This window comes from Pelmatolapia mariae, linkage group LG2 (assembly GCF_036321145.2).
Source record: "Pelmatolapia mariae isolate MD_Pm_ZW linkage group LG2, Pm_UMD_F_2, whole genome shotgun sequence".
Taxonomy (NCBI): Eukaryota; Metazoa; Chordata; class Actinopteri; order Cichliformes; family Cichlidae; genus Pelmatolapia; species Pelmatolapia mariae.
In genome coordinates, this window is record NC_086228.1 from 24,875,833 (window position 1) to 25,017,010 (window position 141,178).

General features: G+C 39.3%; 12 protein-coding genes across 15 annotated transcripts; 2 read left to right on the top strand and 10 right to left on the bottom strand.

Annotated features, from left to right (window-relative positions):
* Window positions 1-9,045: 9,045 nt before the first annotated feature.
* zdhhc24 (zinc finger DHHC-type containing 24) lies at window positions 9,046-12,873 on the bottom strand. The gene is made up of 3 exons (XM_063486518.1): window positions 12,301-12,873; window positions 11,293-11,570; window positions 9,046-10,760 (listed from the first exon to the last, which is right to left on the bottom strand). The coding sequence occupies exons 1-3, from the start codon at window positions 12,603-12,605 to the stop codon at window positions 10,468-10,470; spliced, it is 876 nt and encodes a 291-aa protein (XP_063342588.1). The 5' UTR covers window positions 12,606-12,873; the 3' UTR covers window positions 9,046-10,467.
* Window positions 12,874-13,847: 974 nt separating this feature from the next.
* Window positions 13,848-18,703, top strand: LOC134643859 (17S U2 SnRNP complex component HTATSF1). Of its 2 annotated transcripts, XM_063496478.1 has the most exons (11): window positions 13,848-13,948; window positions 14,257-14,316; window positions 14,389-14,539; window positions 14,641-14,724; window positions 15,889-15,949; window positions 16,121-16,591; window positions 16,688-16,814; window positions 17,363-18,175; window positions 18,248-18,388; window positions 18,462-18,496; window positions 18,573-18,703. In XM_063496478.1, the coding sequence occupies exons 1-11, from the start codon at window positions 13,851-13,853 to the stop codon at window positions 18,668-18,670; spliced, it is 2,139 nt and encodes a 712-aa protein (XP_063352548.1). In that variant the 5' UTR covers window positions 13,848-13,850; the 3' UTR covers window positions 18,671-18,703. The 2 variants fall into 2 exon arrangements, with proteins under 2 accessions (XP_063352548.1, XP_063352556.1); XM_063496486.1 differs by lacking the exon at window positions 14,257-14,316 and having other exon boundaries at window positions 13,849-13,948.
* Window positions 18,704-18,788: 85 nt separating this feature from the next.
* pola2 (polymerase (DNA directed), alpha 2) lies at window positions 18,789-25,250 on the bottom strand. Its single transcript, XM_063496498.1, has 18 exons — window positions 24,910-25,250; window positions 24,309-24,433; window positions 24,113-24,201; window positions 23,929-23,986; window positions 23,589-23,698; window positions 23,205-23,404; window positions 23,005-23,093; window positions 22,610-22,762; window positions 22,196-22,258; window positions 22,070-22,121; window positions 21,860-21,978; window positions 21,658-21,696; window positions 20,906-20,979; window positions 20,355-20,463; window positions 20,079-20,185; window positions 19,815-19,871; window positions 19,606-19,732; window positions 18,789-19,407 (listed from the first exon to the last, which is right to left on the bottom strand). The coding sequence occupies exons 1-18, from the start codon at window positions 24,992-24,994 to the stop codon at window positions 19,255-19,257; spliced, it is 1,809 nt and encodes a 602-aa protein (XP_063352568.1). The 5' UTR covers window positions 24,995-25,250; the 3' UTR covers window positions 18,789-19,254.
* A 355-nt stretch (window positions 25,251-25,605) lies between these two features.
* zgc:195212 (DUF4554 domain-containing protein) lies at window positions 25,606-33,557 on the bottom strand. Its single transcript, XM_063483204.1, has 14 exons — window positions 33,537-33,557; window positions 33,234-33,357; window positions 31,754-31,807; window positions 31,553-31,656; window positions 31,360-31,443; window positions 31,221-31,276; window positions 30,781-30,852; window positions 30,498-30,693; window positions 30,211-30,334; window positions 28,139-28,297; window positions 27,917-28,038; window positions 27,517-27,627; window positions 27,327-27,425; window positions 25,606-25,704 (listed from the first exon to the last, which is right to left on the bottom strand). The coding sequence occupies exons 1-14, from the start codon at window positions 33,555-33,557 to the stop codon at window positions 25,606-25,608; spliced, it is 1,425 nt and encodes a 474-aa protein (XP_063339274.1).
* A 1,778-nt stretch (window positions 33,558-35,335) lies between these two features.
* On the bottom strand, window positions 35,336-41,781 carry LOC134636522 (thiosulfate:glutathione sulfurtransferase-like). Its single transcript, XM_063486542.1, has 4 exons — window positions 41,761-41,781; window positions 35,948-36,068; window positions 35,693-35,855; window positions 35,336-35,473 (listed from the first exon to the last, which is right to left on the bottom strand). Exons 1-4 carry the CDS (start codon window positions 41,779-41,781, stop codon window positions 35,419-35,421), a joined length of 360 nt encoding a protein of 119 aa, XP_063342612.1. The 3' UTR covers window positions 35,336-35,418.
* On the bottom strand, window positions 37,810-41,071 carry LOC134636515 (leucine-rich repeat neuronal protein 4-like). The gene is made up of 2 exons (XM_063486530.1): window positions 40,974-41,071; window positions 37,810-38,878 (listed from the first exon to the last, which is right to left on the bottom strand). The coding sequence occupies exon 2, from the start codon at window positions 38,874-38,876 to the stop codon at window positions 38,067-38,069; it is 810 nt and encodes a 269-aa protein (XP_063342600.1). The 5' UTR covers window positions 38,877-38,878; window positions 40,974-41,071; the 3' UTR covers window positions 37,810-38,066.
* An 8,621-nt stretch (window positions 41,782-50,402) lies between the features above and the next one.
* tstd1 (thiosulfate sulfurtransferase like domain containing 1) lies at window positions 50,403-52,677 on the bottom strand. The gene is made up of 4 exons (XM_063486554.1): window positions 52,579-52,677; window positions 51,474-51,602; window positions 51,161-51,323; window positions 50,403-50,973 (listed from the first exon to the last, which is right to left on the bottom strand). Exons 1-4 carry the CDS (start codon window positions 52,589-52,591, stop codon window positions 50,919-50,921), a joined length of 360 nt encoding a protein of 119 aa, XP_063342624.1. The 5' UTR covers window positions 52,592-52,677; the 3' UTR covers window positions 50,403-50,918.
* Window positions 52,678-53,020: 343 nt separating this feature from the next.
* Window positions 53,021-54,701, bottom strand: LOC134636539 (leucine-rich repeat neuronal protein 4-like). Its single transcript, XM_063486566.1, has 2 exons — window positions 54,604-54,701; window positions 53,021-54,069 (listed from the first exon to the last, which is right to left on the bottom strand). The coding sequence occupies exon 2, from the start codon at window positions 54,065-54,067 to the stop codon at window positions 53,258-53,260; it is 810 nt and encodes a 269-aa protein (XP_063342636.1). The 5' UTR covers window positions 54,068-54,069; window positions 54,604-54,701; the 3' UTR covers window positions 53,021-53,257.
* Window positions 54,702-59,313: 4,612 nt separating this feature from the next.
* Window positions 59,314-84,252, top strand: slc16a2 (solute carrier family 16 member 2). The gene is made up of 7 exons (XM_063496512.1): window positions 59,314-60,443; window positions 74,168-74,312; window positions 74,714-75,206; window positions 76,578-76,721; window positions 79,195-79,423; window positions 81,945-82,210; window positions 82,329-84,252. Exons 1-6 carry the CDS (start codon window positions 60,011-60,013, stop codon window positions 82,193-82,195), a joined length of 1,695 nt encoding a protein of 564 aa, XP_063352582.1. The 5' UTR covers window positions 59,314-60,010; the 3' UTR covers window positions 82,196-82,210; window positions 82,329-84,252.
* A 10,207-nt stretch (window positions 84,253-94,459) lies between these two features.
* On the bottom strand, window positions 94,460-108,590 carry f8 (coagulation factor VIII, procoagulant component). 2 transcript variants are annotated; one of them, XM_063496534.1, is made up of 27 exons: window positions 108,301-108,590; window positions 107,870-107,967; window positions 107,531-107,653; window positions 106,076-106,288; window positions 105,616-105,798; window positions 105,318-105,421; window positions 104,898-105,018; window positions 104,534-104,804; window positions 104,280-104,445; window positions 104,080-104,167; window positions 103,497-103,714; window positions 103,245-103,389; window positions 102,912-103,121; window positions 101,757-102,571; window positions 101,528-101,670; window positions 101,063-101,228; window positions 100,660-100,899; window positions 100,314-100,542; window positions 100,043-100,225; window positions 99,695-99,811; window positions 99,452-99,523; window positions 99,124-99,209; window positions 98,798-98,953; window positions 97,570-97,714; window positions 97,322-97,470; window positions 95,263-95,445; window positions 94,460-94,947 (listed from the first exon to the last, which is right to left on the bottom strand). In XM_063496534.1, exons 1-27 carry the CDS (start codon window positions 108,471-108,473, stop codon window positions 94,792-94,794), a joined length of 4,953 nt encoding a protein of 1,650 aa, XP_063352604.1. In that variant the 5' UTR covers window positions 108,474-108,590; the 3' UTR covers window positions 94,460-94,791. The 2 variants fall into 2 exon arrangements, with proteins under 2 accessions (XP_063352604.1, XP_063352596.1); XM_063496526.1 differs by having other exon boundaries at window positions 107,870-107,970.
* A 2,585-nt stretch (window positions 108,591-111,175) lies between these two features.
* Window positions 111,176-126,749, bottom strand: zgc:152774 (uncharacterized protein LOC553526 homolog). Its single transcript, XM_063486578.1, has 17 exons — window positions 126,674-126,749; window positions 126,467-126,539; window positions 125,300-125,432; window positions 124,854-125,074; window positions 124,413-124,560; window positions 123,435-123,588; window positions 122,748-122,876; window positions 122,034-122,153; window positions 121,836-121,939; window positions 121,482-121,610; window positions 119,479-119,595; window positions 116,327-116,404; window positions 114,661-114,697; window positions 114,230-114,558; window positions 113,510-114,023; window positions 112,492-112,655; window positions 111,176-112,121 (listed from the first exon to the last, which is right to left on the bottom strand). Exons 1-17 carry the CDS (start codon window positions 126,710-126,712, stop codon window positions 111,965-111,967), a joined length of 2,646 nt encoding a protein of 881 aa, XP_063342648.1. The 5' UTR covers window positions 126,713-126,749; the 3' UTR covers window positions 111,176-111,964.
* Window positions 126,750-130,785: 4,036 nt separating this feature from the next.
* Window positions 130,786-140,421, bottom strand: pmt (phosphoethanolamine methyltransferase). Of its 2 annotated transcripts, none has more exons than XM_063486599.1 (12): window positions 140,335-140,421; window positions 138,576-138,747; window positions 138,047-138,202; window positions 137,171-137,307; window positions 136,789-136,940; window positions 136,466-136,654; window positions 133,583-133,672; window positions 133,388-133,477; window positions 133,172-133,294; window positions 132,917-133,048; window positions 132,380-132,496; window positions 130,786-132,252 (listed from the first exon to the last, which is right to left on the bottom strand). In XM_063486599.1, the coding sequence occupies exons 2-12, from the start codon at window positions 138,734-138,736 to the stop codon at window positions 132,142-132,144; spliced, it is 1,458 nt and encodes a 485-aa protein (XP_063342669.1). In that variant the 5' UTR covers window positions 138,737-138,747; window positions 140,335-140,421; the 3' UTR covers window positions 130,786-132,141. The 2 variants fall into 2 exon arrangements, with proteins under 2 accessions (XP_063342669.1, XP_063342661.1); XM_063486591.1 differs by lacking the exon at window positions 140,335-140,421 and adding an exon at window positions 139,914-140,022.
* Window positions 140,422-141,178: the final 757 nt, after the last annotated feature.

A 141,178-nucleotide genomic window follows, 5' to 3' on the forward strand; every position in this document is an offset into this window, starting at 1 on the left:
TGGCGGCAGCTACTTAGTTTTAATATTACTCTTATTACTCTTTCTGGGTCGCAAAATAAACTTTTACACATTTTCAGGCGAGAATGTAGCTGTGTAAACTTCAAATATCTGAGCCGAGGAGAACAGCGAACTCCCGGCACATCGTCTTCAAACCCCCGCGGTCTTTCGCTACTCAGATTAAACATGATATATAAGTCACTTTGATAACTTAAAACTGTTATTGTTTGACTTTTTTCAGTGTTTTATTTGTTCATGAGTAAATTGCTTTGGCTGAGATTAAAGTTATTAGATTAGATTCAATTTAACTTTGTTAATCCCTCGGGAGGGGTCCTCCGGGGTTTTCACACAGGTGAATAAATGTCAAACAGAAAACTGATTAAACAGAAGTGTGAGATGGTCAAGAATTTACGGCAGCGTCACGTTTATATTTTAGATAGCAAGGAGCAGGCGGCAGAATTTCACTCCACCGAGCGAGCTCGTGACGTAATTCTGAAGGCTAGACTGTCCAATTTCACAGTCGCTCACTTCCGGCCTACCCGGCTTTCGGAGGACCCGGCCCACTTAGATCACGAAGGTCGAGTCCTGAGGAGGATGCAGCCTCTGAATTTGGACACCCCCGCTGTTTCAGGCCAGCCAATAATAACGGTGACATTTAACTAATTTTATCCAATAAATAAACACTGTAAAATTCAAGTTTTTTGCATATATATGTACATGTATACCCCCCCCCCCCCCCCCCCCCCCCCCCCCAACAGCCCTTTTGAATGTCTCCCTAATTCTGAGGTTTCAAGGTTGGCAAGTGGGGACTCTTTGTGAGCATGGCCTATGGACTGATTCCAAATGCAGTATCACATTTCAGGAATCTCTGACTCTCACACTGAAGATGAAGCAGTAAGCACTAAAAGACAATCCCTCCACCAAATAGACTTTAAGATGAGTTTTTCTTCAAAGATTCATGTCCAGTTTCTTTTATTTCTAACTAAAAACATTTTTAATCAAACAGTAATTGTGACCCACAACTACTAACTGCGTGCTCGGCTTGCAGGCACACAGCATGTTTAAGATCTCCCCGCTGACTTTCAGTGATGTTTAAGTCATAAAACTGTGAGAGCTCCTCCAAAAGCGTCAGCTTACAACTCCAATCAATCACATAATACATCACATAATAATCTCTGTAATATTCTGGATATTTATTATTGAGCTATTTGTATGTATTAGAGCTGTTTCTTATATTAAGCAATTTAGTTCAGTCTGTTACTGTTCTTATTGTCTTGAAGCAACTGTAACCACATAACGTCCTTTAATAAAGTATTCTGATTGTGATGAAAGCTGATGTCTGCTTTGCATCAATACCCAACAGTTCACACAGTCTTCTTATTGACTTGCTTTTTCTTTCTTCCAAATATATACTTGATGATACTGGCTAGACTTTTTATCTCTCTGCATCTCTGACTTATCCAGATGTTTTCGTGAAGTGACTGCAAGTAAGGATTCCTTTGGAGGACTCTTCCATGCAGGCTGTGTTTGCACATCTGAACTGCACAGTGAAATAGTGCACCAACTCTCCTCTGTCAGTTAAAATTTCCAGCAGCTCTTTTGAATTCATGACGTTGATTTGTTTTCCTTTCTTGCACAGCAGGGGTGCAGTTTTAGCTCAAAGTTTTCTAAGCCTTGCAGATATTGTCTTGACTTTCAGAGTCCCTTTTAACTGTCGTTTCTCAGTGACTTGTCAGACAACTGAAAGTTGGAGGTACTTTGATCTTTTTAAAAGCCTTCCCTTTGATGCCCTGACAGTCTTTTCAACTATGGCACTTTTTGACCTGTCAACAAGTCAATTAAGGCCCAAAGAGTACCCAGACTTTTACATGCAACTGTGTATTTGCAGATCCCAACAGCTCCAATGCAAGCTCACACATCAACACTCAAAGGAAATGTCTCTCTTGTCAATAGTCTGCCAATTACTGACACAGTTTGAAATCCATGTGATAAAGAGTTGCATCACATGAATAAATTGCATAAATTATACTTTTTTTGATGAGATATCAGTGGATAAAAACATTATTACCTTTATATTGTTGAAGCACTCTTCCACAGTTTCATTTAATTGATTCAACTGCAAGTCTATCTATAAAGAAATGGTAAAATAATAAACAACAGAGAACTGTGACAATCTTTACTGTTAATGTTTGTGAGAAAATCTGAAACTGGTCAGTCACTGCTTTGTATTGACATCAGTGCTGATCTTACACTTGCCTGATGAATAGCCTCATTCTTGTGCTCCAGTTTTGACTGGTCCTCTTCCCTTTGAAACTAAAAAAACACACAAAAAACAGAAGAAGATAAGATTATCAAAATACTATATACTCTTTTCATTCAGGTTTGTCACGTGAAACCAGTGTGGACGTTCTTTACATCTGCATTATTTTTTAAAGTCTTCCGGTTGTATAGAAGACTGTGGAAAAACAGCACTCAGCTTCCTTGATCTATGATATGACACCCTCCTTGGATCTTTATGAGCTCATTAATTTTAGGTCATTCTGAATAAAACATTCATTTTGTAGATTATGGACATTATTAGAGCCAAAAAAGAGGATAATACACAGTATTCTTATTTTTAAATAACTTGTCAATCACATAGGAATGGGCTGTCCTTGTTTTTGCAGTCAGATACACTCCTTGTTTGCCACATTCAGTTTCAAAACTATAATAAGGCAATGAAAAACACTCAGTTGGAGGCTTCATAACTTTACTAATGTGTGACATCGAGGTGGCTATAACCATGGTGGATTTGATAACGTTACCTTCAAGTCCTGAATTTCAAACTTGAGGTTGCTCAGTGTGAGCTTGTCCTGGTCTATCGCTTGCTGGAGGCTTTTGAGCTGAAAAAAATCAATTATATTTAGATTTAGACACTGCTTTCCAAGTTTCTGCAAAACTTAAGATGTCAAAATTGAAACCCAAAAGCAAAATTCATCCAAGATAAATAAGCATGTATCACTGCACATTGAAGCTAGTGCTATAAAATATGAGTGTTTAAAGTTGTTACTGAATGTGAAAAGTAATGCATATCTACCTCTGCAGTTAGTTTCTCATATTTTTCCTTCATCACGGTGGATTCCTTCTCCTACACAAAAACATGAAGGTTCATCTGAAGTGAACTCGCTGAGAGAAACCAGCAATCAGTGCAACATTACATCTACATTTTATGAAGCTTAAATATCACTGGTGGAAATACTGATTTCAGGATCAGAATCAGAAAGGGTTTTATTGCCAAATGTTGAGCAGGTTTACAACATTAGGAAATTGCTGCGGTACTTAGTGCAAACATACTGTCATATAACTCTTAAATAAACATAAAAAAAAAAAAATAATAATAATAATAATTTGATCCACAGCTGGATTTGTAAGTTTGCTCACTGGCAAAGAAATCATAAGTCTCCAATTTTTATGGTTGTTTCTTTTAAATGGAGAGAGACAGACAATCAACTATTCAGAAAAAACACATTACATAAAAGTAGTAAATTGATTTCTGTGCCATTGAATGAAATAATAAAACATGACTTAGCACTTGGTGGAGAAACTGTTGAAGATGTTTCTTGTAGTTACCAGGTTTGCACACATGTCAGGAGGGATTTTGGCCCACTGCTCTTTACATGAACTTTCTAAATCCTTTAGGTTTCTTGGCTGCTGCTTGGGAAATCAAAGCTTCAGCTTCTTCCACAGATTTTCTATGGGACTGATAGGCTACTCCTTAACATGCTTCTTCTTTAGTCATACTGTTGTTTTGGGTCGTTGGTTGAAGACCCATCCATGGAAGGGGGTTCTCTTCCATGACTTTAGGGACTTCTCGTATTGTTAGCAGAAAAAGCATAACGATTCCACCTCTGTACCTGACTGTGGGGATAGCGCTCATTGGGTCATCATCTCTCTTCTTCCAAACGCGGCATGTCAAGTTCATGCCAAAGAGCTGGATTTTGCTTTCACCTAATCACATCACTTTCTCCCAAACCTTCTCTGAATCATTTAGCTGTTCAACAGCAAACTTAAGATGGGCCTGTACATGTGCTTGCTTGAGCAGGGGAACCTTGCGGGTGCTGCAAGATCTCAATTTATTACAGTGTTGTGCCAATATACCAGTTTTAGGCGGAGGACCAACAGTTGTCACCTTCTCACAACACTTCTTGCTGATGGATGTGTAGTCTCTACAATCTTGTCCATCTTGTCCTTTTAAACCTCTTTGGTCTTGCCAATGGTAGTAGAGAGGTCAGAATCAAAGAAATTGATTCTGAGGATAGGACTGCTTTACACATATAACAAGTCAAGATCAGGTGTATCTGTTATTGATTGACTGTAATCTGTGTACCACATTGGCTCACATCTCTCCATTAAAATGAAACTACCATAAAAACTGTTTATTTCACTGTAAGTGAGCAAACTTACAAATTCAGCTGGGGATTAGATAATTCCTCTACTATATTTCAAACACTTCTTACGAACCAATTCACGGATCTTTTCTTCATTCCGTCTATGTGCCTCGAAGTCATCTGCCAGAGCTATGCAAGGCTCCGCTTCAGTCTGTTGCAAGTCTTGGAAAACTTTCTCCATGCTGGAGACACACAGCGACAGTTTTAAGCTTCTGACCACATTGCTAAAAAAAAGAATCTAATAAATAAAATCACCATATAAAAAAACCCAATGTACAATTATCCAGTAATAACAACTGACTTATAATAGGTTTAAATTAAAAAACAACAAAAAGTATCTTTGATTTATTAAAACAAAATCCAACAGGTGGGAGAGATCTAACAGCGAGATGCAAAGTATTTCACAGGCAACAATAAAACAGCAAGATTAATCTGAAATTAGTAAAATATTAAAAACTCAACCTGATAAAGTACTGGATTGTTTCATTAAATTCCAAGCAAGAATTAGGCTACGTTCACACTGCAGGTCTTAATGTTCAATTCCGATTTTTTGATCAAATCTGATTTTTTTTGTCTGGTTATTTACACTACAAATAAAATGTGACAGCAAACGCGCTCTAGTGTGAACCCTCAAAGTGGGTCCACACTAGAGTGCGCAAAAGAAGACGTCACATACAACACGCTCTGTTTAGACCCAGACCAAACAGTATTGTTTGACTGATGGCCGTTAATATAAAGACTTGTTTCGGACTTTATGTTTTCCAATTTTGCTTTAAGTTATAAAGTTATTTTGTTATTTACATATGGCCTAATAATGATCCTTATTGCTGTTTTAGAGAGGAGCGGTGCTTCAAAGGATAGTTGGAGATTTCTGTCAGAATCTGCAGATTATACAGTACAAATAAAATGTTCATGTTTCTCCAACGCTGTCTTCCCAACAGTTTCACTAACATCTACACTGGATGGCCAGGAAGCGTTCACGATGTCTTCTCGGGTGCTTCTCTGGCGCTGATAATTGGCGTCTGTCTTGTGTCAGTGACATAAAAGACGGATTTAATGCGACATGACCATTCAAACAGCAGTCGCTTTCTAAAACATCAAATATGTATCGGATTCAGTACCACATACGAAAGTGACCTAGATCAGATTTGAATATATCGGATTTGTGCTGTTCACACTGTCATACCATGATCGGATATGGGTCGCATAGGGTCAGAAAAGTCGGATTTGATGCGCTTTTGCCTGCAGTGTGAACGTAGCCTTAGAAACACTGCTGTTGTCCTCAGGGCCAAAGATAACAATCTTTCTCTTTCAGACTTTTCCCAAACAAACATAAATCACAATGTTTTAATGGAAGCCAAAATATGGAAACATGTGACACTTGCAACTGAATGCCACCAAATGGCAGGGAGACGAAATGGAAGTGACCCTTCCACAATCAACTAGTGACAGTAATCTGTCTCAACTTACGTTTCAACTTGTTTTCTGAGGGACTTATTCTCCGAGCCCAGCGTTGCCATGTCATCATCTGCAGCATCGAGCAATTTCCTCATGTCAGCATTTTGATCTCTCAGCAGACTCTGACTGTATTCCAGCTCTGCTATTTTCTCAAGCATCTCCTTTGGTGACCTGCACATGCACATCACAGAAAAAGGTCATATGCTGCACAGTAAGTCCACCCAGTTGTGTGTGTGTTCATTAAGCATCACTCACATGTTTTCCTCTATGACATCCATTGAGTTGGCGTATTCCTTACCCTGCTGTGATCAACGTATCTTTTTGTCAAAATTCATATAAAACAATGACAAAGCCACAATACATATTTTTGAAGTCAATGGTGTTGAAAGTAATTTAGATTTCAAGTACACTTTATTTACTCAAGCATAAATACATTTTTGGCAAGAAATAATAAGCAAATGCACAGGTTTCTTTTAGGTAAAGTAACAAAAATATATGTGGACAAGTTGTGCTTATGTGTGGTTTCCTCCCAAAAGACAATTTTGTGAAATGAAAAACCATGATCTACTTAATTTATCTAGGCCACTACAGTCATGTGAAAAAGAAAGTTTTCAGTCTTGTAAAAAACTAAATCCACCTTAAGCAGTAATAAATACAAGTAATTGTTTCAAATGTGACTATCAGTCTTTTACAATATTGTGCAGGGATTTTGGCCCCCTCATCTTCATGGTATTGCTTCAGTTCATTGAGGTTTGCTGGGATTCACTTATCTGCAGTTCTTTAAATGTTCTGTTAAAGCATTTTAATTTGGGATGAGGTCTGGACCTTTGTAGCACCTTGATTACTTTCTTTTTTAGCCATTGTTTTGTAGATTTGCTGCTGTGGATTATTGTCCTATTGCATGACCTGATTTCAAACAGGTTTTAGCTGTTGGACAGATGGCTTCACATAAGACTAAAATACTGGTATTTAGAGTAGTTCATTGTCCACTGCAAAACAAATTTACCACCCCTCCACCACCGTGCTTGACAGTGAACATCAGATGTTCGTGCCGACATGCTGTGCTTGGTTTTTGCCCAACACAGCATGTCACTGTGCATTATGTCTAAGCATCTTCACTTTGGTCTTGTCTTTTTCAAAGAAGTATCATTGTTTGTTCAGATGTAATAAAGCTAAGCCATGCTGACACTTTTACAGAAGAGGCTTTCTCTTGGTAACGACTCCAAAGAAGCCCTACCTGTTCATTATTTTTATAACTATACTGTCATGAACTTTAACATTTAATATGCTAATCGAGGCTTGCAGAGTTTGAAATGTAGCTCTTGGGTTTTTGCAGTTTCACTAAGCACTGCACAATCTGAACTTGAATATGCTGGGATGTCCACTCCTGGGATGATAGAGGCATTGTGTTAACACACACCTGAATGCTTCAGCCCAGTAAAATGCCTAAACTCCTGCTTTTATAGAGGTGCTGGCACTTGCTTAAGGTCAATTAATCATTTACATTTGGAGCACCTGGCTGCTACTTGCCCTATTACTCCCTATGGCTACAGTAAGGGTTTGTTAGTTAACTAACTAGTTAACTTAGTTTTTGCATCAAGTCCTTTTTTTAACATGACTGAACCAGCAATGCTTCACATAAGGCATACTTGTTTTGGCCTTGCAGGCAAGACCAGGACATCACACATTTAAGTAGAATTACATTTTGCTGTTAATGTAAATATAGATGGAGGTATGATTAAGGCCTCATTAGCTTGAAAATGAATAAAAACAGGCTCAGGCTTAGCTACCGGTTAACTTAAATGCTAATAATTCAAGCTAATAAGTTATGAGAACTTAACTGTGGTTTACAAAATGGTTAAGTTGTTTTTTAAATACAGACACACATGCACGCATTATTGTAACTTTACATAAATGTTTAAACATACTAAAATGGAAGGGGGGGAAAAGCTAATGCAAGGTAAAAACGTGCAAGCTAATGGCCAGCTTTACAATTTTTTCAGTTAGCGTTAGTTAAATTAAATTCAACTTTGCGGAATAAAGACAATTTCTAACAGAGCTTATAAAAGTGTTTCACTGCTGTTGTAGCTGTATAAAACTAACAAGCTAAAAACCTTACCAGCACATGAAAACTTTGCTACTTGGATACCTGGTCACAGTAGCTTAACTACCAAGTATCTAGCTTCCATATGAAGCTGGTTACCATGGCAGCAATTAGCTGGGCAGGCTGGGAGTTCCTCACAATGAAGGCACTTTTATCAAATCGCTTATATCCATCTAGTTTATAACAAATTCATATAGCAGTATAACTGTAAGCCTCACTGATACTGCTTATAAGGCATCAGAAAAGTTGCTGCCATGTGGAAAAAATGTAAACTGTGCTGGTAGATATTGCTGCTCGCTTCAGTTGCAATTATTAGTTCAATATTAGACAAATATGACAATTTGTTTGTGTTGTGTTCAAGAAACCTGTCTTGGATGTTTTGAGCTTTGTGGTTAACCATTCATTAGAAGATGGGTACACTTCTGTCACACAGGGATGGACATGGCCAGAGGCAGGCTGTGGGTGTTTAAATGCTTAGTTCATCCCAAAGTGGTAATAGAATATCCCGTCACAGAACAAATTGAGTCTCAGCGTGCCATACCAGTATTATTCCCATCTTATATTGTTTTATTTTGGTGAGCCTCAGTTTCCTGTCGCCTGCTGCTGTAGCCCATCTTCTTCAAGGTTCAATGTGTTTTGAGTTCAGAGATGCTCTTCTGCATACCTTGGTTGTAACAAGTAATTATTTGAATTACTGTTGCCTTCCTTTCAGTTTATGCATTTCTCTGAACTTGAGATATGTTCAGTTATTTTCAGATGGCTGTGCAGGAAACTCCAAGGGGATCAGCAGTTTCTGAAACTCAGACCAATCCATCTGGCACCAACAACAAAGCTATGTTCAGTTACTTAAATCACCTTTCTTCCCCTTTTCCATCTCGACATACATAAGTACACTGCCATACTGTTGCTGCCATGTGATTGGCTAAGATTTTATCTTTTGGTGATTTTTATAATTGTTCCCTATTTGAACAGGATCTATTTGGAATGTGGAATAAGAATTATTTTTATTAGTCAAACATGACAACAATTGCAGTTTAAAATGATGCAAATGAGAAAAAGTTAAAACTTTTGAAACCCAAAATTTAATTATTTCAGCACAACAACTTTAACAAAAATAGAATAATATTAAAATTAAACATTTCTCAGTGGTATATCCCTTCAAGCAAACACGTTTAAAAGGCAAAACCCAATAATCAACCAAACAAAATGATATCTTTTGGCAAAAAACTAACAACAGTTGTAAAGAATAATATAAAATTTAGTGACCAGTAGAAACAAACAAAAAAGGCTTGTAATCTTTCAGTACACTTAGGCCAGAAGAATTAAAATAAGAAAAACAAAAGCTGCCAAGGAGTAAAATACATGGAGGTAAAGGAAATTCATTTGGCATCAATTAAAACTGACTTGTTCGCATTCTTCCATATTATTCTGAACTGAAGCACTTGACAGGATGAAGTACACTCTAGACAGGAAAACAGTTACGGGGATACCTCCTGAAAAAAGAAAGACTCTATAGTCATCAATTATAACAGTTTGAATGTGTTTGTATGCAAAAACTGGTTAATTATAGGCAAAAACAGGATGCTCTAAAGATTTTTATATAGTATCTAACGTATTGGGTACAGAATGAGGACACAGACGCTGCTTAATGAAATATCAAGCATGGAGGCAAAACTGTTTACACATCATAAGCATGTAAATTTTAAATACTGCATTCACTAAATGTAAACTGTCATATTTTGCACTTTTTCCCACACCATTTCAGTTTTTATTTTTATTTATTTCAAATTAATGTTGTGCTGAAGACATTAAGACCGCTCCTTTGTGTCTCCCACTGTTCCACCTGCCACAGCAGAATCCAATTAAAAAGGTCAGTTTAATAAACTCAGAAGCATCCTCGGAGCAACAGCAAAATAGAGGCAAATGATTGTGTATTTTACAGTCCAATGGAGTAATCAGGAACTGCGTAAGCCACACTTTTGTAACGTTCGGATTTAGGCAGCCTCAGTGTAGGGAAAACCCAAGAAAGCAGCTATTATCAACACTCCCACGAGGCGTCACTGTCAGAGATTGTGAGTGCTTCTCAACAAGGATTAAAACTGAACGTTGTTCAGTCAAAATACATTCTTATTTCAGTGCTATTTTTAAACATATATTGTCAGTGCTCGCTTGCAAAATGAACACATTGAGTTTCTGTGTTCATTTTCTGAGGCCAGCCTTGCTGAGTGTACGGATTACCATTTAAGATCAATGTACCACCAAAAGAAGACCCTTAATTTCTTTGTCTCAGCACAGAATCTACAGAGTAGACACTGGCAGTGAGTTACACCCACCAACACATTACACAGCCACAGACAATTCGACTTTCTTCCCACTCCAAGCTACCTCTTCTTGAACTAAGATGAGTTCCCCTGCTGCTCCTGATAACATTAACCACCACCACTAAAGTAAAGACACTCGGTCTGCTCCGACCTGCAGCTGTTACCGCGAGGGCTCCAGTGATCCTGTGACCTGGAAGTTTATGCCGTCTCCTGGCAGTGGCGAGGGGATGAGAGGGCAGAGCCAGCAGATGTACCAACGCAGGCCCAGCGTGTGATGCAGGTTGCCAAAGAGTCCCAGGCTGTAGGGTCGGCGGGAGGAATACCACTCCCTGGTGGTCTGACCACGAAACAGCAGGAAGAGATGGAAGAAGAAGAAGGACGACACCAGCAGGAAACCCACCACGCATGTGTCTGCGATGAATGCGAAGGCAAAGGCACGCGCTGAGACCTGGCCTGGGGTGACGAGGAACAGCAGCACACATTAAATCACAGCAAGTGATAACAAATCCAGGCAAACTGAGGTCTGTGATTCATCTCATCACCAATCAACCAGAGGCACGAAGACAGTATCAGTTTTACTTAACCCGTAGAGTTTCTAAATACAAACTAAAATATGTATTTCTGAATAATTTTAACTATTTTTTCATAGATCTTAATAGTCAGAGATGTAAAAATAATGGAGATGAACTAACTGCATATTTGGATCTGATATTGACATTTAGCTGATTTTAATACTTTTAGTTTTTTTTTTGTGGTTACTAAGATATGTGATCAGTAATGATACCAGTCAACAGTGGGAATATCAGCCAATACCAGGCGAAATCAGACAGCAATAACGATAATTTTTCTTTAAGCAGGGATAACAGTATCCTCTTTCCTTCAGTTTTAATACATTATGTTCAGTTAGCAACATCTATAAGTTCAAACAGAGTGCCAAACAGTTAGTATCACAGTAATAATGTGCATGAGACACTCCAGATGGTACCTGAAACAAGCATGATCCAGGGTATGAGCAGCAGCAGGATGCTGTGTACTGTCACACCCTCCTTCAAGATGACAATGAAGACCTCTGCGTTCATCAGGGTGGCGTACAGGAGACCCGACCACATGAAAAACAAGCAGCTCAGGAAGTAGCGGTAATTGCGGAAGCCCACACACTGGCCAAAAAAGACGCAGTGGTGATCCCGCCGCAGCACGCACACCTTGCAGTCGTAGCAGTGGGAACAGCGGGGAGGGGTGTGCGTCTCACATGTGTAACAGTACCTTTGAATAAAAGACAGACTTTTTAATGTATGGTTTTTAGTAAATCTATTTTTATTGTGAGCATCAAAAATAAAGATTGTGTTGAGCCACACGTTAATCATTCAAATGAAAACCTGCTTCGGAATAAAGTGTGAAGCAAACTTTAGATTTGGCAAAAAGCAAAAATCTCACTTCTTTGCTGCCGTTAAATTAATTATTTATGGTTGTGGTCTCGCATTTTTCAGATTTTAGAAAACCTACAATCTGTTTCTGTTGTCAGCAGAGGTCATATTTCTTGTTAACATGTAGCACGTTATGCAATGCTAAACTTTTATCGCATTGCACAGTTGTAAACAAAGATTTACTGCACATTTAATCTGATCACTTCACTCAAACATAAACATCTCAGTCACAAATAATCTGTTAGGATTCAGTGTTTTTCCTAGCTTGTCTTTCTGTAAAGCCTAAAACAATATGCCAAGGAACTCTTGCCTCTGCCTTGCTTATACCTTATGTTGGGCAGGATAGGGAAGCATACAGGAAGTAGTTTTTCTGATTCGATGCTTTATGAAGGTTAAAAATACAAATTAGTTGCCCAGAACATTATTTAAATCAAGATGATTTTTTTCAAATCATGATGACAACAACAAACCCGAAGCGCACAAAGCAGGTAGCTGTAGATAGGTAGCAATATTAAACATACAATGTGCTGTACATCAAATGTTCATTTCTACAGCTGTTTAATCCTCACCTCCACCCTTGGCCGAGGACTTCTCCTCCCAGGAACACTCCCTTGATGCTGGGACTGGTTTTCATGAAGAGCAGGGCGTTCCAGCAGATGTTCCCCAACATGAAATACTGGGCCAGCAGGTGGATTAATTTCCACCGAGAGGACCACTGAGTCTTCTTCTGGTCTGGCTCCAGCGGAGCCTCCACCGACACCAGGTAACTCACCTCTCCGGTTATGGAGAAAACCAGGAACGTGTTAAGGACCACAGGGAGGTGGTGACACATCTTCTCCACCCTGCAAAACACCTTAGTAGCTATACTCGTCATGTTTTATTTGAAATTGCACCTAAAAGTGAATACGGATAGCGGAAGGAATGCTTTGGCCGACGCACAGCGGTAAACGTTGGCTAGCTTAACTAGCCTAAAACAATCTCAATTAGCCTCTCGCGTGAGATGAAGTCAAACATATGAAATGAAAAAAATGCCTTACGTGTCTTCCGGAAAGTTACAGTAGCATAAGAAAATAAATGGTACCGTTTTAATCTTTAAAAACCTCACTGACAAGCAGTATCCCTGATTGTGGACGGAATCTCGTCTGCTAGTAGGTGTTACATGAAAATATATCCGCAATGCAACAAAATACTTTGGTTCCACCTCTAACTTGCCATGGGTAAAACATAACTAAATTACTCTCCTTTAGCCCTTTATTTGTATATAACTGTGTTTATCGTTTTTTTCTACGTCCCAAAATGTATTTCTGTGTGCCAGCAGGCACCATTTTGGCGTAAATTTGCTTCAACCACAACCCTTTTTTGAAGAAAGAGAGAAAACAAAGCAGCTTCTCCTCTTGTTCATCTGTTCAGTTTTGTAGCAGGTGTACTTTTTGCGACAGAACTGCAAAAATATTTATATTACTTCTGATTTGAAGGTGAATTAAAATTTCTCCAAGTCAGAGAAGCTCACCTTCGGCCCTGTATCACATGAATTTTTCATTATAGAAATGATAGACTAATTTCTAATCCTGTACATCCTGGTCGCTCCTAATGAAAATCTGAGCATCTTCAACTGTCTCACTCTCACTGTCATCTTGTACATCGTACCCTTCACTCTTGCTGCTATCCTTCTGTCCCAGATCACCCCTGACACTCATCTCTGCCCACCCCACTTTGCCTGTACAGTCTTCTTCACCTCTTATGCAGTTTCCGTTGGTTTCGATGGTTGACCCCAGGTATTTAAACTTATGAGCCTTCACACCTCTACCTCTTGCAGCTTCAGTATTACACATAGATGATTATAGACGGCATTCCACTGATGCCTGCTACATCCCCTCAAAATACCAGATATTAGGTATAAAAAATTGTTTTGATTATGTTATACTAAGGGCTCACACATTTGCATAAATACAAGTTCCAATAACTTGGTTACCCACTTACCAATAAAGTTGACCTCGCTGCTGTTTAACCTCATTAGCATGTCGATATGTTGATTGGACAGCATGTCTTTGGTCCCTCCCCTGTTGAAACACAGCCTTTAATCCCTGGTAATCTCCTCATCTACTGAGAGCCCACAGTCATGGCTGCACCAAAGGAAAATTTGCCGTCTCTTGGGCGTCTGAACTGCTCAGAAAAAAACACTTTCACCAAAGAAAGACAATTCTGTGGAAATAAGAGGTTAGACCACCTAAATGGTACCATATTTGCAGAGAAGGGTGGATGATTTTGTCTTTAAACTCTTTTAAACTCTTAAAAGGTGACATCATTTAAGTGTGTATGCAGTTTTTATATGAAAAGTAATGTTCACAGTCAAGACTAGTTTTATTGGCAAGTCTAAGAAGCAGATGCTGCCATGTCATCTGGAAAAATGGGCTGTATGTAGATGGAAAGTGTGTGTGTGTGTGTGTGTGTGTGTGTGTGTGTGTGTGTGTGTGTGTGTGGCTTAGGTTATCATCCTGCTGCTTCATGACCTCTTTCTCTTACAGTGTTAACAAGCCAGTGTTGTTGCAAGATGACCCTTCAGCTCTTCACAGTCAGGATCATCTGTAAGTTAGCGAGATGCTTTCTCAGTAAGTGTTTTTTAAACTCCAAGTTTTTATGTGTGTGTCCTATTCAAGAGTGATGCACCTGCAGCAACGCTGGCAGGAGCTGAAGGAAAGAGAGTACACAGCCCAGCAACAAAACAGGCAGCTGCTGCAGCAGTTTGAGAAGGCCCAGGACACACTGAAAGAGATGTTGGCCCGCAATGCTGCCATGAAAATGATTCGGGTGTGTAGACGTGCAGAAAACAGACTCATTAAACACACTAGAAGAAATCTATTCTTTCCTCGTGAAGCTCTTAAAATAAACTATTGCTTTGACCCCTGCAGATGGAGTATGAGAGATACCTGGAAGAGAACTCCCCCCGCTGGCAGCAGCAACTTAAGGAGAAGAGACAGGCAGCTCAGAAGAAGGTACAAGTAATGCACAGCATGGCGAGCTGATTATTCACAAAGTTAAAGTGTCTGGTCAAAATGTAGAGCTGGTTCTGTATTTGCTGCTTTACTTGCAGTTGTGTTTACAGACACTCTCGTTGGCATGAATGTAATTCTGGGCTTCTAATTATTATTTTTTTCCAGGGTAGAATGATTGTACAGCATACATGTTTAATAATGACTCTAAAGAATTGGGTGCACAAGTTTGAATTTATTTTAGATCTTTTCTAATCCACACAGGGTCAAAATTATACATATACACGTTTGAATTTTAATGGTGCTGAAGCTTCTACAATGTCTTTTAACACAATTGACCACATCTGGTAGCTTCTCTTTGCCTGCATGAAAAAGGACTCACTAGACTCAATGAACAATGGGAAAGTCCAAAGAACTTTGGGAAGATCTATAAGGGAGATCTGTAGATTTACTTTTTGGGAATGTCTATTGGAACCATTTCTAAATACGTGTAGATTCCAGGATAATCAGTTTAATTAGTTATATTTAACTCAATTTATTCAGATTTATTCACTTTGCTGGGATATTCAGGAACAATCCAGGAACCACAAAGGCTCAAGCCTTCCTTGAACTGGAAAACTGCTGGTACACCAGCTTCACTTCCACAGTGAAGCTAATTTTAAGCTTCTGGAATGGCCTTCCCAAAGCTGGACCTCAACCCTATTGAAAATTCATGGATGCTTGAAAGTTGAGTCAATGCCAGGAACCAACCAATTGAAATGAACTCTACCAATTCAGCAAAGAGGAGTGGTCAAATATCCAACCATAATTATGCCAGAAGCTTGTTGATTGCTGGTTCATCTAACCATGTGTTAGTGGGGGCGTGCAAATTTGTGCACCCAATTCTTTAAATATGTATGCTTTACAATCATTCCACCCAACAGTTCAAAGAAATCATGAAACAATCAAAATGACAGTGACGTTCATGCCCATCATGAGTGTATGTATATTTCTGATCACAGCTGTATGTGATAGAACTTTCAATGTTTCCACTTCCTCTCACCTCAAAATGACAAATGCAAGGAGATTAAGAATATCCATGTTCCAAAATCCAAAGTCATTTTTCTTTATTTACAGCTGATGCCATGTCTTCCTGACAGTGTATTAAAGAAACTGTTTCTTCAACAGAAAATGGACGACTATTTGAAGTCATGTTTAAAGAACACGGACGTGATGAAATCTTCTGCCGGTAAGTCTTTATGCTGTGGCTCACTTTAGGAAATGACTAGATCACAATTGTTGTTTAGTGGTAATAATGTGGTCTCATGTGTTATCTTGAAGATTGAGGTGTTCAAATATTTTATTTAAAGTCCTGTGTTAGTGTGACAAACACCAGTCTAACATGTATCCTTGTTTTCAGGTCCACCCACGGAGCCACAAAAAACTGCTACACCTCAAGGTTACTCTGACTACAACCAAGATGACTCCTCCCATCTTCCCCACACGCAGTCCTCCTGGTTGAGCCGCAGTCAATCCCAGATAGCCAGATTTCCTACCAGAGTTCCACCCATCATTCCTCACCCATATCCGCTTTACTATCCTGCCTCCGCACCCGGACAGTACCATCATCCCTGGCACAGGCAGGATCTACAAGGCAGGGCTTCCCTACAGCCTGACTACCCCTGGTACCAGCCTGCTGGTGCAACTGGAACTCCATCATACTCCGAGGCCCTGTGGGGCCAGCTTTATATGGCGGAGCCTTTACGTGACTCAAGGGTTTCACAGACTGTAGGAGAGGACGATAAAATGAGCAGAGTGCTGAGCTCACAGAGGGAGAGGAGTGTCAGGAGCAGCAGTAGTCGTTCGTCCCTCGAGTTAGATGTTAAACCAGGTGAATACATAAAAATAAATACTTTTCTTACACGAGTCTTTGTGCGCATTGAGCATGTGTGTGGACTTGTTTTGTGTTCGTACATTCTGTATCCAGTCCGTCTGTCCAGCAGTCACAGTGAGAGCAGTGAGAGTGGCAAGGATTCCAGCAAAAAGGTGGGGAAGGAGAAGGGAGGAAGAAAACAACGTGTCTCTTCAGACAGAGAGAGATGCAGCCCTCAGGAGTAAGCAGCATTCTTGTAGATGTGACTTTGAATTCATTGGATCCCACTGATGCATCATCTCCCCTTAGTTTCTTCCCTTCATGCTGCACCAGTCTGCTAAATGTGTTCTGAATATCCTTCATCAGTGCCCCCCTCAATTTAGAGGCGCATTCCTGTCTCCTTTTTTTTTTCTTTAAAGTAGTTGATTTATGTGTGTCCTAATCTTTCTGGTGCAATTACTTGCCTTTGATCACAGCACAGACAGAAGCTGCAGGAAAAGAGAGCACAGAAATGACAGTAAAGGTCAAACTGGCTGGACATGAAGCTGGGGATTTGATGGCGTGTGGCAGTCATACTAACAACTTAACACTAACCCACATTTTATAGAAAACATCACGTTCTTGTTACCTCTTAATTTTATATAAATAAATGTAAGTTTTTAAAAAATGTGTATTAGTTAAATGGCACATGCTGGAGAGGAGGTCACAAAAGATCAGAAACAAGTGTTTCTTAATACTTACTACTGTTTTAGACTGGCAAATTCATTCATCCATTCTTCCATCTTTTAGGTTATCTGGGAATTCGAGCGCCATTCACATTCCCTCAGTTAAAGTGGCCCAAAGTTCAGAAAGCAATGCCTCCTCAGAGAAAAGCCTGAGGAGCAGTAGGAGAAGGACAAAGAGAAGTGGGGATCTTTCTGTTCAATCACCAGGATCTCAGAAGGAGGCAGAGGAAAGGACTGCGAGTAAGGGAGGTGACTCCGAGAGTCAGGACACTGGTGAGGAGTCAGGAAGTTTGAATGAGGCATACGAGGGTGAAAAAGCAGGAAATCAAAATCATGAAGAGAAAACAAACAGATGCAAAGAGTCAGGATCCCAGCGGGAGAAGGAATCAGAAAGTGACAGTGCAAAGAATAAAAACAATGATGCCAGTGAAGTAGAAGAACAGGACAGTAGCAGCGCTGAGCAAAGCACCACAGGAGAAAAAGTTGAAGATAAGACAGAGGAAGACCTGGAAGCTAAAGAAGACGGTGAAGAAAAAGAGAAGAGTCAAACAGATAAAGAACAAGATGACAGTGATATCAAACAAGGTGATGGTGCTTCTGCCAAGGACGCAACAGAGGAGGAAGCAGAGACATCTACAGATGATGAAATGGAGGAGCAGGGAGGTGAAGAACAGTCAATCAGGCTGAAGGATGAAGGCAGTGAGAACAGAAAACAGGGTGCTGCCTCCTCTCAGGACAAAGAGGATGAAAGTGAAGGCAGTGAAGAAGAGGATGAGGACTTGAATCAACAGGAGGATGACGAAAGCGAAGAGGAACACGGGAGTGAGGAAGATCAGATAGATTCAGACGACTGCATCGTCACACCACAAGAAAAGAGGTAAGATGGTGAAGGATTGAAATATTCCTCACAGACATCATCACAAAAAATCTAATGTAATCCTGTTTTTAGACCTACACAGATTATAACCGAGGAGGCAGCTCAGGAACAGGAAGAGGGTAAAACAGGATCTGATAATGATGACCCAAACAAAGTCGGTGATGAAGATGATATTGAGAACCTTCTTGCGCCTCAAGAAGAAACACAGCAAAAGTAAGTACTCTTTCAACTGACTGACTTAAATTACAATGTGAAATGTGCCTCTTACTTTTCCTTTACCTTGTAGAGAAAATTATCTGAGGGGTGAAGAGAAGCCCAAAGGTACAGTATAACCAGTCTTTACAGTAACATTAGAAAGGCTGCAGGACTTCTGATTTATGCTCAATTTATTTTCCAGCGAGTTTTCACAACATGGGAATTTTTCAAGTTGAGCACAACAAGTCGAAGACGGAGGAGCCAAATGACTCTGATGAGTTTGATCATTTTTATGACTAAATGTACTGCTGTGCAAGTTAAAAGAGACAAAACCACATTTAAAATAAAGTAATGCAGAGTATTATAATTAGAGTTTTATAATAATGCATTAAAAACAGAAACAACAGGCTATTTAATAACTGTTTTATTTTTTCTTGTTTTAATTAAAGGCATTTTTTAATGTTACAATCTTAAACTGGAATACAGACATTACTCAGACTTCCCTGCAAACACAAAATTATTTTCATTTTGAGCTACAAAAGCAACAGGATTTTTCAGCGTGTTACTTTGTCCTCCTGTTAGAGGCACAGGAACATAAAAAATCTGGACAACAATAAAACTTAAGTGGAAGAGACACAATGTTACAAAAGCTGTACAAAGGGCAACAATAATTTGTTGAAAAAGAAATTATTGCTGCTGTATTTGACTGATAATCCATCAGTTATGAGCACAGTACACTTCAACATGTTCAAGGTATAAAAATAAACCAATATACAAAATAATTTTTTTTTAATGGTTTTCCATCAGCATGCCTGTAGCACAGCTGGTCCTGGCTAAACCAGCTCATTTCTGGTGACAATTAGAAGTGAAAGTCTGCACTCTTGTTAGATTTTCACCACCTGAGCAGTCAAACACGGGCTCACCCTCTTCCCGTCTTCTGACTGAGGGCTGCGCTGGATGAGCAGCCGCCCGTACGTCCCGCCCACCTGGCCTTTGGTCAGCCGCCCAGGGTTGACACACACACAGCCGACCACGTCCTGAAGATGGGAGGAAATTTTAAATGACATAACACTCGTAAAAACTCATCAAAAAAAAAAAAAATATTCACATGTTTAAAAAAACAAACAAAAACATGTTTTACTTTATATTATCAATGCAATAACTGATGATCCTGCAATCAATTACCTCAATAAATGTGTATATATAGGATGTCAAGGGGAAGACGAGTTGTTTACCTTTACAAAGTAGCGCATTTCAGAGGGAACAACAAGGATGTCGGGGGTGAGCGGCATTTGGCCGAAACTCTGGAACTTCTCATAATCCATATTTACCTCGTCCGCAGGCGGATACAGTGGGTAGTAACTGGACATGAGAACATGGACACGATCACTAATAATACATGACCTCAAATAAATAAATTGATCTGAACTCCTTCAGGATTTACCTCCGCTGTGTGAGCATGTGCTTCAGTATACGTGAGAATTTGTCTGAGCCGGTTCCACTGCAATGTAACACATCAATTTCAACTATGTACACTGATGACCTTCACTGGAAAATATGATCATGTGAATAATTTAAGAAAACGCTCAGCCCTGTTCTTTATAAATCTGCATAAAAATGTAGGTCATTAACTCACTTTGGCGTTTCTGATCTTGACTGCCACCTTGATGTCAGAATTTGGTACAAATTAGAAAACAGCCTCACTCACCAGCTGATTTCCTCTGCACCCATGTGGATGAGGATGTCAGTTGACGTCAAGCCAATAGTCACACCGTCAATCAGCAGGGTGCAGGGGTCAGGGACCAGGGTGACACGCTGCAAAGCATGAAGACAAACATTATATAACCTGACACTTACGCATGACATCTCCGGGACTGAAAACCATATTAAAGACAAACAATGCTGCACTATTAAAATAAGGTTTGCCACGAGTGCTCAGAAATCTGCTGCATGTGTTCATCAGCATGCAACAACAGTGTCTAACCTGGGTCTGTTCTTTGCTGGGGTGGGGCAGGCTGAATGGAGGCTGTGGGTAGATGAAATGGTGGTGGATGTCTCTCTGAGAAGGCACAAACACCAGCTGACAGCCAACACTGGATTAAAGAAAACGAGAAAACACGAGGCTTCATTGTGGTAAAGAAAACCTGATTTGAACAGGTGGAAAGCACAGTTTAAAAAAACAACCAAATAAACAAACAAACCTCGAATCGTTACAGTGTGACTGACCTCTGTCTTAACTTGCTTGTATCATGTGATGACATAGTTTATGCACACATAAATGTAATTAAACGCAGAAACAAGAAAGACAAATTTCATGTGCAATTGCAATTGCATGCAGGTTACGTCGCAGGGTTTCAGAGGGGGTTGCAGCTATAATGTCCTTAAGGCACAGATTTAAAACAAAAGCGAAAAAAACTCCTGCTACTTTTGGAAAATTGCAGAAAAGGTCACACATGGATCCTGAATTCAACATCACAAAGGAAGTCACATGCATGCAAGCTGTCTGACTCTGAGCTTTGATTAAACAACACATACCTTCTGGTCCCATCCACAATGCTTTCAATGCATCTGGTGAAAATGTTCTCAAAAGTCTCAGTCACCTGTGCTTTCTATTTAAGAAACACATGGAGATGACAAAGAAAGAAAAAACAAACAAACATATGTTGATTAAAATGAATTCACACTGCAAATTTGGATATAGAAGCTCAAATTAGATCCTTCTATGCAAAATATGTATGAGCAGACGGTATTCTATGATGAAAAAACAAAAAACACTTTCTGTGATTGCTATACTGCACCTGTCGGTTTCATTGATCTGTTATTGTGGTCAATCCAGTGATGTGCTTTTTATTTCCAGACCCAATAACACTGAAACTAATCGTCTTATTTGTGGGTTAAGTGTTATATCTTGAAGGATAACACAGAAGTTTTATTCAGCAAGCGATACCTATTAGTTTTTGTCTACACACACATCCCCTTTAAAGCATTTTGACTTGATTTTTTTTAACCTTTACATTTTATTTTGACTGATCGTTAAATAAAGTCCTGTTCAGGAGCTTAGAATTGTTCCTTATTAATGGTCGTCCTTTTAAAAACGGTTCACTTATCTATTGGACCACAAGGAAACTTGACCCATTGTTATCATTGTGATCTTTTGACTCAGGCTCTCAGTTTTTTGTGTGTGTGTGATGCCCAACAAAATTTACGTGCAAAAATGCACACGAAAGGTTCCCCCTTGTGTTGTGCACACTCAAAAACAAGAAAAACACGGTCTCTGTCACACTGACCTCAATCTGTTCATGTTTGGAATCCACAAATGGGCCCAGCTGTGGAAGAGAAACAAGAAATAGGAAAACCAGACAAAACACAGAGGCATGGGAGGACTGTCTCCCTCATAAATACACTCCTGACAGTGTATATGTGAGCTTTAGTGGAAATTCTGTCATGGATAGTGTCTGTTTTATGATGGAACAACAAGGGAGACTGTACCAGCAGGCAGACATCAGGACGATCCCTGACAATAACATTGATTAAGTCCAGCAGGGGGTCAAAGGTCAGACTGTCAGAGGGAGTGTACGGCCCACAGGCTACCAGTACATTCAGTGGCTCTGCAACAAATGAAGAGTGTGGAGTGTAAGAAGATGGCTTTAAGTTTAAGCTAAATCTGAAAAATCGATCAAAATAAAAGACAGATCTTACCTTCATCTGTCTCCATTTTCATGTTAGAACTGTAGAACGGCAGAGGAACAGCCTAAAAGCACAACACCATTACAAAATGTTTCACAAACAGGCAAAAAGTGTAAAAGCCACCAACTTATAACTGACCTCATAGAATTTGGAAGCCACCAGTTTTCTTCCTGTAGTGTTCATACCCTCCATCACCACCACCTAAAAAAACACAACAGGAGCATTTAGATAAATGTTTTCTTACATGTGGGTTTGTTGGAAAGAGCTACAAAAACATAAAGCTACATGCTTCTGCTGATAAAAGGTTTCCTATAATTCTGAAAGTTTATTTTTATGAGGGGAAAAACTGTCAGAGCTCTCGGTCAGACACCGGGTCAGTCTCAAGCCCATGTCCTTGGCATGCTCTGTTACTCTTGGTGGCCATATAACCTGCTGCACATAAGCTCAGTGCACAGGCAAAGGAGAAACCACCGACTGGTCATTAGGAAGGACCTCATCAGCGTACCCATTTCTAGATTCATCTGTCAAAGTAAGATATTTCATTCAGCTCACCTGACCAGGAAAAAGGGAATACTCTTTAAGCTCTGATAGGTCAACAGGTACTTGCTGACCACCTTGTTCTGGTCCAGCCTCTAGCAGAACTGACTGTGCATTCAGTTTGCCATTACTGTCACAGCAAATCTGTCCTAGCACAGTTATACTGTCCTGGAGGGAAGAAGAGGGAAGAAGCCAAGAAAGAAGTTAACTTTTAATCAAACAAATACATTTAACAGACTTAAGCAGGTTTGATTTTACTCTTCAATATATATGATTTTAAGAGGAAAAACAATTCAGTGATTTAACATAACATTTTATAGCAACCTACTATTATTTAATAATTTATTGTTTAAGCAGTGGGGATGAATCTTTAACTTAAAAGTTTTCCAGAGGTGTCATCTCTTCTGTACCTGGGCAGGCAGAGAGACGGGGGAGAACTCCTCAATGCTGAAGTGAGTCCTGAGTCCTTCTCCTAGCTCCTCAATCTTCTCTGTCAACACTGGGAAAGACCCAGAAAAAAAAATATTATCCAAATGTTCTGGGGTATATTTATTTAGTGATTTTACACCCAAACATACAGGAAATCTTTAATGTGTGTGCAGCTATGTACCGTTTCGAACATCTCGCAGCCTCTGGAACATGTATTTGTAGCTGCTGTTAAGGGAATCTTCCGGTCCTTCCAATATCTCAACTTGGACGCCTGCACCTGGATCTTTCCTGCCCGCCCAACGGGTGCCCTGCACAGCCCCAAACGTGGCCACCACCTCTCCCTTTCCTCCCCGCTGGCTGTACTTCTGTGAGGGTGTCGCACTTCCAAAGAGATAAGGGGAGAAGGTCACGTAAAGTGACAGTGATGCAAATACAAAAGTTTATCTTTAAAAAAGTTACTAGTGAAAAAAATAAAGCTTTCTTTTTTAACTTTAACACAACCGGAGAGCATAATTTTCATGTTTTCAAAAAAAAAAAAATCAGAGCAGCATGGGGTGGAGAGTACTTGGGAGAGAAGCTGGCTGGAGACAGCAGTATGCTCGGGCTGGCCATCAGAGCTGCAGTTCTCTTTGAACGAGGATGCTCTGGTGTCGTCAGAGGTCGTTTCTGAGAGCCCTGTACCGACAGGAACAAACACAGTTAAGATCTTGTCTGTCTACATAGACTCAAACTCACGCTGCGGGAGACCCACGAGTTACATCTAGCTTATCTTAGCTTTTAAAGGCAGATCAACAAAAAAAACCAAAACATAAATGGATACATTTTTTTTTAAGTTATGAAAATGTATTTATTTTGTTCAGATTAGATAACACTCTGTTGCTGACAAGCAAGAAGTGTTTGGTTACCTTAGCAGGAGTAGAGTAAGAATCTAAGAGATCCTCCTCCTCTTCCTCAGCTTTTATTCTGATTCATTTTGTCAAAGTCTATGACTCAACAGCAACATTAACAGACACAAATCAAAGAAAACACATGACTCCAGACATTGCAGATGGACGGGTCTTTATGCTCAAGCATCAGTGTGAAGGATACAAATCATCAATCGTGCTAATGTCTCTCATTCTACTGGATGCATCTTCCTTTCGGGAGGTTTTTCTGGATTTGCCCCTCTTGTTCAAAACCTGCAAGATGACAAACATGCTGCATTTATAAGGAGCAGAGAATGACTAAATTGTTGCATATTTAATAAGTAATTTGTAAAGCATTTTAAAATCTGTGGTCCTGTTACCTCATGTTCAAACTGCTCCAGAGTGTCCATGGTGAGCTTCACGCCTTGTTTTGTGGCGCTATAGGCGACCCACTCATGCAGTATCTCTTCCGCCTGCAGTCTGTTACAAATACACTGCTCCACCACTGAAATGGAGGAGATATGAGGGAAAACAACCTAGGATTTAATCTGAATGTCTGAGAAAATACTAGATGCAAGTACAATGTGAATTAATTTTGTGGGACACAACTTGCAGTGAATAATTACTGTTCTTGATCTTTATATTGATCTTAGTAATTATAAAAGACGTATCAATGAAATAAAAAAAAAACAAAACAGATTTCTAATTTACTTGACTTGTGAATGTAAGTTATCAAGAAGAAAAATGCTATTTTAGTCAAAAGCTTTAACTAACAAAAGTGCATGCACATGGGTATATAAATATTATGATTGATGACAACAGCTTAAACTACATGTCACAACACTACATTACTGCTATCCTGCGTATGGCAGAGTCCTCGATGATTACAGTGATAATACACTTAGCTTCTTTGCTAACACACTCTCCTGTGTAAAGCTTCAATCCATATGAGAAAAACGGTCATCTTAGTTAACAACTTACTTTTGTCGAGGACGGAATCATCTTGATAGGGTATGTCGAATATTTCCAGCTCAGTCTTTAAGCTCTCTGTAGTTACTAGCGACATGGTTTTATGATACACAGTTACTACGTTGTGGAAAACGTCAAAAGCTCCAATGTTGTGATGATAGCTGCTAACGTTAGCGTTACTCTTACTTCGCGACAATGCCGCCGACCCTAGTTTTGTTTTAACTACACGGCTTCTAAATACTACCTACAGGCGGTTAGCTGTTAGACAGCACAAACTAAATAATAATGGTCGACCTGATGCCTGTTTCATTTTACCGCGAAAAAGCGCTGTTCGTGTTGGCGGCCGGAATGTACGTCACATTCGTAACAGTAATAAACGGAAGTTGGCGGTACCACAAAAATAAAAGCCTGTCCTGGTAACTTAGTTGTTTTCAAACTTTTTCAGTGTCCCACTTCAGAAGCAGAAAAACGCAAACGCCCCGCAGTTTAATCATCCAATAACAATTAAAAACAAAGGACGCAAGAATTCTATCTGAATAATGGTCAGACAAATGGCAACAAACTATCTATTTATACTTATTTAATCATCTGGTTGTCTGCTCCATGGTTGTCTGGGAATCACTGGATAACATATGTGTGTTTAACTATTGGATAGCACTGGTCTGGGTACCACCATTCTCAGATCTTTTTACAGGTGTGCAGTGTGTGTTAATGATACTGCTCTGCTGCTGGCAGGAAGTCTCTGGAGTGGGTAGTTGTGTCCTTGCAGAAGGTCAGCAGCAGCAGCCCGTCATTGATTGAAGATATCTACATCAGCAGATGCAGGAACAGGGCTACCAGTATCAAAAAGGACTCTTTAAACCCATGGACCTTTTACCCCCTCACCTCACAAAGTGCATCATCAGTGCCAAAACAACAAGGCTGGGAAACGGCTTCTTCCCAGAACCTGTCACACTCATAATCACTGCTACACACTAACATTTTTTTGTCCACGCACACATACCCACACATTAGGAACTTGTTACGATACGCAATAACAGGTTACACAAAACAGACTCATTCTTGCAATAACTCCTATTGTCTGTTTTTACATCTATCAAGACTCGTTTGCACTCTAGAAACAACTGCAGTCTAAACAACTGCATACATCAGATAAGAATGCGCAAAATTGCATCCTTACTAATTTATATCCTTACCTTAATTATATGATCATTAATGTCTTTTGTTTTTCTAAATTTAGATAATATTTCAAATTGTATTACTTCAGTTGTTTTTACATGACTCTTCTTCTGCATAAAATGATCCCTATGAGTGCCACGATATAAGATAATGATAATATAGTGACCAAATTCTATAAAGAACACAACAGTAAAATGCAAAACTATTAGAAATAAGACAGGAAATTAATTCAGTAGATAATTGTTAATCTTGCATTTAGCACACAAAGTGGTAAAATAAACATTTGAACTCAAGTTAATTATTTTAATGCTGTTGTTTATTTCTAATAGGATGGATGCATGTTAGAGCTCTGAAACTTTAAATTTTACAAATTTTAAATACTCAAACTTATTGAAGCATAGCCAAAAGATGTGAAAATCACTTTTGTTTGCCACCAGATCAAAGTGAAATTGATTGTATTGATTGCACAGTTCTTGGTGATGAATGCCAATGTTTCAAGGAAGAGTATCTGAATTGGGGCTATTTCAGGGTTCAATCTTGTCAGTTTAGGGAGATGTCTCAACAACAGATACTCATCAAAGATCCCATGGGCATTCTTCTGGCTATCTGTGACGAATACAAAGGTATCACTGCCTCTGATTTTAGTGCTTTTTTTCCAGGTTACCATGGTGATGTAGGTAAAAAGAGAGTCTCTTTTATCACACTGAAAACTCTGACTTTAAACTTGTAATAGCCCGCTAAACCTTCCTATTACACCCCTGTGTTTCACTCAAATAATGTATATTTGGTACTCCAGCACTATGTGATGTCACCTCACATCCTAAATAGATATATGGTACAGACGTTTTTCTATGGGTATAACCATTGATAAGAAAAAAACTGAGATCAATTTGGAATATTATTACAAAAATAAACTGGTGCAACCAAGCTATAACAACAACTGTACTTTTAAAATTATGGGTTAAACAGATGTTGCTTTTGGCAGCACAACTGGTGCACTTTAAATTTTTTAAACACATTCAAACCCTCTTCTGCTGCCTCTGCAGCCTTTAACCATAACAGAACTCTTAAGATAAACACAGAGATTCTCATATTTCTGCTGTGGTGGGCTCATCGTTTTCAGGATGTACTTCCATCTGTTAAAACAATGACATTGCATCAGATTGTGGTTCAGTGTAAGAGGTACAGTGGTAATGAGGAGCTGCTATAGGAACTGGGTGGTGCTGGCGGAAAGCAAGCGTCTCACTCACCTTAGTAGAAAAGCACTTTGCCTTGGGAACGAATTTCCATGATGTCACTCTCCACAGTGATTCACGGAGGGAGGCTGCCAATTCATGTGTGTCATGTACCTGACAAACACAAACCTAACAAGTTGTCAACGCCTCTGAATACAGTATTCAGGTTCTGCATCACACCATGAGACAAGCAGTTTTTCCACACCTTCATGCGGCTCAGACAGGCATTTCTGAAGTCCATGCTACTGCTGCTACTCACAATACTCATGGACGAACTGAGAATCACCTCAGCAGCTGCGTGCAGCTTCTCTTGTTGCTTAAGGATACACACAAACATACACAATTCCTTTTTTTCTGGTGTCAATAAGTGTTAGAAATTAATGTAAAACAACCATCACAATCTACCCGAGTATAGGGTAATGCTTAATTGCATAACCAATTCAATCCATAGTTAGTGAAAAGAGAGAAAAGCTGTCAATGATCAAAACTGTTGCTGATTCATTTTCTGATAATGGACTGTAATAGTTATCATTACAGGACTAAAAACTCTTAAGAAGTAGGACACTTAGTGTGTTTGTGCATGTGCGTGTATGTCTTTGTCATGCCTTTTTTCTGTGATTTTGTGATTTCAGTGTGTTCTTCAGCTCAGTCTGCACGGCTGCTACGAGGGCCTGCCTGTTGTTGTTCAGAATGTCCTCCAGGTGGAGCTCTATCAACATCTCGGTGGCTGAATGATCAACAATTTGCATGTTTGGATTGGAAAACTGAAAGACAGGCTGTCTACAGTGTAGGGTTTTGTGACTGTACATGCCGCTGCGGTTCCTCACCCATAAGATCAGTGAGCTGGGAGGTGAAGGGGTCACTATGCTGTAAGAAGAAGAAAAGCAGGAGACTCTGCTGCACTGTGGGAAGACTTGATTCCTGCTCTGGATCATCCCAGCTGTCTTTCTCTACTGTGTACACAGTACCGCCGCTATACACAAGATCTGCAGGGGATGTTGAAACATTTATGCCAAAGTAAAGAAAGTAATAAGATGGATACAGTGGGAGTTACTTGAGATAAGAATTTTAAGAAGAAAACAGAGTGTTCGCATGAAGCCACACATGGGTTACAACCAGCATGACATATATCTAACATGCTGGCAATTAAAGACACACCTCTGGGTTGGGCAGATAATTGTAAGGGCATTTATTTATTGCAGCCTTTTATGTCAGCATTAAAAAATAACGTGTCAAACGGTCTCTTTTCATGCCAAATCAAACTTCTTAAATAAGATAAATGTTGATGGAAGATGGAAATGGTCAGAGACAGTGTGAAGCAGAATGGATTACGGGGTGTTTTCAGGTTTCATTGTGTAAATGTGAATGGATAGACTACTGCTGATTAATACAGACTGTCGGTTTTGTTTGTAGTTATGATTTATTGTATACACAGGGGGAGACACTTATTGTGAAAGAGCAGTTTCTGATAAAAGGGCCGCATTTTGACTGTTATCGCCACATAATCACACTGCTCCATTCTGCCTTGTGTGCAAAACAGTGACTGTTAAGTCTTTTTAAAATGTAGCTTCCAGACTGATGTGTTTCTTTTTGATAGCTCTCTTTAGGGTAAGGCTTTTAATACCTGCTGCTACTGCTTAAAATAAAATCTAAATGACTAAATGGTTAATAAAGACTTAAATTAGGCTCATTTTACTGGACTGCTGTCTGGACACAAGAAGACAGTTTGGTCTTTTTTAGAGAAGAGCATCCTGCTTGTTAGGTACTCATTGACAGGAGAAACCATATAATATTTATAAGACTATTACTCTGCAATTCAAATGATCTTATCTGTTCAAATATGCCATATGGAACTAATTTGCAAAATACATTTTGGGAAACTATAATGCTGCTGCCTGTATGTCCATCAGTTTGGTCCAAATTTAAACCCAAAAAACTTGATGGATTGCTCTAAAAGCTTTTTGTAACTCTGATGGGACAGACTTTTCATTGCATGGCACTGGCGGTCTTGTGGATGTGTCTTGTCAACTGCTGAACATTTTGCAACAAAACAGGTCCTGATAGATTTGCAGCAACTCTGGTTGTCCTGTCTTTTTATCTGGCACTGCCATCAAGTCAAACATTCAGTCTGCACATTGCACACAGTTCACATTCCACATGCTTTTTGCACTGTCACTGTGACAATATCAATGAAACAAAAATGAAACACTGCTCATCCCAAAAGCTATTAGCATGAAAAATTATGTAAATCCTTCTGAAAAAGACAAAACAAACTTTTAAGTATATTACTTTAAGAAAAGCACAGTAATTCATGGGTAAGACAGACAGTTAGGTCAAACCCTTTATCCACAACTGGAATCGCTGCTGTGAGAATATTTTGCAGCGTGACTGGAGCACTAAATCTTGTATTGGAAATAAATGTCAAGTGCAAATTAGTTGCAGATGAACCCCATTCTCATGAGGCAGGTTTTTAGAGTGCAGGGACAACCACTGTGTTGCGACAGAAAGTAAATTCTGTAGTCCATTTTCTTTTAGTGCTTAATGCTTTTGTTTATGTTATATGTTCTGTGTCCATTGTTCTGTTTAGTTTTGCCTCTCCCATTCAAATGTTGGGCTTATGAGATCCATAAAAGTCTTAATTAGCAGCCTCAGGCTTGGGCTCATTCTCTCATAAACCCATGCAGGTGGTTGAAATTAGTTTTCTTCAACAAAGGTAACAAATCCAAGTTCTAATTGTTTCAATGTCTTAATGTCCTGTAAGGACAGGATTAACTGTTCCGGACTTTGGACCTACGTCAGGTTCGTTTTACACTCTTTTTATTGGGAAATCAAACCTCTCAGCAAAAAGAAGTAAAATACATCCTGAACATCAGAACATGCTGTTCCCAGCAGTGATTACCTTTGAAAGAAGAGCAGTAAAGTCTATCTAGTCCCAGCTCTTGACAGTCCAGAACAGCAGGAAGTTTTTGAAAGAAGCCAGAGGGGCCAATGACAGGAATGTTACTGGGGTTGTATACCAACACATGGAAACATGTCAAGGAAGACTAATCCAAATCAGATGCCCAAATACCCCTGAAATGAGTCAGGCCCTAGTCTGAATTTCCCCTTGTATTCAATTCCTTTGCCTACCATGACAGGAAATGAGACTGTGTGGTACAGATGTATGATAAAACATGAAAAGGATATTTGTATGTGAGTAAGTTCTGTTGCCACATTGGGGTATGGCAGCAGACAGGGGGTCAGGTGTGTAACCACCTGAACACTCAGATCCCCAAAGAGGCCCTGCTCCATGGTTTGTGGTGGGATGCTGAGTGGCAACCTGCCTCCTATAGCAGGGTGTCCTCTCACACACCAGCACCCTTTCTTCACACACCACGGAGGCCTTTAAATTCAAGGGGAGAACAGAAAATCAGACAGATCAATAGGAGGCACTTATTCTGGTCAAACCTTTAAAAGCGGCATTACTGACGGTGCAGAGCAGGTGACGTCCAGGGTCAGTAACAGTTGGTCCACCAGTGCAACTCTTCTCTTGACCTTGACACTGCAAGAATGCAAGATGACTATGTCAGCAGTTCATAAAACAGAGACGGATATTTCCATTCCTTTTTAATTCATAATCCAGACTCCACTCAAGAGGGTTTAGCACAGTCAGCCTTTTGTCTTGTTTTTATGTTTTTACTCCAAGACAAACCACTCGAGGCAATTACAATGATCTACGGCAATACTCTTTTGCTTGAACTTTTTTATATTGCAGTTACTTTTTAAACATACTCAAAAATAATTAGCTAAATTCTGTTTATGAAGTGAGATCCTTAATGAACCCAAAACAAAGTCATTAATTGTGAGATGTTCTAACAAGAGGGAGGCTTTCAAAAACAGAAGCTATGATATACATCGATGCACTCGTACCTAAATTCCCGCAGTGAGGTCTCCTGGTTGATTTTGAGCTTGAGGTGGATTTGTATCTATGAAAAATAAGAAAGATGTAAACTTTTTTTGCTTGAAGCTTAACATGTGACTCGAGATGGGGAAATAGATCTGTTCATACCCCGGCATTAGCCAAAGTGAATGTGCGCAGGAATGCCTCTAGATGGGCTTGCCACTCTGAAGTGCAATGTCTTGTGTCTTTTACCTGTACATTGCAAGATATTTAAAAAAAATGTGACTCACACTACTTGTGTTATGACTGAAAAACAAGAAAAAAAAAGGCATTTCAGAATTCATCTGGGTTGTTTTTCTACCTGAAAAGATAGAAGCAATCTGAGGGAACCATACAGATCTGTGAAGGCACTCAGCTCCTCAGGGTCAGGCTCATTACATGGCCACACACAGGGAAACATGCTCTCTTTCAAACGGGCAAGGGCTGATGTAGCAAGAAAAGAGACGATGTAGTGCACAGAGGTTCCAGTTATGTGTATATGTCTATATTTGTGTGTACATACCAGGTTGGAGGGCTTCCATTTGAATCCCTGCACACCAGGGGCCAGCCGCTGCAACTGTGCAATTAACTGGATCAATACAACAAAATATTAGCCTTTGTTCCAAGAGCTGCTGGGACAACTATTTTCCTGTTAGTTATCTTTATACTGCAGTAAATTTAGATGGAGGCACTAACAGTAATTGTTCAGTAATAAATTATTGGTAACCAATTAATCATCTATTGATAAAATGTTCTTCACCATATCCTGAAGATTAAGTTAATTTATGTAGAGACTTAATATTTATTATATAATTTATAGCTTTAATTGATACAATAAAAATCCATTGAAGTTTTATTTTAAGTTAGTTTCCACTTATCTACTGTTTTAATTCTTTGTAGCATAGACTCCACGATGCGGTGGAATCATTTTTCATAGCTTCTGGTCCTTAATGACGTGACAGTGTCACATAATTGCTGCAGAATCGGCACATCCACAGTGCAAATTTGCTGTTCCGCCACATCCCAAAGATGCTTTAGTGCACTGAGACCTGGTGACTGTTGATGTCATTTGAGTGCAGTGCCATGTTCAAGAAACCAGTCTGAGATAAACTGAGCTTTGTGACATGGAATGTTATCTAGGTGGCAGCCTTATAATCAGATGAATGGGTACAATGTGGTCACAAAAACATGGTCAGTGATACACTCAGGCAGGCTGTGGTGTTTAAATGATGGTCAATAGGCAATAAGGATCCCAAAGCGTGCCAAGAAAATATCCCCCTACAAAAAATGAACCACCGGCAGCCTGAACTGATGATACAAGACCGGATGGATTCATGCTTTCATGTTGTTTACACTAAACTGTGACCATAACATCCAAGTATTGCAGGATAAACTGTGACTCATCAGATCAGGCATCTTTTCCAATCTTCTATTTCTAATTTTGGTAAGCCTGTGTGATTTGCAGCCTCAGTTTCTTGTTCTTAGCTGGCACCCTGTGTGGTCTACTGTGGCTGTAGCCCATCTGCTTCAAGGTTGGGCAAGACAACTGCCACTCACCTCATATTTTCCTCTTTTTGGACCATTTTCAGTAAACCATAGAGATGACTGTGTGGGAAAATACCAGCAGTTCAGCAGAAATACTCAGACCCACCCCTTGGGCATCAACAACCATACCAACGCATTCTTTATCCTGAGGCTCAGCTTGAACTTCAGCATAGTCATCCTGACCATGTTTACTTACCTAAATAAATTCAACTGCTACCATTTGATTGCCGATCAGACATTTGCATCAATAAGAAGTTGAATTAAGTGTCCCTGATAAAATGACCTGTAGATATTAAAATACTGCATTTTTCTAATATATAGTGTGTATCAAAATAACCCCTTTTATCCAAGGACATTGTCATTTTAATATTTGATCAAACCCCACCTTAATCCTCATTTGTCTCCCTGTTATGCTTCTTTTATTTGGTGCTATAGGAGTCTCAGCTGCTTTGACTCACCAGTGCAGTTCAGCTTTTGTGTAGAAACTTCGGTGTCAGTCCACAAAAGCAGCAAAAGCCCTCCTCCTGTCCTTAAGCCCAGCTTTTGCCTTTGCTTTCCCATTAGCATGATCAAACGCAGCACCTGGAGAGGCCATTTGAAAAAACAAACTCCTAGCTTAGCATGCTAATGCTACTAGCTAGTTAGCGTTAGCTAGTAATTTGCTAATTTGCTAGTAATTTTCATCTTTATTAATCTCTAAACCTTTTTATCCATTTTCTTTTCTACCATGAATCAGGAATAGCTATAACTTAAACAATTACCTGTTGCATTTCTTTCAGCATTTTCAGTTGTTGTCTTTGTGCTAAATCAACAACCTAACCTAATTTAACCTAAACTTTTGTTCCGTAATTAGGCTGTTGACTCATACCAATCCAGGAAAGCATCTGTATGTAATTTGAAAATTATTTATTATTTATTAGTTGTTTAAAATATTTGACATCATCATCATCTTCATAATAATAATAATAATAATAATAATGATGATAATAATAATAATAATAATAATAATAATAACAATAATAATAATAATGAAAATTTTTACCCAGTTTTGAACATGGTTTTTATTGGTATGTACTGTATTGCTAACTGTTTTTTTTTTAACTTACTATCTAGTTTTAATGAATTTAATTTAATTTAGTTTAATTTAATTAATTTATATGTAAATGGCCTGTATTTATATAGCGCTTTACTAGTCCCTAAGGACCCCAAAGCGCTTAAATGTAAGCATATAATAGGCAGTAGTTTAAAAAGTATGTTTTTGAACATTTCAATTTGATCTTAAAAATGTCTATATATTTAGGCATATTAGATCATAAGAAAGTAATTTATTTATTTTTATTTTTCATAAAAAACTGTTCATATACAGTGACAAGTACTTGCCTCCTTTGTAATTTCTCTGTTTTTTCCCCTACATTTGTTACACTTAACTGTTTCAGATCATCAATCAAATACTAGTAATAAAAAAGATAACCTGAGTAATACACCACACTGTTTAAATGATTATTTCATATATGATAAAAGTTATCCAAATCCATCTGGCCCTGTGTGAAAAAAGATAAGTGCAGTGTAAATCTGTTCAGTGGTTGTTCTGTCCTTGGCAGCAAGAACAACAATTACGTAACTGAAATGAGTCTTTCACATCACCAGGGAGGAGTTTTTGGCTACTCTTCTTTGCAGAATTATTTTACCCCGGTCAAATTGAAGGGTTTTTTTTTAATTTTTTTTATGCAATCCTGCGTTTGTTAGTTTTAGGTCAGACGTAATGGGACTCAAACCCTTCAAAAAGTTAAACTTTTGTCTTATCAGTCAACAGATTATTTTCCCCAAAGTTTTGCAGTTCTTTAGATATTGTTCTGGGTTCTTTTGCGACCTCCTCCATGAGTCATTGATGCACTCTTCAAGTCATTTTGGTAGGCTGGGTTCACGAGTGTGGTTCACTAGAGTCTTAAAGCCTTAGACTGACTGATCGATGTGAGTGACCTTGTTTATCATCTGTGGCTGTGGCTAACCACAGTTAATTCATGATTTAACAAGGAGCTGACAATGACTTCTTTACACGGGGCCTTCTTGGTTTGGATATTGTTTCCCATAATAATTGAAATCTTTTAAAAGCTGTATTTTGTATTTAGTTCTAATTTTAGTGTTATCTTTGCCTGATATTGTTTTTGCAGATCTGAAACATTTAAGTGTGACAAAGAGGCATAAAACTAAGAAATCAGAAAGGCGGCAAAAACCTTTCAAGGTGCTCTTCTCTGATAATGTTAGCAAAAGCACTTAATTTTATGATGATAAATAATTATTAATGATGCAATAAAAGTCACTCTACCGCTGGTACTTTGTACTGTACAGCTGTAATTTTGTGGTGTTTATCAGGCTCATTGCGTGTACCTCTGTTTGCAAAGACATCATTAAGCATGTATTTATCATATCTTTTGGGATCTTGCAATATTTTTCATCCTTAAAGAATAACAAACACAACACAATTCTTTCCAAGTAAATGTAATAATTTAATTTCTTTTTAATTATTCATAAATATAAAATTCAATATTGCACAGTGTGAAAAAAATCACCAGAAGATTAAAACATCTAAATTTCACAGTTGCTGATTGGATGAAGACATATGAAACTCTCCTTTAGCGTGAATCACTTTCCTTCTTTCTTAGACCACTCGCTGTATCCACCAGTATAATTGCATGCGCTGAAATAGAGAACAGAGATGAAAGATGTCAGAATATAAAAGCTGTTATTATTACATCACAAACATGCAGTAGAAAGCTGCACATTTTTAATGTTTTAATTCTCTACAGTCTTAAGTACTTGTTGCCTTTGTGTTAATGAAGAAGACTTGGAGTTTTTTTTAATGGGCCTTGTGCATGTATGTGTGTGTATTGTGTATTATAAGCAATAACTTATTTACGTCACATATCCCAGCTGTTGGACCTTGCCGATGGCCAGTCCTGATCGCCTGCCCGTCTGGCAGGAAAACACCAGCTCTGGTGCATCCAGCTGTGGCTTCTTTATGCCATACTTGGCCTTGAATTCATCTGGATTCATTGCAAAAGCAGTCTCCACTGTATCAACTGAAGGAATCAAAGGAGAGACAAAGGTAGAAAACATGAATATGCAAATGAAAACTTAGAGAAAACGTACAGAACTTGAAAAACAATCTCACGTGGGATATTGGTGCATCCTGGAATATGTCCTTTTGCCACCTCCTCTTCACTGCGAACATCAATCAGAATGAGATTCGGGCTCTTTCCCACAAGGGCCTTCAGTTCCTCATAGGAAATATCCTTGGTACCTTGAACATGGCAGAAAACACGAGAAACGATATGATAACCTTTCATCAAATTAAATAAAACTACACCACTGTCTCTTTTAGAAACAGGTTTTAAGTGACAAATTACTGTTCATGTGAAGGGTTAACATGACACCTGCTCTACCTGTACAAAGGTACATGCAAACACACTGATAAGGAAGGATGTACTAATGCTAACCGCACTGATATCAGTGGCTACATATCATTTGGCATGTGTAATGTAGTGATCCAGAGAGTATCTTTGCTTCATTGTTAGTGCCGCAACAATCTAGCAATAATATTCAAATACATGTACATGACCCAGCCACTTTGTTAGGTACACCTGCTCAGCTGTTCATCATCTCAAAAATGTAATTAACCTGTCACACGGCATACAAGGCGCTCACATTAAACAACAGAAGAGTCATTTCAGCATGGTCCAAATTCTCTAAAGCTTATTTATAGCAGCTACTGGAATCGATACCAAGAACTGAGAGAGTTCTGAAGCTAAAAGGGGGTCTTACTATCAAGGTGTACCTATTAAAGTGTCTGATGTAAATTGTCCTAGTTATTTAAACACAGTAAGGTAAACAGAGTGTTGAGTTCAGATATTAAAATCTGTGTCAGAAGAACCAACTGGACTAAACTGCGATTTAGTTTCACATCATTAGTTTCTCAATTTGGCTTTTAGTTTAAGTAGAAGATGGCCTGAAAAAAACCCCTGACATTTAGCTCCCCTTTCATGCAATATTCCTTACAAGATAATTTCACTCGCATGTTGACATAATTGTTCTTATCATATAGTGTGATGAATATGAGCCTGTAAAATAGGAGTAAAGGTACACTGTCCTGACTGCCTGCGAAAATATGCAGATAATTATCAGCGGTTATTAAACCTGATTGTTTTTTCTTACTCGAATAACCGAGTACAGTCCTCAAGGAGACTTAAAAGCTTCCAGTTTGAGCTTTTTATTGTTTGCTGAGTCATTCTTATCCTACAAAGAGAGGTTTCTTCATGTAAATATTTAGTAGTAAGAGAAATAAATGTGGGAAAATGAAACAGTTCAACAAAAGGACCCCAAAACAAGTTTAAGTTTACAAAAATATATAATTCAGATTTTTATGAAAGCACTCTATTACTTCTCCTTAAGCTACTGTAGTTTCGAATTGTTATTTTACAAATTGCTTACCCATTAAATTAGACGTGCTTCAATTCAGACAGTAATAAATATTTTATAGTTTGTTAACCGTGTTGACAAAGTTGAAGAGTGGGCTAAAACACTCACCTGTGTTCGCCATCCTGTTTGTTGGGTGAAGTTGAAAATATGAATGGCATTAGCAATTATATATGCTGGAATAATAATGCATCTTCTGCATGCGTTTGTTTGGTGGCACCTCATTGGCTCACCTACTGGTAAAAGGTGGATCTTAGCCCTCGAGACTTCACTGCTTAGCCAATCAAATCAAAGTCTTACTCATTTGTTTCCCAAGTAAAAGCTAGAGGAGGTATTTAATGACTGTGCAAAAGCCTGTTTTACAGTGTATAGTTAGTGGCTTAAATATTTTTTACAAATGTTTTGTGCAAGTAAAATTATGAGTGTGACATGCCTAAAGGATCAAAAGTAAACCAGTCTCAGCTCTTATAATGCAGACACAATCGCATTATTAGAATGAAGTGAACCCAACCTTTAAGTGGAAGCTAAAAAAAAAGGTTAACATATAGAGTTCTCATTTAAATGATTTTATTTTTAAAAAAGCACTCAGCAGTGTCTATCTAAAAAAATAACATTTACTTTACATTCTGTCTTTGATAGATTAAAAAAATATTACAGATCTAGAGAGGTTAATTTGCCAGCAAATAAAACTGTGGTGGCTGCAAAGTAGCATAATAAATGATTTGTTAACATTATTCCTCAACTTTACAGTCATATTCACTCATATTTACACATTCCTTGAAGGAGTTTAAATAATATTTAAATTCTACAGTCACTGATTATGCCACTACAGAACTGCATTTGTCCAGATCACAGTGTTCCACATGTACTTTAGTAAGTCCATCAGTAGAGTCACGCTTTCCCTTTCGAAACTTCTTATACTTCCCACAGATCAGAGCTGCTATTACAACCAGTAAAAGGAGAGCGACTCCTCCTCCTATGATCCAGGCCATCAGTGTGTGGTCAGAAGATTCACGAAATTCATACCGCTTACATGAAAAATCTGAAGGAGCGCTGATTCCTGCGTTGTTTACTGCCACCACACACACTTTAGTTCCCACTTCCAAAGATGTCACCAAACCCCGCCGTGAAGCATCCCCAAACTTTGGGACTTCACCGTCCCTTCCCTCGATGACTATTCCGTACTCAGATACCACTGAAGATGGAGCACACCACTGCACCTGTATTTTCCCTCTGTCACTCCCCTCACTGACTGGCACCAGCGCTTGGATACGTGGTGGATGAGGACGTACATTAGCTCCACTCATCCCAGGGCAGAGGCACCCAGTTTGCTCTGAAAGTGTAGCACAGGGAACCTGGTTCTCCGAGCAGGGGTCGTACTCGCAGAGCTGGGGTTTCTGGTGAATCTGTGGGACGTTCACCACCCTAGGAGGAGCTTTGGTGGTGTCATATTCCTCGTCATTAAAGTCATAATCATCCTGGCCTTCTGAGCCTGTGTCAATTATGTGTATGATCCGTGGACGGGTGATGGGTGGGGAAGCAGACGCAGCATTGGTGAAGAAATGGGAATGCATGGGAGGCAAGACAAAAAAGAGAAGAGCCACCAGGTTCCTGCAAAGTGAGGTCATCTCTGTGAAAAGAAATGACAAGAATAAAGATGGTCACTGGTCACTATACAACTATAAACAGACTGATTGATGCAACCTAACCACAGCTTGTTCATTAACCTACTTCTGTATATTACAATTATTCCTATGTAATTTCCTTTAGTTATGATGAAGTAAATTACATAAGAAACGCACTGAAGCAACAGTCACTGTAGCAAAAAAGGAACTAGTTACCAGTGATGGGAATAACGGCGTTATAAGTAACGGCGTTACTAACGGCGATACTTTTTTCAGTAACGAGTAATCTAACTAATTACTGTTTCTATTGTTACAACGCTGTTACCGTTACTAACAAGAAAATGCGGTGCAGTCGCGTTACTATTTTTCAACAAACAGACAGTTGAAGCTGCCTTCAGCTTACTGCATCTTATATCAGTTGCACAAAAGTAGCTGTCTACCTAAGTAATCTGGGCGCTGCAGCTTTAAGAAGCTCCCGCGGACGGCAATCACTTTCTGGCAGACGGTCACTTTTTGGCACAACACCTGCAGCTAGGCTGTATGACTGAGGAAGAATAAAGTAGTCGTGGTAAGCCAATCACATGACCACTTCAAGATGACAAAGCAACAAGGTGATATATACCAGTTTTTAAATTGTGCTGATAGGCCACTAAAACCAATTTTTTTGGAGTGGCACAAATAATTTTTGTGGCATCTTATTTAATGCAGAACACCTGATTGTTATGTAAATAGTTTGAAATTTTTTTTTTTTTAAACAAGGCAAAAGGTAAATGCAAATAACTGGTGTTTGCAAACCTTGTGTATAGGATTTTAAAATTGACAGTTTATATTTGCATTTAAAGTTATGAAATATGATTCAATAAACATGTTTGTGGTTGTTACAGTAAAAAATATAGCAGTATGCTTGGTATTATTATCTTGTTGCAGGATGACTTGCGGTCTAGACAACAGATAGGTTTCTATGCACGTCAGAATTCATTGTGCAACTGCCCTCAGCAGTCATATCGTCAGAGGAGATAAGCTTGCTAGCACCTGTGGTAGCCATAACACCCTCACCACCATTTTTAAAAGACAAGCTTTGGGTTTTGGGCAGTTTCTCTTTGTCTCCACACTTTCATCTTGATCTTAATCTGATACAGCTTAATCTTGTTCTTGTCTGTCCATGACGTCTTATTTTTCAGAATTCTGCAGGCTCATTTAAGTACTTTTTAAATTTAAACTGTAGTCTGGCTATCCTGTTTTTGTGGCCATCTAGTGGTTTGCATCTTGCTTCTGTATTCTGTTCATGAAGACTTCAAAGTCGCTGACAAACACATACCTGCCCCGAAAGACTGTTTCTGATGTGTTTCTTTACCATAATGAGGATTCTTTTGTCCTCAGCAGTGGTCTTCGTTGGGTTAATAGTCCCATTGTGATTACAGAGCTGATGTCTTTAACTGTTTTATTCTTCTCATAATACCTTTAGCTTTTTCCTGTTGTTGAACAATGGCAACTACAGACTCTGTAGAAGCAAGCATAAGTAACGTGTAACGCTAATGGACCAATGTCCGACTTTGATAAGACAAGTGGAAGAGAATGGCTGGCTGGCTGGATGGATAAATGGATGGATGGAAAGAAGGGCACTGACAAGCAGAGAAAAATGCATCGTTGTCCCAAACATTATGGATGGTAATATATCAAAGAAGAGAAAGATAAAACAGTTTTTTAAGTCTGGTAATAGATAAAATAAAATTCTTTGGCTGGATTCGAGGCACCAGGATGCTGTTTGCCTTGGTTTACAGCTCATAAATGCTCTTGAGTATACTCAAACATCTGCAGTGTCCTGTCCTGTAAACACGGTTAGATAAATAAATACTGAGTGCGGGAAGACAAGTACAACTACCCCATCAGCACTATTATTTGTACCTGGCAGAAAGCCAGAGGAGTTTTGTGGGGACCCAAAATGCACAAAAAGCAAACTGGCTTTCATTCTGGTCAGTTTACAAAATTAATTATAACAGTCAGAAAACATTTTTCATGCTGTTAAACGATAATACTTATGACTAAACCTCTAAAAATAAAACATGGAGCAAAGAAAATACTGAAATGGGTCTACAGTACCTGCTTAATGCTGATGGATGTGTCAAGTCTCAAGTCTGAAGTTCTTTGTTTCCACTCTGGCTGATCTCACCGTGTGCTCCTGACTGTCTCCAGTTCTCAGTCTTAAGCTGTTTCTCTCAGACTCTCTCCTCCTCCTCATCTACACCCCCTCATCATTCTCTCCCTTCAGGACCTCCCCCCACCTCCTCTTTTTTTACTCTTTTTTCACTTCTTCCCATTTTGTTTTTCTTCCAACTGACCACCAGTGCTCTTTTATTTTTTTAATCCGTGTCTGGAATTTGTGTTTGAATGTGCGTTAGGAGGGCGAGGGGGAGAGTCGCCATGTGTCTGTGTGCTGCTCAGCATATTAATTTGCTAAGTAACAGCGGGAGACAGGCTTGTGCTTGTTCCTCTCGAACGTTTTTCACAATCTGTAGGTGTAGCTGTCTGTATTTCATTACTTCGTTTTAACGCTAAACTTCCCATGTGATTTGCAGGTGTTATTATGGAAGGGGACAGCACATAAGGTTACCTAACTACGTGTTTATTTGTGCTTCTCAGAGTCACGAGGGGGGTGAGGAATGCTTGGGTGTATTTATTAAAGTTGTCCTGCATCTCTTGTAACCCCTCATTGTGAGACACTGGAGAGGAACGATGGAGGTTTGTTTTGTTCTTACCCTTTTATGGGATAAATCTGGCAAAGTACAGATGTTTTTTTCTTGTTCCAAATGCCACTGTGGCACTGATAAGAGGAAAAGTACCAGCGCAGGAACCTCTTTTTATCGTTAAAGATTCACTCAACCCATACCACTGAAAATGTTGATGACATCTCTGGATCCTTCAATTCAGAAACAATTCCTAAGATCTTTGGTCATTTTTAGGCAGTAGAGTCACGCTGATACAGTGTTTTATACAACATTACAGTTCTTTGTTTGGGAGGATGATGATTGGCTTCTTTGTGTGTAAAAAAAAGTATACAATGTGTTTAAAAAGTCATAAGTGCCTTTGAATTTTCTTAGAATGATTATTTCATTTAAATATGAGAAGATTTGAAGGAAAATCTGGTAAGGTTTTAGTGAGTATGAGTATACATTAGAGGGCAAAACGATTAAAGAAAGCTATAAATGAGTCCAGATAAAAATACAATAGAAAGAACCAAAACATGCAGTCATTCAAAGTGGAACAACATAATTATTGAGCCAGCTTGTTTAATGCTTTAACTCTCAATCTGTGTAAAAAAAAAGGAAGAAGCTGAAGTTGGAGCTTTAAGAATACACATAATAACATCATATGAATCCACACTGGGAAAAGGTATGCTGCGCACAAAAACTTAGATTTAGACCCACATAGCTCTAAAGGATTGAAAGTGAGGTGTAGCCTTTCATCTTTCATAACATCTACAGTCTTTCTCCTAATTACCTTTAAAAATTCTTCACTATCACATTTAAGACCTTGACTCTCTATGTGCTTGTTAAAAAGGAGTCTAGCTGAGTCATCAGTTAGGAAATTAACTGTTACAGTTTTCTGTAACACATTTTCAGAGAAGAGCGGAGGCGCTTCACAAGTGGTTGTGCCTGTTGTGGGAAATGAAACAGTGTTGCGCGTCTTGGTTTTATTATCATGCAGCAGGCATATTGAATCCAAATGTTCTTTTCTCCTGGCTCAGCACAGCCTTGTTCAAAGGCTGCACTGAAGGATTAAAAAGTGTATCGCTGAATTGAAAAGTTCAGACTTTCAAAAAGGTCAAGTGAAACAGATATGACTTCTCAGTTTAGACCTAATAAAGGTTCCCAGGAGTCGTCAGATATCGATTTTTTCTGAAATGTCATCTATTCCACATCTTTGATCACTTGATATTCGTGGTATTACCCTTAAGTAATATCTCAGTGCTTACTGGATGAAGCAAACATTTGATGAGCGCATTCACGTCCTCGGGATTAACCGTAATCATGTTAGTCATGTCAAACTGGAAAACTTTCCATTTCCGAGTACTTTAATTTTCAAATGAAGACCTGTGAAACGTTCCCTGCAGTCACAGCTGTATTTTAATGTTTATCCAAAGACATTTTAAGGGACAATCTTGATACTGGGAGAACGTCCGGTGGAAAAAAAACGTTTTTAATATCTTATTTTGGGAAAAAGTTAGCAAAGCTTTTCAATGGTTACATGTCTGCTGATCCTGGGGTTATTTAAGACACTGAAGAACTATTTCAGCGGTTCTTCAAAGGAACTGCCAAGTGCTAAGACCTGGTTTTAAAATGACTTGATTTATTGCTCATTAGCAATAAATGCAGATTATGTCTCTGAACAAGGCAGTGTAGGTTTTCTCCTTGCATTCCTGTGTTTAGTCAGTCAACCAAGCATGAATATAACATGTATCATTTATGTGTCATAACTCAGTAGAAAATTCAGGAAGAGCTACCGTAAATTCAGTAGGAAAGAGCATATTTAGAAAGGTCAAAGAAAAGCTTCTCCTTAAGTCGTCCCGCATATGTATATTCTGTCTTCACGTTGTTTTGGCTACGTGAGACAACCATCTCTTCCCCTGTCTGACCCCCTGTTTGCCATGTCAGAAATTGCCAAGTATTAACAGTTTCCCTGAAACTGTCTGGTACAGGTTTCTGTGGTTCATCAAGTTGAAGTCATTCATTTCAACATCCAGTCAATCCTTGAGGACAGTCCAGGATCTGTGATAACGATTCTTCTCTCATTACAGAAATATTCTCACATTTTCAGCACAGCAGTAAGTTTTTTCTTGCTTCATCCAGCTCAGCGTGGGCATTTTGCTCCATTATTTTTTTTATTTTAAAATAAGCAAGATCGTGTTTTATGACATTAACAATGAAGAGAGCCAAAGAATTTCATTCTGCATGAACACAGTGTCAGATTAAAAGAAACATACAGAAACAGTGGCTTACAAAAAAGATTTTTTCAAAGGTCTGCAAGCAACAACTCAGCCAACGATAAATCTAGACAGACTCCAACGTAGAGACCCTTCCATCAGCTTGTATGCTATTTGTGTGTGTGTGAGGTCACACTTGTGAGGGTAGGATTACGTCAGATAAAGAAGGAGCTCCTCTCTTCGTCAAATATGGAAAGCGGAATTGATGGAACAGAAATGGAAGCAAGTATCTGCTATTTTTAACAGGCTACAGCCGATCAGCCAATTTTTTTTTAAATATTTAATTTATTGCCTGTTTTTCTCATGTTCATTGTCAACTCTGTAACAACTACTTACAGGCGCTTACAATCACGCACAGAATACATGCGTAGATTTAAAAAAGTATACAGCATAGAGTCAGTGACTGATTATGTTCAGTAAATCTTGTGATCGTTGGGAGGTGAGTAATTCCTGGATGAATGTCTCGACTCCTTATTCAGCTTCTTCTCTCAGGTAAAACCAAGCAAACACAGGTGGCTGAAGGAAAACTATGCACAGACTGAGCTGATCGCTGATATAGTCACTGTTTTGTCTTCACTGGTTTTTCTAACATGCCCTTATGTACTGATAAGTTCAGCAGTTGTTGAAGGTGGAGATCATCACTAAGGAGACTGAGGTTTTTTTTTTATTGCTTTTGCGGTCAGTTTTAGACCAGACTGTTTTTTTTTGTTTTGTTTTTTTTAATAGAAACTGTGGTTCAGAGGTCCCTGAGGAATAAAGGAAGCCATAAAGATTGAGTCATATTACTCGAGATAATGAGTTGCCTGCCAGTGCACATTCCCCTTTCTTTCCCTCCTACATGTTTGATCATGTTGCTGTATGTGACACACAGCCATGACCATACAGACAGCTCCATGGTTTAAACTAGTGGTGTAGTAGTGGTAAAAAAAATCCTTACTGATAAGGAATTTTTATTTATTATTTTCCTGAGTAAAACAACAATTACTCATTAAATAGGGAATCTCCTCTAACATATGTTTATTGAATCAAAATAACATCCCTTTAGTTTCCCATTCACGTATTCAGTTTCTGATTGATTTGGCGTGACTTAATCAAACTCATTCTCCATTCCCTCTCCTAGTCCGTACTTCTCTGAGGATTTAAACTATTTCTGTTTAAACAGGAAGCACTGCTATTGGCTAAATCCCAGTCACCTTTGACCTCCCACTTCACTCAAAAGGAATCTCGTGGTAGGGTTATTACCAGACTCTGTGATGTTGTGTGAACTGCTACTTTCAGCTTAAAATAGCCGTGGAACCAGAATGCAGTCCCAGTCAGCGTGAAGTCCCAGCGATCCTCCAGAGGATAATTGGAAACAGAAGTGTAATGTAGCAGCACTATGTGATGACGAGGTCCCACATTCCCAAATCTGCCCACAGTAGAGTGAATTATAAATTTGAATTGGATTTGTTTTATTTTATTGGCCTTTTAAATTACACAGAGGGCTTTATTTCTGTTTTCTTTTTCCCTTTCCCCTTTTTTCCCTCTCTCTTAAAAAAACTTTAATGTGCATAAAATTTTATACTCTATTTTTTACTTTCATGTAGGCTTATATGAACCTTTTCATTTTTTTCCCTCTGTAAAACACTTTTTTCAATTTCAAATAGTGCTATACGAATAAAAGATTAGTATTGTTATTTATTTGATTCCCCAATGAACTTACAATACCTATGCATATTTTATTAATTATTTATGTGTCATGAACCGGATCAAATCTCAGACAAAATACGGACACCAGACAGACAGGGGGGCTTAAATAAACAAGCATGTATTTTATTAAATTAAGCTCATAGACATGTGAAATTGCTGTCAGTAGGAAGCAAGTATGATGAATGTATCTGAAGGAAAAGAAGTTTACCAAAAGCAAACAAAACCCAAACCAGCCACTCTTCTCTCCAGCAGATGAGAGTGTGCTGGAGAGAAGAGAAAGAATTTTAGCACAGAGCCCCTTTTAAAAGCCATTAGCCAAGTTCCAACAGGCATGTTTCCGATAAGACCTGTCAGCCACACCTGTTTCCTACATAAAACTGAGGCTGCGGTCTTTTGCATTTTCTCTTCCTACCGCCTTTCCTTGGCCTTGATAAAAATGTCAACAAGGTCAATATGTCATGAGGACTTAGATAAAGAGAAGAGTGATGCAATGAGAATCCAAACTAGTCTCCTTAACAATGTAATTCAAGATGCCTGCAGTGTTGAAACTACAATGAAATGCAAAACGTGCATCTTAATTCACAACAGTATGTTGTTAACTTCTTGTTTTATGCAGGTCATGTAAATGAGAACGGCCTTTAAATTCAAAGGTCGGAGTTTTAAAGAAGAAGGAACAAAGAGGGCCAGATTTAGGGCTCGTTGCACTGCAAAGCCTTCTTTTAGCATTAAAAAGCTACTGGATTTAATAGATAGGCAAGGTGTAAACCTGCTGTGGATCTGTGCTTCTAGCAGTGTTTTTTAATTTGAAATGAAAGGCGGAGATGTTATCAGAATGAGTACGTGGTTGGCACGTTGGATGGATGGCTCAAAGTCGAGCCGAGCCCAATTATGTCTGTTCCCCAATAATAGTGGTACTTTCATGAAACAAACTAGAAACTAACTGAACTGGGCTGCCTTTTTCTCAGCAGTGCGCAAACAATATGTGATGTTTCTTTATTTAACTGTCAAATGCAGCTTTTATTTTGGAACATGTAGGAAAAAATGTCTGTATGCAAAACAAAAGAAAACACAGCCAGGCGTGCATTGACTAACATGACACAGCATCAATACCTTCACTAACATCTGATCTGATGATAAATAATTACTGTTCATTGTAATAATAATGATGATAATTTGCATTAAGGCAGCTCTCCTCTGGATAAATCCTCTGCTCCACTCAGGTGGAGCAGAGCAATAAAACAGGTCACTTCACAAATTTCAGGAACCTTTCTATGGAAAATTGAATATTTTCGGACCATACCAAAAGAAGAGTTGCTGCAAACACATTTCCTCTCTCTCTCTTTTTTTTTATTATTATTAAAGTCTTTTGTCCCTTTTAATGTTATGAACTAATGAACAGCAAATTTTCTTTGAAGATATCAACAAATGTGTCACATAATGTGAAATCTCAACATAAAATGTGCTGATATCAGGGAATCCATAGCAATAAAGTTAAATAAGAGCTGTATAATTTATATAAGCTACAAAATGTACATTAACAAAATACCATTAAAGCAGGCAAAGAAAAAACTGCACCTTACTCTTTATTACTCTCTACTATGTCCAGGATATATCTTACTATATCCTGGCATACAAATAACCTTTGTGATAATTCATCTAACAATGCGTTCTATTTTAATGCTCATGAATCAATTATCAATTGCTCATCTCCATCAGTAGTACAAACCCTTGAGTTTCTGCAGTCTTTCTATGATGTTAAGTCTCAGTTAACTTTAGCTGGTGTTAAATGGATGCAAATCCAAGTATTTAGGTACCGCTATAGATCAGAATGTATAATTTAAAATTCACTTTGAAAGACCTGGGTCCCTGTTTCCTGAAATATAATCTCCAGGAGCTGAAGTGGTTACGGCAGGAGAGACATTAAGTCCACCTTATTGGAGCAAGAGAATACGTCTCTTGGTCAGTGTGACTAGTTTTAATGGTGCTCTTGTAATGATCTATTATGATTGGTTTGTTTTCATTAGTCTGTACTGAATACCACCTGGATTTGCTTCTTTACTTACATATTGTTATGTGTTGTGTTTGTTGTAACGTCCTCTGCCCTCTTGGTCAGGTCTCTCTTGAAAAAGAGCTTTTAATCGAGATGAAACTTTTACCTGTATAATAAATAAATAAATGATAATAAATCATGGATAGTAAAAAATAGCAAACATGTTTTCGCTGTCATCATTACTACCAATAGAGCAGCTTGTTGATTCTGATAATCTGCCAGATGTTGCTATTTTTCAAGACTTTGTGAAGAAATGTGAAAAGCGCTTTTTTTCTTCTGCAGCTGGGCTTCTGTTTGCAAGTCTGATCACACTGTGAGACACTTTATTCATTATTAAAAATGAAAGAATATAGAATGTAATGTAGATAAATAGAACAAAAAACATAACAGCGAAAATGACATAGACTTATGATTGGTGGTATTTATTATTTATTTTTTAGTAGTTGATGGACATACACATCCTTTTTGATTGCCAGGAGGTGCTGTGACACCCTCAGCACTCCTACTTCCCACACGCCTTGGCTGATAAGAAGCAGAATTCTTTAAAATACTGGGCTGTGAATCATATACCAGTGACTGAGAGATTTATCATCAAAACATCTCAAAACTACCAAAAGGCAATGTGGGAACATCTCATTTTCACTGTCTGGATTGCACCCAATAGCATGAACACTTGAACCTACCAGAAGGCAACATTGCAGACACAGAGGACAGCTACAAGTACCTGGGGATCCCACAGGGAAATGGGAAGTATAAAGAGGCCGCTAGGAAAGCTGCAACCACGAAGTACCTGCAGAGGGTCAGGCAAGTCCTGAGGAGTCAGCTGAACGGTAAGAACAAGATCCGGGCTATCAACACCTACGCCCTGCCCGTGATCAGGTACCCTGCTGGGATAATAAGATGGCCAAAGGAGGAGATAGAAGCCACTGACATCAAGACAAGAAAGCTCCTGACCATGCATGGAGGGTTTCACCCCAAGTCCAGCAACCGGAGACTGTGTGCTAAGTGGAAGGAAGGAGGCAGGGGCTAGTGAGTGTCAGTACCACAGTCCAGGATGAGACAATGATCCACGGATACATCAGGAAGATGGTCCCAACCGACCGCGTGCTCAGTAAATACCTCAGGCAGCAGAAACCCAAGCAAGAGCAGGAAGAAGAGGAACTATCATGCAAGGATAGGCCCCTGCACAGTATGTACCACCGGCAGACATCCAGAAGTCCTACCAGACAGACAAAATGTGGTGGCTAACCAACTGGTGGTATATTGGTGGTAGACAAGCAGAAGAAGACGGCTGTAGTGATTGATGTAGTGGTTCCAAATGACAGCAGCATCAGGAAGAAGAAACACAAAAAGCTTGAGAAATACCAAGGGCTCAGAGAAGAGCTTGAGAAGATGTGGAGAGTGAAGGTAACAGTGGTCCCAGTGGTAATCGGAGCACTAGGTGCAGTGACTCCCAAGCTAGGCAGGTAGTTCTAGCATATCCCAGGAACAACATCGGAGATCTCTGTCCAGAAGAGCACAGTCCTGGGAACACCTAAGATATTGCGCAGCACCTCAAGGTCCCAGGCCTCTGGTAGAGGACCGGAACTTGAAGGATAGACTGCCCGCAGAGGCAAGAGGGGAATGTTTTATATATATATATCTCACAGTACTTTAGTGATCTATATATTTGTTAAAATAAGATGCAGCTTTACAAATTTACAGTCTATGCTCTTTATTTATTCATTTATTTGTCTGTCCAGGTAAAAGTATCATTGAGATTAAAATCTCTTTTTCAGTGGAGACCTTTACACTGAGTTGTAGCTCCTCTTAGTGGTGAACACTCATTATTAAACCTTTTTTCTTTTTTTCCCCATTTCCTTTCCAATCCCCTGTGTGTGGAAAAATAAATATTTTTCTACCACAGAAAAATAAATGATCAAGTAAAATTTCAATTTACTAAGTCAAACTTCTAAGAAAATAAGCCAAAAATAAGAAAACAACTTGAAATTTAGAAATTTAAAAAACATTTTGTGGTAGAAATCCTATACAAACTACTTTTTTAGTACAATGTTGTTTTTATTTATATAAACAACAAATTAAAAAAAAATCAACTGATATTTTACATCTTACAATTTATAAGTTAAGTTTCTTCGTTTCTTTTATTTTAATATTCTCCCTGTAACAAAACTTTTGGGTCGCATAATTACAAACAAAATACTAAGAGCAGGCATCCATGGATCCCCCACCTGCTCTTATAAGAATTTTTATAAAGTTATATTATTAGTATTTTATCTTGTTATTGAAAAGAATTCTTGTGTGTGATGTTCAGTACAAAAAAGAAGTGAGGAGGATGGAGAGATTACAGAGGATGAGGAACCAGGTGAGAAAATGGGCAGATAGTGAAGGACAAACAACTAGGAATCTTCTTTGCTGTTCTTCTATCAGTTCACAAAGAAATGAAGCGCTGTGATTTTGGGGCAACTGTAGCGTCTAGCTGTGGCTTAATCTTAAAAAAAAACAAAAACTCACTGAGTAATCATGGAAATTCTTTTTTAGGAAGAAGAAAAGGTCCCTCCTTTCTTAAGCTTTTTCCTTTCTTTTTAATTGCAGTGTGCCGATCCATACAGAGAGGTGGCGTTGACCAGGGAGTAACAAATTCCTCGTTAGGTCCCACGATCACAAACAAAGTTCAGGTCATGATGTGGGAAGAGATTATGGCTCTAACGCTGCTGCTGGAACAAATGTGAGCCTTCATGAATAACAGTGTGAACGCAGTAAGATGGGGGAGAGGAGGCATCTTTTTGACACCTTTCTTTAATGTGAGTGCAGATTAATTTCAGACATTACAAAAAGACATTGTGTGGTACAAAGCTGAAAATCAGGAACTTGTTAGGTCTTTTTTTTAAATATTAAAAGAATCAGAGATAATTTTATACAAGGTGCTTATATTCCCCCACAACCCACCACTTTAAAAAAATTTATTAAGTATTTAAAAACGATGATTTTCAAGGCTCATTTTGAGCTATGCACTCTAAATTCAACATATAAAAATTGTCACACTGCTTCACCAGCAAAAAGCTAGAGCTCCTTTATAAACCTTATGGAGTAAACTAGTGATTGTTAAAATACCCCAGGAATATCAAGGATGTGGTAACATGTTTTATTACCTTCCAATATTTCCGTGGTTTTACAGCAAAACACAAAATGTTTATTTATTTATTTGTATTTATTAACAAATATAAAATTCAGTGTACAGTCTGAAAAATACCACAAGATGGAAATGGCTAAATATTTATTTCATTCTTCCTATTTTCATAAATAAATATAAAACTCTCCTTTAGCATCATTTTCCTTCTTTCTTCGACCACTCGCTGTATGCACCAGCATAATTACGTGCACTGAAACAGAGAACAGAGACATAAAAGATGAAAACTGTCATTATTACATAAAAAGCAGCACATTTTAATAATAAGTCTTAAGGACTCTTTGCCTTTGTATTAATAAAGGACAGTTGGAGTTTTTGTTTTAGAAAACAATGGGCCTCGTGTATGCATATGTGTGTATTATAAGCAGTAACTTATTTACTTTACGTATCCTAACTGATGAGCCTTGGTGGTAGCCATTGCCCCTCGCTTGCCAATCTGGCAGTGAAAAACCAGCTCTGGTGCATCCAGCTGTGGCTTTGTTACTCCATACCTGACCTTGAATGCATCTGGATCCATTTTAAGAGCACCCTCTACTGTGTTAACTGAAGGAATCAAAGAAGAGGCAAAGATAGAAAACATGACACAAATGACAGAACCTGAAAAACCAGATTCACCACTACACACATGCAAAAAATCTTTTGTGTGTATAATATATGTATATATATATATTAAGTAATATAAAACAGACTTACGTGGAATATTAATGGATCCTGGAATATGTCCTTTTGCCACCTCCTCTTCACCGCGGACATCAATCAGAATGAGAGTCGGGCTCTTTCCCACAAGAGCCTTCAGTTCCTCATAGGAGATTTCCTCGGTAACTGGGAACATGGCAGTAAAAACGAGAAACTGTATGATAACCTTTCATCAAATTAAATAAAACTACACCATGGACTGCTTAAATAAAATTTTCCTGTGACAAATCATCCTGACACAAGAATGCATTATCGATGACTAACTAAACTAACTGCTGTTCATGTGAAGGGTTAGCTGTAACGTGACACCTGCTCTACCTGCCCACAAAGGCACATGCAAACACAGTGATAAGGAAGGATGTACCAGTGCTAACCGCAAAGATATCAGTGCTAACATGACATATGGAAAGCGTGATGCAGTGATCCAAAGACTATCTTGGCTCTATTGTTTGTGCCACAACAACCTGAATATCATAATTACATATACAAACTACTTTGTTAGGTACACCTGCTCCTTCCTAAAAGCAGAGCTTGACATACAGCTCCACTTATATAGTACATTCCTTAGAGGCAGATTAGTCTTCCGTGACGGCACGCATACTTGCTTTTATCAGATGGTTTGAAGAGTGTTAGACTGTAAGACATGACTAAAGGTACCGGACTGACTCGCTGCTAATGTAACAGGTTATGTTATGCAGATAATTATCAGTAACGATTAAACCTGTTTGTTGTTTGTTGCTCGAGTAACCGAGTACTATTCCCAAGGAGCCTCCCGTCTGATCTTTTTACTGTTTGCTGAGTCATTCTTATTCTACATTTTTTTTTTTTGTTTTTGTAATTATTAGATAGAGAAATGTGCACAGGCTATGGAAACAGTTTAACAAAGTGACCCCAAAGTTCATGAAAACATATGAAAACATTTTTATGAAAATGCTGTATTACTGCTTCTTAAGCTGTTGTAGTTTTAGGTTGTCACTGTTAAAAATTGTTGTCTTTTACTCATAACGCTATTCATTTTTCATTTCATTCATCAAATTCAGACAGTAATAAATCTTCTATAGTTTGTTAACTGTAACTGTAAAAGTGGGCTAAAAAGACTCACCTTTGTTCGCCATCCTGGTTGTTGGGTGAAGTTAGAAATGGGAATGGCATTGACAATCACATACGGTATAACAATACTGCATCTTCTTCCGGATACATTTGTTTGGTTTTGTGTCATTGGCTCACATACTGGTGGAAGGCGGGGTTAAGCAGTGAGGCTTCATCGCTTAGCCAATCAAATCAACTTGTCACTCCTTTCAAAGTAAAAGTAAGAGAAATCAGAAAATCAATGCATATGCTGAATGCTGTTTTACAGAGTACATTAAGTGGTTTTAAATATTTTACATAACTTGGGAAAAGGTGTTTTGTGTAAAATTACGAGTGTGACATCCATATTGGATCATATGCAGTGAGCACAAACGTTTTAATGGTCGCAAAAAAGATCCAGTTAACACAAACACAGTTCCTATTTAAACGATTTTATTACAATAAATTCACTCAGTACTTGTTTCCTAAAAACAATATTTACTTTACAGTCTGTTTCTGATATATTAAAAAAAATAAACAAATCTGCAGAAGTTAATTTGCCAGCAAATAAAATCATGGTGACTGCAAAAGAGCATAATAAACTATTTGTTAACATTATTCCTCCACTTTAGCTCATTGTACATTGTTATAATCGTATTTACACATTTCTTGAAGAAGAAGTTTAAATAATTTTTAAATTCTACAATCACTGATTACACCACTACAGAACTGCATTTGTCCAGATCACAGTGTTCCACCTGTACTTTAATAAGTCCATCAGTAGAGTCACGCTTTCCCTTTCGAAACTTCTTATACTTCCCACAGATCAGAGCTGCTATTACAACCAGTAAAAGGAGAGTGACTCCTCCTCCTATGACCCAGGCCATCAGTATGTGGTCAGAAGATTCATGAGATTCATACCGCTTACATGAAAACTCTGAAGGATCACTGCTTCCTGCGTTGTTCACTGCCACCACACACACTTTAGTTCCCACTTCCAAAGATCTGACCAAACCCCGCCGTGAAGCATCCCCAAACTTCTGGATTTCACTGTCCCTTCCCTCGATGACTATTCCGTACTCAGATACCACTGAAGATGGAGCACACCACTGCACCTGTATTTTCCCTCTGTCACTCCCCTCACTGACTGGCACCAGCGCTTGGATACGTGGTGGATGAGGATGCACATCAACTCCACTCATCCCAGGGCAGAGGCACCCAGTTTGCTCTGAAAGTGTAGCACAGGGAACCTGGTTCTCCAAGCAGGGGTCATACTTGCAGAGCAGAAGTTTCCGGTTCATCTTTGGGAAGGACATCACCCTAGGAGGAGCTTTGGTGATGTCGTATTCATCCTCATTAAAGTCATAATCATCCTGGCCTTCTGAGCCTGTGTCAATTATGTGTATGATCCGTGGACGGGTGATGGGTGGGGAAGCAGAGGCAGCATTAGTGAAGAAATGGGAATGCATGGGAGGCAAGACAAAAAAGAGAAGAGCCACCAGGTTCCTGCAAAGTGAGGTCATCTCTGTGAAAAGAAATGACAAGAATAAAGATGGTCACTGGTCACTTTACAACGTATTTCTATGCAATTTCCTTCAGTTACATGAAGGAAGTTACATAAGGAACACACTGTAGCAAAAAAAGGAACTTGTTACTGAATTTGGTTGAAATTTCTAAATAATGAAAGAAGCAGAGGTTGTGCAGTGGTACCAAGGATAAAAACAGTGAGACTTGGTTAAGTGTTGGTTAAGTGTGGTGAGACACAAAATAAAATTCTTTGGCTGGCCTCCGTTTACAGCTCATAAATGCTCTCGAGTATACTCAAACATCTGCAGTGTCCGGTCCTGCAAACACATTTGTACCTGGCAGAAAGCCAGGGGAGTTCTGTGGGAACCCAAAAAGGACAAAACGCAGACTCAGTCTAGTCAGTTTATAAAATGAATTATAACACAGAGAACATTTCTTAAAAAGCAGTTAAAAGCTAATATTTATGACTAAACCTCTGAAAATAAAACCTGGAGCTATAAAGTGAATAAAAAATATTGAAATGGGTCTATACCTGCTTAATGCTGGTGGATGTCTCAATTCTCAAGTCTGAATATCTTTGTTTCCACTGTGGCTGCTCTCACGTGTGCTCTCAACTGTCTCCAGTTCTCAGTCGTAAGCTGTTTCTCTCAGACTCTCTCCTCCTCCTCATCTAACCCCCTCCTCAATCTCTCCCTTCAGGGCTTCCCCCACCTCCTCTTTTTACTCTTTTTTCCCCTTCTTGCACTACTATTTTCTCTTTCTCAGCAAGCTTTCTAACTGACCATCTGTGATCTCACCAGTTGGCACAGATTTTTTAAAATCTGTGCTTTGAATTTTGTTTTCATTGCGTGTTAGGAAGGGTGGGGGTTGGGTGGGGGTGGGGGGTCGCCATGTGTCTGTGTGCTGTTCAGCATATTAATGTGCAAAGTAGCAAGGAGAAAGGATTGTGTCTCTGTATATTTTTCACAATCTGTAGGTGTAGCTGTCTTTTTAAAATTACTTTTGTTAAAGCAAAACTTCCCACGTACTTTGCAGGTGTTACTGTGGAAGGGGACAGCACATAAGGTCACCTAACTGCGTGTTTATGTGTACTTTTGAGAGTGGGGTGGTGGTGCTGGTTGGGGGAGGAGGCGGGGTGAGGAATGCTCAGATGTGTACTTATTAAAGACCCCTTCCACCTCTTGTAGCCCCCATTGTGAGACACTGGAGAGAAACGAATAGGAACGAATGAGGCCTTGTTTTGTTCTCACCATTTAATGTGATATAGCTAGCAAAGAATAACCTTTCATTTTTCACAACATTTTTCTAATTAAGGACAAAAACCTTATGAAGCAATTAAAACTTCATTACTTTGTTAAGACCTTGACTATGTGCTTATTAAAGAAGATTTCAGCTGAGATATGTGTGGGGAAATGATAAGCCTTCTGTAATGTTTGAAAATAACTGTTTTTTCAATGCTGAAAAGTGCTATACAATACAAACAATTGTGTTGCATATTGTGATAACATAGCACCCTTAGCACTAAGTAATAATCTAAAGAGCTGTATAATTTATATTTGCACACATCACACTTTATCAGAGTACCCTAAACATTGTTATTATATCCTAAATCAAGAGTTATTCACAGGTAAAGGAAATACATGAGACCAACTAACATAAGGCTACTGGTGATTTATGCTGACGCAGCACATTAAAAACGTATTACTTGTTCCTGATACTCCAACAAGTATGTTTTCGGGATCCACCCTGAAACTTTCCATCATATCATTGATATCAAATAGTTACTTTGATGTTAGTCTTCTAATAATTGAAGGTAGACTTCTGCTCTCTGCAGCAAAGACATTCAACACTTACTGTTAATTATTTATTTTATTTATTTTATTCAGTTCTCACTTATTATGATTGTGTTCTATTTTTTCATTGTTTAGGCTCCTAGTTCAGCATTTTCATTGTTTCCTAGTTTAGTTTTTCATGCTTCTAGTTCTCAGTTCTTTGTTTGCCTTTGTTCCCTTTCGTGTCCAGCCTGTTTTAGTCTCTTAGGTGTTTTCAAATTTGAGCTTACTAACTCAAACATCTGAGAATATAAATGTAAATTGGGAAAATATTTTGAAATTTCGAGTTAGTAAATCGATTTTTTGAGATTACAATCCCAGATTTTGATCTTTGGATCATATTTTTTTCCCCTTCTCCATATCTGTACAATCCAGTGAGTTAGTAAACAGATAACGTGCCTGACTTCTACCACAATGATGTAAAAACATGTTTTTAATCTAAAAATTGATAGTTTACAGCTATTTTTTACAACTTATATGTAACTAAAATGTATTATTTTAAATTTTTTAATATTTTAAAAATTTGTGTGTCCTCCCCACGGTCCCTTGTGTGTGTAGTCAGTCATGTTTCTTTAACAATGTCAAGTTTGTCTTTGTCCATGTCTCTGTCTCAGTGTTAAGGCTTCCTGTTTTATTTTGCTAGTCTCTCGTCTCATGTTCATTATGTTTGGTTTTGCTTCCCATGCCTCATTAGTTTGATTAAGTTATGTTGTGTCATGTTTCTTCCCAGGTGTCTCCACTCTGCCCTCATTTCCATCATCCCCACAGCTGGCCTCTCTTGTTTATTTAAACCCTCAGTTTGCTTGTGTCCTTTGTTGTGTCCTCCATCATAGCTGTGTCCCCTCTGTGCTCTGTCTCTTTGTTGATTCATAGGCTAGTTGGTTCCGTACCTGACTTTTTTTGTTTTGTTTTTGTGTAATGCATCTGGAGAAACTTCAGCATTAAATTGGTTGGTTTTATCTATAAATCTCTGCTCAGGCTGATTCTTTCTTACTTGTGTATATCTGTAAAAACCAAAACCGATATAGCACATGCTCTGACAATATTATACAAATGTTTATCACCAGAGTCAGAATGGAATATGGAAACAAAGGCTTATAAATACACTGTCCGTTTCCTGGACTAATGTGTTGGAGTTTTTTCTTTACTTGTTGTATTTTTACTTGTTGTATTTTTCATAACTTATGCTGCTCTCTTGGCCAGGTTTCTTTTGAAAAGGATATTTTAACTGCAATCAGACGTTTACCCAGATAAATAAAGGATGATAAAAATAGGCAACATGTGTCTGTGAAGGTTCTCCAATAGCCAACATGCTTTCACTGTCACCATTAGTGCTGTAGGAGCATGTTGTTGATTCTGATAATCTGTTAGATTTTGTTATATGTCAAGGATTCATGAAGACATCTGAAAAGCAGTTTTGTATAGCCTTTATACTGTGCTGCTGGGTTTCTGGTTGCATGTCTGGTGACCTCACTGCAAGCAGGGACACAACTGAACCCGAGTAACCTAAGATCTGCTTTATTCTGTGTTAATAGACCTCTCTGCATCGAATCATATCTGTTATTAATCTCTGTCTCTCTTCCACAGCATGTCTTTATCCTGTTTTCCTTCTTTCACCCCAACCGGTCGCAGCAGATGGCCGCCCCTCCCTGAGCCTGGTTCTGCCGGAGGTTTCTTCCTGTTAAAAGGGAGTTTTTCCTTCCCACTGTCGCCAAAGTGCTTGCTCATAGGGGGTCATATGATATGATTGTTGGGTTTTTCTCTGTATTTAATATTGTGCTATCTACTGTACAATATAAAGCGCCTTGAGGCGACTTTTGTTGTGATTTGGCGCTATATAAATAAAATTGAATTGAATTATTCTCTATTAAAAGCTAATATAATACAATTTTGAAACATAATGGTGGAAATGACATAAAACTTATTATTACTATTATTTATTATTCATTTTTCAGTATTTAATTGACATACAGGTCCTTTACAATTTGCCAGGGGGTGCTGCAACACCATCAGCACAAGTACTTCCCAGAATCTTGGCTGACAAGGAGCAGAATGCTTTAAATATCAGGCTACGAGTGGAAAGTTGGCACACTGGCAGTATAAATAGTGTGTAGATCACAATATATCAACACCACAGAATAGTGACTTAGAGGCTCAAAATATCTCAAAATTACCAAACATCAGTGAAGGATTTTCTTGTTTTCTCTTTCTGGACAGCAGCCAGTGGCATAAACATTTTATTTTTGCTCTTCAGCAGCACTATATATAAACTTACTGACAAACCTGCTAAGACTGTTTTTCACTTGCCATAACAGTAGGAAAAGCGCAGATGTTACTGGTCAGGTTAATGCTAAACATTAAGATCACTTCCAAGTCCTCAAAGCTGAAGCAGGAATTAAATCACCAATCATTTTATTTTTTACACTTGTGGTTTCTGCTGTGATATATCACAGACAACAAAACCTGTCTGTACATATGTTAAAATATCATATAGTTTTGATTTACAGCCTTTGGAATTTATGTATCTATTCATGTCTGATTGAGATTAAAATCTCTGTTTAACGAGAGACCTTTACACTGATTTGTAGCTCCCCGTAGTGGTGAATGCTCGTTATTGCTGCTTACTAACCCTTCACCCCTTTAACGCCATAGATGGAAAAGTCCTGCTGTCTTTTTTTTTCAATACCCTGTATGTAAAACCTTGCTTATGCCATTGAAATAAATAAATGTATGGATTATTAAATACAGATTTCTTGCCATCAACACATTAAAACTATTCGTCTCAACTTGTTGAATAAGTCATTATATCAAAATTATGAGTTAGGTGTTTTAAAATTTGAGCTTAGTAACTCAAACGTCTGAGAAAATAAATCTAAATTGGGTAAATATTTTGAAATTTCGAGTTAGTTAATCGATTTTTTGAGATTATAATCCCAGATTTTGATTTTTGAATGACATTTTTTCCCCTTCTCCATATCCATACAATCCAGTGAGTTAGTAAGCAGATAACGTGCCTGACTTCTACCACAGTGATATAAAAACATTTTTTAATCTAAAAATTGATAGTTTACAGCTATTTTTTACAACTTATATGTAACTAAAAATTGTTATTTTAAATTTAGAATTACATATTATTTATTAGGTCGCTTAATTAAAAGAACAAGGCGAGCTGCAAAAGTTCAATTTTAAATTTTAAATTTCACTATTAATACTTAATACTTTCTCAGCATGCAAAAAATAGAAAAGTAGATATATCTCTTTATGTGTCGATATATAACACAGTCATATTATATGATATTATATTATATAGGAAAGTGCGCTGAAACGGATGTTTGCATTAGCCACAGGATGTTGTTACTAATCCGACACAAGAGGGGAAAAGCAGGCCACACTCGGGTCTTTCCGTGAACAGCCACGAAGTGCAAACTCGTTCTGTACTGAACTGTACTGAAGCTCCACCATTGGCTCTAACTGTCCGTCCGCCGGGGAAAGGAGGCGGAGGAGGAGGGGGGTGTAGATTTGCTGAATGACGGCTCGGTTTGTGTTGACACTTGAGAGCCGATACAGCCTACGGGAAATGCACAGGCCTACCTACGTTACATTTCCACCTTGTAAAGATAATAAGAACCGTCTAATTCTTGCTTTTAACACCGGGAGATGTTTATGACCGTGCGGGGACTGCGCGACGGGGCTACACGGAGTCGAGGCGGAGGGGACGTTTTCGCAGGTTGATGATCCTCTTTCGGCACCGAGGAGAAGAGCCAACACAAGTAAATACATGGTATTAGTCTTTATAGGCGGTTAGGCAGGCTTGCATTAAAAGGAAGGATAGGCGGTGCGAGCTAATTCCTGGAAATATAGACCTCCGGCCAGAATGACACACGCTACGTTTGCAGGTTGGAGTTATTTCGCTGAAGTTGACGCTCAGACTTGAGCTGCGAGCAGCGTGTAGGAAGCTTGTGTGCCAGGAAAAACACCATCCGTCTTTCACGTTTGACAGATAACCAATCAAAGCTGTTATTCAAATCGGTGCTCTTATGTCAGTGACCTATATCTCATGCACGTGCGCCAAAAGCCCACAGTAACCTCTCCGCCAGACCAGACAGCATGGGGACCAACGGGCTAGACAACCAAGCGCAGCCGTCCGGCGGAGAGTCCCGGACGGAACAGCCGGCTCCGGGTCCTCAGATGGAGCAGAGGGATGCCCCTCAAGACCCAGACAAGAGAAAGGATGAACAGGCGGACAGCAGCGAGGGTAAAATCGTGAAGGAGGACAGCAATACGCAGCTGATCGAGACCGGGTGCAAGCCACCCCTCACGCCAGGTTCGGACTTCGAAGCGGGGTTGCAGGTAGAGAAGCCTGGCCACGGAGCTGGCTTCGTCCCACCCGAAGGTGGTTTCGCTGGCTGGCTGGTGGTTTTTGCTGCAACCTGGTGCAACGGGTCGATCTTCGGGATTCACAACTCCTTCGGCATCCTGCACATGATGCTGGTGAAGGAGCACACAGACCCTTTAGACCAAACATCCCAGTTCAAAGTGGGTGAGTAAGTACTACTCAAGCAGTATCTCTCTGCCCAGGTGAGCTGTAGATGAAGCCACAGGTGAGCTGGTGGACAGGAGTAGAGTTCTTAATGCAAATTTGGTTTATAATTATAGGAACATTTTTTTTAAAAAGTGGAAATTAGAGCTGTGGACTTTAAAGCGTTAAAGCACAATTACTATAATAAACAAGTAACATCAACTTTATATTAATTTACAGTATGTTGGTTTTTATAAGTGGAATAACTTGAATTCCCAGTAGGACACTAAACACAGTAATGAATAAAACAAGTGCCCCACCAGCACGTGTAAAGTATTCTTATTACTGTATTCTTATGTTTTAATTATTCTTTTCTTCAGCTACTCTGAAATCAGTCCTTACATCCTGTTGGAGTTTCTTGTTTTGCAAAGCACCAGCATTCTAATGAGTTACAGGCACTTAACTGAAAAAGCACCGTAGGCACTTGTTAACTATTCATTAAGGCTGTTCTGTGTATCCACAACACAGATTGCCACAATGGGTCCTTTGATAAAGGTTTTCTTAATGATATAGTGAGCTTAAAGGACTGAATGTTTGTCAACGTTTGGACCGATACTGAGCCAATATTGGTGTGCTGCTTGTTTCTTGTTATTTATTCCCCTCTTGGTTCCCAACAAACAAACAAAGACAGAAACTTTAAGCTGTTTATCACAATATCTTTGAACATTTAGCCATAACAAAGCTGTTTTATTAAATATTGGCCAGGGCGGTATATGTAATCCATTTTGTAGACTGATAATAGCAGTTGGCAAGGCTGATATTGGTTGATACACCCATGCATTGCTAGATCAGTATGGACAGACTTGTTAGAGTCCCCAAGATGCTCATGACTAGTGATAAAAATCCTAAGATAGATATGTAAATCAGGGATATTACTGCTGCTTCTAGTATTTAATAAAATCTAACAGGTAGTTATTATTAGAGTCACATCATTACCCTACTCACTTCTCCCATTTCAATCATTCTGTTTAGGATCATAAGCTTTCATTACTAAATGTTCAGACTATTTCTCCACCCTTATTCTCTGATTGCGCTCAGCTCCCTGCAGTGAGAAAGCCACTATACAAAGCAGTCAAGAATATCAATCTTAATAAAGAAATCATTGATGTTAATTAACAGGAATGTGACAGCTCAGTCTTGTTGTTGCAGATAAATTAGTCCCCAGAAACAATGGGCCAAGGCTCCCCCCCCCTTTTACTGGCGCTAAACCAATTGTTTGCAGGAATCTGACATTTTCTTGTGCCTGCAATTCCAGTGGAAACATTTCTGTTCTTCAATGAGTTCACAAAGTCAGCGTCCAATTTATTGCTAATGAAGCTCTGGGCTTCTGGGTAACTGTGGCTTCTAGCTTTGTGCTTGTTAGTCTTGTTAACAAATACTGACTAAATGAGTAATCATGCGAATTCTTGTTTGGGGGAAGAAGAAAGGGACCCTCCTTCCTTTCTTTCTCCTCCTCCTCCTCCCCTTCCTCAGTTTGAAAACCGTGAAAGCTGCTGCTACAGGGTGCTGATCCATACAGAGAAAGGTTTTGAGCACGGGAATCATGTAACAGGAGTGGATGTTTTTCCTAAAATCCTCGTCAGGTCCTGCAATCACAAGCAAAAGTTAAGGTCAGGTTAAGGTGTGGGAAGGGATTATGGTTCTAATGCTGTTTGCTGGAACAAATGTGAACCTTTAGTATTGTTATCAGTGTAAACGCAATAAAGAGGGGGGAGTATAGGAAAGACATCCTATTTATTAAAAGAAGCTGATGGAATTTTATACAAGGTGTTTATATTCTCTCCCCCCCATTTTTTTGACATATTTAGGATTTCGTCTCCAGCATTTTCTTGGATTTAATTCTGGGTTGAGCTCATAAAGATTAAGTGAGTAGGCTGAGACCTGACCTTTTTACCTCAGCTGCAAGAAAAAACACAGGGGAAGAGCTTAGCTACAATAGCTATGATCTTAAAGGCTTCTTTGAGATATCCAGTCTAAATTCACACGTGTAGAACATTTTAAAAGATGTCAGACTGCTCAATAGAAAAAAGCACAAGGGATAACAAAGGCTGGATATGGTGAAATCATACTTGGAGACCACCATTAGGCCTTGCTGAGCTCTTTCATAAACCTTGAGGGGTAAACAAGTGAGTTTCAGAATCACCAGCAGTATCGACGTAGGTGTTCAGAACAGTAGGTTCTTTAAATTCTTAATGATGGCGAGGTGTGTGTGGGTTATGAGTCACATATGGTGGTGATTTCCTCCGTGATTACAACATGACACCTTTAGTCATTTTTTCCAGTTGTTACCACAGAAATGTTGGTAAACTTGTGAAGTGAGTGCACGCGCTCAGCACACCTTTTTTTTGAAAATGGAAGGAGAGAGAGAGAGAGAAAAAAAAAAAGAGCGCTGCTTTCACAATCAGCGAGGGGTGAGACCCCTGTCAGGTGGTGCGCGACTGAACGTGGCTGCGCCGAATGTGGGAGAAAAGTTCAAAATGCAGCCGGCACTGTTTCAGCTGCAGCAGAGTTGGCAAAGAGGGAATGTGTGTGAAGGGGCAGAAGAAAGGGACTGAGTGAGCGAGGAATTAATTTTTCATTGAAGCCTGAAACTATTTCCATCTATGTGCCACCGTGAAACGGAGCAGGAGGAAAATTGTGATGAGAAAAAAAGTAGCTCATCATGTTCTGCTTGTCTCTAAGCGTAAAGTTGGTTTACTTACTGAGCGTTATGCACTTTATTCTCTCAAAAGGATAGTTAATGACTCTGTAGTAACTATACCAGCAGGTTATGGTATCTCTGTGAATGTCAGAAAACATCTGATGACTCCAGTCGCAGAAGCCCGTTGGCTTCAGAGTCACCTACATTACATCAAATCCCGCTAGCTTGAATGTGCTGTGCTTCACAAATCTACACATCAACAGAGAGAAATGCAGTGAAATGTTTCTCGAGGACTTAAACAACACCTGGATTTCTTCATCGTGCGCTCTTAAAGAAAGATTACAAAGAATGCGAGTGATTTAACTCAGATATTTATCATTCCTACCACAGTGAGCTCTGGCATGTCTAGAGCCATGTCTGCCTCATGCACTGACCACATCTACACTAATGGCACACTAATGGATCTAGTAAGCATAATATAATAGCAATAACCAGAATCATTAACGTGATTAAGGTCACAGATTCTGCTTCAAAGACTTATGATGTAAAAAATTCACAGAGGAAAAGAACACACTGAGTGAAAGCTTCAGAAATTGCATTATGCTCGTTCCTGGATATCTTACAGACTGTTCTAGACAAGCATGCACCGATAAGAAAACTCACTAACCTATTGTGAGCAGTGCTTTAGCCCTGTGGCTTGATGTGGAGCTGAACTAAATGAAGCATGCTGCAATAAAACTGAGAGAGAATAACAGAATAAATGCTGTCATTGTTAGAATCTCCAAAGATTGAAAACACAAGCTCAGTTAGCTAAAGCATGATAGGAGTGTACTATAGAATACTTTCACTGACATATTAGGCATCTATCTTCCCTCACTGAGTCTATATCTGTCAAAACTCATAGAAAATATGTAAAGAAACAGTTTTTTTTAAAACAAATGGAAATCAATAAAAGCCACAATACGAATAAATCTGATAGCAAACTACTTGTTGAACCAACTGAAGAATTTATCAAGAATTTTAAAAGATTTTAGACTTTACTTGAAAGCAATACAAATAGAGAGGTTAAATCTTGTTTCTCAGCACAAATGGACTACATAACCTTGATGGTAAAGGAATAAGGATTATAGCCAATCTCACTTTTGAACTGTTGTCACATTATTAACTAGTCTGAAAGAAACGATTTTCCCTCATAGCCAAGAGTTTTATAGGAGGTACTGTTATTCTTCTATCACTGGCCTTGACGGCAGCTCAACATTTACTGTCTTAGCATAGAAAACTGATGACTCGTTAGATGAACCGCTAGATGTTAAACAAAAAATGGTGGCGATTTCTTGCTTGACGTGCTGATTTCAGTATAAGGAACAATGAACTGTAACTGAAGTACCTTAAAGCTTACATTTTCAGTGTAGATACTGGTGGCTCAGTTATTTAACAGTTATTCAGCTAAGCCTGCAGACACAAAGGGATAGATACCGGTTGGCAATCCCCAGAAACCTCTGGTTGCTAGGGAAAAATGTGTGTTCCTCGAATTTTTGGAAGTGACAGTGGTCAGCTGAAACTGATTGAATTGATAGCTGCATCAAAAGATTCCTTGCAATCGCTTTGGTTGCTAGCAGATAGCTGGTCCCTCCTAATTTTCATGGAAGAGACTGACAGTGTGTAAATCACTCGCTAACTACTAGCCTAGCAGTATTAAAACTTAAAAAATACAACCAAAAAACAGAAATGGAGCGGGTTCACTTCCAAAGTTCAAAGTGTGGTTTGATCCTTTGTTATTCTTTGAAATTCGAGTTATTAAGTATTTAAGATAACAACTCGAAATTCCAACATAGCTCTGCCAATCAGGAAATGATTACTTCCTTATGTTGCAGTGCTTACAGACAAGTTGGTGTGTTGTCTGGATACGACTTCAGGGCAGGTCCAGCTTTTAGGTGTCAGTCTGGATAAACAGCTTACCTGGTCCTGTCACACTGATAGGATTGAAGCCAAAATGAGTGGAGCAGTATCTGTGCTAATTATGCGGTGGATAGCTCAGTCAGACAGATCAAACAATTACTGGGTTTATCTCATCTTGACTATTGATCAGCTGTTTGCGTAGAACAAGGTTACGTGTTTAGCAATTTGTTGTTTATCCAGGGTAAGTGTAGAGGGCCTGCTGTTGGATGAAAGTAGGGGACACACTTTAGTTTTCTTTCATTACATTTCAACTGTTCCTCCCCTTATTATTATTAATGAGAACTGCTAAAATTGAGCCCCGCAAAAGCTTAAAAAGTGCATTCCTTTTTACTAGAAGAAAATTAATTGCCCTGTCACGTGCAGTCTGATTTATGGCTTTATATTTCTCTTAATTTAATGGATTTCTTGGGTCCATTTAAAAAAATTGATCTCAATGTTTTGTTCCTGGTTCAGAGACTTTGAGACAAGCGTCTGCAAGATAGGCTCCATTAGTAATGCTGCAGGCAAAGGAGAGCCTTTTTAAGTCAAACTTCACAATGTTTATGCATTCATAACTCTAAGTGTTGAAAACTCTGAGAATACTGAAATAACAGGGTCATTCACACTCACTGGCCTGGACCTAGGAAAGAAGGAGAAAAGAAAAATATCTAAAGATTAAAAGCACTCATTCATTCATTGCATGCTAACAGTATATAGTTAGGAATAACTATAACAAGCCAAAACTAGTCAGCGACTGAGAAGCGTTAAAGATGTTTTACTAAACTGCCGAAAGCTGTCTTCCAAGTTGTGCTTGATCATATCTCTGTTTTCTTTGTGTGACCTTGTTGTGCCTTATTTATCTTGGCCACTGTTAGCAGTCAGGTAAAAAAATAACTTTGAAACTCTGTTTTACTTTAAACCTGTTGATTCATTGCTTAAAGGCAACAATGGTGTCTTTATTTAAAGTCTTTCTAATGTTAAAAAGCCTTTAACAGAACATTAAGGAGACAGTGGCGAAGAATGAAGTGCAACATATGCTTATAACATTTGTATACACAGTGGTTGGAGAAACTGGGGAAACGTTCAAAACAATGATTCCAGGTTTTCCCTCTGTGCTTCTTTAGTGGCCAGAATCTAGTTGTTCATTATTTTAGATGTGCTTAATAATCATTGTTGGATTTTCTCAAAAACATCAAAAACAAGTGAAGTAACACCATATTCTGTCTGGAAGCGTTGCCAAGAACATGTCTTAAATCATTAACGTAGGGCTGTGCTCTTGGTAGGTAGTGCATTATTGTTTTTCCCCTGCTCCAGATTTCTCCAGCATCTCCCAGGGCAGCTGGAAATCTCAGGTTGGCAGATCAGGGTGCACTGAGGCATTTTTAGCATTCCAGTGGACAGTGGAATGGGTTCAGGTTGGAAAAAGGTTTCTTGAAGCTCCATGTGTTATAAAAAGGTATATAAAGATGTGTAAAAAGAGGAATTGGACTGTTATTGGTTGATTTTGGTTAGTTTTTAGGTATTTTTTCCTGTATTTAGATAGACAGGATGAGGTGCATTTAATCAAGTGTTTGGCTGGGGACTCTTCTCCTGGTCGCATTTTAGCCTATGGGGTATGCACCCTAACCGCTAGGACACCAGTGTCCCCTCAATACCAAAATGCATCTGTTTATAGATGTTGTTGCAGAAACTATCATTTCAGTTCAATCCAATTTAATTCAGTTGTGCTACTACACCGACACATGACATAGTAAAATCTCTGCAAAACACATCCAATAAAAAAAAAAAAAAAAGGATTACCCCTTTCAGCTTTATTAATAGTGTCAACACAAGCAGTTTGCACTTAATCTCAGCCTGAAATATGATACGATTAGTAAACAGAGGGAATGGTTGATTTTCCTGTGAGTGGTACCGAGTAAACAACTCAAGGAGCATCCTGATAGCTTTGCTGTCAGAGCTCATTTATGGTCTGAGCCTGAGCTGTTTGAAGACACTCCTGGTTGATCTGTGACAGATGGTCCTCCACATGCCTTCTGCTAGCAAGCCTTTGCGAACTGTGTCGCCTCACCTGTTGTACTTTCTATATTTTTGCTAACACAACTTCCTTATTATTCTACTGTCTTTATTAGATGTCAGTGTTATGTTGCCATTTGATACAAGCAGTGTTTTCTCATGCTTTAAAATGAATATTCTGTCCTTATTATGGACTTTAACCTTTAACTTGGTATGGTTTTAATTATTATAAGATAAAAAGGACTGATTCAAAGATGACTTTTATGCTCATCTTCATAGTGTGTTCTTGCACTCTACTGTAGTATTTGTGGATGATTCACAGTTAAAAAAACAACATGTTTGATCTAATACTGGACGTTGGTGCGGCTTCTGAGTCTGTCCGCTGCCTGAAACAAGAAGTTTTAGCTTCTTTCCAGCTACATTCAAGCCAAACTTCTCATGATTGACTGACTGACCGTATTAGGGATATGTGCTCTCATCATATAGATCAAAGAGTAGAAAAAATGCTCTGAATCTGTGCATTTGGAGCAATTTGAAGCCTGAGCTGGATCATAGGGATTACTCGTACATATTCCGATCTAATATTTCCTAACAGTTCCTATCTTTAGCAAAATACCAGAAATCTTTATTGTCAGAGTCGGCTCCCCATTTAAACTTCTTTTTGTGCAAAAAAACACTCCTGGATTGTAGCAGTGTAAAAGCAATGTATTTGTGTTTTTCAGTTTATTATGTTGCCTCAGCACCTGCTAAGAGCATTTTATGTTACCTTGAGGGACAAAAATACCTATGACTATTGTTTCTTTAGGAGTACGTCCCCAAGGCGCTCTCAGAAACAGTATGATGCATTGTTTAGGTTCAGCAGTATTTCCCCGTGTCTGCGTCAGCTGTGGAAAATATCGTCAGAAAGCATTTGAACAGATGTGTTTTTGATTGTTTGGGCTCACTGGCTCAGAAACAGTAATTTTGAGGTGAAAGCAGCAGTGCGCTGCATTCGAAGACGCCTAAGCGGATGGTTTCATACACCGCTGGATACATTGGAAGTGAAAGAAAATTTCATTGGTGCTTCTCAAAGCAATGAAAACAAAAACAACAGCAAGGGATCTTTCCAAGGACAGTGTCTTTGTTATTCTGGAAAACCCACAGACCATATTCTGAGCAGTTTCTCTTCAAAGTATCTTACTTTCTGCCCCCTTAAACAAGGGGACTAATGACCTATTATTCCTACTCTAGTCATTTGATATGAATCCTGATATTCTCAAATTAAGACTGAAAGTTGGCAGTTAAACCTCATTATTTCATTTCAATTCTGGTGCTGTGGACAACAAAATAGTGTCAGTTTCTCATTGCACTACAGCTGCTCATAAAAAAGGATCTGTGAACCTAATAATTTAGTAACTGCAGTGTAGGTAATTTAATGCCTGGTTAAATTTCGGCTTTGTTATGAATGGAGTAACAGGGCCTCTGTGATATGAATGACTTAGTTTTAGTGTACCTTTAGCTGTCATATATATGGTTGTCTAGGATGGCTACACATGACACAGGTTAGAGTAGACACAGTTATATAAATATGTATTTTAATTACATAACACATAGAAGAAATCCACAAAACACACAGTTGTCTTGCATGCATATATTACAGCTTAGCATAAAGCATGCTAAACTCATTAGTCTTATATAAACTTCTTCTTATATAAAACCCAACAGCATTTTTCTGCCTTAAGTGTTCTTACGCTAACATACATATGGGTCCTATAGAGTCTGCTGCTTCTTGTCAGACTGCATCTGTCACGTTAAAAGATGGAAGCTTGTTAAGCCCCCCACACAAACAGACATCTTTTCATTTGGCTCCAGTCTCCCTCACTGTGTTCTTTTGCTTTTGTTTGAAAGTGTTTGGACCTAATCCCCTCTAATGAGCACAGTGCACTCAGTTGTTGTGTCAGGACACAGGGAAATGGGGCTTTGTTGTGGGGCTGGCCAGAATATAGAGTATGCTGTAAGGCAATGTGACACGGGCCTGTTGTTTTGACCCTCTGATTTCACATCGGACCTTTTGGTTTGTCATGTCCACACTGTTATTGGTGCAGTACCAGCACTGCAGGTGCTAGAGCCATTAAAAAAAGCAATACTGGAACTACATTATAATGCCAAACTGACCAATTTGAGTGTTATAAAACACTTTACAACTCTGTGTCAGATATTGGGCTTTCCAAGAATGAGTCTGCAAGAAACAGCATGCTAGCAGCAGTGCATGTCCAGATGGGAACGCCGCAATCACTAGCTGAGATTGGTGAGATTAAGTTAAGAGCCTGTGGTATTTTCCAGACAAACCAGCTGGACATCTAGTATTGAACAGAAAAAAGGAAAAGTGTTACAGGTGGTAGCTTAAGTGGTCTTAGGAGCTACATCAGTAAGAAATAATATCTGAAGCTGAGGAAATGCAGTGAGTTTAATTCAGCAATAGAAGCACTCATAACTATCAGCCAGTTCTCACTACTTGCAAATTCCTCAAAGTATGCTATTTAGAATTTGACTGGACTGGAAAAAGTCTTCACCTTGAGCTTTGCCTCTGCATGCATAATTTAAACATGATAATGCAGACAGTTTGAACTCAGTTTGAACAATCAGCACTGGACAAAATTTCACTTTTGTTATAAATTGCATTTTTTTCACAGATAAAAATACCACTATGCAACAGTTTGAGGATCTTAAATATTTAATTTAATTTTTATATTTTTTTGCTTTTACTTTCAGAAGGTTTGATAATATAGAAGTTCCGTCATTTGGTAGGGCGAAGCATGCTTAGATCTAAATCTCGGTTAGTACAGGCACATGATGTAACCATTAGTGCTAGCAGTTGTTGGTGTAAAATCACAATTTCATTGGTTACTTACAATACTTTAAGCATCCGCTCTGGTGACAATTCCTACTTTGAATCTGGCATTGTTACTTGTTCCAGAAGGGCCCTTCTGAGTATTTCAGAAATCTACTGGGATTTTCCCACATAACCATCTCTAGAAAGAGAAAAAAAAGGTGGCAGTTCTCTGGGTGAAAAGGCCATATACATGGCACATGTCAGAGGAGAATGGAGAGATTGCTTTAGTATAAAGGCAGCAGGCACAGGGCTCGCAAAATCGCTAGCCCGACGTCCCGGGGCTAGCGATTTTTTCCAGTCGGGCTACCAGAATCTATCCCTGCCCTGCCCGTCGGGCTATCATAGGAAGGAAAAATATATGTCAATGCTTTTGCATTCCTTCGGAAATGTAGCTGGGTAAATATGTCATTGGCATCGGTGAACCACTGTCAATATGTGACTAGGGCTGCTCAATTAATCGAATTTTAATCTAAATTACGATCTGGGCTTTCAACGATCATTAAAAATGACTGAGCCGATTATTAGCACCTCCCTCGTGCTTTACTCTCGCGCTGCTCCGTGTGGCAAATCGAGCGCACCTCTCTGCGTTTCGAACACGCGGCACAACAATTAAGAGGAGCTAACAGAGGGAAGCTCGGAAAGCTAAGCAGAAGTTATTTGGAGAGGAGAGTGACTGCCGTTGGCTGAAAAGAGAGGTAAAAAAAAAACCCTTCAGTGTTGTGGAAACATTATGGGTTCGCGGAGTCAGACGTGGATCAAGTAGACATAGTGTGGAAACTTTGGTGTCTTAGCTGCACCACAGAGCGACACGGCAAAGTTCACTAAACATAGATGTTTACATTTTATTTTTTATATTGCAAACATTTGCACTGTTATCAGTATTTGCACACTATTTTATACTATTTTTGACAATCTTTAAAGCCATTATTCAATACATTGTTATTGTTAAATAAATATCATCAAATAATCGAGATCTCAATTTCAGTGAAAATAATCGTGATTATCATTTTTGCCATAATCGAGCAGCCCTATATGTGACATATTGAAATCGCATTTGAATTTGCGCTTGTTTTTTGCTTTCACTTTGCAATCGCGCGAACTGTGTATAGAGAGCGACAGTACTGATTGGTGAGTGACGATAATTTGCGCACCAATTCCTCTGACATCGTCTTATCAATCGTTAGTTTACTATCAAACATGACAAGTGAAATCTCCTGCAGGAAGCTTAAACATGTGAGAGGTTGATCGCGCAGAGAATCGCTGAGCGTTATGTGAGTGCGTGTGTAAAGGCAGCAGGATATATATTTTAGTTCTGCTGAGCCAAATAAGACCGGTCAGTGTGAAGAAGTGACAGCCAAAGAAAAGCTTACCACAAAACGGAAAAGTTATGACAAATCAGACTATAAGGCAAAAAGAAAGTGCGAAAGTGCAGCTTTATGGTTTCATGGACAAAAGAATTTCTGTGGCTGGAATATGACAAGCTAAATAACCAGGGGTGCACATAAGTGGTCCGCAGGTGCGCATTCGCTGTCAAAATAAAATACGCGCACAAGATAAGAAATTGCAACGCGTGTTTGCGTCCATAAGATTTTCTGGAGGAGGACAGACATATGTTTAGAACTCTTAAAGATGTCGAAGAAGCTCCTTTGAGCAATTACTTTGGTGTTCCTACACCTCCAAAGAAATGTCAGATGGAGTCCGAACCACAAAAGAAGCGCGTATTCTCGGAAAAGTGGTTGCAGGAGGTGAGCTGGCTTTAAACAAATGATGAATGCACAGAGATTTGGTGCAGAATGTGCCATGAAAATCCCACTCTAGCGGACAAAAACAGTGCCTTTTATATGTATGCAAACGCGTTGCAACTTCTTATCTGGTGCGCGTCTTTTATTTTGACAGCGAATGCGCACATGCGGACCACTTATGTGCACCCGTGTAAATAACATAATGTTCTGCCGGGTGTGTTGTTGGTTTCCCTCGATTTCTGAGTCGACAAGTGCCTTTGTTACTGGGACCAGTAATTTTAAGAAAGGCCCCCATTAGAACCCATGAGAAATGCAAGAAATGGATTATTGCTCAGTCTGCAAATAACATACTAAAAATCAACCTGAAAAATCTGTTTAGAACAGCCTACTATGTTGCAAAGAGTGAACTACCACTGGCAAAATTTAGCAGTCTTTGCAAACTTCAAAAAGCAAATGTCCTAGATCTTGGTTCCACTTGCCTCTTACCTGTGATTTCAGTGGAAATTTCAAATTCAGGATCTGACACAGACTGATTCCTGTTGTACAGTTCTTACAAGTTCATAGAAATTTCTGTTCAATTACAACCAAGTATTTGAGTTGATGATTGTAATTTTTATACAATATTGTAATTTGTGTTTCAACAATTTTTTGATTAATGTTTTGTTTCCGTTACAATATTATACATTAAAGTATAATATTGTAACGGAAACAAAACATAAAAAAAAATTGCTCCCTTTTTTTATTCGGGCTACTTAAATTTATTTTGGGCTACCAAAAACTGAAGAGTCCCTGCCCGAAGGGCTACCAGGGATTTTGAAATTTTGCGAGCCCTGAGGCAACTCAAATAACCACTGGCCACACCGGGTGCCAGTCCTGTCAGCTAAGAACAGGAAACCGTACCAATAAAGCATAATTTAAGCATCACAACCTACCTATGTATTGTAGCTTAGCATTTATGATGGTCATTTATGATATACTCATTTATGATGTGAGTATATCATTTTTTTTATGACTGAATGCCACAGATAAAATCATCTCAAGCTGGTTTCTTGTACATGACAGTGTTGTTGCCACTGTACTCAAATGGCCTCCACAGTCACCAGATCACAATCCACTAGAGCACCTTTGGGAGGTGGTGGAACAGGAGATTCACATTATGGATGTGCAGCAAGTGTGTGATGCTATGATGTCAACACGGACCAAAATCCCATTTCCATCACCTTGTTGATTCTGAGTCTAACCCAGCACTGCAAGGTGTATCTAACAAAGTGACTAGTGAATGTGTATTGAAAGGATTTAATATATTATACTATTAAATCTACTGAAATTGTTATTGAGGATGTAGATTCCACCTATATGGCTGGGTATATAACCCCCCCCCCCCTTTTTTTTTCCATTTAATTTGAATGAATAAACTGCAGAAAGACTAGAGTACAGTCCTGTGCTTTAATCGTACTCTGTGTACCAGAACACGTATAGATGTATAGCATAGTACATAGTGTTTAGGCCAGCGTCCACATTTAAGACTATTTACACAATGCTGCACAGCTCATGTTTCACTCTGAACTCAGCACGTGTGTGTGTGCTTAGGTAGATAAATCCTGCCATCAGGCTGTTTAGTAGTCTCTCTGGTCTCATTTCTATTAGACTGTTGGACCAGTGTGACCCAAGGCCCAGACACCATGGTAGACATTAAAGCTACCTTTGCTCCCTCAGAGACTGGATCCAGACATGTGTTTGTTTGTACTGCAGGGTACGCAGTGTCTCTGCTAGAGAAATCTGCCTCGTTATGTTTTAACACTGCATGCTCTACAGGCCAGAACTATCCACTTTGATTCACTTTTTGATCTGCTTAATCACCATGAGAAATCTTATGGAGCGTGTCTGATCTGCATGATGCAAGTGTAGACACAATAATGAGTAGAGTTACATAAATGTATATTAATAGCAAATCACATCAGGTGGTGAGAGAGTCACAAAGACAGAGAAGAAAAAAAACTAGTGTGCAGCATACAAAGCTTTGTAGTTTTTCAAAGCTTCAGGAAATCTTGTGGGCAAACTTCTTATTGTCTGGGTTAATTAATACCTACTGTATGGGGCATTTAAAGGCAAGACTCAACATGCTACACATGTTTACTTTGAGCGTGGCTGCTGCTGAGGTCAGGTGGCAGATTTGCAAACAGCTTGCAAGCTCTCAAAAACTTTAAACAAAACGTAAAGATTTGCATAGAGGCGCAGGCATATGTGCATGAAGGCCGTGTTGTTTTTCAGTGAAGCCTTTTTTAACTTTCATGCAATAACTTCTACAAGTGGAAAAAAAAGGATGTTTTAATGGTCAAGGACTGCACACACTGATCTTTGCTTTGTGTACAAACAGATATAATACTGTGTTTTATTTACTTTAGGTGATAGGTATAACACCTGAGATTGCCACATGCTTCCGATGATGAATTCTTTCTTCTCTCAACTTCCTCTCCAGCCTGGGTTGGGGCCCTGGCCATGGGCATGATCTTCTTCTGTTCACCTGTGGTCAGCATGTTCACAGACCACTTTGGCTGTAGGAAGACGGCTGTGAGTGGGGCGGCACTGGCTTTTATAGGATTGCTCAGTACATCGTTTGCAAAGTAAGACATGTTTGTCGGAGATGTCCTTTGAAAAAGCTACAACTAAAATTAGACACGAATGAAACCATGTAAAATAATATGCTAAATCAGAGCCCGTAGCTGTTTTGCCCTTCCTCCAAGAGGAAATTTTGTAGGTAAACCACAGTGAGCTTGACCATAGACCCATGTGGGTCCCATGTAGGTTAGCTCATGTGGGGCCCGTAGCAGTTTTGCACTGTTGGGCTCCCAAGAGGAAATTCTGTGGGTAACCCAGAGTGAGCTTGCACATGGAAAACCCATGTGGGTTGGCTAGCCCGTGTGGTCCTCTGTGAGAGTTTTCTGTGGGCAACCTACACTGGGTTTATGTATTATTATTTTTATGCTTGTTTTTCTTCCTGATGCCCCCTTTTTTTTCATTGTAGTTCCTTGATCCTTCGCTACTTCACATACGGCATATTGTTTGGCTGCGGCTCCTCCTTCGCCTTCCAGCCCTCGTTGGTCATCCTGGGCCACTACTTCCGCCAGCGCCTGGGTCTGGCCAATGGTGTGGTGACGGCTGGTGCCAGCCTCTTCTCTATGGGCCTTCCTGTGTTACTGAAAAAGGTGGTGGAACCTTTGGGCCTCAGCAGAACATTCCAGATCCTCAGTGTCTTCATGCTGATCCAGGCTCTGCTGGCGCTAATGTTCAAGCCTCTGCTCCCTGCTGGGGGAGGCATGGGCCCCCAAGGAATAGGCCCCGACCATGCCGAATCCCAAACTCAAGCTGATGCTCAAGGTGGAGGCAGGTGGAGCAGGGCGATCACCACCGTCAGGAAGTACTTCAATCTGCGTGTGTTTCACATCGTCACATACCGAGTGTGGGCGTTTGGAGTAGCTACAGCTGTATTGGGCTATTTCGTGCCATATATCCATCTGGTAAGAACATAAGATAGGCAAGAGTGTACATTTTTTTAAGAAGTAATTGTTTCTAAATGGTGCTGCTTTATAAATACTTACAGTAAGCCCAGTTTTTATGTGAAGAAAGAAAGCACTGTTTAACAGCCTTTCAGTTATTACTGTTGTGGTAAAACATTCTGACCTCTTTATTTATATTATACGCTTACACAAAGAGCATTAGAGATCAGTGGGGTTCATAATCATGGGTTTGATGTAAAAATGCTTTTTCTCAGCTGACACTGGAAATGAGGGGGAGTGAGATTGATGTCAGAGCCATACTGTTGCACTGTGGGCGGTCTGGTGCCATTCATCTTCTGTAGGCCTTTCGGAAAGAGGGCAATTGAATGCATGTCAGCTGAGTAAATGAGCAGTGGCTGAACATCGCCTTTGTCCCTCTCAATAAGGATAACAGAGTTTGTCACAATAGCTGCTGTGAGTAACAGCACTCAGTTGCCAGGAGTTAATTGTGCTCTTCTTAATTTTTCTTTCTGCTTCAGTGTACATATCTACCCTGGAAATGTTCTTCCTTTGAAAAGGTTGCCCACAGGAAAAATCTATATTTTAAATATGTCATGTTAAAGCCAAAGAGCTTGATAGTAACTTACTTTTGGTTTACTAACTACACTACTCAGCTAGAGAGGCCGAAAGTAAAAGAAGTCCATTTATCCATTTTGTTTACATCCACAAACTCAAGTATGTTTTCAAAGTCTGTACTCTGATTGAATTTGGTGTGTGATAGTAAGATAGTAAAAAATGAAGATGAAGTGTTAAGTTGCTGTGAAGTTGATCTCCCTCTATCCAGATGTCGGATGTTCCAGCTCCGGCCTCCCTCTGTCAGGCCTGTTGTTTCAGGCCCGGGCCCAGATGTAAACACTGCCCCGGTCTTTGTATTGGCTCGACCATCTCAGGAAACCTCTCCTGTATGGCCTCTCTGTATCCCTAAACATACCTATCCTATGGCCATTGATGAATGTAGACCTTCAAAGCAGAGCAAATATTTCACAAGGACCAGCATGTTCAGGAAAGACTTCAGAGGGCGGTTTCATGTTTTGGATCTAATTTGGGGGTCACGGCTAAGGGGAGTGGGAGGCTCTGACCTATATGCGTTCAGTCTTCCTGTTCCGCTGTTCCAAAGGTCTGTTGATGAGGACATTTTGTTAATGTTTGAGGTTGATTTGGGGTGAAGGATGAACAATTCCACTCCAACAAATGCTGAGTGTAATGTTTTCTCGGCAATGAAGAATACAGTTCATGAGCATGTTGTACAATATCTTTGTCATTATTTGCATGATGGACATTTATGGACTAACAGTGTCCACAGTAATGATTCTGTCTTATTGTGTCTCTCAGATTAATTTTGTAAAAGAACAGTTCAAGGAGACTGAAAAGGAGTGGGTGCTCCTTGTTTGCATAGGAGCATCATCAGGGGTGGGACGCCTCACTTTTGGAAAGATCGGGGACCTCATTCCTGGTCTGCGGAAAGTCTACATGCAGGTGAGGGAATTATTGAAGCTCTAAAATTTATGCAGACTGCTTTTCTTTACTGTTTGGTCTGTTTTTGGGAAAACCTAATGCACTTCACAGTGGTAAGTGTGCCTGTCAAAAAGTGGTTTTTATACAGTTTGCCTCATTCACCCACACAAGCACTTTTTTCGATGCTTTTCCTGTGTAAGAGTAACTCAAACAGTCCCAGACCATCACACTACCATCACCATATTTGACTGTTGGTATGATTTGAAATGCCAGATGTAATGGGACACACGCCTTCCAAAAAGTTCAGCTTTTGTCTCGTCAGTCCACAGACTATTTTCCCAAAAGTCTTGGGGATAATCGGGATGTTTTCTGTCAAAACCTAGATGAACCTTTATGTTCCTTTTGCTCAGCAGTGGTTTTCATCTTGGAGCTCTGCCATGCAGGCTGTTTTTGCCCAGTCTCTTTCTCATGTCATGAACACTGACCTTAACTGAGGCAAGTGAGGCCTGCAGTTCTTCGGATGTTGTTCTGGGGTCTTTTTGTGACCTCTTGGATGAATCGCCGCTGCGCTCTTGTGGTAATTTTGGTCAGCTGGCCACTCCTGGGAAGGTTCCCCACTGTTCCATCTTTTTGCCAGTTATGGATAGTGGCTCTCACTGTGGTTCGCTGGAGTCACACAGCTTTAGAAACAGCTTTATAACCTCTTGGGAGATTTCACTTATTTTGATTCTCATTTGTTCCCGAATTCCCTTGAATCGCACTATGGTGTCTGGCTTTTGACGATCTTTTGGTCAACTGCTTACTTTGTCAGGCCGGTTCTGTTTAAGTGATTTCTTGATTGAGAACACGTGTGGCAGTAATCAGGCCTGAGAACTCAGCTTTCCAAAGATGTGATATACAACAGTTAATTTATGTAATAATTCATTTAAAAAGTGCATTTTGTGTTTACTTGTGTTTACATTTGTGTACATATTTACATATGTTTGATGATTTGAAACATTTAAGCGTGACAAACATTAAAAAATAGAAAATGGTGAAAGGGGGCAAACACTTTTTCACACAACTGTAATCAATGACGTTGTTTGTTAGGCCCAATTTTACTAAAATATTTATTTTTTATTACCTAGGTGAAATTAGAAATTCATTTTTATTAATGGCTTAATGGCATTATGTTTCTCTGGAATGAAAAACAGACTTGCGAACACCAGGGGAATTACATGACTGGATAATGTCAGGGACGATTCAGTTCCTGGAAAATAGACAAGGCGACGTGAGAGCAATTTGTGCGGTGAATACAAACAGGAGTTGCCATTTCCTGCTGGTGCACGTGCGGCTTCTGCTGAATGCAAAACACAGGGATCCATTGTTTTGACCAGCAAACTCGTTCAAGCAGCTCACTAAGCAAAGGGGCACTGAGTTACAGATTAATTAAAATATAAAAACAACTTTGAAATTGTGGGACATGCATTAAAATGTGCTGATCTGTGATATCAAGCAAAGTATTTCTAAAGCTTCATTTGCAGTATTAGTCATATAAAGGATTTGTTGACAGTGTGGCGGTGAATATTAAAGAGTCTAGTTATGCAAGAGTCTTTTATAGAATGAAATCCATTATCTTTCTTTTGTCCAAGTGTTGAACACAGTTTTTAATTGCTTAATTCCACATTGTTGTAGTTGTGATGGGATTTAAAGTAACACTCTTTGAAGTGACACAGAACAGTCATTCACAGCATTAATGCCGTAGACACTTAGTGAACAGACAGCTTTATATCTTTTATATTCTTCATAATCCATTAACATATAGTTTATTAATCAGATTGATGATGGCACCAGTGCACTCAGGTGAATTACCATAGTAAATGTAACTATGATGCTGAACTTTGCTTGACGGAGACGTCAGAAGAGAGCGATGAGACAGAAAGAGTCCTGAATTGAAAAATTAATTCAAAAATTCTTTAATGGCAAAGTTTTTAGAGTTTTAACTACCTGGGAAAATAACCTAATGTCTTTAAAATCAGATCTGATTGATTCCATACATAGAGTTTTTATATGTTGTTGCCACAGAAATAAAGTTAATTTAAATAGTATTTCACAGTAAGGACCAACAGGAGTTACCGAGCCAAGTGGTAAGACTTACTCATATCAGAACTTTGTTTTTGTGCATATTTAAAGTATGTATGAGAACATATCAGGACTTTTTATCGTTCATGATCAATTTCTCTGGCAGACAAAGTACTTTTTATTTTCTCAAATACATTTACCTGACATAAATATGTGTAGGTGGAGCCTGTAGATGGAGGGTGTGTCCACTTGCACACGTAACCATATCTGCCTGAGGCCAGATTTACATGCATGAACAAAGGGAAAAAGAAAGCAATATGAGCCATCTGACTGACTGCATTTAACGCATATTTATCTGTCAAAAAGATTTACAATGTTTGGAGAGCATCAAGACATTCAAAGCTTGTTTATGGGTTCTTGCTGTATTTTGCAGGTGGTCTCCTTCATTGCTCTTGGCCTGATGTCCATGATGATTCCTCAGTGCTCGATGTTCGCCGGGCTGGTGGTTGTGTGTGTGTTTCTGGGACTGTGTGATGGATGCTTCCTCACCATGATGGCTCCCATAGCTTTTGAGCTTGTCGGGCCCATGCAAGCCTCGCAGGCTATAGGTTACCTTCTAGGCCTCATGTCTATCCCTATGACTGCGGGTCCACCTATCGCTGGTAAGAAGCTATATATATGTGTGTGTGTGTGTTTTCCACTTTTTGAATAGCGCAGATATATGTCATTTACACATCTGTACTATGCTTGTTGGCAGTAGGGATGCACAATGAGCTGAATTATATTAGCAGAGAAAAACCTTGGACCTGGGTACAACTAATGTAATTAGTAAACGGAGAAAGACAAATGCACAGCAGGACAGATTATACACTGGTTTGTGTTTAGAGATGGTTGGGCTCATGGCCAGCCACTGCCTGTCTCCAAGGATTTGTGTTCATGAAAAAGTACATACAGTACTGATCTTCGATCTGCTTTCTTTTGTCCAGCTCGCTAATAAAAAAATAATACCTAAGAACACTAGTTGCAGCACGCTGCTGACTCAGGCATCCTTTGACTTTATCTCGACAATCCCTTTTGCCTCTCACACATACCAGAGCTGCTTTTACTACACAACTTTCTGACTTCCTGACAGCTTTTTCCTGGCCTTTGTAGCCTCAGCCAGCATACTGAAACTCTTAGATGTCAAATGCTAAATGTACTTTTTCAAATGAAGAGTCATGCTGTCTGACAGGTTTTTTTTTATTTCTTTAAAAGAGATTTAGTTTTCAAAATAACCTTCACTTCCTAATGACAGTTTCTTGTTTTACATTGCAGTGTTAGAGACAGCAGTGCACTGAAATAGATCAATGGCGTATCCAAAGCTATGCCAGCAATATTGGTGCAACCAATAATCCTTCTTACTGTAATAATACATTATTATGCACCTCTTTTATAGTGTGGTTAAACAAAAAGAGGCATTATGACAGTATATACCTGCAGATTGTTCAACTAAAAAAAAAAACTGCTAGTTGTAGCCTTGAACCTTGAACCCCCCCTTGAACCCCCCCTTGAACCCCCTTGCTGTATCCATTTCTTTTGCAAAGTCTTGTTTTCATAATCAAGATATAGCAGATCCAATTTCATCTTTAATGTTTTCTATTCAATAACCAGAAATTTTATTCTAATTTTGGGCACTTGTCTTTTTTCACAATTGACCAGAATGCCAGGAAACAAGACAGAAAATACGGAATTCTTGCTGTCAAATTCCATGAATTTTGCAAAAATGAACAGCCTTGTTTCTTGGCTTTCTGTCTCCTTTGTTAGCGAACAGTATCACCAAAAAGTAATATGAACAGGCGATGCAGGTAGGATGTTAATTTAAGAGATTAGATTGCGCTACTTGAGGATGCACACTGTGACCTGCATGCAGAGAAAGTGTATTTTATATTGACTTATGGTTACTGGAACCAAAGAACTGTGTCAGAGGAAAAACTGAGGGGCTGCACCAGGCCCCATGATAAGAAAAACAATTATTAGTTTGAATTGTGACACATACAAAGCTTTCTATTGGAGTCCAAAGATAAAACATAGGGTTGGAAATGAGCATATTGGGGCCCCTTTAATCCACAAAAACAACCATAATATAGACTGGAGACCTATCTGGGATGTACCCACAGCTGGGATATGTTCCAGCACCTCTGAATAAGGAAATGGATGGATGGATGGATGGATGGAGTAGGAGATAATACTAAAAAACATGCATTTTGCATGCAAAATATGGGCAGCTAGGCTCTTTGTAGTCTGAACTGTCACTCCGAGCATGTGTTGCTCTGAACAGTTTTGTCTGGAGCAAGAATCCCATAAGCCATGTCATGCCATGAACCTTGCTTTGTTACTATACTGTGAGTGTAGCATGTATTCTTTAGCATAGGATGTGTACATACCAAGTGTTGACAGACTGACGTTTAGAGATTTAGGTCAGACTGCCTGGTGGAGATGTTTTTAGACCTGAATAATCTCACTTATTCGTGAATAGGTCCTCATGAAGTTGGCCCTTATGATAAGACTCCTGATGTGTTAGGATTACTGGCATACATTACAGTACACTTGCTTTTGTTATTATTATTGTTTTGGAAAATTGCTTATTTTCTTTATTGTTGGGAGTTAAACTAATACCACCTTTATGCTACAGAGCTGAAACGTAAAAACGGTTCGTTTATTCTAATGCTTAGTTAGCATTAAAGCCTACAAGCAGACAAAGTGAAACTAAGGAACACTGCGTTTTTAAGAGGCTTGACAAAGCTTATTGTCTTCTAGGCCCAGAGCTGTAGTTAAAAAAAAAAAAAAAAATCCCTGCTCTGTTCTCATGTGTCCTTGAGGCCCAACAAATGTGGATTTCCTTCCTCATATAATCTTTGCACACCCTGGTTTGTAAATGGTTTGAATCCTGCATTGTTTACTGCAACGTTTGGTAATTACAAATCTTTTTCTTCACTGCCTTTGTCAACGCACGGCCTGTCCTTGCTAGTGTGCGATGTCTGCCGGACAGCGAAATAGCTTAAATGCATTGCAGGATGTGGAAGAGGGTGTACATTTATTTCACTGTGTGTATACACAGTATAAACAAACTGGGAATCTGCTTGATCTAAAGCAGATGTTTTAATCTTTCCATTCGCATTTTGCTTCCTTACCTCCGCTGCACAGGTCTCCTGCATGACTATTTTGGGAATTACACAGTGGCCTTCTCCCTGGCTGGTGTGCCTCCGATGGTGGGGGGCGTGGTGCTGTTCTTTGTGCCCCTGATCCACCACAGGCTCCAGCGAGGTCAGGCATCACCAGAGGAGACCTCCACAACTGCCCACATGTTGCCCAGCGCCCCACCGGCCGAGGAGCCCAAGAGCTGCTCCAATGGGGACATCCTGCCCGGCTACACTGATGTAGAGACACACATCTGATCGCATCATACAAAGGTTATACATATTTACATATGTCAAACGTTGCTCGTGTATGTGAAAACATACATGTATGCAATAACATCTAGATATTCCAATTCCTTCTAAAACATATTGCATATACTGTTTTTCTCAGGGATTCAGCCCACCAGCACCTTTTCTCATCCATAAATTGCCCTCCACCTAACCAGAAGTCTCAACTGTGGATTTCCTGTTGGCTGATCTTTAACCTGCAACCCTCCAAGACCCCCCTCTTTGGCTATTTTCTTTCTTTTTTTTAAATGCGAAGAGAAGTGGACAATGCTCTGGCGACAAGCCACGGAGTGGATGAAAAGAGGGCACATCAGCGTCGGAGGTGGATAAAAGCAGAAAAGCACAACGTAGTCTAATCTAGAATCGTTGTAACACATACCTCCAAGAGGAACTAAATGAAGACTAAAAAGCTGTCTTTCTGATTTTATAGCATTTAATCGTGCTACCTTAGCCTTTGAAGCTGTAAAAAAGATACACTTTTGTTTTTAGATCTTACTTCTGAGAAGAAGAGGTATATAAAATAACAACTAGTGAAGGGATAAAGTCAAAATGTCTTTATGTTGTACCTCAAACATCTGATTTCTTTTTAACACAATGTGTTTTATTTAGTATGAGTAGCTAAAACATGGTTATATCTTAAATGATTTGCAGCTTTGCTGTATTCGGCTCTGCGCTTCTGCCTGTGTTTTCTGCTGTTACAGCTACAAGAGAAGCATGCGTACTGGTTGTACATGTCACAGGAGGTAACAGATATTTCTACTAGTAGATGAGCCAGCAGATACAATCCACCTCAGCTCAGCCGCACATGAGTTTTGGACCCTGGCTGCACTGTGTTCACACCCCGCAGTCTAAAACTTAGACAAAATTTCTTCGCCAGTCTGCCTGCATGGAGGACGTGTGTAATTGTGGCAGTTGATTCCACTGATTCATATGCAATGAACCTTAGTGTTTTTGACCGTTTACCAGTTTTCAATGTTGGGTCAGTGACTTTTCAACACCACAGTTAATAGAGGGTATTACCTCCTGAGTCTGTAAAGCATTAATGTTTGTTATTTTTTCTCACCAAATAAATTTTTTTTAGCAGGGTGCTACACAAATCTGAATTAACTGTGTCTGACACAGCTTTGAAAAATAACTGACAACAGTTTTGTGCTTTATAGGTGTGGAAAGAGTTGGAGTCAAGCAGTAGTTATGGGAACTTAATGGCTGTGAAAAACATAGACTTTATTCAACTTTGCCAAAGGCATTTTGTCTGAAAGTGTATGTGTGTGTGGTTGCCTAATGATCTTAGTAAGGACTAGTTTGAGTTTTAGACCACCGAGTGAGGACATATTGGCAAGTCCTCGTGTTTTCACGTCCTTTCTGCCTGTTTAAAGGTTATGATGTGGCCTAAGGATTGTTTACAAGAAGGTTATGGTTGGGGTGTTGGTTTGGATGGTTAGGGTTAAAGGTAGGGATAATGTCAGTGAACTTCCTCACAAAGATAGTCATGCGTCCTGTGCGTGTGTGAATCTGCATTTAATATTAGAGGCATTTATTTAATATGAAACTAAGTTGGGGTCTGTTGATGAAGAGGGGACAGAGATTAAAAACTGCCAAATGGCTCAAGCCCTCATCAGGTTGTCTCACAGATAATCCAGCCAGTTTGCTGCTTTAATTTAGCATCACTACGACGACATCACTAGTTGTTTTTGCAGAAATGGAATAAAAGAGACAAAGTTGCAATCTTGTTGAGATACAGTATTCCCTCGGGAGGACAATCTGTAGTGGTAACTACCACTTACCACTTTGGACCACTTACCTCTGCGCTTTTAGATTGCAAGTTCTCCTGAACGACGGACTTCAGTAAACAGACGTGAAGTAGAGCTGCAATAATCAGCTGTTTGAGTTACACAATACTACGTGGTTCTATGCATAACTGAATCGCAAAGGGGCGAATGCCGTGGCATTCAGCTGGCGTTTCTTTGTTGGTTTCCCCTCCTTGCTTTCACTGCCATTACTCAGTCCGCTCCTGCTTGACAACAGATCAGAGCATAAAAGCTGCACAAACCTCACTGCTGAGTGTAGTTTTTATATGGACAAATGGTTCTGGATAGGAAACATACACCTGTACCTCAGTAATTACACAATCCTCAGCAATCCAGTTGAACACTTCGACATTCTCCGTTATTTTATAACGTTGCTGTTCTGTGTTGAGATTTTTCTTTTTTTCTGTTACAGTCCGAGAGCCACAAAACTGCCAAATGTCTGTTGTCAGTCAGTCTCGCTTCCTCCAAAACAGTTGGTGCGTAAACAGTTGACAGATCTTCTGCCTTCGTATCCGTTTACTCTGTTGTTTTCAGTCCTCAGCATTCCCGCTCTTCCTACACATTCACTGATCGTCGTCACCGTGAGTTCTCTTCATGAAATTGTCTACAGCTGAAGAAATGCTGTTATTTAATCGTCAGATATACTTAATAAGATGGAATAAAGGAACATAAACAGTTTATATAATGATATGCGCAGGTTGGGAAGCAAAATCACACGTCTCTAGTTTGAGGTCTAAGGCTTTGTTAGATTTTACTGGCAGTGCAAACGGTTGTTTACATAATTTGCAGCTGCTGCTGGCCAATAAAAAAATATGGTGGTAATTAAAAATGATGGGTTTACACCAGCCATATAAACTAATGGTTTAACATGATATTATAGTCTCCATGCAAAGCCTCTTTTATTTAACTAAAACAGTCACCTGCTGTCCAACAGATTTTGTAATTAAGTATTATAAATGATTTCAGGAGATGCTTCTAGAAGTGCAAATTCAGCATCCTTATAGAGTTGGTTTATATTTATATGAAGTGCATCCACCCATATGTAAATATGAGATTTAATGAGGCAAATTTTATTATATGAACTAATATCTTTTTTGTGTACACTGTCAATTCTACTGCTGCTCAAACTAGGGGCCTGTGTCATTTATATTCCACCGACTGGTAAAAAAAATGAGATAAAGCTAATGTTGCGAGATTATGTCCTATTAACCCCTATTTGTGAAAAGTGATTTTTCTTTATGCACCAATTATATCCGTCCAAACAAAATGTAATAGATTTCCTTTTTTCAGTTTTTAGCATGTCATTGACTGTGAAGATACATTTTTGCTTTTTTCTTAATTTTTAGTATGTTGGCATCATGTTAGTGTTTTCCAAATCACACTTTTGAAGACGAAAACAAGACATTTGAGTCACAGCAGAAACCTAAATTATGAAAACTTGTCTGCCTTACATTTACCTAAAGCTGGTAAGCCCGGCTATACACGTGATCGGAATTTGTTTCCAGATTTGAGACCAGAATTAAAATCGTAACATTTTCAAATATACCTGTGCTACTTTTCTACTGATTATTTTTCATTTTCTAACAGCTTCATCCAGTTTCTGGTCAGAAGCAGCTGAAGCCTTTTTATTTTGTAACCTACTGTAGATTAAGATACAGAAAAATGACATATATTATTATAATTCTTTTAAATGAATCATAAAGAAGTTTTTTTGTGATACTACTGGAAAGAGAACTGTTGAGCTAGTTTGTGTGTCCGGTTCTGAAGGAATACATAAAGGCGGAACACCCAAATGAATGAAAAATGAGACACATGAGTACATGTGTATGGTTACAGGGTGTCTGCTAAACCAGTGTTTGGCTTAGCAAAGCCGTTTGATCTATGCAGCATCACTGGGTTTGTGGTCCACTTTATGAGACTGCATTAATTTCATTCTGATCATGTCAGACTGTAATAATGAATGCTTACTTGGACTACAAGTTGCATTTGTCTCTGTAGCACTAAAAGCTGTAGCTGGTAGTAGTTCGGGTACCGCTAAACCTACAGTAGAGCCCCTTTTACTTTACTTAAACTATGTATGTACTACTAACACTACTACTTGTTTTACTTAATGTTTTCTTTTAAAATACTTTGTATTATTAGAAAGTTTTGAGCTGTTGTCAGACTTGTCACTGTTTCCCAGAAAGCTTCACCTTTTTCTCCCGTGCTGCTTGTGACATACACTATGCATGTAGCAGCTTCAAAGAGGCACATTAAACTCTAACGTACACGTGAAAAGACAACGCTAGCATGATTCCCTATGTGCTTTCTAAGTTGTTTCAAAACCCATAGAAATACAGGTCAGATGAACTAAATGTGATTATACTGTGTCATATTTACTTGTTTTTTTTAATAGGTAATTAAAAAAAAATAAAATAGCATCATTTCTTCACCATTTGCAGTAGCAAGCCTTGTTATACCGCTGTGCAATGTGTCATTTTGCTGCTCTTCAGACCTCAATCTCTGCTTACTGTGTAACATCTAAAACAAACAGTATGTGTTAAAGCATAGCTGAGGGTCTCTATATTATACGCTGAGTCATGATTTGCAGATTACTATGGATCCCTTCCAGGAAGAACACAATATTACAGAATTTTTTTTCTTAGGTGCTTTTGGTCGCACATGCATAATGTATAGACCTTTCCATGTTCCACATGTTTTATTCATTGATATTGTTTTTTAAATTATCTTAACTGTAGGCATCATGTTTCCACATTTATAAATGTTTCAGTGTTTTTAATAACTGTGTTTTTAAATTTTGTGAAACACTTAACGGTCAAAAGTTTTGAGCACTCTCTCCATTTTCCAGGTATTTATTGAGATTAAAGCAGTTAATGTCTATTGACCGTAAATGGTACAAAGGTAAGCAGTAAACGGCAACAAAAAACTGAATTAAGAAAATAATTTCCAGTTGCGGTGCAGTTCAACGTAGCTTTGAAAGTAGATGCAAACACTTTTTCTAGAGACGACCAAACATCGAAAGGATCCAGAGGGCCAGCTTCAACAGGAACTTTCTGTGATTTAATTGTTAGGGTATTATTTACTTGGTCATGAGGGAGCTCTTTATCATTAGTGAAAGCTGCAAAACATGAAAAAAATCATTCATGTCCTCCTTCACATTTTCCAAAACTGTGCAGTGGGCCAGACTGGAGTCCTTGGCGTCCCTATTCCTGCTCTTGAGCCTTATATTTGACCCTCCTGGTTTAGACACTATGTGATGTTAAACAGCAGTAACTGGAAAAGTGGAGGTGTGCTAAAACTGTTGACTGATTCTGTACGCTGTCTGTATGGTTCTGCAGTGATGCTCAGCTGAGACCTCCTCACAGTCCTACATATTTCAGTACAGGGATTTGCTAAACCTTCCTTCTCTAACCTCCAGTAAGGTTCCTGCAGTTAAACCTCTATGGCCTCTCGTCACTTCTTAAAGCTGCCACCTTTTGTCCTTCTGTTTCACACAAGCTGTACTTTTGCAAAAAAAGAAGAAGCTTTTTTAAAAAATATATATATATATATCCGTTTTATTAATTTTACAGAATGATCAAACAAGGCCAGTGACATCAGATGATCTGAGATTAAGTCATGCTGCTAGAAAAATGTATGGAATTTTTTTTGTCATAATTTTGAATCTGTATCAAAAGAGGCACATTTTTTTTCTATTAAACCAATAATAAAGACGTAATATTGCAGCTCATGCTGTCACTCTTTTCTCTATAGCTGTGTGCTTCGCTTGTCAACTCTTTCACCCAACTGGAGATTAACTTTGGGTTTTTGAAGGGAAGTGTAATTCTGTGCTGTTGTCCATGGACACACTCTTGGTCTTCAAATATGCAATCTGTTCACTATCACCAGAGCAACATGGCTGTGTTCATTCAGGCTTTAAGTCCTGCGCTGACCTCAGTATTCCTCACTTAAGCACCCGGTCATGGTTAATCTTGAAGTTTACGCTTCGCTGAATCAGCTCCGGAAAGCAAAGCTCTTTATGTACATAGGGAATGACTGGGCACGTGTCACAAGGCAAAGAATAAATCAGTTGTTGACTTCAACTCTGAGCTTGGCGCTACTGTTCCCTCCTTTATAAAGCAACCATAAACACAATGAAGGATGATATTTCTGGGGCACACATTACATTATTTAACCCCTTTAAATGTGAGCGTTATAATATTGCATGACTATATACTGTGTAATTCATGGATTTCTTTCATACTTCTGGAGGCACATGTTGTTTGTCCATTCATTCATCCAAGTCAATGCTCTCAAAAGTGGCCAATTTACACCTTAACATGATTGGACGCTGAACTCCACCCTCTCATTCTCGTTCTATATTAAATCCATCTCAAAATCTGCCTTCTACCATCTGCAGAACACAGCTGAAACCCTCATTAATGCTTTGATCACTTCCCACCCAGATTACCTCCTGGTTGGCCAATCTATCAAAGCCCTGGACATGCTGCAGTATGCTCAGAACAGTTCTCTCCTTAACGTTTTGCAGATCCCCCATCCATGCAGTATTTAAACCCAGAGTACACCATCACTCATTGTGTGACTGTTACGGTAGTGGTAGTATACCTCAGGCCACTTTTTACTCATTTGCTCACCTGTGTGTTTGGAATCATTATTCTTGTACTTACCTGTCTCCTACTTCCTGTTTGAGTACCTGCTGTAAAGAACTCTCTACTAACCTGCCTGAGCAACTCTTGCCTCACTTCTTACCTGATCTTTTTACTTACTGGAAATCAACCCTATAGAATGAGACAAGAAGTCACAACCTTGTTTTCCAGTAAATTTACTTGAACTAGTCCTAGCCATGGAGAAAGGAGAGACACTGTACTAAGAGCTGTTTGGTAAACCTGCTAAAGACATTTGCCTGAATTTAATTTCTGCTGATGCTGCTTACCATTGATATTCATTGTTCTTACAAAGCACAAAAACCACTAAACCTTTTGACTCTTTCTGTTCAGCCCTCTAGAAGAAAACATAACGATTTTCCTTTAAGAATTGTTTTCATATAATCCTCTAGATAGATTTGCAGTTAGTGACTGGTATTACCTGTTCGAACAGTACTGGCTTCTATCTTACCGCAATAGTGTCAGCACAGCAAATGATCTGCCTTGAAGGTACTATAAGGAAGTGCCTTAGAAAAATATGTTTTAACAATAGGTCTTTCCATATAGTGAAAACTTCAGAAGATTGTTTTGACTGCTTGTTTTTGACAAAAAAGTTACTGTCACTGAAGTTTTTACTTATTGTTTTTTTAAAATATTTGTTATCTCAAAACTTCAAGTTAACTATGAATTTCAAGTATTTTTTTTATTGAGATAATCACTCCACCCCCCCCCCCCCACCCCTTCAGCAGCTGAAACAAACTTCAATACTAAACCTTTTTTTTCCCAAAGCAAACACCAATGTAACACTCAAAATTGTCCAGCAGGGGTCCCTGTCCTCATGTCTTATATTGAAAGTAGTAAAGATTGAGTTACTGCAAATAAATTTACTTATTTTAATAATTCTAGGATAATTAATTGAATGTAGTTTAATAATTATGCTGGTTTATTTTATTTGATGGATTACTCTGTCTCCCACAATATTTAGTGGGCATGCACTTGAGTCTTATTTCTTTGAAAAATTATGACTCCTGTCAAACCTACGAGCCACTGATTTTCAAGTTTAGGTTTGTTTGCAAGTCTATGAGCCAGTCTTTAGACAACGGTGCATATTCTTGAGTCACCTAAGGGTTTACATGATTTCTAAAAATCAAAAACTCAGATATTTGTGACGTGTTGTGAATGCACACAAATGTTTAAACATGAGCAGAATCTGACTAAAGAACACATTTAAATCCAAAGGTTAGATTTAAATAAGTCAAAGCAATGATGTTAACATGTAGATAGTAACTTCCACAAACAAGCAGCTTTATACCAGAACTGTCAACTCATTACAATCTGATGATGTCTGAAAGTAGCAAAAACAAATGAGGACAGGAGACAGATAAATCATGTCTATACTATATGTGTGCTAGTGCAGCAAGAGGACTATTAAATGAGATATGAAACACATTATATGATCTCTCTCTCTCTCTCTCTCTCTCTCTCTCTCTCTCTCTCTCTCTCTCTCTATATATATATATATATATATACATTACTCATGATAAAAACAGATATTTTTGTAATTAATGCTGAAAAAGTGGTTACAGAAACAACAGACATTTCTGTTATTTTACTGTTTACAGATAACTAATTTAATATATTACTTACTTAACTTAGATACAGGCCATGGTATTTACAGAAGTCTGTAAAACTGATTTAAAAAAATGGTAAAACCCCACAACATTTAATCCATTTTCGTTGAAATGTGCATGTTTAAACAGACACACGATTATGTAGAAAAACCGATGTTGAGATGATTCTGTGCTTGTGAAATATTTGTAATCTCAAAGTTTTTCAGAGTAATGGGTAATAGGGTGTTGTCACAATGGAAAATCGGCAAATGGTCCATGCTGCACATGTGGGATGGTTCTTAATATGGTCAAGACGGTACTGTTGCAAAGAAGTGTTTATTCATCCCCATGGTAACGGAAAACCCTGCAGTTTATTTGGAACCAAAGCCCCTGAGTAAGTCCATTCAGCAGCTCCTCTTTGAACAATGCCTATGGGCAGTGAGTGCAGATCTTTCTGCACTACAGTAATCATTACATTGAACTTTGGAGGCATTGGCAGATTTTCTAAAAGTTATTAAAAATAGAGTTTGATTATTATTATTTTTAATCTGACCATCTGGTCACTTTATTAGGAACCGTTGTGCAATCTACTGCAAAGCAGTGCAGCATCTTCTTCAAAAATTTGACTGTGATGAAGCTCATATTCATTAGCAGAGTTTTACTTGTTTGAATTAGATTTGACAGTTACAGTCCCCAATATCCGTGTATATTATACAAATACATTGTATAGTGGTTATTGCTTATAGTAGTCTATTGCTTAATATGAGAAGAAAATGTGAAAACAGAACTATTCTTGTTCAATTTTGCAAGAAGAAAAAGAAGATGGTGGGAAAAAAAGTATAGACGAGGTACTTCTGTTTTTTGTGTGTTTTTTCCCCTAATCTATATGTCGGTTCTTGGGGGCCTTAGGCCAAGGTAAGAAGTGATGTCAGTGAGGGTGATAAAACTGTGGTCTTTTCTTCAGTTGTGTCACTTTGTTTTCCTTCCTGCTGGTTTGTAAAAAAAAAAAAAAAAAGCTCTGAGAAACAGATTCCTTTACACTGTTGTCACAACAAGAAGTGTGGCAATCGCTCACTGAAGTTCACATTTATAAAATGTTTGAGAAAATCAGAAAATTCTGATCACTCATTGGTCATATTTGTAAATTCTTAATCAGATTACTGTCTGTGTGGCAGCTAACCTTTTGAAATCAGAATCAGTAATCAGTTTGGTTAAATACAGTTTCAAGGCAAATGGGTTTGAAATGTTTAAAATCAGCTCAGCCTGATATGTCACTGTCTAAAAATCCATCCATTCATTATCTTCCACTTATCCAATTCAGGGTGGACGGAGGTGATCACAGCAGTCTAAAAAACATTTTATGGACAAAAGGAAATATCTGTTTCTCAGAAAACCTTCTATGAGTGTGTCATGACTCACATTAACCTCCTAAGACCCGAACTCTTCCACGTCATGCATTTTTAATTTCTCTTTGATATTTGGGCATATTGGGGCCTGATGAATGTAAAAACAAAGAACTGCCAGAAAATTTTTTTTTTACCTTATTTTTGTTTTTAAGAAAAATAAGAGCCACATATGAGGATATTCGTTTAAAATTTTGATAGAACAGTAGCAGTATAATGTCCTTGTAAGTGGATATCAGGCCCTTGTAGAGCAAAATTTAGTATTTTGGTCTAAATAACCCAAAGTGATGTCCTCACATGTGGACGCCAGGTCCTAGGAGGTTAAAATAAGGTAAGCTATAATTTTCTAAAATTACCAACTTTTTAGTTTCATTTTGTTTTCTGGTATGATGCAAACTTAAAGAAGAAGAAAAAAGAGGAAACCGAGGGGCCTTAGAGGCCAGCTGTGTGTTGTTGCACATTAACCTCAAAAACCCACTGCACTGATGACATCCATGTGTCCTGTTTCTCACCCCTTACCAGCTGAACAACAGAAATGTCTTCTTACATTTAAATACATTTGAGCTTTAACAAACTTGGATGTTCAATACTTTGATTTTGTGCTGTTATTTTTATGATTATTTGATATTTCTACGTTTCTTTCCTTCTTTTTCGTTAATTAAATGTAGTTTTGATCTGCTTTGTAGCTTTAGTTGCCCATCTAGATTACACTGTCATACTGTATCCACTTTAAAAGATACCTGCTTTCTTTTAATTAGACTGTACTACATAAAATTTGCTTTATGACACTCAAATCAGCCAAAAACGCCATCAGCATCAATGTCTCTTTCCAGGAATGATGCTGGCTATTTGTGAAATAATAGCGTCATGACAAGAAATAAATATTCCCCACCTCCGCATTATCTTGCTAAATTTTCCTTCCTAAAATAATTTCTTCATGAAATAACTCACAGCAACATTTGTGATTAGCTTTGAGGAACCAGAAGGTTTGTTTTTTTTTGGCACCAACAGTGAGTTAACAGCTGTTAGCTGAAAACTTTTCTGCATATGGTGTGAAGCTTTTTCTTAAATAATTTGAGGAAAGTGGCCAAAAAGAAGTGCCTAAAGCAGCTGAACAGTTTTTGAAAGTCATCCTTCAGAAATAGGAAAAAAAACCCAGCAAAAACCTGACACGGGACCTGAGAGATCCGTCCTTCTCTTCATCCGTCTACTGTTGACTGAAGCCTCATCAGAAGGAGGCACAAGAATAGAAGGATGGCTGTCAAGAAGGGAGGGAGGGAAATGTGGAGTCTATGGATCCAAATTAGAAATTTTTAATTTTAATGAGGACATGAGGTGCAACTGTGAGTGTCTACAGCAATCTGTAAAACACAGAGGAGGGGCTGTGGTTTTAGTTTTCAACATGACAATGATCCCAAACACACTGCCAGTGCAGTAAATGCATACCTGGATAAGACAAAAACACACAACAAGGAACAGGATCAGTCATGGATTGGCCTTCCCAAGACGCAAACATCAACATTATTGAAGCAGTGTGGGATCATCATGACAAAAAATGGAATAAAAGTCAGTCAACAGCCAAAGAAGATACCAGAAATTGACTTTCAAGCTTTCAAGAATTGAGGAAACTGTTAGCAAAGTTTAAAGAAATGAGGTGCAATTCAAAACTCATACAGTTAGACTTGGTCTCTTTAACCAAATTTTTACTTCAACATGAAAACTTTTTGGACTTTTGGTGATGTGAAGCAGGGACCTGAAAAAAGAAAAAAGAAACAAACATTAAATGTATAGTTTCAGTTGTGGGCTTTTCTGTATTGCGTCAACATTTTAATGATTACAAAGAACAAACTGAAACCAAAAGCTGGAAAATAAACCTAAACACATGTTTAGCCATTTAAGCTCCAGCCGTGTCCACTTTGCTGTCTTTGACTGGCCTGTATTTGTTGCTGTTGCTTCTTTCACACACTAAACTCAGTACTAGAAGTTGAGCAGCAGGCCATGGCCTCTCCTTTCCTCTGAGATTATGTGTGCGGATTGGTTAGCGCGAGATCAATACAGGTGCTGTTCTGTGCAGGTCTGTTTTTGAGATTATAGACAATTTGTTATTGTTTTCAGAGAGATGTGATAGTCAGGCATATTGTGCTACAGCCAATTCTCTGCCAGTTCATCTCCTGTCCAGTGTTACTCTGCCCTCCAAACAAAACACAGACCCCCTGCCTGGAAACTTCCTGGCTGATAATGAGGTGATAAAGGTTGTGGACCTACAAACAGGGTGAATTCCCTGTTTTCATGTTGCCACCACACACGCAAAACCAACAGATACAGGCATGCACACACCTTGTTGATCTTAGCATTGGTTTGACAGTCCTTGGACCTGGTCGTTCTATCATTGTGTGTGAACAGACTTGTTTTTCCTCTGCTGAACGGGAGTGCATATTTTAACTTGTAACAGAACAATGCTGGACCTGAAGGGTTCATTGTTTCTGCCAGGAGGGCCTGGTGGAGGCGGATAAGCCAAAATAACAGTTTGGGAACATTTTGGACTTAAGACAGATGAAATGAAGAAAGAGCATGGATAATGAGCTGGAAAGAATGAAGAAAGCAAAAGCAGGAAAAGTAATTGGAGATCAGAACTCAAAAAAGTGAGTCAGAAAACACTCAGTTTAGCTCTAAGCCATAAGAATTCAAATGTTTTATGTCTGTCAGCAAAAATATGTTATGTAATATATTATACATATTTTTAGTATCATGAAAAAAGCACCACTTTAACTAGTAAATTCATAGTTTATTCAAACTTAAAGCACAAAAATACAAACTTTTCCAATGATATAAAACAGCCAAACAGTATATATCCATCTGAGTCAGAAATATTTACACACGATTACATTCAAAAGGTTTTCTCTGTAGTTATTGCAGCCATATGCTGAAGTGGTCATTCTCAGCACGGTGGAGTTTTTTAGCTCTAATTTCTTCTGATCAGTAATTGTTCACAGATTGCAGCCACAGAAAAAATAGCTTAATACAATTTATATATAACTTAATGAGGGCTTTTCTACTTCTTAAACGCTGCTTCGTGCTGCTGGTTGCGTTTGTCCAGTGGTCTCAGACGCCCTGCTGTGTGTCACAGCCCAGCACCTCCAGACGCAGAGCGATGTCATTGATCCAACCCCGTGGGTGGATTCGGATGTAGCGGGCAAACAGCGGAGGCTCAAAAACATTGATGGCTTCTTCGTCTGGGTCGTCGTTTCCTTTGAAGATCTTTGGATGAACAGAGGAAGAAAGAAGAAAAGCGGTAAGTAAACAGTTTGACAGATTCATGCAGGATCGGACACATATCTGCACCTGGTTCTGCATGCCAGCACCCAGAGCATTTTATGTCACTAAAACATCAAAATACTTTAAATGCCAACACATTTTGGTAACCTCCCTGAAGAAATAAATTAAAGAAGCAGTAAGCATGTTAGTCATTGTAGTTTTATGGACTGTTTTATGTAGGTGAAGTCAGAGGAATCTGGAGTCCATCCCAGACTGACAGAGGCCTCATTTTACTGGAAAACTAAACACTAAGCCTACCTTTTCTCTTTGGGCTCTCTCGTCTAACACGCTGCTCCAGGAGTGCCCATCAAGACTGCTGGTGACCGAGAACTCCGTCACCATCATTTGGGTCAGCAGTGATCGTGCTCCTTGGGTGATGACTCCTGTGATGCGTCTGACTTTCTCCAAGTCAACCTGCAGCCACTCGTGGGGGTTGTTGTTCTGAGTTAAGAGGGATACATGAGGAAACATGGTTAGATATAAAAGAGAGAAAAAAATGCTTAAGTGCAAGTACATTGTGAAATTTAGGAAATTATTATAAATGTCTATGTCTGGAAGAAAAAGGTGGATACATTTAGGAAATACATAAATCTTGAGTCACGCATCATTTTTATGTATTTTGCTTGGAAGATGGAAAATTGTAAGTCTGATTAACCAGACTGTAGATAAAACCAGAACTGTACCTTAAAAAATAAATAAGTAAATAAATAAATTAATTAATTAATTAGCAGCCCTGGCCTACATAACACTCTGAAAGGCAGTTAACCTGGCCTGTTTACTTGTTCTGCTTCTTGTTTTGTTTTGAAAGACTCACATGTCTTGTTATTTCAGTTTGTCTTCTTTGGCTGAGACACCAGTCTCTGCATTTAATGAGTCAACAGATTGTTGGCAACTGTGCAACTAAATGTGATCTGCCACTTTATTGCTGAGCTGAAGTGGTTTCAAAACACTTCCACGTTGCAATAGCACGGATGATGGTGTAATATGCAGAAATGAAGAGATTTCACCAACTGACTTAGTGTTGGTGCATCGTTACAGCACCACACTTCTTCAATTCTGTAGCAATGGGACTGAAAACACCTGAATTCAAAGATATCTACATTTGTGATATTATGTGCAAAAATTAGTAAATTAAATTAGTAAAAAAAACAACTTTTATGACTAAAAGAAATGGATACATGTTTCTGAATGAAGCAGATAAAACAAAGAATTACCAGGAAGGAGGAAACTCATAAATTAAGAAAATGCTTTTGGCAATGCGATGCATCATTTTCCACTGACATGACTTCGCTGTGCATGGCCAGACCTACACGAGTGCTTATTGTGAAGACTTTTTATGTACTTTAAATCCTCCATTCGTCATTCAGGAAACATTTTAGCTGTTTACTGCAGGGAAACGGTTGGCATCAGAAGTCTAAACAGAACTTGAAACTCTGTACTCTTTATATTAAAGCCCAGTCTAAAAATCAGATCTCTCACGCTTACAAAGAAAAGCAAAGAAAATGTTTTTTTTTTCAGTATCCTGTGACATATTTGCAGTATTCCTGTTTAGTCTAACCTTAGCACTCACTTCAGGTGCTAGCGGAGCCAATCAGGATGTTAAAAAAAGGAAAATATTATCTAATTTCATCAGATCCTTGGAACTTTTTAAAAACACTGTTCTAGGTAAAAGGTAGCGCACAGTGGTTGACCTCAGTCCCAACTGATGTGTGTGACCTTTAATAAGCTGCTCAAGAGTTTTCCACAAGGACAAATCACACCTCTCAAGTTCAGTGCTGCGAAGTGTGAAAATGATAACTTGTGCAGAATGAAAGGAGAAACTAAAGGCCAAAAAATAAAAGGACAGACAGAAGATTGAAAGCTTAATAAATGTTATTATGCAAATTACTGTTCTCTATCAGCGGTGAAGCTTCTTGAACAGTATAGCTGATCTGTTATTATTTTTGCTGCTTAGAGTAAAACATTTTTTAATATTTCATTTGTATTTCAAGATTAAATGAGATATAAAACAAACTGTCTGGTTTATGATATCTTCAGTGGGCAGACATATTTTTTCCCACACATCACAGAGTTAAACAGAACTTATGGTCTGTGTGAACTGCATGTCAGACACCCTGTAAATGGTCTCCGCTCCACTAACTGTAACATAATCAATATCTTTTTCTCCTCATGTGTAGTTCGGAAATGCTAAATGAAGGCCAGAGTAACTTCACTTAAAGCCGCCACTTGTTCTTATTCTTTATGTTAATTAAAAATAAGTCTGTGTACAGTTTTCTACAAATTTTGCATATGTGTAATTATGTGTGTGCATGTTCACCTTTGGCCTCCAGGCGTTGGCGCCGCCTTCCTGGTGGAGGCGAGCGAGACTCGGTTTCCAGGTACGGAGAAACGAGGAGTGAGATGAGGAAGCGCTGAAGCTGCCGTCAGGAATACTCTTTCTCTGGAGTCCGAGAGGGAGAGAGCAGCCTGGCAATGCACATATATCATACAGATATGATGTAAGCACTTTCACAGTCTATACAGAACTACAGTGAGATCATTCTTGTTATTTTTGGTACAACTCACTGTTGAGATCACAGCCCAGCAGCTCCAGTCGGAGAGCGGGCCTCTGCACAACGCGGTAAGGGTGGATCCTGATGTAACGTGCCACGAATGGCGGGGAGAAGAGGTTCTCTTTTACTTTGGAGCTGTCCAGGTTGCCATGAAAGATCTACAACAGAACCACTTTTTAGATCACACTTGAAAGCTCGTGCTGGCAGCACGGCATGTTTTAGCAGAACAACCCAGCACTGAAACAACTGCCTCACATTCTCCATACTTTTCTTTCTTTTCCAGACTTGAAATTTGCTTGAGATGAGTAACTTGTTAAAGTAAAGTAAAGTAAAGTATCCTAGTTTGGTGTCTTACAGCATTTATTTAAGAATGAAACAATTTAATAAAGCCTCCTTTTTAGTTCATTTACTATTTATCCTTGGCTTTTCATTTCTGTGGTGCTTTGACGCAAAATAGAAGCAACTATGAGGAATTGGAAATAATGTTAGCCGTCGACTCAATCGAATATTAAGTAACAGCTTCGCAGCAGCAAGTTTCTCTTTTCGCTCGAGCTTCTACTCTTCACTTTAACTTTTGGATTCAGTAGAAAGGAATAAAGGAGGAAGCGGTTTGTCTTCCTCCAAACATGAAACAGGAAACAGATAGCACAGCTGCTTTTGCCCTGTGAAATGTTCCATAACACATAATTTCACACCGGCACACATTAAATGACTTCGTGCCATATCTGGAACTTCAATAAAAATATAAAAGTGGTCATGTGCTCTCTTTTTTCTGGCGATGTGGGGTTTGCAAATGACATGTGTGGTTTCTAGTTTTGGACTTTTCAAAGCTGCAGTACTAATTTCCAGAAGGGTTAACATTTTAGTGGTGCATGCCACAAAACTGCAGCTCCTGTCCAGTGTAATAATCTTATATTTAGATTTTGTTTTTAAAATCTAGTCATGTTTATCGTAACTGGCCTTTTTGATGTTTCTTGTAAATGTAAAGTTCCTGTTTTGATAAATAACTGAGTTATTTGTCACTAAAAAAAGCTACAAGTTCCCCTTATAACTGGATTGTTTGAACTGATTCTTTTTATAATCTTATTGTCATGTTTATGTGGTGCAATGACAGTCAGGACGCCTGGCTTATTTGAAGTAAAATTCACTTACTTCAAGCCTCATATCTAGAAAGTGTGGAATTAAATATCACAGGGCAATTTCAACCCTTACTGTAACAGATATTCAGCATGTGGACATACATTGATGTTGCTGGTCTTGTTTCCTCTGTAATTAGTCCAAGTCTGCTGGTCCAGGCTGTAGGAGACAGTGAAGTATGTGATGTAGTGCTCTCTCAGCCTTGACCTCACTCCCTGTGTCTGCACACCGTGCATGAGGGTGGGTCTTTGCAGATCAACCTAAAAACACAGACATTGCATTATATTTTCTTCTGCTCTCTTTTTGGTTTATATGAGATAACTGATTGATTAAACTGATTTTGACATCATTTTTTAGATCAGTTCAGAACATCATGTTTTTACGTAAGTGAAGGAAATAGAGAACAAAGAAAGAAAGCTGCACATCTAACCTGTATCCATGACTGCTTGTTTTTGCCCATCCAGGCATTGATATAACCTGACTGGTCCAGCCTCGCCAGCGCTGGTTCCCAGTAATCTGGACACACATGTGAAAACACAGTTATAATCCATCTCACTGTGGGTAATTTCCGGGCTTTCAGATCTCATAAAGTTTCCTGGTGGCCACCAGAGTGAGTTCTTTTCATTTGTACGTTAAGCCCTTCCTCTCCTCTGTGCACACTAACAGGGATTAAGAGCCTTCTTGGTGTGTTTCCCTGCTGAATTGAAGTAAAATAAATAAATATAAAAAACACTCTTCCCCTTCTCCTGCTGTCTTACCTATGTGATCTGATGCTGTGATCTGGGAATCTTCAATCTTCCGTGATTTCATCCCCAGCGGCAAAACGCATTCTGCATAGCAAAACCAAAAAAATTCCATGCATTACAAGTTTCCACATGCACACAAAATTTACCCATATATTATACAATTTTTAGCATGTTCTGCTGGTGCCAGCCTTCACCTAAAAACTCAGTCAATACTATTTACAGCAGCATTACTTGGTCAGAGTACATTGCACGTACTTGGGTCATAGACCAGTAGTTTAGCCCTCATGCCAGCCAGCTGATAATCTCCAATAGTGCATTCCACCAGCCAAGTGCCGACCGTGGGGGGTCTCATCTCCACCGTGCCAAATACACCTAGAGGAGGGAGGAATAAATTGGTGAGCAATGCAATACATGAAAAAAGTGTGTTTCATTGCAGGAAAAGCAAACAAAAACGTGTTTAACCCCAACTGTTAAAAACAAAATCTGTTATTTCAGTGGAAGCATCTGCTCATGTTCATGTGTCATCATATGACCAAGAGCAGTAAAGGCTGGGAGAGTGAAGGAGAACTAAGTATATGAATATGAATATGCATATGTATTTACCAGGGAAGAGGTTGTAGACGCCCATACGGTGTTCCTGCTTAGCATGAATAGTGAAAGGCAAACCATGGAAGTGCACAGCATGGAGTTCTGTGTCGCTTCCTACGTTCAAAAGGTGCCATCTGACTGGCTGGTACTGGGCTAACAGCAAACCAGGAAGAGTCTCTGCCACATAGCCGTTTATTGCTGAGGATAAACATTGGCATTACTTATTACAGCAATTACAGCCTAGGCAGGCAGATTTTACATCAGAAATCAATGTGCTAATCTTTACCTGCAAACTTATTGCTGGTGTGGTACCAGGGATCCTCAGCATTGACTTGACAAGGTGGAGCACAGTGTCGCCTCAGGTTCTCCTCCAGGTACCAGCTTTTAGTTTCATCAAAGGTGTGGAAGAGCAGGGAAAACGCCTGGATGCCTGGCTGCGTGTTCTCATTGGGCCGGAGGGTACCAGGCTTACAGATCACAAGTGGACCGATCAGACCTGAGTGAAGGTCCTTCTCCTAGAATATAAAAAAGAATTGTGAATTTTCTCCTAGTTAGGTGAATACAGCTAATGTTGGTCATTTTAGTTCCTATCTTAAGATAGGAACAGGCTACAGACGAAGACCTTTGCAGACCTTGTCCACAGTGGAGTAGTAGGCCCCAGTCTTGCAGTCAAATTCGGAGTCAGTCGGTCCTTGTTTCTTGGTTACTCTCCAGTTATAAGTTCGGGCTTCACCAGGAGGAACAGGCTCTCCTGGCACCCCGGGAGGAGCAGAGGAGGAGCTTGTTTGGGCAGTGCTGGCCCCCTGGCTTCGGTCATAGACTCCATGAAGGTGAAAGGAGAACGGTCTGGATGCGCTGTTCTTAAAGGTCACCTGGGATTAGACATAGTGAGAAGATGGGTTTAATTAACTAATTAATTGATGACCATTGTTCACATTTATTTCCATATTTCAGTACCAAGTTAGATAACTGTGATTGCCGAGTCTTGAGGAAACAGTCATTGTTTTACTTTGGTTTGGGTACAGTAGCACTCACAGTAAGGAGATCATTAATCTCAGTTGTGATGACAGGTCCCATGATTCCCAAGTGCTCCTGAAGCTCCCCTCTGTCTTCAGGTAGCAGGAAGTCTTTATCCTTGTAGGCTCGAAACACCACCTTCTTATAATCTGGCAGGAACTTCCTGATCCCTCGACGTATCTCACTAAAAGGAGGGATTGAGTCGAAACTGCCGTTTACACAAATTATATTACAGATGTATTTTTTTTTGGTTTTCAGGTGACATTAGGATTTCACATTTTAATGGGGGAAGTTGTTTGCATAAACACTGGGTGGATTTTCAAACAGTTTCCTGTCCTCTCTCAGTCTTCAGCTGACCTATTCTTATTACACAGACTTGAGAAAGAAGTCAAAAAGGCCAGAAAACAACAGGAAAAATAAAGGCATACTGCCACAAATGTATGACAGTTTCTTAGAATTTCTGCAAGGAAACTTAATTCTTACCCGTTTTCAAAGACCTGATGTGGTTTTCTGATGCCGTAGTTCCAGATGATCTCCTCTGCAGCAATGTAGTAGTGCCGAGGTCTGACTCCTCCAGAGCGCACGTTTATGTAATCTGCACCAACTGTATCTAATGTGTCATTCGCCTAAAAAAAACAATTCGAATTTATTTAGTGAGACTCGTGCTATTTAATGTCCTTTACAAATGTGCGTAAGACATACATCACGGTACCTCATAACTGTAGTCATCATACTCGAAGGACAGATCAATCGTTGTGTTTGCAGCAGTGTAGTTGACTTCCACATCAGGCAGATCATGTATAAGTCGCTCGGGCTTGGTGCGAATGTGGTTTTGTGGTACTAAGTTTTTATCCATGTCTTCTGAATTTTGCAATTCTGCAGCCTTGCTGCTCAACAGGTGTTCGCGGTCCAGTATGATCTCGTTGCTCTCTTCAAGTTCTACCACTGTGTCATTCTTCTCGCTTTGCATTTCGCTGCTTTCCTTGGCATCGATGTCAGTCATGTTTTCCACAACTTCTCCAACAATCTCCATTGTAATTTCTTCATCCATTAAATCTTCAGAACTTATGTCTTCATCTGTCTCATTTCTGTTTGCCTGCCTTCTCTGTCTCTGTCTTTCTCCATGCTCTGTCTGATTCTCAGAAGCTGCCCTCTCTCCATCTCTATCTAATTCTTTTAAGACATCCAGTGGGATTTCACTCTCAGAGGGAGCTTTCCCCCCTTTCAGCGATGTTATGTTCACTTTCCTCAGGCGGCATCTTGGTCCAGTTCCTTCAGTTTGAGCAGTGGTGTTCAGTGACTGAGTACTGTTTTGAGCCCGGGCTTTCTTGCACACTCGAACCAACACTGTGTGATTTTCAGGTCTTAAACCTCTTGGCAGGAAGTCTATTTTATCAATATAGTCAGAGAGATCTTCATCCCTGTCGTGATCAACAAGGTCTCCATTCCCGCAGGGACGAACAGTGTAGCGGATGCTCATCCCGCGGTTCTTGAGGCTGCTGTCAAAGGCACTGATCTCCCACTCACCTACAAGAGGGGAAAGGTGAGAGTGTGTGTGTGATACAAAGCGAAACATCCACTTTGTACGCAAGCCAAACAACCTTTCTGTATCCTGTATAACTGCCTTGATACTCATTGTTAAAAAAGCAGCGCTCTCCAGATTGTTACATCCCCGATTACAGTGCCTTTACTGTGTCTGTGTCACTTAGGGGTGGAAATAGGGTACTAGAGTCACACAACGATAAAAAACCAAGACTCCAGAGTTGCCTAAAGTTTAAATCCACCCCCGAACAATATTTAACAAATGAATTTGTTCCTGCAATTACAACAGCTGACTCTCTCTGCAGATGTTGGCCTATGACCTTACCAATAAGCTCCGTCTCCATGGGAAGAGTTATAGCAGTCATGGGAAATAGGGTGAGGACAGACTGGTAGAGGCCTTGGTACTGAAACATGTTTCCAGTGAAGTAGACAGAGAGGAAGTCACTCTGGGTGCCCACACTGGCAACGTGCCAGAAGGTCACATCAGTCTGACACATCACAAACTGACGCCTGCTGAACATGATGCCATTTACACCTGGAAGGAATTAAGCAAATTAAATTATTTCTTTTTCAACTTCTGATGATTATTTTATATTTTGTGTTCAAAGGTGGCTTTCATTTCAGTAACAACCACCAAAAAGAAGTGAACATAACTCACTGTAAATGACATTGGAGTTGTAGAAGTCGGGGTCCGTGGTGTTGAAGGACTTTTGAGTGGACTTCCGCATGTTTTCATTAAAGTACCAACTCCTGTTCTCATCAAATATGGCAAATATCAAGCTGAACTTCTTATCTGGTCCCAACTGCATGCAAAAATAGGATTCAGCAAAACACAGAGCAAGCTGCTATGTTACGTCAGTGCACATTAACGGTTGTGGCTGCAGCTTGAAAACATTAACATTCTCCTCACCAGCTGTCCTCTGAAATCGATGGCGTCGTACTTGCAGATGAGCAGGGTGCCCACCAGCCCAGAGGCCAAGTCCCTCTCTGGGGAGACAGTGCTTTGATACAGCTGGGTCAAACACGTGGGGTCTCCTTCCAAGGGCCCATCATCTGTTGTTAGCCTCCAAATGTAGCCAAACGTCCTGTTTGGGGGCACACCCATTGAGCGCAGGTCTCTCTCTGCAGCTGTTTGGTTAGATTTGAAAAGACTTTGTGAATGAAATCAGGAGGCGTTAATAAAGATAATCAATCAGACGTTAGAGTCTGTCATTTTGGTGACAGGGACTAATCAAAAACAGTTACGTTTAACTAGTCAGTTTTAAAGGTGCTTTGTTTACAACTGTCATTGAATTCTTGACTTTATCTGTGTGCTTTTTGGATCAGTAATCTGCTACTGCAGGGATTATATTTACAGATTAAAAGTGGGGAAATTACCTTAAACAGTGTGAGAAACCTTAAAAATGCTACCTCGCAATGACTAAAATTAACTTTTCGATGTCTGACAAAACCACTCAAAACTGAGAGACAATCATTTTGTCCCTTAAACTTACCATTTGTGGATCTTTGCAGCGGAAAGATCTTGGTAAGGCCGTTGGGGTAGATATTGAAAGGGCGACTGGCCAGGTTCTTAAAGGTGATCTGAAAAAATATTAAAGCCATACAAAGGTAAGTTCACCTCTCAGTCTGGTGTGATTCTGATAGTTTTTGCTTAAATTTAAGCATGCAAAACTCTGAAATGTTATTCACTCACATGGAACTGATCATTGACTTTTCCTTTCAGAATCGGGCCGAGGAGTGTGCTGTCAGGGTCTTTCCGCTGAGTGAAAGATCCATCTGTGTATTCCACATACACGACCTTTTTATACTGGTAGCTGAGGTGGTGCGAAGCTGAAGGCAAATATCTGGACTGGAACTCACTGATGAAGCAAAGAGAAAACAAACATTGAGTTAAACAAGTGCCGCTCTGTTTTTCTTCTGCTCTTCTGCTATGATTCCTCTCAGTACCTGTCAGAGGGTTTGAGATGAGGAGCGTAGTTCCAGGTGACCTCTTCAGCAGCAATATAATGCTCCCAGGTTTTGGACTCCTGTCCTCTGAGGCCTCTGACTTGCAGTTGTGTATTCTTTGGTTTAAAGTTGATCATGTTGAACAAATCGCCATCGTCGAAGTTCTCATCGCTGTAGTCCTCCTCATGTTTAACTTGACGCAGGTTGGGCGCTGGAGGAGTAACGACCTCGGGGCATTTTTTATCCACTGTGAACAATGCGTTCATGCCATCTGGGGCAAGCAGACGTGCACAATGAAAATGAAGACTCGCAAAACAAGAAAATGAATAAAATGTTCCGGTTCTGGAGTCTTGGTCTTTCTTACCATGGCGGTGAGCGTGTATTTTGCAGCTGATTAGAAAGCTGCCGATGGTGTGAGGTCTCATTTCTGCAGTGATAAAGCTCATGGGGGTTACCTCCACGGTGACTTTGCGATGGTTCAATATCTGAAGAAAAAAAAGCAAACAAAGGCAGTGTAGTGCACATTTAAGATCGCTTTTAAAAATCTAACATCACCTAACTCTTAGAAAGAAAACACGTATCCCAAAATGCTTTGCTGTGACAAACACAGTTTAATGAGCTTCATTATATATCTGTTGCACTGTTTCTGAAGCCAAACTGATTGTAGTGTTGTATAGAAAAGTAACAAGCAATAATAAGGAAGCAGCACATATTCCTTAAAGTAAGTGTATTCTTATTAGATAAATGTATGTTCCTGCCCTTCCAGAATGAAATATTAGATTACCGTCAAAGAATGATCCTGAAACTGAATGGAGTGGATTTCTGGAGCTGTGCTCATGCCTATCAGATGCCAGAACACAGGATTTCGGCCCTGACACATTGTCAACCCTACACACAAAAACACAGAAACAGAGAGAGTGGGTAAGGCAGAATAAAATGTGACCAAATTCCTGTGACGACCAAATACAAAGCAGCCACTGATAAGCTGTGCCCGCACAGTGTTAGCGGCAATTAACATTACAGCATGACTTTCTCGCTGTAATGTTAAGTGATTTCTGTTCTGAGTCAGGCTCTTTGATTACCAGGTAACGTTGAGTTAACATAGCCATTGATGGTGTGGTATTCCTTCTTGCCGTTGCTCCTTTTGAACTTCTCTCTGCTCACCCTCTCTCCAACCTCTCCATACCAGCTTTTGGTCTCATCAAACACTGCAAAAAACAGGACGAACGCCGGATATCTCCTTTCCCCGTCTTCTGTGAAGGCACCTGAAGGAAGACAGTTATAATTAATGCGATGCAGGATGCGATAAAAGGATTGCATCTAGTATATTTCCACAATTCCTTACACTTCTTTGAAATTCTCTTTCCAGTTCACTGCTTTTATCTCTATGCAGTGCTATCATAACTAACAGAGTCAGCCAGTTAAGATGCTCTTATTTCTTTCTTTTTGTGTTTTTGATTAAGTTTTCATGTCTTTTATTTCAAAATATAGTATGTGTTTATGGAAAACACCAACAGAAAGATGAGTCAGTAGCATTCTTACTTGCTTTACAGATGAGCAGAGCACCAATGAGTCCTGAGTTGAGGTCTCTGACTGTATCGACTCGTGATGTGTATGAGTAGGTGAGGCAATCGGGGTCGCTGGTGGTGGGGCCATCTTTAGGGCTGATGTCCCACACATACTCATAGTATCCTCCAGGAGAGACGGCATCATCTTCCTTCTCCTGGCCTGCTGTGGAGTCATCATACCCAGCTCCTGGAAAGAAACCACATGTAATCGCTTTGTGACTCATCTGTATCCTTTCAGCAGTAGAAAGAATTGAAAGCAGAAAATACACTCTCTAGCCACTCTGTCTTAAAACTCTAATCAGCCAATCCCATGACAGCAAATCAGTGCATCATTAAGGCATGTAGATAGGTAGTCAAGATGATGTGCTAAAGTTCGTCTTGGGCCAGAACCATGTCACAAAGCTCAAATAATCTCAACTGGTTCTTTGGACACAACATTGAGTCTGCTGTACTCAAAATGCTTCCAAAGACACCAAATATCCAATAGAGCGGATGTGGTGGAACGGGAGATTCACATCGTGGATGTGCCACCGACAAATCTGCAGTAACTGTGTGATGCTATCAAGTCAATATGGACTAAAATCTCTGAGGAATGTTTCCAGTACCTTACTGAGTCTGTGACATGTTGAATGAAGCCAATTCTGAAGACACAAAGAAGGTCTAACCCATTACTAGCAAGGTGTAGCTAACAGAGTGGTTGATGAGTGGTGGCTTGTGGTGACGCTGAAGTGATTGGATCTACTTCATCAAATCCTATTCCTGGACATGGCAGGAGCTGCTTTTCAGATTAGGATAAGCGCAGTTATAGGAATCTATCCTTTGGTGGTAAGACATGAACTGCTTACAGGAAGTGGCTGCATTAGATCCATGGCAGCATTAATCTGTAGGGGGGTTTATTAACACTAAGAACCTTCTTAAGTCAGTGATATTCAGCTATGTCCTTGACGGTTGGGTACTGTTGAAGATGAAAGAAGTTTAAAGACTGACTGTTTGGCTCTCACAGGCAGTGCAATATCTGCACACGCAAGATAATGAAAACCGTTTCGCCTGGTAATTTCTAAGGAATGAGGTGGCAACTGTTATTTCCTGAGTTCTGTATAACTTAGGAAACCGTTTTCATGATCAAACCATTAATAAGCCTTAACAAGCAGGTTTTTTTTTGGTACATTTTGATTCGGATAACATATTTTCAGACTCAAGCAAAACCAGAAAAGTGTTGATCTCAGCCAAAGTAGTACTGGAAAGCAAGGATCTGGGCTTTTTTTTTGTGAACGAACGTTATGTTTAAACAGACATGAGTCAGAAAGCTGAGTCAAGTTCTTGCTAGCTGCTTGGTGAGGAAGAACAGAATCCTACTGAGTAAGGTACACCTTGTGAGTAAGTTCATGAGTGAAAGCAAGACAAATTCTTTCCATTCTGTTACTCCAACCTTCAGATTGTTTCCAGTAGGTGATCCCCACAGGGCTGATACTGTAGGGCTGAGAGGCTAGGTTTTTGAAGTGGACCACCACCGTTTCACCAGCCTGCGTGACGATCACAGGGCCTTGAATCCCTGCAAGAAAATTACATCATTTTTATTTGTTTTTTAAAAAGAATTCAAACAATTCAGGCAAAAAAAGTTGAATTTGTTTCATTTTTTTTCAAACCACTCAGAAAAATTGTCTGACTGTCCTTGGATGTTAATATAACATTCAAAAAATGTGGTATGATACGAGCACTTATGGCTTTTTTTAAAATTGAATATTAAAATATGTACATGGAGACTTACCTGTCCAAGCTGGTCTTGGCTTGGGAACAGTGTATGTAGAGTCCGTATACTCCCTATAAATTGCTTTGATGTATTTTTGAGGAATGTCCTTGGATGTCCTTCTTAAAGATAAAAACACGCATAAAAATATGAAGAGAAACTTATGAGAAAACTGACTTAAAATATCCTTAGGAGCTCTTCCTTAATAAAACTGCATTTAAATTACCTCTAATAATTCAAAAGTATTTTAAAGAGCAAAACACAGACCATAAATTACATAAAGAAAAGCTAAAAAACATAAAAACAAAACTAACCTAACTGACTGGACACAGATTTGAAGCTAAGTCTTCTTCTTCATTTGGAAACATAATCATCACAATTATTTACCAACCGAACAGACTGCTCGTGATTTCATTTGTCTAAATCAGACTTAAATTTAAAAAAGAGTTTACCTTTGTTCAGTTGTTGGGTGAGGCTCATAGTCCCAGCCGATTTCTACAGCTGCTATATAATACTCTCTTACAGTAGCACCTGACTGCTGCGCTTGCTCGAAGGAGGTGCAGAGGAGAGGCAGCAGAAACGCGAGTGTCGCTCTCATCGCTGCGTGCGCACTTGTCGGCTCCATGGCGTCCCGGGTCGAACACTGCCACGGCTCTGGTGCGCCTTCCGTGGGCTGAGATATTTAAAGGGAGGAGGGCGGAGAGGGGCCAAGTCACTGAGAGGTTCAAGCACGCGGGGGATCTGTGGTGGCTGGGGAGTGTGTGAGTGAGATTGCGCGCTCTGCTGTGGTAACATTACATGACAATGTTCCAGGAAAGAGATTTATCTGACTTTGCTACACCATGTGGCGCCCAGAGTGAGAAAGTTACCCCGAGTCACACATTCTTAAATACTTGTAATTAAGGATCTTTATTCATATACACACTCACTCTTACATTCAGCCTCAGTTTTCCATATTGGAAAAATTATTGATTTCATTTCATTTCATTTCATTTATTTATTTCACACTTGGTACAACAGTTTCCACAGTTAGTTCTTTCAGATAAACCAACACTTTCTATCAGTAAAGCACTGCAACCATGTGTGAAAAGGAGCAGGAAGAAGAAAATAATATAATTATTGATAAATAATTATGAAACACAAGCCAAATATCCCTGTTTTACAAACGTTCATATACACTCATAATGGACATCAATTGTATTTTGGGGCTTTTTATGATTTCTTTAAACAGTTTTTTGTTTGTTTGTTTTTTTTAAGGTTGGAACGACTGTACTGCACATTTGTTAATCACAAGAGTCGGGTGCACAAGTTTGAATTTTTTGGGGATTTTTCCTAAGCCACACAGTGTCGAAAGTACACAGACGGACACACACCGCCTCTGACATTTGGTTAAAATTGTAAGTCGCACATGAACTGATGCTTTTGGAAGTTTTTGGCATAATTCTGGCTGGATATTTGAACACTCATCTCGGCAGAATTCATGACAACTCATTGCTTTCCTGAATTTAAGCATAGTCTGCAAATCTTTGGCAGAGTTGAGCTCAGGGCTTTAGGAAGGGCATTCCAAAAATCCAATGTTAGCCTGCTTTATCCATTCCAAAACCAGTTTTGATTTATGTTTGGGAACACTGTCCTGTTGGAATACCCAGTTGTGTTCAAGATATCTAGATTTTGATTTGAGGTAAGGCTCCCGCTTCATTGTTTCATCCACTGTGCAATGTACCACTGCCACTGGCAGCAGAACGGCCTCAGAGCATGATGCTACCACCACCATGCTCGACAGCTCAGACAGTGTTGTCAGGTTTGAATGCGTCACCTTTACTCTTCCAAACAGACCGCTTGTCATTGTAGCCCAACAGCTCAATCTTTGTTTCGTCTAACTAAAGAATTTTCTCCAGAAGGTGTTTTAACTTTTCCATGTAGGCAGCTGCAAATTTCAGTTGAACTTGAAGGTGTTGATTTTGAAGGAAGGGCTTCTGTCTCAGTTGGTACCCTCTCAGTCTCAAAGAGCACATGCTGTTATTTAGCTTATTTATAAAGAGCAAATATTGATGAATAGCAGGTAAGTGGAGTGGAATTGGAATAGCAATGCTTTTAATATACCTTGCAAGTATTGGGTTGAACCATTTTTGCCTTCAACACAGCCTTAATTCTTCACAGCATAGATTCATCAAGATACTAGAAAAATTCTTCAGAGATTTTGGTCCAAATTGACATAATAGCATCACACAGTTGCTGCAGATGTGTTGGTTGCACATCCATGATGTGAATCTGCCATTGCACCACATCCCAAAGGAACTCTATTAGACTGAGATATGGTGACTGTGGAGGCCATTTGAGTACACGGTCATAATCAAGAAACCAGTTTGAGCAATGTTAGATGTTAACTTGTTGGAAGAAGCCATCTGAAAATGGGATGGACATGGTCACCAATACTTGTCATCTCTTTTCCAGATCATTCCCTATACTCCCCACAGATGTTTGTGCAAGAAAACCCACTAGATCAGCAGTTTACAAATTACTCCAACAACCGTCACAACGCCACTTAGCTAACCTTTCTTCCCCATCTGATGATCCCTTAAAACTTCAGCAGGTTGTCTTCCCCATGTCTTTGTGCCTAAAAGCATTGAGTTGTTGCCATGGGATTTGTCGATATTTAATGAGCAGTTGAACAGGTTTACCTAATGAAGAGGTTGGTAAGTGTATACTTGACTATTTGAAAATAGCATTCACCAATGGACTGCCATCATTTACAACTTTATAAAAAGAAAAAAAAACCCCAGAAGCAAGAATAGTTTTGCTATTAACGTGCCATAATGAGTTTCCAATGTTTAATAGCCAAACAATAGCAATAAATGAATACCTGCATTATGAAACTTTGTGCCTCTACAATAAATTATCGCTACACACATTTCATCAATATATCCCTTCATACGTTCTTCATGCACTGTGTAGTGTTTACAAAAATGTCAAAGAGACAGAAAAGAAATATTTTCCAGGGTGTGTTGGTTGGTTGTGCGGTACACTGTTAATGCAGTATCAAACTATTGTGTAATATAATACCATTCACTCTGCGCAGATGCCACTTAGTTTCAATACAAGATATTAAAAGATTCAATTACTGTATGCCCTGGATGGTCGAAACTTAACCAACCAAGCAAAGAATTTTCTACCTTCCTCTCCAAGGTTTCTTTGAGAGGCTTTACTGTCACCTTGTGGTCAAAAAGAAAAAGTACTGAAAACCTTCCCAAGGCACATTTTTAATCTCACTATTGAACCCATGAGTAGCTTAAAAACGGAGATGCAGTGAGCAATAACTGGTTTCAATATTTTAATGCAAACGTAACAAATCCTGTTTAGAAAACAGCAACCGAGTGTGTACAGCAACTTAAATAGCTAATTAAAAAACAACAACAAAAGAAGCAGAACAATGAAAAGCAATAGTTAAAAAATTAATGGATGAACTGAGACAAAAAACTCATATTTTCTAACTGACATTATGACCAACATGCTTATGTTTCTTAAAGATTATACTGCACAAGTATTCAAAATGACGTGACAACCGTTTGCCATATGTACAAGACAGCTTCATAAGTACGAGTAGTCAGACTTGGTAACTTGACCATGACAGTTAATTACAAGAATTTAAGTTACAACTTTTCCTCTTAGCTCTCTTTATAAAAACGGTTTGCAAACTAGTATTTAACATTTCTCCTGTCTCCTTTTCCCAGCCTCTTGCTTAACAAGAACTCTTGGCACTCGCAGCTTGATATAGTAATCAGTGCAGGTCAATTTTTTATACACCTGAACTGTAATTTGAAAGACATTGAGGTAAAGTAATTCGATACACGTCTTTTATTTTAACACTGCAAACTGATTACCACACGGAACACAAATATTACCAGGTTTTATAATCTTCATTATTATACACGTAATCCACATGCAGCACCAGGACTATGAAAAACATGGGAATGACATTACTCTCCAAATCAACAGAAAGAGAATTATTACCATATGCATACTGTATACTGAAGTAAGAAATGGTTTAATTGATCCAAACTTTGTGTAAGTATGTGTAACACAACAAATAATAATTGACTTCTGCTGGACTACTGATCATAGCTTCAGGGAGTTGACCTCTATGATCTGCTGCAGGATGTTGTCTACATCACTGGTCTCCAGGCTGATGCCGGTCAGGTCCAGCTGGGGCAGGAGGGCCGTGAGAAGCACTACCACGTTGTTGCGGATGTCATGCAGATTCTCCTGCACAGACCTGAGCGTACAACAGATTTGTCACTACAGCAAGAAACCCGAACAGCTCAGATTTCACTTCTTGTTCGAAGAAAATCTTTTCTGGGAGAACTGAGCTTTTGTATCGTGTATAAATAGGTGTAAAAGGCTACAAGTGAGATGTTTACGAGGTGTTCCTTTATCACTTTGTTAAAACCTGTTAAAACCTATCAAGTTGAAGTGAAATAAATCGCAGTCTTGACTGATACTCGATCCATTTATCTACACGTACCTTGTGCAGGTGAAGGTAAATATAAATTAAGGATTAGACATTCAAATTAGAACAATATCAATATATAGCTTGGGATCCCTGTCTACACAGCTGCATGTGGATGCCTGTATAGCGCACTCACCTGTTGTCTTCACAGGCCTCAGTGTCACTGACTCTTGTTCTCGTCTGGCTGTCAGTCTTTTCCTTCCTGGCTCTGCTCAGTTCAGGCTGGTTGCTGGACTCACTCAAAGCTTTTAACCCGTGAAGTTCTGCAGTGTGAGTCAGGCCAGAGGATGAAGTAGAGCACTGATAGACAGCAGGAGATAATCAAAGTTTTCATTTAGATTTCATTTAAATCAGATTTAACTGGTTTAAAATAAATCACATTACACTGCAGTATTTGTCATTCTTCTTAATAATTCACTCTTTTGTGCTTGATTTATTCATATGATTACGAAACTACTTATTAAGATGATCAAACCTTATACTTGGGATTACCTTAGATTAATATATTTTAGTAGCTAAATTCAGCTCTGCAAGTCAAATCAAATTTCAATTTTTTTTAATTTAAAGCTCCAATCACAAAAAAGTCACTTCAAGGTGCTTAATATTGTAAGGTAAAAAGACCCTACAACATCAGAAAAAATGACGTCATCATACGATGCTCTATGAGCAAGGGCTTGGTGAAAGTGCGAAGGGAAAAACTCCCCTTTAACAGGAAGAAACCTCCTGCAGAATCAGGCTCAGGGAGCGGCAGCTATCCGCTGTGACCGGATGGTAGTGAGAGGAAAGAAAAGGGAGACGAGAGAGAGACGGGACAAAAGGAAACTATGGAAGAGAGAGAGCCAGATTTAATAACTGCTAATGATTAAATAAAGTAGCGGGGCGTGAAAAGATATCACCTAGAAACTCTATATTGTTGAAAATATATGCTTTAAATCAATTTATTCAGGCCACTTTAACCAGAAAGAATTATTATTACATGTCCTTCAAGTGTTTAATAACTACTAAAAGCAAATATCAAAAGAGGCTCATTACAAGAAGGAATGATGAGAATCAAAAGAAAATCATGATAGAGTAAATGTGATTACATTACATTTTAGTCTAACCAACATTTAAATCAACTAAAAAGGCAAAAATGGTTATAAATGGTTTCTGACCTCAGCCATGTCCGTCTGACAGCCGACTTCTTTGTGTCCCGTCGGTTTCGCCAGCGTCTGCGTTGGACTTTTTTCGTCGCTGTCATCATTTGTCATCGTTCCTTGAGTTGTCTTTGTGATTTCCAGACCTAGAAGGCTGCGGAGCTTCTCAGCCTCTTTCTCCAACCCAACCAGCCTCTGCATTTTAGCCTCCCGGTTAACCCCTTCCGTGGGCAGCACCCTGCTCTGCTGCCCTTCTGTTCGGCTCAGCGGGGGCACCATCACAGTCTGTGTGGAGGGGAGTGAGTGTTGCCACGTGTTGCTGGTGTGGGTTTGCGGCGGGTTTGTGTCCGAGTTCTCTACCCGGCTGCTGGCGTCCTTTTTGTTTTTTTCTGGGGATAATGTCTTGAATATATCACTTTGTTTCCCAGAATGCAACTCCTTATCCGTAACTCCTGAATCAGGCTGGTGAAGCTTCCAAAGGTACCGCTTCTTTTTAACACCGTAAAATATTGAATCTGACTTCCTTTTGGGGCTACAAAAAACAAGGGTTAATCGGTTAATACAAGGTATTAAACACTGATATATCTATCTACACACACACACACACACATATATATATATATATAATTTAATTACTACACTATATCCAACCATTATCTAAAGCACAAGTTTGGATCAATACACTTGGATTAGACTGGAATTAGATTCTCTTTTTCATTTGATTCAATCTTTCCCCACCTTAAAGTTTCTAAGTGCTCCTCCTCTTCTGTCTCCATGTCTGCGTTTTCCGTTTTGTCGCTCTCTTCATCCTGAAGCCTCTTGTCACTTATCTCATTTTCCTCGGGCGACGCTCCTTTTGCAATTTCATTCTTCTTTTTAGTGACTGTGTCTCTTCCAGCGGCCTCCTCCTGTGTTTGCGTGTCCATGTCCGACTGTGACTCCGCGTCGTCATTCGCGAAAGTGTCATTTAGATCTGTGAGTTCATCTGCGTTTTCCACTTTGGTGGGCTTAGATGAACTCCGTAGGACGATTTGATGTTTAGACGCTTGTTCCTGTAACTCAGACGCCTGCAATGAAAACAGCAGAACGCACCTGTGAGATACAGTACGGGACCTTTACTGTCGGTGAGAAAAACACAACAAATATAAGAAACAAACAAATTTACATACCTCTAATGATTTTCGTTTTGTGCCTCTGGAGTACTCTCTGCAGGATAAAAACAAGGATAATCACGTTATGCTCTGGTTTATTGTCTGTAAATATAATTTTCTCTGCTTTAAAAATGGAATTTCATTGGCACCGTTTTGGGATAAATTTTTCAAATACATACATTTTATAGGTTAATTTAAACGTTAGTAATGCGTTACAAACTGTGTTTTTTTTAAATAAACTACTGTGCGTATAAAAACGAATGCAGTGAGAAGATTGCATGTAAGTGGCGGGAACTCACAGCTGACCCTGTTGCATATGCATTTCCGGGAGTTCCTTTCTGAAGGTGCAAAATACAGGGAGGAGAGTAACTAACTAACTGAACCTATGAAGGCTATTCGGGGATTGCGCACACAAGCTATTCTGCTTAGTAAATCTGAGCCCTAATCAGACATGATGAATCAAGTTGTCTGTAAGATTAGTAGAACACTTCGCTCTTGCTGTTATTTGTTGATTTAAGGATTGTTTGTGTGTGACTCCTGCGTGCACTGGATTTTCTGAATACGATGCCGTGCAGCGGTGATTAAAACTAAACGTAAAACAATATCTTGGGCAGCTTTGTGTCCATGGTGGTGGTTTTAAGTAGGCTTTGGGCTGGAAACCATCAGCAGTATCTGGTAACGCTGGGGTATACCCTCGACTGGTTGTCGCAGAGACCCGAACAACCATTCACACCTACAGCCAATTTAGAATTACCTTAGCAAAGAATACATTTGGACTGTGGGAGGAAGTCTGAGTAACCATGCACCGAAAAAAAAAACATGTTAACTTTCAAGAGTAAGTAATGCTGTAAGTAAATGCCACACAAATACCCAGGGCTGTAAAACAGTCAGAGTTTCATGGTGTAAGATTCATGTCCCTGACATTAAGATCAGATAAGTTAAATAGAATATTTCTCAGTTATTTAGTTATAAAACAAAAATTATGCTGCAACAAGCGAGGCCTGAAACTAGGAATTGAGACCGTAAAGTCATCTGGAAAGTGTTTACTAAGCACTAAGGAACTAAGCAGTAGGGTTGTTTTTGTCACAGACCATCAGGTTTCTTTTTGTTACCTAAGTAGTCCCCCCCTGTTGTCCACTAGGAAGATTTTAGGTTCAAGTCACATCCATCTTTTACATACAGTCTATGGGCAGACCACAGTCACTTTAGTCTCTGCATCACTCACTAACTGCTGTCAGTGAGCGGTTTATAACCTTGTGGTTTATCTTAGTACATTTGTATCTAACAGATTTCTGTCAAAAGTTGCCAAATTTAAGCTAATTTAAAATTAATTTAAAATTAAATCTAATTTAAAATTAGATGTTACCCTTTCTGCTGACTTCCGCTTAAGTGTCTAAATAACAGACTTAAAGCGTTTTGTGTACTGATGAGCAACATAGTACCATATTTTAAAGAGCTAACAGATTCTTATCAGTTAGAGGACAGCACAAGTAAACTTTTCTCAGACACGCATGCTTAAAGTCACATGGACAACTGCCGGAAATAAGTGCATGAAACCACAAAACGGCATGTGAACCCACAAGAGCAAGCAGGCATGCAGAAAGAGCTGCAGTGCGATATATCCGTCCATGTACGAATTTTCACATAGTCAAAGTTTCAGAGGTGTAAAGAAATGGGAATTTACAGTTTCTTGTGGCTTTTCTGATAGCTCGGTGTTAACAGCTCCTCATGTTCTTCTGTTTCCTCTGGTGACGAGCAGCTTCTGTAAAGACAAAGAGACTTGTGCTTACTTTCAATTCAGTCAGCAGTGGCTTGGGCGAAAAATTAAAATGACGTTTTGCGTCATACGAGCCATTAGAAATATCTGTCTTTTTAAGAAAAGCAGTGAAATAAAAAGTAAACAAGGGAGAAAAAGAACGCAAAAGACACGTAGGGTTCAGAAAGGGCTCGTGCTCAATCTATTAACCACAGAGAGCGCTAAAATATGACCATGCAGAGTTAAAGGATTAAAGACATATACCAAAAAAAGGAAATGGTGACTACTGATGCTGAAGAGGCTAAAATATCTTGACCTCTAAGTCCACAGAATAGCTCAAGAAAAAAAAGAGGTTTTCAGAAGGTCTTCCTGCCTGCTAAAATTCAGTGTCTCCACTCTGTGCTCTGACTTCATTAAGACAATACTAAAATTTGAAATATTAAGTTTAGCAAGATTAGAACATGCTTGTTAAGTTACCTGGTAGCTGATTAGCTTTAATTGATAAAATGAGAAGTATATCAGAGGAAGAGCTAAGGTTCAGCTATCAAGTTTGCCGTGTCCAGACAGAGTCCAGACAGAGACACTCCACGACAAAGACACCATGGATTATGGTGTTCACAGATGGCATTGTGATGTGCAGTGAGAGCAGGTGGAAGCGAGCCTGGAGTGGTGGAGGTATGCTCTGGAGAGAGGAGGAATGAAAGCAAGCAGAAGCGACAAAATGTGTGTGAATGAGAGGGAGACGAGCGAAAAGGCGAACACACACAAGAGAGGGGAAGAAGAGAGTGCAGCCAGGGTGGAGTTGATGATTTGTGACAGAAGAACAGCATCAAGAGCGAGGTTTACAAGATGGTATTACGTATGGTTTGCAGTGGCTCTGAGCTGAAAATATCAAGATTTACATTGTAAATGATCAGAATGGACGAAATTAGAAATGAATATATCAGCTCAAGTTGAACAGCTTGGAGACAAAGTTAGAGACAAAGCTAAGATGATTTGGATATGTGCAGAGGAGGCAGTGGACAAATATACAGGGTGAGCCATTTATATGGATACACCGTAATAAAATGGGAATGGTTGGTGATATTAAAGTCCTGTTTGTGGCACATTAGTATATGTGAGGGGGCAAACTCCTCGAGATGGGTGGTGACCATGGTGGCCATTTAGAAGTCGGCCATCTTGGATACAACTTTTGTTTTTTCAATAGGAAGAGGGCCATGTGACACATCAAACTTATTGGTAATGTCACAAGAAAAACAATGGTGTGCTTGGTTTCAACGTAACTTTATTCTTTCATGAGTTATTTACAAGTTTCTTTGTTCACAGCCATTGACATGTCGAAAAGGTTAACACGTGAGGAGCGGATCGAAATTGTGTTGATATCTGGTGAACACAGTAACCGGGTCATTGCAGCAGATTTCACGTGTTCAAAAGATTTCAACACCGTACGAGACAACCCATCTCCCATGCTACAGTTAGCAAACTGCTTGCTAAGTTTCGTGAAACTGGTTCAGTGTTGGATTTGCCAAAATGTGGATGCAAGAAAACTGTCACTAATGAAGAAACATCAGTGGCTGTCCTAGCTTCATTCAGCAAGAGCCCACAGCGTAGCACTCGCCGCATGTCACTGGAGAGTGGCATTAGTCGAACATCCCTTCGGCGGATATTAGCTACTCACAAATGGCACCCTTACAAACTCCAGCTACTGCAGCATCTCAACGAGGATGACCCAGATCGGCGCACAGAATTTGCAGAATGGGCAAAACAAAAATTGGAACAGGACCCTCAGTTCACGCAGAAGATTTTGTTCAGTGATGAGGCAAACTTTTATGTGAATGGTGAAGTTAACAAACAAAACCACCGCTATTGGTCTGACACTAACCCACATTGGATGGACCCCTCCAAGACTGTTGGAACAACAAAAGTGATGGTTTGGTGTGGTATATGGGGTGCAACGATACGGGTCCATTCTTCATCAATGGAAACCTCAAGGCCACTGGATATTTGAAATTGCTACATGGTGATGTGTTTCCCTCTTTATGCACTGAAGCTGGCACGTTCCCTGAGTTTTTCCAGCAAGATGGTGCACCACCACATTATGGGTGCCAGGTCCGAGCATTCCTAGATGAACAGTTTCCTGGAAAGTGGATTGGTTGTCGTGGGCCAGTTGAATGGCCCCCAAGGTCTCCTGATCTGACCCCCTTAGACTTTTATCTTTGGGGTCATCTGAAGGCAATTGTCTATGGTGTGAAGATACGAGATGTGCAGCACCTGAAACTACGGATACTGGATGCCTGTGCTGGCATTTCTCCTGCGGTGTTGCTATCAGTGTGTGAAGAGTGGGAGAAGAGGGTTGCATTGACAATTCAACACAATGGGCAGCACATTGAACACATTTTATAAGTGGTCAGAAACTTGTAAATAACTCATGAAAGAATAAAGTTACACTGAAACCAAGCACACCATTGTTTTTCTTGTGACATTACCAATAAGTTTGATGTGTCACATGGCCCTCTTCCTATTGAAAAAACAAAAGTTGTATCCAAGATGGCCGACTTCTAAATGGCCACCATGGTCACCACCCATCTTGAGGAGTTTGCCCCCTCACATATACTAATGTGCCACAAACAGGACTTTAATATCACCAACCATTCCCATGTTATTACGGTGTATCCATATAAATGGCCCACCCTATATATATGTATGTATTGGACAAAGATGCTGTAGATGAAGATGCAAGGCAGGAGGAAAAGAGGAAGACCACCGAGAAGACAAATGGATGTAGTGAAAGACATCTAGAAAGTTAGCGTGACAGAGGAGGATGTTAGGAGTTAGGGTTACGTGGAAGTTGACGATCTGCTGTGGCGGCCCAGCAATGGAGCAGCCGAAAGAAGAATAAGAAGAATGGACTGACAAATGCTGCCTGACACAAATAATTAGGTTTTCCAGCAGTGTAATGTTGCTCCTGAAAACTCAGTGTTGTTGAACATGATCCAGCTTTTGCATTCATTATGTAATTGTGTTTCTCACTCAAGACAATGGTGCAGTTAAAATCATGAGAAATAATATGAAATGCCCACCTGTAACGTGAATTTGGGTTCTGGCTGCAGGTCCAGCTCTCAGGAGCAATTTTGTAAAAGCCGTCAGGGATGCTTCGCCACTTGAGACACTCTTCACACTGTAACCACATGGGACCCCTGTAAATACAACAGCTGTCAGTAAGCTGAAGTTGGCAATAATGATATTCTTAACTATTTTTATCTCAGTAAGTCTAGACTTGTGCACACAACAGATCTCTTCAAGATCTATCTATCTATCTATCTATCTATCTATCTATCTATCTATCTATCTATCTATCTATCTATCTATCTATCTATCTATCTATCTATCTATCTATCTATCTATCTATCTATCTATAAACTTTTGGCTTAACGGATCATATAGATCATATTTTTATGTTCCTTGTCTCTGTAATTTTACCCCAGAGGCTGAGTCTCAGTCCTCTGGTTTAATATAGATATGATATTATGACTTTGATAAATAGCCAAGTTCTAGCATGTACTGACCTGCGGCTGAACTGAACTTTGGAATGAGGATATGTTATTTACACTCTACGTTTTGGTCATGAATAAACCTGAAAACTGTGGGAAACCCTTCCGAGTTGAACAGCACGTTTCCTCAAAACAGTGTGCGACGATGTGGAACAGAGGGGCTTTGAAGTACACTGATCTTATTTGATGGGTGAGTGAGGAGTGTTAGATTATCAGCAGTGACATGTTTGTAAACCACCTGTATAGAAAAGCAGAGCACCAATAATATTGGGTGCCACTGAACGCAGTGTAAGGGTTTATTGAGGTTTTTTTTTATTATTTCCTCCTTTGATAGTACTATTTACCATGTGTCTAGCTTTTTGGCATCCGTTACTTTTTTATTCCTCTAGCTGTCTACTCCACCCTAGTTATTTATACTTGTCACCCAACCTTTATTTACCTTTCCTACCTTTCTGAGTTCTACATTTAGACTTTCTGTTTGAACTACACTTAATACTCGGCACGTATTTAGAGCCAGATGAACCGGATGAGTGTTGCACTACAGCTATATCAGTATCTAGCTAGGTCTGGGTCTATACTCGTTATACCAGTGATGGACTGGCTTTTCTAGTCTTACTGACCACTCCAAGTGCTCTAGACTACAAGTCAAAACACACCATACAGTACCTCATTCCATACACTTCAAGCCCTTCACATCTCACATCCATGGCCTGTTTCAAGTCACCAGTAAGCCTAACATGCTATCTTTGGTTTGTCGGAGGAAGTAGCCAGAGGGCACTCACGCGAGCACATGAGGAACATGAAAACTCCACACAGGGTTCAAACCAGGAACTTTCTTGTCGTTGGGCGACAGGGTTAACCACTACAACACCACGCAGTTTTGTTTTTTAGAACTAGAAATAAAATTTAAAGACGAATTTTAAAAAAAGGATTATGCTGTATGGTGAGAAATGGCCCAAGGGCACAGCCAGCCTATTGCATAATGACCACTTCAGTTGATCTCTGTACAGCTGCAGCAACCGCAGTGCTTTGTGTGAGAACAGCAACAATGAATACCACCTGATGATACAAAGCAATGACGGACATGCAGGAGAACACTGAGGCCTCACCCTTCATAATGGCAGTATCACTGAGTAAAAACACCTTAGTTAGCCAACAGACGCCACATTAATAGGCCTATAAAACTTTGTAATGCCAAGTTTAGAAATTATTATTAGTCTACAATGATGTCAGCTTGTAACAGTGTTATAAACAAGCATTTTTTCTATATATTTATAGCTTGGTAAAATGACAAATAACCATAGCTTATTTATCAGCTTTCATACTGTAAACCTGTATTCAGAGCCTCAACATACAATGTTTATGCAATGTATTATTTGTTTATAATTTGTAATATGAAAGCATCACACATAACTTACAATAAACTATTAAAGTTCTAATTTAACAGCAACTATTTCCACTGTCTGACCTCACTGTTTTTCAAAATCTGGCCCTGACTTCATCTGTGAAAAAAAAAACCAGTTAACACTTACTCATCGACATCCTCCTGGACCTCCTTCTCATTTTTGTCTAGAGCCTGAAACTCTCGCTCTCTGGCCTTCTTCTCTGTCACCTCCTTCCAGTAGTCGTTGAGTTTTAGGCCCAAAGCTCCGAGGGTCAGTCTTGGGAGTAAAAAGAGGAAACAACTGTAAATGTGTTTAAAATAAGACAATGACAGAAAAAGAAATTAAAGGTCAGTGACTGAAGATTACACGATCAAATTACCGTGTTCGCTCTTAACTTTGTACATACAGGATGAAACTATTTATTCCAACTCAACAGCTCATATTCACAAACAAAACAAACAAACAATAAAAGCAACTATCTCATTTGTTGCTGTTTGTTACCTGTACTCTTTGGTGTACTCAAAGTCTTGCTTGTTATGAGCAGGTTTCAGAAAATTGCACTCAATGACGCCGATGACGCCGATGCCCGCTCTTAGGCCTGAAGTCTGAAGGAAAATTAAGAGTGACATTTATTAAGCAGAGGCAGGTACCCAGGGTAGCCCCACAGTATTTGTAACATACAACATTATTTTACTTTACCTTTAGCTGGCAGCCCACTTTCTCATACGCCTTAATGAGACGATTCTTGTGGTACATCATAATCCCATAGTGATCCTTGTTTTTTGGGTTAAGCCCAAAGGTCACCTTCACCTTGTCTTTCTGACAAAAACCAGTTAAGGAAACTGACAAAGTTTAGAATAATGATGTAAATTTCATAGAATTAAAGGGATGTTACTAATGTAATTGTTTTAACAGAAAAACATGTAAAAAATGTATCATTTTTCATTCAATTATTATTAATGACTTTATTATTAATTATAGTAGAGTATAATTCAGAATTTTCACAACTCTTATCCTACCCCTGAGGCCTGGTTTGTTGCATGCACTCATATACTAGATAGGCAAACAGATAAAGTTTAGATTAAAAATTCGGTTTTGTGGGCGCTGAACCGATGACTGGCACAATAACACACAACCCCAGTTTCAAAATCTCAGTTCTCTAGAAGACATGAAAAGATAAAAAAAAATAATAACTAGATATGAGACCACAGGAACTGGCACTGTGAAGCTTGTTTGGATTTTCCCTTCATGAACATCTGTTAAGCACCAAAAGTGTGTGTGTGTGTTTTTTTAAACTTTTTTACCAGACCCCAGTAAAGTAACACAGATGCTTCATCTCCAACAGTCACACGAATCCCACTTCCTGTTTACACTTGAATTTGGCTGTTACACACACACATAGCGTAAGGATACACTAAAGTGGGGTTTGTAGACGTCATGCTCAATGTGTATCAGCCTCTTAGCTACCAGTTTGGCCTGAATCTTCTTCCCCCTCAGTATGATCTGTGTCCTCGGCTTCAGGTACAGGATACTGAGGTAGGCCTGTGATAAACATGCAAGCAAATAAAACGGAGAAGGTGAAAAAAAGAAAAGAAGCCAGGCTTAAAACTGAAAACGCTAAATATGAAATACTCTTTTGTCAGTTGAAATCCACTCGTGAACGCACATTTTTCACCAGCCGGTTTATTTTTTAATCTTCAAACATGAAAAAGATGATTTACAAACAAAAAGTGAACTCTTAGAATTTGCGAATTATCATTTAAAACCTGCAAAAAAAACTATTTTTTAATGAAACTGGGGCAGTGTTACTACAAAACCACAAGGTTGACAGTTTGTCTACAGTAGTGTGGAGGTACTCAGTGTCTGCCAAAAAGTGGAAGACACTCTTACACCCAGCCCCCAACACACACAGCACTTGTATGGCTAAACCCACACGTAAACCACAACCACTACACCCTGAATTTTTCTCTAACCCTGATCACAACCTTTAACACTAAAATCCTCCTAAACAGGTTCCCAAGCCCTGACAAATATTCATATTATGGACCACAAAAGCTCTAACATAATAACAGATGGTAAAGTGTTTTTTTACCCACTCACCCTGAGACTGTAATGCATGTCTGGGATGTTCTGCTCAGTTCTCAAGGATCCGCTATTCTTCAGCCCCTTCTTCAACTCTTCGATCTGAATCTCAGGCAAACGAATGTCATTCGGATCAGTCTCAAAGTCGAGCTCCATCTTACCGTCTTTAGCTCTTCAGGATAGCACGAAAGAAAGCAGCTGTTAGAACATGTAATTGTGTTTCACTGCACACGCTGTAATGCCTGTCTAGAAAGCTCCGCAGATGGCTTTGCAAGACATTTCATTAATTGGGAACGATTTGCAACACAAAGTTACTGTATGGCTTCACCTCCTGTGTCTAATTACTATGATTTGAATCACAGGGCAATACTTGAAATGCTGGATGATTATACTCATTGTGGCGACCCCTCTCTCTCCAGCATGAAGAGGAAGTGAAATAGGAGGTATGAGAAACCTGACCTGGTTCTTTTTGGCACTTTACAAGAACTTGACTTCAGTCGACCATTTATCTCTAAGAAATTTAGTTGAGGGGGGGAAAAAGAGAAAATTCAAAACTTCAATTTAGGAGGTTCTCTGTTCTCCATTTGAATGTGGGTCACTTTGCATAGATTTGCCTAGAACCATGCTTACACAAATACTACATATGTGTGTTTGTACCCACTTGCCTCCCTCTGATACTGACTGTGCTTGCACACTCCTCAGTGTCATGTGGTATTTTCAACCAATGGTCACAACACGCCAACTTGGAAACTCTAACCGAGATGTTTTGACTTGACTCAAACTAAAGAAACGGTGTAATAAGGTCTGCGCTAATCTGCTTTGTTGTACAGAGTTCGGCAAAATGATTGACATCATGACAGTTATCTAACAAGATTACAAATTTCACACATTTGGCTTTATCAAACTGCTAGTGGTGGAAGGGAGATGTTTATCGTGTGGAACACTCTTATCTTTTCATGTTTCAACTTTAATGTAACACGAACATGTGATTCTGACCTGCGGATGTTCCAGATTAATATCTTGGTGCCTTTTTTGGAGGGAATGGAGTCAAAATGTGAATGTATCTGCTCCAGGGATTTGACGATCGAGTGGTCGAGGACGGCCGTCAGACTGGCCTGTGAATCCTCGGTCACAACTAATAACTGTAACATGGAATTAAGGTCAGAACATAAGGGAGCATGTATGGTAATAAACACATATACATAATATGTTTGTTTCCTGTTATCTGCCTTAAACTTGGCCTGCCTATTTTAATTCATGTCACCCCTTGCCCACCGCCCCCACACACACACCCTGTGCCATTCAAATGATCTCATCAGTTCTCACACTAAAAAAATCAGGAAGTCATACAGATGTAGAACGTCTACGCATCAGCAAATTCACACAGTAAACCTAATATTGTATCCTAATATTTCCCAGTCCCTTTGTGAAGGATATTGGTTTGCTGGTTGAAAGGGACAATGGGGACGATGACAGCCTGGGCTTTAATGCTTTCCAGGTAGGTCTGCGACAGCATCCCCACAGTCTGACAGCCGCCGTTCTTGGTGAAGATGAGCGCGTCACGCCCCAAGCGCATGGAGCCCGACTTAAAGCCGTTCCCGTAAACCCCGATGGCCTGCTGACTGGCCTTACCCGAGCCCTTCTCTGTAAAACCAAAGCTGGACACAAAAGCGAGCAAGTGTTAATTATCGAACACTGAGAAGCAAGCTGAGAAGACGAAACTAGCCTAATGTGTGAATGTGACACAAAGTGGCACACGTGGGGCCACAGTTGGAAACTGTGTGTGTCTGTGGGTTAAATGCAGAAAAAAGGAACACAATCAGCGTGCAGCACTACACTATGTTTCTTTTTTTGCTTGTGTGTGAACTTCACACGTGTCTCACCTGAGCATCTTGTGCAGTTTGTTGGGGGTCATGCCGCTGCCATTATCGATGAAAGACAGACAGAGGTGATCCGTTTCATGAACTACATCTATCCAGAACTGTTTAGCGGACACACCGGGGTCTGAGGCATTGTCTAGAAGACGACAGACAGGAAATTGGAAATAAGAAAAACGAGAGAAGCACATGAGAAGGCTAGTTTCTTTAATGTCTTCCTTATATTTCTTTACAATGTGAACTTCCTGCAAGTCAAAGTGATATTGCTCATTATAGATCTGCGAAGGAGACTCATGCCCCAAGAACAAATCATTAGATCTACAACTGCACTGCTGATCTGTGGACGCTACTGCATGTGCTGCAATCTATACTTCTATTTGGGGCACAGCCACCAATTGCGTCACACCATGATCAACAAACATCGAACATACGGAGTTTGGAACATTCTGCAGGGTTATTGCGAATTACTGCGCGCTTATTCCAAGAAGCACGTGGCTCCCTTTGTTGTTTCTAAACTTTAGCCTGTACTTTCACGTGGGACAGTGGTGCGAATGCATTTCTACAGCGCACCCCCTTCGCTGTTCCGGTTTTTAAAAAAGCCTCAGCAGCCAACAGACGGTCAGCACGTCTGAACCAATGAGAGCGCACAGAGTGGAGGAATGGCAATGTTGACAGCCCAGACACGATCCATTTATGTCACATGAAGGCGCAAATAAGCTACTGCTGCATATTTACCAATACGTTTTATATGTATTTTGTCAAAAATAATCCAAACTGATTCTGTTAATGCTCACGAGAAGTAAGAGTACCGACGCTACAGAAAACCTCACTGCAGTTGAGCAGTTACTAATATCTCAGGGCTATGATTTCAAACTGCAGAGCGTTAAAGGAACGAGCTCCTCTATCCTTACTTTACGACGCGATTATTACCACAACACAGCGTCTGCAGCTGTCAGCACACGTCTTTAGGCGTGTGAGCTCAAACTCGTCGTGCATGTGAAAGAGGAAGTCCGTTCGGTCCATTTTAACACCAACACAAATGTCTGCTCAACATGCCGACTTTGTGCGCGACAGCGGAAGAGCGGTGCGAAAGAAACCATGAAAAGCTGCACCAACAGGTGCACGGGACTGTGGAGCGTTTCTGTATTATGCGGGAAATTTCTTGTTGCCTACCTATTAATTCTGCCACAGCGCTGAAAGGCCAGGTATGACTTGTGGAGTTGCTGTTCAGGAAGGAAGGACTCATCTGGAAATTTAAAAAAGAATTTAAAAAATAAGTTAAACTTTCACTTGGTCTTTTTTATGAGCCACTGCAGCGAACGTTTTCTAAAGTGTCGAAACAAATACGAATCCTCTACAGCATATATCTGAAATACTTACAGAACTCAGGCGAATCCCATGCTCACTTAACCTCGCCATGTTTTGCGACTGAATATTTTGCTTCTCGTCGTGTGAGCTCTCCGTGCGCAGGTACGTAACCATACACAGCAGTGGGCGCGTCCTCGTGGCCTCTGTCAAAGGAAGTCAGCCGAAGTCGCGCTTCGAGCAGTCTGAAAGAGACACAGCTGAGGTATTTCTTTCTGCAGATCTTATGTTAATGTGACGTTTTACTAAGTTCTTGCATTTATTACCAAGTTGATTTATTGTTACTTTGTTATAACGCGTGTTTGAAATGGGCTGTTTTTTTCCATTCAAAAATTATAATAATTCAGTTGCAGAATCAGCTAAATGCTTACAGTAAATGGCCGCTGTATTAGGCACACCTCCTTAACTACTCATTAAAACAGATCTGACATGCTGAAGGTTCAAATTGGGCATCAAAATAGGGAAGAAACGTGATCTAAGTGACTTTGAATGTGGCTTGGTGCCATATGGGCTGGTCTGAATATCTGAGGTTGTACTGAGAATTTCCCATACAACTTTCTCTTTACTGAACGTTTACTGAATGGTCTGAAAAGGGGAAAAAAATAATAATAATCTGTGTTCAGCAGTTCTCTGCCGCTCACAGCGGTTCAGGTCTCTTGTTGATGCCAGAGGAGAGTGGCCATGCTGTTTCGAACTGACAGGAAGGCACAATCCAGACAATCCAAATAATCACTTGTTACAACAAAGGTATGAAGAAGAGCCTTGAACCTTAAAGCAGATCGACTGCAGCAGCAGAAGACCACACCGGGTGCCACTCCTGTCTGCTAAGTGCAGCGCCGTGGTTAGCTGATACTAACAGGAAACTGAAGCTGCAGTTCACATCTGCTCAGCAGAATTGGACAACGGAAGATTGGAAAAACATTGACCGGTCTGGTGTGTCTCCATTTGTGCTGCAACGTTCAGTAGTTATTTGGTGTAAGCTATGTGAAAACATGAAACCGTGCTGTATTCTGTCAATGTTTCAGATTGGTGGAGATGGTGTAATGGTGTGAGGGATATTTTTTTGGCACACTCTGGCCTCCTTAGTACTAGTTGAGCATTGTTCAAAACACCACAGCCTACCTGAGAATTGGTGCTGACCATGTCCATCCCTTTATGACCACAGCGTATCCATCTTCTGATGGCTGCTTCCAACAGGATAACGCCCCATGTTACAAAGCTCAAATCGTCTCAAACTGGTTTCTTGAACACAGGTTTGTCGTTAGCCATGGGTGTTCGGGGTTCTACTTCCAGATGTTTTTTTCAGTACCCTCCGATCTCCCGGCTGAATGAAATGTTTATTAGAGGAAGCCTGTATTTAGGTATGTGTTTGCCACAATTTATCTGGGGCGAAGTCCCACTCCCATCTCAGTCCGACCAATCACAGCAGAGCTTTCCTCCTTTAGGTCCAACGTCAGCACCTGTTAGCTGTCACTGCTGATTGGTCTGGATCTGACAAATTGGTGGTTGCTAACCAGCTAAAGCACTTCAACAATGGGCACCAGAAGCTTTTTTTTTTAGAAAAAAACAAGAAAAAGTGAGGGGGAGGCGCAGCTGGAAGGAGCTGCCTCCTGTTGCTACTGTAGCAGACACAGGGCATGAAATGGCCACTGGATCAGATACAAACTCAGGTCGGTGAATTGGTGAAGTGCTTCTGACATGTTCATTGCTACAAGTCAAGGTTGCCATCTGTTTCTCACACACTGAGTCAACGATTCACACATATTCCTCACACTCTGTCTGACCTTCATTTTCTCATGTAGGCCTAATCTGAAAAAAAAAAAAAAAAATTCATCATAACAAAGTTATTTAGACCATCAAGAGAAACTTGAGAAAAATACAAATAAATCTATTGATTCTTAAAATCATTCATGCTGCTCAAAGTAATGCCAGGCCTAAACAGCAGCACAGCCTCTTATGCTTTCTCCTCTCAAACTGCGCACGCAGTTGACAATGAGTAACCATGGCTACAGTGAGTAACCATGGTGACAGGGAGACGCTCTGTACCTCTCTCTGAAACACTCATTCCCATTCCCAATAAAAGAGCTCAGGTTATTATGGCCATTTAAAATGAAGAATGCACGTCAGTGCTGAAACCTTGTAAAAATATACTATGTATGTATGTAGTCAGTTATGTTTTTTCAATAGGAATCATATCAGAGAGGCAAAGAAATGAACTCTTCATTTGAGTGCATTTGTGTAATTTACTGTTCCAAGATATGCATGTCTTTGTATTTGAAGTCTGCCATAAACAAGATGACTTTGGTCTGTGTACAATGTTAGGTCCACATTCACTGTGGATTCATATATGAAATAAAGGAAATGTAGAAAAATAGAGAGCGATGACAAAAATAGCATGAATGAGGCATGATTGTTAAAACACTGTGTGCCTGTAAACACAGACATCATTAGGTGGAGAGGGCACAGAATGCCATAGAAATAAACATCCTGCAGAACACTGAGTGATGCACGTCATGTCTGCCCGCATTAACCCCTTAAGGCCTAGAGTATCATATTTGATACATGGGTTTTGTCAGTTTTGGAGACTTCTGCGTCATCAGTGTGGTTTTTTCCCCTAATTAAATTACACAGTACATTTTTAAGAAATAAAAAAAGCTTGCCATGTTTTGGTGAGGTTTTTTCCCCCACAATCCTGATAAGGATAAGCAGAAGATAATGGATGGATGGATGGATAGAGAAAATACAATAAAAATTAAAACTCATATATGCAAATGAATATTTAATTTAAAAAAATCAAAAAGCACATGATTTGTGCTATAAATCATAAATCATAAATATTGTAACTGTCACTTAGTAGCGACTTGGATAACTATTTAGCTTTTGATGACAAGAAAATTTGCATATTCTGCATGTTGATATCTGTTGAATGATAAATACAGTGTTTGAGTCCACATATAAACTAAGTTTATACATAACAAGTTAATAACCTAATCGTCAGATCAAAAGTTTGCGATCCAAATAAAATTTGGGTGGCACCTGCTGACTGCTTTCTTTTTAGAACCAGGACATGAAAGTGAGGGGGTGAGAGCAGAGGGGGTTAAGAGTGGAGCAGGTTCATTACACAACAAAAGAGCAGAAAGGTGAAAAGAAAACAAAAGGACGGATGAAACGAGCATTCTAACTAAATAGTGACACAATATGGTCTCACAAATAACATCTTTACTTTAATGTTACATTTTTTTAAAGGTTTTATACTGCTGCTTAAAGTTAAAAAAATGGTGAGGAACTCAAATTGCACTGGTTATTTATTTCAGTGTCATCCTGTGACATGTTAGTCTTTGGCATATATAAATTTTTCTTTGAAATTTAGTAAATAGCTTTAAGAGTGGCACTGTTACTGAGTGAAAATTCAAAAGCCTTTGAGGCCGGCCTAAACTCCCAGTCTAGCAATGCTCTTGAACATAACAATGAGTTCACTGAACTCAAATGGCCTCTGCAGTCACCAGATTTCAATCCAGTAGAGCACCTTTGGAACCTCTGTGGTGAAATGAGAAATTTGCATCCTGGATGTGCCACCGACAGATCTGCAGCAACTGTGTGATTCTATCAGGCCAATACAGAGTGAAATCTGAGAGCAATGTTTCCACCAGCATGTCGAATCTGTGCCCTGTTGAATTAAGGCAGTGTTGATGGTAACAGTGGATCTAAAACGACACTAACAAGGGCTACGCAGCAAAGTATATTTTATTATTCAAATTAAAAAGATTCATTGCTTTACTGTAGAAATATCTTTTTGCCAACAGCCATAATTGTAGAATCAATATTATATTTTATTAAATATATGTGTTGTAGGATAGGCTTAATCACTGATGACATATTTCCTTTCGTTCCCAGGCCATAAAATACTGCTGTTTATTACACACAAGGCGTCCTTGGGTGTAAAGCAGTGATGCGTGTGTCATGGCAATAGTGACAGGGGTTTCACTCCTAACTTGTATTTCAAATCAAACCACAACCTTTCTGTAAACCTTACCGAAATGAAAATTAAACTGTAAGTGAAAGAGGACACAAACCACAGCTTCTGGTCATGATTGATTGGTCTGTATTAGAAACAGAGGCTTCAGCTTTATTATAGCCAAACACGTTTTATAACCATCAGTTGCAAATTTACAGTGATTTACAAACCAGCTATTGACCAAACAGTAAGCAGCAATAATAATGACTGTTGTATTACACTGTTAACTAAAGTTAGCGATTCATTTTTATTAACAGTGGCATTATAAAGTGTTACGAAGTCTTTTTGCATTTAGGAAAATCTGCTGTGTTAACACACAAACTTAAAAATGGATCAGAATCATTATTGCAAATCTGCACAGTGGATGAATGTGGGATACAAGAATATTTGAAGAAGCAGTTAATGGTAAACACGGAGTCATTATCTTTTATTTATTGGCATTTTTCTTTAGAATGCATGAGATTGATTTATCCCAGCTTTTATTAAGAAATGATAAACTATGTATTTAATTAAACATTTGGGATTTAGGAGGTGTTGCAATGCTTTACCAACCGTGGCTCTTATTGTAGTGGTTTACACATTTGCCTACCAAACAAAAGATCTCTAGTTTTTTTTCCTGGAAGGAGACAGAAGTTTCTTTGTGGTTGCATGAGGAAGGGCATGTGGCATAAAACTCTGCCAAATCAAACATGTGGAGCTACCCACTGTGGCAATCCCTTGAGAATAAGAGGGCAGCTGAATGCAGCTAAAGAAACTTCTTCTTCTTCTGTAACGTTTTACTAACTCTTTTTGACGGCAAACCCCTCCCCCAGCCAGATGAGCAAATCACATCCCAGCAATACTTGCAAATCCCATTGATGATTTTAAACTGTAAACTGATGTCATGAGACATGGGATGACATGAGAATGCAGACAGCTCAGAAAAGATGAGCTGACTGCTTCAACCAGTTTAACTGGTTCCTGCTGAATTTGTTTTCCTCAGGTTTATCTGCTCAGTATTAGCCACTCAAGCTTGTTGCAATACACTGTTTGTTAGACTAATTCGTGCACCTCTTAATTTAACTAGAAATAATTAATTGCATCTTCCTTCAAAAATCAATCTGCTGTCAATTGATTTTGTTGAGAACAGTGCTATTTTTTTAGTTCAAGAACTCATTTCAACTTGTTTACATTTAAGTAATTGGATACCAACAACCTGCTTAACCAGAATAAACCTTGATTACTCTGCGCAGTTGTCTGGACCTTCTTTTACACTCTGTTGTTGTTATACTCCCAAAAATATTTGCTCACTAGAAATACAAGATGGCAAAGTGTAGATCACTTAGTTAAAGGTATATTGGCACAAAATAATGAAATAGTTGTCAGTGATTTTCTTTAAAGACAACAGGATACCCAGAAAAAGAATAATGTAGCAGAAACATTGTTTCTTTTTTCTTTTATTATCTCTAACACGACAAGCTTCAACAGCTCAGTCTCTTGTCGCGTGAAAAAGTCCCCATCTTTGGTCTCCACTGTTGGAACGTTCCAGTTTTTCTTTCCATCCATTCACTATTGCAAAATAATCCTCTTCAGAAAATTCCTGCAGGGAAAAGATACAGGTGTGTTGGATGGCACACTAAAGGAGGAATTTAGCTTTCTGTCGTAACACAATTATGAAGGTGCAATCTTTGACACACTGTGTGAACTTTGCGGTTGTGCATTCCCACCTTAATGAATTCATCTTTAATGGCCTCTGCTCTCTGCAGCTCTGTCTTAATCACTTCGATGAACTGGGCTGTGCGGTCTTCGGCTCGAACTTTGCTGAAACCAGCCTCCTGAATGAACTGTAGATGGGAAGGCAGAGGAGGGATTAAGCAGTGTGGGGACAGCACCATCAACTGATGGACTGCAGTAGTACATACATACAAAGTCTGTATTCTCTGGACATAATGTTGGAAAATTTGGCTGCTTCTATATTCTTCCAAACACATCTCTGGGATTTATGTATTTATGAAGCAATAATGCACGGATTCCAGCAAACAGTATATGTGAAAAACTATTATAAGCAGATTTAGCAGCTTTCTCCATTTATTTTGACTAAGGTAAAACAATTTGAGTTTGTAGTTTTACTCATAAGTGGATCAGTGCACTGTTTATACTGTTAAACAGGATTTTGAATTACAAAAACAGAAAATATAATCTACATATCAGAAAAGAGTCCAAAGTTTTAAAATACTAGCATTTTTATACATGAGTATTTTTACCTTGCCATACTCTGAAGGCGTATACAGGACATAGCCTCTTTGTTTCACATAGGCCTCGAATGCTGGGGTCCAGGGCTTCTTCCCACAGCAATAGTCACTGATAAGCAACTGTCCGCCTGGCTTTAACCATGACTGGATATCAACAAGAACAAGATGTTTCTTACATTTAGTGCTGTATCATTTTTTCTGTACAAATTACAAGAAAAGTTGGGAAATTCATGAAATGAAATCATTTAGAGTTAAAGAGATGCACACATGGAAGCGTTTGAAGAGGGCTAGTTTATCATCTATGTGCAGGATTGTGTCTCTGCTGTAGATCACATCAAATGACTCTTCTGGAAATGTCCTTTTTGTAGCATCGGCAACCTCAAACCGCACCTGAGGAACAGTAAATACCATTAAAGATTTGGAAATAAATCATTAGTCCAGCCATTAACTTTGGTGTTGTAATCAACAGAATAACATACGTACTGATGGAACGTTCTCTACTTTTGCCCTCTCTATTGCAATGTCCACCATGTTGTCTGACAGATCCAAGCCGAGCACTTCCACTCCAAATGCCTGAAAAAAATCACATAATAATTGCCACAGTTATAGCTTTTACAATAATGATAAGTGCCCTAAAATCAACATTGTAAGTGTGTCCTGAGACTTTCTTGCTCTTACCTTTGCCATGTAGAAGTCTCCTCCACCAATGCCACAACCAACATCCAGAACCTTCTGTCCTGGCTTCAGGTTCAGCAGGTCCACAAACTCCTGTTAGCACAAAAATGTTTTCTTTGATTCAGCCTGGCTTTGAGGCCAACTTTGTAAAGGTTATTCTGGCTACAAACTTTTATTTCATAGTTACTGAGGCCACTACGGTGTACATTTTAGGACAGGGGTATCCAACTCTAGGCCTCAAGGGCCAGTGTCCTGCAGGTTTTAGATATCACCCTGGGTCAAGACACCTGAATCAAATGATTAGTTCATTACCAGTCCTCTGGAAAACTTCAAGACATGTTGAGAAGGTATTTTAGCCATTTAAATAAGCTGTGTTGGTTTAAGGACAACATCTAAAACCTGCAGGACACTGGCCTTTGAGGCCTGGAGTTGGACACCCCTGTTTTAGGACACCCGCAGGTCTCAGGAAAAACATCCTCAGACATCATCTCAAAACAGCCTCAGACATCAGCTCAAAAAAGCCTCTGGCATCAGACTAAAATATCTCAAAAAATGGCATCAGATGACATAGACCTTCATGGCCCACCCTATCCCAGAATTCATTACGAATTTAAGGTTGAAGAAACTTTTTGGAAAAAATGGTGGCCGGTTTAAGCAAAGCAGTCCAGAAATAAACTTTTAATAGTAAGTGCTGAGTTTTATCAAATATCCAGCAGAGAAGAATCCTGAAAAGCCGAACTGAGCTAACTTTTGGCCAACTTAATGCGGCACAGGTCCTGCTTGCTTTGGTTGGTTGGTTAGTTGGATAGTTAGTTTTCTGCTGAAGCTGCGTCTGTTTGCCAGTGTGAAGCCAAATGTACTTAAATGTTTTGGGAAAAAACAAGCAGACATTTCACTTTTTAAGGGAAGTGTGTTCACCAGGACCAAACATGTGACCCGTGAACTGTGGTAAGGAAACAGACTGATGTAACCATGGTGTGCTGAAGTCATATTTACATAAGCTCTCATCCTGTATAGAGCAACTGATAATAATAAGACAGAGAGTTAATAGAGAAGTCCTTCTCTTGTTTTGATGCTGTTTTTGGCATGCTTATATCATACAATCTGAGCCTGTCACCTTTGTCATAAAGCCCACGTTTCTGCAGGATTCTATATTCTGTTTAGTTTTTTCTATCTGATAACAATATATAAGATATATTAATGTGATTCTATGAGAAAATTGTGCTTTCATCTGACAGTTAACAGATATTTGATTAAATTTTCTGCTTTTGATGTAAACTGCCGTGGTTGATTTCTTTCTGCAAGTGTCCAGAGTTAGGAGAGACTGAAAAAACCCACAGGAGAGAATTGACTGGACAGAGGCTTTCTACCCCTGATGAAATAAAGGGAACCACATCCAACTTTGATAATGGTTTGATTTATCCAGAATATATTTAGTTAAAATATTGTTCTCGTCAAAGTATGATTGTGTTGGTTTCAGTGGGAAAAGTATGCAGATCTTTGAAATAAAGACTTCAAAGAGCTACAAAAATTGTACGTTCATAAACTTAAAGCGTGTTTTATAGTATTCTATATAAGAAGTCATGTGTCTGTATCATCTTTCTCTGTAGACGCTCCCTTTTATCTATAATAAAATATCTATAACTTAAGACCTATTTGTACCGTCAAAATAAAATGAGACTAGTCTTGTGAGCTACACTAGCAAACTAGTTTACTAACTAAAGTTAAGATAACTGTTAGCTAAAGGGACTCGGCCCATGGCTGTGGTGTTCTCAGCTCATACGCAGATGAAACATCACAATTTTCTGCAATAAAAGTAAAATAAATTACATAAAATAAAGATTTTCTTTGTTTCAGTCATTCACCACGGCTGTAGCTGCTATCGTTGCGGTTGCTAGACAACAGGAGAAGTGCATCTTAGGCTAGATCTTTCAATTTAACAGCCGCTCACTTCCAGTCTTTGCAGCCTTTGAAGGCGTAGACTGGGTAGGCCAGGTCCTTTGAAGGATTAATTCTTTTTTCTTTTCTATTTTTTTACCTTAACTTTCAGAGACATCAAATCAAATCAAAATTTATTTCTATAGCACATAATAATACAACATAGTTGACCAAAGTGCTTCACAGTCGGTCAGAGCAATAGCATAAGACAAAATAAAAAGAAACAGTTAAAAGGAGGGCAGGAAACAATATGACAATTGTTTAAAACAAAAAGTAGCCACGAAATAACATACTAGTTTGAATCAAAAGCCAGACTAAAATAATAAGTTTTAAGACGCAATTTAAAAGACTGGATGGACTCGGAGGAATGAATATAAGCTACGACAGCAAAGGCCCGATCACCTCTGGACTTCAGACGAGACCTCGGTTGCGTCAGGAGCTTTTGATTGGAAGATCTAAGTGCCTTATTAGGGATATACAAATGAAGGCGTTCGCATAGATAGCTGGGAGGCAAATTATTTAAAATTGTAAAGGTAAGCAAAAGAATTTTGAAATTGATATGATAATCAACAGGGAACCAATGTAGGTTGGCTAAAACTGGTGTGATGTGGGCATAATTTCTAGTACAGTACCAGTTAAGAGACGCGCAGCTGCGTTTGACATTTAAAAAATAATTCAAAGAAAAAAATATTAAATCTGAACACAACTTGAAGAGCTACCAAAAAGGGTCTGAATAAAATTGCCAGTCCATTTAATGCAAATTCTGCACCACACTAAAATGTCAGACGCTCAGAAGTCTGAATACTTACTGAAGCATGCAGTTTTCTGGCTTATTTTCTATAATTGTGTTTATAACTCAAAATCATATCTTTGCATTTTACTTGTTAAATTTCCTTCCAAGAAGCACTTATCGTTTGCATCCAGCCATATTATTTGGGATTTGCCTACCTTGGTGGTGCTAGGCCCTCCTGTGCTGACGTAACCAGCCCCAAACATCTTCTCATAGCGCAGGATGCCACGTTTGGTGTACTGCTGGTTGTCCAGGAATTGCTGGAAGGTTTTGAATCCATTCTGGCTGTTCGAGGAGCGAGAGACCTTCTCTAGCAGCCAGCAGATTTGATTTGGATTGTTTTTCATCTGTAAGTGTTGGATGGATGAGAAGGTGACAGAGATAAGGAGTAGTAAAATGGTTTAACTACACACACCAGCATCAGAAACTGCCATCTGCTTTTTTCACACTTGAAATCTTAATAAGACTCAAATGTCTCTACCTCAACGTAGGTCTGAACTCTCCTTTTCAAGACAATGTCGAAACCAAACGTTTGGCCCTCTTTTGGCTCCGTCACTTGCACTGTTGTAGTCATGTGGCTATATTGTGCCTCAGTACGATAGCAGGTGGGGTTGAAATCCCTCTTACTGTCACCTTGGTAGAAAATTATGAATGAAAACAAACTAATCTCCATTGTAGTTCAGAAGATAATTGTAGTGCAGAATATTTGCAACATATATTGTGGTATATGGAGCATAGAAAGTGAGCAGACATCTAATTAAATCTTTTTGAAATATACAGGCAGAGGACTTCATACAATCTTTCTTAAGTTACCTTCATTTACCATAAAGGTTTAAACATTGAATTTAATTCTGCATCTGTACCTGACCGGTGGTTGCAGGACTCTCTGAAAAACAGAAAGCCTCCAGGCTTCAGCCAGGTAAGCATTTTTTGCATAACCGAATTCAGCTCCTTGTCACTCAAATACATCAGTAGCCAGTTGGAGAAGATAAAGTCAATGCTGAGGAAAAAAGCATCATTCTTTTAACACAGTAACCAACAGTAGGATTTTCAGTATATAACAAATAAAGCTGTGTGTGTCGTCTCTCTGCCTTTCAAGACTGGCTCCTTTCAGAGTTACTATTTCCACTTGTACACCTATGATGTGTGCTGGAAACAGTGACCTTTTAACTTAAGTTTAATTTGGGGAAGTGGACAAAGTTGTGGTGAATGAGTATTGTGGCCAAAATACTTCTGCCTTTTCTATGCACTGGGACCAGATTCATGATAGCATACGCAACAGTTAAGGCAGTTTCTACTATATGCTCCTCCTAAGATGCCTTTGGCTTGGAAACTGCAGACTCTCCCCCTCTAGACTATTTGATCTGTGGGCCATAGCTGACAAAAGGGGTGATTCTTCGCTCTCTGCACAAGTTTAAGGTCCCATAGGGACACTGCAGATGTGCACATGCAAGCCCTCAAAGAGAAAGCTAGAAGCAGGATGTAGGAAGATAGATTTCATGGAAAAAATGTGTCATTTCACTTAAAAGGGCAAATGTCAGCTTTATCGTTTTCCAAGGTAAGCCTCTGCTGAAGCCACTTCTGCGTATGTTAAATATACTCATTTTATGACAGTTTATCCAGCTGTTCTTGAGATAATTCAGAGTCAGGCCAGTAGACCAGCTGACTCACAGTAGTGCCATTCATCGAACCACGCCATTAGTGAGGTTAAATATTAACGGTGATATCTTAACACACACCTGTTTTGGGGAACATCCAGCTTTGTGACATCAGCTTGGAGGAAGGTACCATTGCTATGGTGGCCATTTTCCTGCCTGTTCTTCTCTATAAAACTTTCCATGAAGTCCACAGCAGTCACATGGGCTGCCTTGGTCAGCAGGTGCTTGGTGTAACGACTGGATACAAACACAAGAATATAAAATGACTTTTGCTACATATATTCATTGAGTGCTCCTCAGTCATAAATCTTTATACTAAATGAAGTCTGAACCCAAAAAAGTTGATTCTGTTCATCTGGACACTGCAGGTTTCCCCAACCTTGTAAACAGTACATTCGTATAATAACTGGAACTAGCCTACTGAATGAACAATGATCTGTGAGTTCAGTTTCTCCATCATTAATATGCCATTTTAAACATTTATTAAATATTACAGTACTCCATTAGCTTATACTTCTTCTACTAAATCCCTGTCTTTTAAAGCACTGACTTTCTTGTCTTCTTGTACTGTTTTCCCAGAATTCTAAGTCTATTGCAGCTGTGTGCTCACCCAATTCCTGCTCCCAGCTCCAGCACTTTGCATCCCTCCAGGCTAGGCAGCATGGAGAGGATCTCTGGCAGCTCATGCTGAGTCAGTTCTTTGGCACGAGAATCCAGCATCATCTCCTCCACTGTAGCAGCCTTAGAGTGCTCCTTCCAAAACTCTGTCATATTGCTACGAACTATCATAAGAGAACACACAGGGTTGGCAAGAAGCTAGATATGTGTGTAAGTGGGTGTGTGCATATGGACACTAATAATGATGGCAATGCAGTTTCAATTTATGAATGTGCAATTAAGATTTAATTCCCATGGGATGATGTGTCAAAGTTCAAGGGTACCTGTCTGTGAATCATCTATCAAGTATATGACAAAAAAGAAGTGATCATCAGGTTAATCATGTTACTTCTAAGTTATTTAAGATGTACATTTTTTTTTAAAGAGAAAAAAACAATCTGAGTTCCTTTAACTCACTCAAATGTGAGCTTTTGGAAAGTTTGACAAATGTTCATATAAAGGGCTCTACCCCTTAGGCTAAAAATTCTTCTAAGATAACCCCCCACAAACACTCTGCGGCCACACAGATTAACCATTAATCTAACCTGATTAAGCAATCCCAAAGCAATACGCTCATTTGCCACATAGACAGAAGATTAAACCAGAATCAGTTTCATATTACACTCGTTCGCTGTCACAGTTTGCAAAGTTTGGTTTTGTTTGCTTTAGTTAATAAGACGTGCTGTTATTTCCACAACAGGTTTTAGCTGGCTTTTGTCAAAAGACAGATTATACTACAGTTGTTCCACAACGCCCCTCCACCCACCTGAAATCCCCCATTCATTCTTTAATTATTATTATTTTTTTTTTAACTTTACAGAGATCCAAGAAAACCATGTACAGTAATGTGCACAAGCATATAACACAGTAAACATCAGGCTACCGCTTTCACTCACAAATTTCCCCATGTGCTTTACACCAGAGACACACACATCCACAGGCTAAATGACGGCAACGTGGCAAAGTGGAATCTAAGATTCCAGTGACAAGGTGATAACAGGGTGAGAGACAATTTTCATGGTCCTTTTTTGAGGGATAACCGCAGGTTAAAAGAAAATCATTTGACAGCTTTGTTCAAATCACCATCACATTCCAGCACAGAGCTCACAGTAGGATTACTTCCACCAGTTGAGTGAACAATTACAACACAATAACACAGCAGCTCAAACAAAATCCAAACTTTGGTGTAATCAGCTCCCTCTGGCTTAAATCAACTTTTCAAGAAAGTTTCACAGTAGTAAATAAGTAAATAAATAAATAAATAAAATGAATACATTTGATCTGCTCATACCTTTGTCCATTGTGGTCTTTGGTTGATTATTGTAAAATTAATCTATGAAGTGAGAAATCAGTCTGATGATTAACGATCCTCGTTATTGTAGGAAGGTATAATTAGTAATCTCCTATATAACAGAAAGCAGATGTCACTTCGCGTGTGGGCTCTTTAAATAACGGGACGAGCGTGGCGCGTGGAGGAGGTGGTCGCCAGGTAGGAAACTGGCCATTAGGATGCGCCCAATACGAGGGCATGGGAGGGGAGCACACACACATGAATCACCATGTGGGAACAAGGGTCTGCAGAGAACATAGAACAGATTTGCACTGACACTGGGCATAATGCAAAGCCTACGTGCACAACACACCACAGACGTCCAGAAAAATCCCTGGGAGACATGTCGGCCACAGATAGTAAGTTAACAGAATGCACTCACATCTTTTTGCACGATCGTTGCCTCGTGTATTTCCCCGCGGCAGTCTGCCTCACCGGCTCCCGGCCCATCACGTCTCGGTTGTGCTGACACGTGGAAAATGTCTGGCGGCACGCGCAACATTGTGCAAGATTGCCTCATACTGTTAAGGTGGAAAGCGTGAGGTTATGAAATGCGCCAGGAGTGTAAGTAGCCCACAGTTTTCACAAGGCTTTATGAAAACTGTAATTAACAGTTATTTGCTAATATCTAATTTTCGCCCTCTTTATAAAGAAGGCATTAGCAGCCAGTGGGGTCCCAGGCTGTGAGCTATGAAAAGTTAGTGAATAACATATATTACTTAAGTATGCAATTAAAAATGTATGAGAAATTAGTAGAATTAATAAGTAAAATAAAACAATTAATTTGTCATGAATAATAATAAGTTAATAAACCATTAAACGATGATAAACAATTCAAAAAGCCTGCAGAGAGTGTGTAACTGAACATTAAGTGAGTCGTTTTAAACCAGACTGAATCGTACAAAGAGATCAGACTCTTTTATTTTGTATTACTTTACTAAATGCCATAGACCAAAATCTCTGAGGAATGTTTTCAGCTCCTTTCTGAATCTTTGCCACAAATAATTAAGGCAGTTCTGAAGCCAAAACGGCATCCAGCAAAGTACTAGAAAGTACCAGTGCTGCACCTGATGAGCTCTCCTGCAATCTAGTGCAGCTCTTTCAAATGTTCCTAGAATCAGATCCAAGTATGCCGAAGGTGCTTTCAGGTACTGTGGTTCTGTTCTTTGGAACAAACTACTTATACATCTGTGTGTACATTCAAACAGGCACACAGGCCATTACAC

Coding starts and splice junctions, on each gene's coding strand:
- pmt (XM_063486591.1), bottom strand. Junction 137,308..138,046: donor CTGGATGTTCCCCAAAACAG/GTGTGTGTTAAG, acceptor TTTTTTCCTCAG/CATTGACTTTATCTTCTCCA. Junction 133,478..133,582: donor GAGACTTCTACATGGCAAAG/GTAAGAGCAAGA, acceptor GATTTTTTTCAG/GCATTTGGAGTGGAAGTGCT.
- pola2 (XM_063496498.1), bottom strand. CDS start 24,994: ATGTCGCTAGTAACTACAGAGAGCTTAAAGACTGAGCTGGAAATATTC. Junction 20,186..20,354: donor CCAGCAAAGAACAGACCCAG/GTTAGACACTGT, acceptor CATGCTTTGCAG/CGTGTCACCCTGGTCCCTGA. Junction 19,408..19,605: donor AAATGCGCTACTTTGTAAAG/GTAAACAACTCG, acceptor TCCCATCTTCAG/GACGTGGTCGGCTGTGTGTG.
- LOC134636515 (XM_063486530.1), bottom strand. CDS start 38,876: ATGACCTCACTTTGCAGGAACCTGGTGGCTCTTCTCTTTTTTGTCTTG.
- f8 (XM_063496526.1), bottom strand. CDS start 108,473: ATGGAGCCGACAAGTGCGCACGCAGCGATGAGAGCGACACTCGCGTTT. Junction 103,122..103,244: donor CAACTCCAATGTCATTTACA/GTGAGTTATGTT, acceptor AATTCCTTCCAG/GTGTAAATGGCATCATGTTC. Junction 100,900..101,062: donor AGATTAATGATCTCCTTACT/GTGAGTGCTACT, acceptor GTCTAATCCCAG/GTGACCTTTAAGAACAGCGC.
- tstd1 (XM_063486554.1), bottom strand. Junction 51,324..51,473: donor AGGATCCATTAATATTCCAC/GTAAGTCTGTTT, acceptor TGATTCCTTCAG/TTAACACAGTAGAGGGTGCT. Junction 50,974..51,160: donor CATCAGTTAGGATACGTAAA/GTAAATAAGTTA, acceptor TCTCTGTTTCAG/TGCACGTAATTATGCTGGTG.
- slc16a2 (XM_063496512.1), top strand. CDS start 60,011: ATGGGGACCAACGGGCTAGACAACCAAGCGCAGCCGTCCGGCGGAGAG. Junction 76,722..79,194: donor TGCGGAAAGTCTACATGCAG/GTGAGGGAATTA, acceptor TGTATTTTGCAG/GTGGTCTCCTTCATTGCTCT. Junction 79,424..81,944: donor TGCGGGTCCACCTATCGCTG/GTAAGAAGCTAT, acceptor TCCGCTGCACAG/GTCTCCTGCATGACTATTTT.
- zgc:195212 (XM_063483204.1), bottom strand. CDS start 33,557: ATGCTGAAAGAAATGCAACAG. Junction 27,628..27,916: donor CACAAAATCACAGAAAAAAG/GCATGACAAAGA, acceptor TGTATCCTTAAG/CAACAAGAGAAGCTGCACGC. Junction 27,426..27,516: donor CCTGTCTGAGCCGCATGAAG/GTGTGGAAAAAC, acceptor TGTGTTTGTCAG/GTACATGACACACATGAATT.
- LOC134643859 (XM_063496478.1), top strand. CDS start 13,851: ATGGCTGCACCAAAGGAAAATTTGCCGTCTCTTGGGCGTCTGAACTGC. Junction 15,950..16,120: donor CGTGATGAAATCTTCTGCCG/GTAAGTCTTTAT, acceptor CCTTGTTTTCAG/GTCCACCCACGGAGCCACAA. Junction 16,592..16,687: donor CGAGTTAGATGTTAAACCAG/GTGAATACATAA, acceptor TTCTGTATCCAG/TCCGTCTGTCCAGCAGTCAC.
- zgc:152774 (XM_063486578.1), bottom strand. CDS start 126,712: ATGGCGAGGTTAAGTGAGCATGGGATTCGCCTGAGTTCT. Junction 116,405..119,478: donor AACCCAAATTCACGTTACAG/GTGGGCATTTCA, acceptor TTGTCTTTACAG/AAGCTGCTCGTCACCAGAGG. Junction 112,122..112,491: donor GAGGCCTGTGAAGACAACAG/GTGAGTGCGCTA, acceptor TTGTACGCTCAG/GTCTGTGCAGGAGAATCTGC.
- LOC134636522 (XM_063486542.1), bottom strand. CDS start 41,781: ATGTCATCAACATTTTCAGTG. Junction 36,069..41,760: donor TGTCATCAACATTTTCAGTG/GTATGGGTTGAG, acceptor CAAGGTACCAAG/GATATTTCCTATGAGGAACT. Junction 35,856..35,947: donor AGGATGCACCAATATCCCAC/GTGAGATTGTTT, acceptor TGATTCCTTCAG/TTGATACAGTGGAGACTGCT.
- zdhhc24 (XM_063486518.1), bottom strand. CDS start 12,605: ATGACGAGTATAGCTACTAAGGTGTTTTGCAGGGTGGAGAAGATGTGT. Junction 11,571..12,300: donor GTCCTCGGCCAAGGGTGGAG/GTGAGGATTAAA, acceptor TTTTATTCAAAG/GTACTGTTACACATGTGAGA. Junction 10,761..11,292: donor CTGGATCATGCTTGTTTCAG/GTACCATCTGGA, acceptor TCGTCACCCCAG/GCCAGGTCTCAGCGCGTGCC.
- LOC134636539 (XM_063486566.1), bottom strand. CDS start 54,067: ATGACCTCACTTTGCAGGAACCTGGTGGCTCTTCTCTTTTTTGTCTTG.